Source organism: Stegostoma tigrinum, chromosome 27 (assembly GCF_030684315.1).
Source record: "Stegostoma tigrinum isolate sSteTig4 chromosome 27, sSteTig4.hap1, whole genome shotgun sequence".
Classification (NCBI taxonomy): domain Eukaryota; kingdom Metazoa; phylum Chordata; class Chondrichthyes; order Orectolobiformes; family Stegostomatidae; genus Stegostoma; species Stegostoma tigrinum.
Window position 1 is genome coordinate 7,919,679 of NC_081380.1, and position 123,128 is coordinate 8,042,806.

Consider the following 123,128-nt stretch of genomic DNA (forward strand, 5'->3'; position numbering starts at 1 on the left):
TGAAGCAAAGCAGGCCACTCAGCCTGTGTGGGCTACTGATAGCCCAATCTGCTGCTGGGTCATCCCTACTCTGGAACACCCTACAGGGCCTCCTGCAGTTGAAATGAATAAAGCTCTATATGAGGCATCCCACCCTATGCAGGCTGGTAAGCCTGCTGGTGCGAGGGAAATCTCAATCAGAACATTAGCTGATGGGACTCTTTTTCTAACCGGCCAACCAACCTGTAGACAGCACCAGCTGAGGCCAAAATTCCAACCCAGGAAATAAGTTCCTCCCCACAAAGTTTCCAGTCTTTGGCCTTATAGCTGCAGTGTAGGTGTGGTCATGCTTCTGTCCAGTAACATTGGCAATGAGGTCTTGGATGATGTTTGTGCCAAGCAATATCAAAATGAGCTGTTTGGGCTTTGCCTGTGTGGAGATGGTCATCGTCCAGCGACCATATTCTCAACACAAGGATTATCAGCCCAGTCTTGAACCATGCCCCAGTCTGGACATCTGGACCATCTCTCAGAATGTGTGGGGTCAAAATGTTAACAAGTGTTAACTTCTTCAAGTACAGAATGACTTAGCACAGTGATTTAGGGCATGGTGAAGTTTGTCAGCAACTCAAGGCTGGAAAGGTATGCATTGCCACTGCATTGTTGGAGGTGAGGCATTAAATTGAACTAAAGAAGAATATCAGGCTTTAACCTAAAGGCTCTGTGAATGCACCCGAGCAAACGTACAAAATTGGTCTCCATGTACATACAATACACAGATATAGGCAACACCGAATTAATCAGTTTAAAAGGTTCATCAAGATGTTATTACACACCTCCGGAGCAGAATGGACTTGAAACTAGGCCTCCTGGCTCAAAGATAGGGACACTACCACAGATTTATCCTTGTTTTTTGTTATACATCCATTGCTCCTGTGGCCCTTTCAAGAGCCCAGTGTTCCTCTAGTGCTGAATCATGTGTCTCACTTCCCATCCATCTTCAGCTGCCTGGGCATCCGAATAGCTGGAATTGTGTCCCTAAATCTTTCCACCTCTCTCCCCATTCCTGCCATTAAAATTATCTTTAAAAACATATCTATGTCACCATGCTTTTATTCGTTCATCTTAATGCCGCCCAATAAGGTTTAATCCAATTCTTGCCTGATATTTTAGAATATGAGAAGAGCTATATAACCACAAGGTATGATTGAATGGGAGTGAATAAATGAGAATGGGAATTCAGAGCCTCTAACCTTTGGCCGTCTGTCAACCAGTTCTCTCGCTGTCGCAATACAGAGACTATCCTAATGAGTAGGTCCCTATTTTACTGATGAAATCAGATCTATAAGTGAGTCATGTTGGAATAACTGCTATCCATTCTAATGTGTTACTACAATAATGGCAAAAGTAAATCATTCTGACCATCAGAAGTCATCCCACAGTTAATACCGACTTCATCAGACTAAATTTTTTCTTGTGAAGTTAATGTGACAGAACAATGATGTGATAGAGTGTAGGATAGATGTGTCTTTGTTAACAGTCCTTTAGCAGCTGGGATGATGGTGACATCACATTGATTTCCATCTCACTGTAAATCACTGGATTGAATACTTTCTCTCAAAGTAATTACCTGAGGGAAAAATTACATCATTTTTAACAAAATATGTGATTAAATCTTCTTCTTTCTCACGTGAGCTTCACACGCCTCTACAGTTAATGGAACCTTTTCATCTCCTGTAGTGGCTGTGATGAGGTCAGGCAGGTGGATGCCATAGAATATGAGTTCCCTGATTGGGTCTGTTAACCTGGCCCAAAAATTGATGGATTTAGCTAAGGAATATTATAAACCCAAGCCTCCTTTAATTCTGGGATGCTATTGGTTTTTTCAGCTGCTCAAGAGCCAGGAGCATCCGTATCAGGATCTGTGACAAGGTTAAGGTGAGTGGCAGAGGCATGTGGATTCGGTTTGACCCTGAACAAGAAGCTGAGAGACTTTTTGGTATGTGGGAGTAATGACGTAACCATGGCAAAAATGCCTACTAGCTAAAGCCCAACTGGACCTCAAAGATGCACTACAACTCATTGGTAGGTGTGGCAAGTGGAGTACATGAGTTACAGGGTTCGCTGATGGAAGAGGACACCCTCGCCAGGCCAAGCTTGGAGAACACCACATGAGTGAAGGCAATTGCACAGCCTCTATCAGGACATATGCGAAACAGAGGGACTCTGGGTCAGCCCAATGCAAAACCCCAAAACAAAGCCAAGCCTAGGCCAAACAGTTAAAATTTTCTTCAGGGTCCAGGCCAGCAAGTCATTATAGTTGCTGCTAATGTGCAGACTCGAGGCCCTACAGGGCCCCAACTGAGTAAGAGAACTCATTGGCTGGTATCCGGGAGAGTCCACACCCTGGAAAGGTCACCTGCATCTGGTTTGGAACAAGTAAATGGTTCAGCAACATCAAAATCAGAACCAATCAAAATGAATGTCTAGTTAAATGGTCACCTGGTTCTAATAGTGGTCAATACCAGCACGGCCATTTCAGTGGTTGCAGAACCAGTCTTTAACAAAATTCAATCTGGACTCCAGCCCTTGAGTTTGTGTTAGACCTTGGCTAGATGGAGAACCTATACTGGGGAACCTTTGCAGTTTAAAGGTGTAACATCGCTTCCAGCCTTTTATGAGAACCTGTTGGCTCGGCTGCCACTGATTATAGTAAAAGGCTTGGGCTCAAGCTGATGGGGTGAAATTGACTGAGAAAGATTCACCCAGATTGGCATAACATTTTTCAATCAGGAAGTCGATGCCTGAGTAAAGTCCTAACTAAATACCCGGAAGTTTTCAGGAAGATCCAGGGGCTATCAAACGAGATAAGACCACCTTGCGTGTTGACCAGGAAGCAATTCCATGATTCTGTAAGGCCCACCCAGTGCGAATTGCTTACTGGGCAAAAGTCGGGGCAGAAATCAGGAGGCTGGAGAGGGAAGGAAGCATCAAACCAGCCCATTTGTTGAAATGGGCAGCACAGGTTGTACAGATTGTGAAGTCCAATGGGTAGTTCGCCTTTGAGGGGATTTTAAACAAACAGTAAACTGCTTCTCACAGTTGGATAAATGCCCTCACTTTATCTTCCAACAGGTGTAACTTGATCTTGTCGATTCTGTGCCCAAGTAGGTCACTTGGGAACACATACTTTTCCCTTCTAAGACATAAGCCTGCCTGAGAGAAACGACTGAGGACTATGTCCAAGTTCTCCCTGTGCTCCTTTTTGGTCTTCCCTGTTATTGGCACATCATCTAGATTAATGGAGGCCTGGGGATGACCTTGTAAAATGTTCTCCAGCATCCACTGGAAAATTTCACTGGCTGCTGATACCCTAAGTGACAGTCTTGCATATTGGTAGGAACTCTTATGGGTATTAACTGTAGCATACCTCATCTAACTGCAATTGCAGGTATGCATGGCTCATGCCCAGCTTCATGAAGGACCATCCCTCTGCCAGTTTTGGGTATAAGCCCTCTATGAGAGGCTCCTAGGTCAGTACCAGACCTTAGGTCTTTCCTTGGACTGGTAAATTAGTACAGAAAGTCCTTACACAACCTGGCCTCCATCCTTGCACCCTCACATTAACTGTTAGAAAAGGACCAGCCTTGGAAATGGCCACATAGCCAAGCCATAGCCTTCAGGAAAGTGAAGAGACAAAAATCATCCTCTATGGTGCTGACACACTATGATCCCAAGCGAGATCTGGTATTGACATGTGATGCCTCCCCATATGGCATCAGGGTGATTTTAGCTCATTGATGGGCCCAATGCAGAGGAATGCCCAATAGCGTATGCATCAAGGACTTTGGCTAATACAGAGTGTAAATAAGTGCAGATGGAGAAGGAAGGCTTGTTTGGAGTCATATTTGGAGTCTGGAAGTTCCGACAGTACCTTTAAAAAGTAACTTTGTAATCATAATGGACCACAAACACCTTCTAGGTCTACTTAAAGAGAACAAGCCTGTAGCTTCAAGCCAACTGCAATAGTGGGCCCTAATACTGAGTGCGTATAATTATAAGTCGGTATGGGAGGCCCAGTAACAAATGCAGATGGATTGAGCCACCTCCCACTGGCAGGCACACACTCCCAGGGGTATCGCTGCTGAAAGTGTCTGTAATGGTTTTAAACTTTCTGGACACACTCCCAGCCACAGCCGACAATAGCCCACAGACTTTAGATGCAGAAAGATCCGGTCCTGGCAAAACTGAAACAGCTGATGGGGAAAGGGGAGAATCCAAAGGACCATCACAAGCAGAATCGAAACCTTTCTGGATCCAGACAGACCAGATCACATTAGGGGACGGCATATTATTGCGGGGAACAAGTGTCATTGTCCCGAGCAAAGGTCACCTTCAGATATTGGCTGAACTCTACCAGGGTCATCCAGGGGTTTCCAAAACGACGATGTTGGCGGGAGGTTATGTCTAGTGCCCGCGATTGGATACATTGGCAGGGCAGTGCCCAGAGTGCCAAGAAGGATAAAAGTTACTGCCAGCAGATCTACCAAATTTGTGGGAATGGCCATGTGCACCCGAGAATCAGTTACACATCAACTATTCAAGTCCCTTCATTGGCTTAATGCTGTTAGTCAACATGGCTGTCTCAATGAGGCTGGGTGTGCATAGAGTTCATTCATCAAATACGGGAACAACAATACAAAACCCTGTACAAAAACTGTACACATCTTTTGCAATACATGGATTTCCAGAAGTCTTGGTCATAGACAACATGCCATCATTTCCCAGAATTTGAGTATTTCCTAAAGTCAGATGGTATCCATCATATCAGGACAGCTCCATTCCATCCATCATGCAAATGTCTGGCAAAGCACAGTGGTTAGCACTGCTACCTCACAGCACCAAGGACTTGGGTTCGATCCCACCCTCAGGTGGGTTGCCTGTGTGGAGTTTGCACATTCTTCCCATGTCTGGATAGGTTTCCTCAGACAGTCCAAAGATGTGCAGGCTAGGGGGTTCGGCTGTGCTAAATTACCCCAGAATGTTCAGGGATGTGTAGATTAGGTGGGTCATAGGAGGATAGGTCTGGGTGGGATGTTCTGAGGGTTGATGTGGGACGTGTTCAGCCGAAGAGCCTGTTTCCACACTGCAGGGATTCTAGGAAAGGAGCCTCCAAACTTTGAAGGCAGACTTAAAGGAAATGGCCTAGAACTTCACCAGACTGTCCTGGTTCCTATTTGATTATAGGACAACCCGTCATGCAGCTACAGGGACAGTTCCAGCAGAACATAAGAAGAAGGCATGTTTTTCATACACAAACAACTCAGTGCAATAAGATGCTACCTGGGTGTTTCCCTTGGAAAGTGCATTCACAGAGCCATCTGCCCCCTCCTGTGTATTTTATAAGATAGCCCATGGCCGGAAGCCTTGAGATCACTGATTGGCGTCTGCAGAAAACCCAGCTCGGCTTCAGTAACATGCCTGCATTGTGCTGAGGCAGTTTGAGTGGGTCTTTTGCTTTGTTGGAGGTCAGGCTGACTGATCTGCATTATGTATTAATGGCGTTCCAAGGGTTCACACAGAAAGAAGCATTCAGTGCCAGACTGCCACAGGTCAAATACTTGACCTTTCCCCTCTCACCCCACTTACTGCAATGTCAGAGGGCATTCCTCTCTGGTGGGAGCAGACCAAATATTCCACTCCTTTGTCCCAGCTCATCGTTCACTGTGGAAAGGTCTAGTTTGTGCCAGTTCGAAGTCAAAGCTTCTGCTAAGAACGCTCAGTATTATTATGCCAAGCAGAAAACTGCACTTATAAACTATAAAGTAGCATCTGCACATCCAGGACACAAAATAACCGCCAAATTTAAAAGTAAACGAAGCTGGCTGCAGTCTGTGTAACTCACACAATTAAACTGGGCCCCAAATGTCCTCACTTTTCAATCTCATCTAGTGTTTCCCACACCAAAACAAATCTCAGGGGGAAATGTGTCTGTCCCCAGGCTACATACAAAGTTTTACTGGTCTAAACACGTGAAAAATTAATAAGCCTGGAATTTTAGATGCAACAGGAAGTTTTACTGGTGTTTTTTATTGGGATTGTTTTGAGTGTTTTTTGCCAATTTTCCTCACTGACAATTTCTCAGTATTTAAAACTGTTGGAAAAAGTGTCAGAATGAATTCTAACAAAGGTCCATAAGACCATAAGACATAGGAGCGGGAGTAAGGCCATTTGGCCCATCAAGTCCACTCCGCCATTTAAATCATGGCTGATGGGCATTTCAACTCCACTTCCCTGCACTCTCCCCGTAGCCCTTGATTCCTTCTGAGATCAAGAATTTGTCGATCTCTGCCTCGAAGGCATCCAAGGTCAACAATTCCAGGTAGGTAGTTAACCATGCTGCTCTTAATGTGCAGGAAGAATGGTTTAAAAAGTTTCAGATTTTAGGGGCGCCTGAAATGTCACGTACTAAAGACCCTTTGCAGACAGACAAACAGGAGGCTGGAAGAACACTGCCGGCCAGGCAGCATCTGTCGGAAAGGAGAAGTCCAAGTTTCGGATAATACACTTTAAGCCTGTGGCAGCCTTACCTGACACAGATTGCAGGCAATTTGAAAATGGAAATGGGCTGTTTGCATTCAATTTGCCAAAATTATGAGGGTGTGGGGTGATGATCTCTAATGCCCACACTTGAGACTTGTCTGCCGTGGACTCCAGCATCTGCAGTTTTCTTGCCTCTAGCTGAAGACCCTTCAATGTGGTTGAGATAGTGTTTGGAGTTGCAACGTGGGTTCAGCTCATGTTTCGAACGAGATGCTACACTGGATGAAGCCAACACTGGTAGCATCAACCTCCACACCAGCCGCTGACAGTGAAGCCCGGAGGGATTCCTCAAGACAATTAACCAAATGTATGTGTTTAGACTGCAAGAGGAGAGGCGTTGTCATTGAGAACGCGCCAGGCCACATTCTGCCATTGTGCTGTCATCTCCAACAAACATTTAAGTACAAGTACAGAGAATGCTGGAGAAACTCAGCAAGTCTGGCACCATCTGTGGAGAGAGGAAGAACATTTCGAGGCCGGTGACCCTTCTTCAGATTTAAACACTCAGTTCTCAGCCCCACAATTCTGCTTAGCCATGGATTCTGGGTAGTTCAAGACAGAGGACAAACAAAGCAGATCATGACCCCAGACACTCAAAATTTTGACAAATTGTACGCAAACAGCCCACTTCCATCTTCAAAATTTCCTGCAATCCATGTCAATTAGGACTACCACACCCCAGCTTTAAAGTGCAAACTCCTGGATACTATTGGGAATATAGCTGGGAGAAAACATTTTTTTTTCGCTTTCCTTTAATATTGTGGAAGAAACTGTCTGAAAAGGCCCTGCTGTTGGAAACTGGAAGTTATTGTCATTAAAACCTCCAGGAATGAGTCCGCTCAAAGTTGGCAACACCACATTGAGCCGTACTGAGAAAAAGGCTGGGGCATTTTTTTTGTCCTGGATTTTCCTGTCATTTTTATAGGCTGTGAGCTCCTCAAATACATTGTGCCTGGTGTTAAGTTTGCACACAGGCCCCTATGTCCTGCAGAAGATGGATAGTGGAAGGGGCACACTATTGGTGAGAGGGCAGGAAGATCTGGATTCTAGTGACCTTTAGTACAGCAATGTTTTTATAAGGCAGACAGTGTATAATCTACTTTGCAAAAACACAAAGGGTCGTGAAAATTTATGTGAGTTAGATTTTAATACTTTACGCTGCTTAGAAACACAGTAATTGTACCCTTAAAAATGCAGCAGAATTCCAGAGAGTCATGAATTTATCATGAGGCACCTCATCACAGAGGATTCAATGCTAAGTTCCTGAAGATGTTTTTCCTGAAATAAGGAATGTATTTGTTCAAATAGTGTACCATATATGTGTGTATTCCCAGATGAAATAACTGTAAAATATAGCTGTAAATAAAATAAGCATACGATAAAATAAATCAATAAATATAAATGGAAATTTGTACAATTCAGTACCTCAGAAGATTGGCAGTCAACAACTTTACAACATGAGGTTGAACTATTATACACCCTGAAATGACTAAAATAACCTCTAAAATAAGACAAATTTAATATATAGATGCAATAAAATATAAATGAAAGTTTGGGGTGTGTAAATACAGTAGCCATGGATTCTGGGTAATTCAAGGTGGAGGGCAGAGAAAGATTACAGCTGTGAGAGCTGCTCCTGGGGTCCCTCCCCCCTCTTCTGGTATAAATCCTCCCGAGCAGCTCTAGCAAATCACCCCACCAGTACATTAGTCCCCTTCCAATTCAGCTGCATTCTGTCCTTCATATACAGGTCACTTCCTCCCCAGAAGAGATTCCAATGATCCAAAAATGTGAATCCTTCTCCACTGAACCAGCTCCTCAGCCATTCTTTCATCTGTTCCATCCTCCTAATCCTACTCTCAGTAGCTTGTGTGACCAGGAGTAATCCAGATATTACTGCCCTTGAAGACCTCCTTTTTAAATTCCTGCCCAACATCCTGTATTCTCTCCCCAGAATCTCGTGCTTAACTCTCCTTATGTTGTTAGTTGCAATGTGTACAATGGCCTCCTGCTGGTCTCTCCCCTTTGAGAATATTCTGCCCCATCTCTGAGATATCCTTGATCCTGCACCATTCTGATGTCTCGCTGTTGGCCACAGAAACATCTGGCTGCGCTGTCTGAGTAGAGAGTCCCCTATTATAATCAATCGCTCAGAACCTGATCTACCCCTCATTACATTGGAGACATTTTCAGTACTAGAAACTGGGCTGTCAGTTCTACATTCCCTGTGAGTCCATCACCCCCTACACTTTCCAAACAGCATGCCTATTTGAGATGGGGATAGTCACAGGAGACTCCTGCACTACCTGCCCACCCTTCCTACCTTTCCTGGAGATCACCAATATACCTGACTGTAAGTTTAGTGTATATCCCTTTCTGCAGCTACCATCCATCCCAATTTCCAGCCCATGTACATTCCTCATTGTCTCGAACTGCCGCTCCAACCAATCCATGCAATCCGATAGGATTTGCGACCAAACACACTTCCTGCTGACATAATCATCAGTAACATGGGAAACTCACCCTACTCTCCCACATCTGACAGGAAGAGCACAGCAAGATTAGAATACAGGGCAGGCTAGCCATTTGGATACAGAACTGGCTCAAAGGTGGTGGTGGTCGAGGATTGCTTTTCAGACTGGAGGCCTGTTACAAGCAGTGTGATGGGTTCACTACATTTTGTTATTTATATAAATAATCTGGTGAGTTTTGAGAAGGTTTGTAGCTCAGGTTGAGGTTCTGGATGTGAGTTTGCTCGCTGAGCTGGAAGGTTCGTTTTCAGACGTTTTGTCACCATTCTAGGTAACATTATCAGTGAGCCTCCGGTGAAGCGCTGGTGTTATGTCCCACTTTCTATTTATCTGTTTAGGTTTCCTTGGCTTGGTGATGTCATTTCCTGTTCTTTTGGTCAGGGGATGGTAGATTGGCTCCAAATCAATGTGTTTGTTGATGGAGTTCCGGTTGGAATGCCATGCGTCTAGGAATTCTCGTGCATGTCTCTGTTTGGCTTGTCCTAGGATGGATGTGTTGTCCCAATCAAAGTGGTGTCCTTCCTCATCTGTATGTAAGGATACGAGTGATAGTGGGTCTAGTTGATGTTCATGTATCCTGGTATGTATAATCTGGACGTGAACATAGGAGAAGTGGTTAGTAGGTTTGCAGATGAGACCAGAATTGGTGATGTAGTGGACAGTGAAGATGTTTACCTCAGAGTAACACGGGATCTGGGCCAGATGGACGAATAGGCTAAGGAGTGGCAGATGGAGTTTAATTTCGATTTACATTTGGAAAGGCAAATCCGACACGATTTATACACTTACTAGTGAGGTCCTCAGGAGTGTTGCTGGACAAACAGACCTTGGCGTGCAGTTTCATAGTTCCTGGAAGGTGGAGTCGCAGATGGATACGTTGGTGAAGACGGCATTTGATAGAGTTGCCTTTATTGGTCAGTGAATCAAGTTTAGGAGTTGGGAAGTCGTGTTGCAGTCTATGGTTAGGCCACTTTTGGAACCTTCATTCATTTCTGTCTCCCCGCAACAGGAAGGGTGTCGTGATACTAGAAAAGGTTCCGAAAGAATTTACAAAGATGTTGCCAGGGTTGGAGGGTTTGAGCTATAGGGAGAGGCTGAATAAGCTGGCGCTATTTTCCCTGGAGCATTGGAGGCTGAGAGGTGGCCTTGTAGAGGTTTATAAAATCATGAGGGGCATCGATAGGGCGAATAGCCACTGTCTTTTCTCCAGGGTAGGGGAGTAGAAAACTAGAGTGAAGAGGTTTAAGGTGAGAGGGGAAATATTTAAAAGGGGCCTGAAGGGCCAACTTTTTCATACTGAGGGTGGTGCGTGTATGGAATGAGCTGCCAGAGGAAGTGGTGGAGGCTGGTACAATGACAACATTTAAGAGACATCTAGACGGATATGAATAGGAAGGGATTAGAGGGAAATGGGCCAAACGCTGGTAAATGGGACTAGATTTATAAAGGATGTCTCGTCGCGCAGATGAGTTGAACCGAAGTGTCTGTTTCCTTGCCATCTATGACTCTATATGATGCTCCATGTTAAAATCACTGATGAAGTTTTAATTGACCAGGCGCAATCTAGTGGTACAAGCTGGTTGGTGCTGGAAGAATGCCACTTTCTCCCATTGGGTACAGCCCACGGCTTCAGTGCAAGTTAAGAAGAGCCAGGACAGAAACAGACAACAGAAGCTTTAAAGATGAGAAAGCGGGGGGTAGGGTGAGGCTGAGGGTGGTGAGGATTTGGGGTTAGCAGCGTGAGATTGAGGGTAAAGGACAGGAATAGGAGGAAAGCCGGGGGAACTGAGCGTGGATTGAGTAGAAAGGATGGGGTCTAAGGTCTTGATAGCGGGCAGAACACAGAACCAGTCTAACAAGCAACTAGAAATACACAGCATCTGGCAAATACAGTGTCACAGTTTTAGTAAATGACATGAGAGTGGAACAGCATCAACTGAAGCAACATGGCTGCACCATGTCACTCACACCAACTCTTCATGAAATGATTCTGAGGAAGTGACAGCGGACCCGAAACGTTAACTCTGATCTCTCTCCTGAGATGCTGCCTGACCTGCTGAGCTTTTCCAGCAATTTCTTGGGTTTTTCTTTTCATTCTTCATGAACTGTCAACTACTCAGCCCTCCTTGTTGAATTTTGAACTCGGAGTCATGGTTTCAATGAAAAGGTATGATTCGAGGGCACCTATAGCTCCGTGCACTTATCCTCGCCATCACTGTGCATCATTGATGACATCTTTGCACAATTGGCCGTCTTTCCCAGGGACAAAGAGGGAGAGAGAGAGAGAGAGAGACAGTCCCATGATTTGGACTTCTTTGTTAAAGCCCAACGGAAGAGCTCTTCAAACAGTGCAGCCCAGGCCCTACACTTCCACTGGCAGATCACGCCTCATCAGTTCAAGATAAAGCTTTTTTTATTTCAAAAATATATTTTATTCATAAAAGAATCTTCATAGGAATGTGTTGTGGCTAAAACAGTTCTGTTCTGCGCAGTCTTTGCACGTGGAGAAAAAGCAAACATTGGAGTGTGACTGTCCCGACAACCCAATTTAGGCAACATTTTGTTTACGTATATTTGAGGCACCTGGACAGTCCAATAACTGAACAGACCCCCATTATACTTCGAAGGGAAGGCGTTAGGCGATAATCTTTCCTGGTGCTGCATCTTGGCAGCTGCTGACCCAAGCTTTAGTGTGCCCCTCAGCGCGTGGTCCCGGACCTTACAATGTGCCGGTCCACAACACTCAGTCAAAGTCAACTGGCCACTCAGCAAGACCAACAAGTTTCGGGCAGATCAAAGAGTGTCTTTCACCTCACCAGCCCAAGGCAGTGCTGTGTCCAGGTTGCAGGAGGGAAGTCAATGACCTTCTCCACCTCGCTACCATCTTCTCTCTGCCACCTCACACTCACTCGAACATGGTCAACGCATGTGGCGCTTAATATGGCTGATGCTGTACAACTTACGCACAGCATTTCCACTCAATGGCTCTCACCCACCATGGCACTAGTTCAGTTTGAGGAACCTGGTTGGCATGGACGGGTTGGACCAAAGGGTGTGTTTCAGTGCTGTATGACTCTATACCTCTAAGAGGCTCAGCTAATTCTGGACCCTGGTTTCACGAGGACACCATTGAAATATTAGAGTGGAGCTATTCAGGAGTGAAGTCAGGAAGCACTTGTTCATGCAAGTAATAGTGGCAACCTGGAACTCTCTGTCCCAAAAGGTTACAGATGCTGAAGGGCAAGTGGAGCTTTCCAGATTGAGCTCTGTAGCTTTTTGCCTAGTGACTGTATTAAGGGGCATAGGGGAGAGGTTGGTAGATGGGATTGAGGAAATGGGCAAAGCTGAGCCACAATTTAATTGAATGACAGAATAGCATTTGGGGCCAAATGGCCTCCTGGTCTTCCCAAGTTCCACTCCTTTGGTTCAAGGACCTGTGCCTTTGGTAACCCAACAGCCCCCTCTTTTGGATTTCTGGCTGCACTACAGCCAAGGGAAATTCAGTGCGGGTTGATTTCACAGCTAAAGGAAATGTTTCAAGTTAATGTTGACCTAACCACATGAAATCTGTGGTGCTAGCTCTTGAGGAAATAAGGATTAAATATATCTAGATACTTAAATTATTAATTTGCTCATTCTATTGGCTACTGTTGTCAAAATATATTCAAACACCGTGATCAGGAGTCTGGTCACATATGTCTAGGGCCTGTTCATTAACATCAGTCGCAGATCTGGGGGTCCGTCTGTCAATTGTTCAAGTGGGTCAAAGACTGTAGGGACTGTACAGCAGTGGACAGGTATAAGCGATAGAGCGGGTGGGGAGTCAAGGGGTGGTGGAGAGGCAGGAGGCAGAGGAAGTAGCAGGGATAAGGATGCTAGCCAGGGGAAACTCAAGTTCAATAGGCAGAATTTGAAGGAGCATCAGAGGGCATTGTAGGCAACAGGGAGGAAGAGGGTACTGACTGTGACCACCACTGTGATCCCTGAAGGGGGAGCACAAAGGAGCAGGGGTTATTACAGCTGGGGTTCAGGGAGCACATGTTGTAGATGAAGTTCAATATTTCCGCTCTGTGGAAGGGGGAAATGGGTGGAAATGGGTCACTGTGACCCACAATGTGAGGGGACGTGGAGGTTTGGTGGGGGCTAGTTGGCGACGAGGCAGGTTCTGGTGTTTGCCATGTTCAGTGAGACCTGCACTGCCAGCTAAAACATGCCCCTTCCATCGAGGCACTGTGCTGCCCAACACCAATTTGCCCAAAGTCTTTGGTGCTTGCAAATCAAACCAAACATCTCAAAGATGACAAAGTTGTCAGCAATGTTGGTGTGAAAGGTCACTGCAGGCTGAAAGACTTGTTGCAGGGAACCTGTTTGAGCCAGACACATCAGCGTCTTCAACCAGCAGGGCACAGTGTGAGATTCAGTGATCAATGTGGGGTTCAGGGTGGGTAAGGCTGGGAGGCTGGTCTACTACAGGGAGCCCCTTTTCACTGACATGTACTGCTTACCCAGCAGCTGAGGCGCCTTCAGCAGGGAACTGCATCCTGATGAGTCCATTGCAGATGTGTCTAAGAGATAAACTAATACAACCCCTTGACATTGGTGTTACCATCACTGAATCCCTCACTGTCAACATCTTCGGGGTTATCATTGACCAGAAACTCAACTGGACTCTCCCCATAAACACAGGTCAGAGGCTAGGAATACTGCAGCAAGTAACTCATCTCCTGACTCCCTCAAAGCCTGTCCCCCATCTAGAAGGCACAAGTCAGGAGTGTGATGGAATACTCCCCACTTGCCTGGATGAGCGCAGCCCCAACAATACTCAAGAAGCTCGACACCATCCAGGAGAAGGCAGCCCGTTTGATTGACACCACATCCACAAGCGTCCAATCCCTCCATCACCGGCACTCAGTATCAGCAGTGTGTACTATCTACAAGATGCACTGCAGAAATTCACCAAAGATCCTCAGACAGCACCTTCCAAACCCATGGCCACTTCCACATGAAAGGACAAGGGAGCAGGTACATGGGAACACCACCCTCTGCAAGTTCCCCTCCAAACCACTCCCCATCCTGATGTGGAATTATATTGCCGTTCCTTCACTGTCACTAGTTCAAAGTCCTGGAATTCCCTCCCTGTGGACATTGTGGGTATGATGACAGTGTGTGGATCACGGCAGCTCAAGGTGGCAGCTCACCACCACTTTCTCGGGGCAACTAGGTACGGGCAAGAAATGCTGGGGCAGCCAGAGACACCCACATCCCACTTTTTTTTTAAATATCACCCACCCCACCCTGCATTATCCATATCCAACAAATCTCACAGAAGGTGCTCAGATATCATCTGGATGACATTGATGACAGCTCCGAGATCTAAGAAAGACTTTTGCTCCATATTTACCCAGTTTTGGTCACTTTCATCAGGAAGTGCCCCCCACCCGACCGCACTCTCCCTCCCCCCCAGCTCTGATGGGACATTCCTCACTGCTGCTGCCTAATGAAGAAGGTGGAGACAGATCGATACAGGACTCTGTGGGTCGGTGTGACTCGATGGGCCGGACGTCCTGCTTCCTCACTGTAGGGATTGTCTGATTCGATGATTCTGACTCAGGGCGAGCCCATATTCAGGCAGCAGGAGGTGCTGTGGGGGACAAGGAGCTCCAGGCGGACGGAGGCATGGGGCCACCTCAGCAGGAGGGAGGCCTGCAGGAGGCCCAGAGGTTTCTGGGTCCTGCCTCCGTTCCTGGCACTGAGATAGGCACCGTGCTGGCACAGGCTCCACCTGCCCTGGGATACAGTGAGGGAACTGCGCACGATGCTGGAGTGGGAGACCGTCCTCTCCCAGGAACTGGGAAGGTCCCTACCTCATTCACCTTCAATGTGAGAGGCTCCTTCCACAGAGCAATGGGTGAGCTGAGCGGCGTCTCTCTGTGATGCTCCCACCAGCACACGGGGACAAGGAACCTTCCACGCTGGTTCATTTCATTCCCCCGAGGTGAGATCAGTGCTGCTTCCCAGGTAGTTGGAGCCAGGAACAGGCATCCCCCAGGCCCAGGTTCTTACTGACTGCACACATATGGCACTCAGAGAGCCATGTGACGACACTGGGGTATTCATCATCAGGATGAGTAGGGGTGGGGATTCCACCACATTAATATTCAGGCAATCTGTGATCCCTGTCACCATTTCCTGGAGGGTGTGTGTCCACTCAAGTCTGGTAGCTGCCACCACACCTACATCTCTCTCACATACCTTTGTTTGAGGGTCCAGGTACCCTACAAGGCTGGTTCCTGGGGGACAAGGCCTACTCACCAGGCTCATGGCTCCATTGCCCACTTCCCTGCCCGATGCGGAGCCCAGATACAACACTGCCCAGGCTTCGAGCGGGACAATGGGAGAGCAAGCAGCAATGGAGCTGATGAGGATGTGGGTTCCATTGGTCTGGGCTGGGGCCCTGCAGTATAGTCTGAACAGAATGTACTGGACTATCCCGGTGCACTGTGCTCGGCACAGTTGGAGCTCGCAGTGAGGGGATATGATGGATGCTGACGAGATGGGTGAATGGAAGCCAAGGAGGACGAAGACAGTGAGGGAGGGAGCTCTCCTGTTTCTTGGCGGGGGTCAGGGTCTGCCAGTCAGACAGGAGCAAATTTGCAGCCACTTCCAATCTGGAAGCTGGAGACAGCAGACCATCATGTGAAATCGCCATTTGGGCTTGATGCCAGTATTTACTTTGCATTGAGTTAGGGAGATGCAGCCTGCATTGGTTTTGTTTGTCTTCCCTTTTACTGTCTGTAAATAGAACCATCGCTGGTAATTGACTAATTATTTGTCTGTTTGCGATGATCGTCTACTGGACAATGGCAAGCTGCCAGGCTTACAATGTTCACGGTGGGAAGGTGTTTAGGCAGGACGGAGCGAAGGACAGGTAAAGGATGAGGCCCAGATGTTAAACAGTGACAACGGCGAGAAGAGGTATTTGTTTGTGGGGGTGAGTGTCAGCTGTCTACCATGAGCAGCACAGCTCTGTCGCTGCTGCATTTCAATGTTGCAGGGAGGACCAACATCAGATTGTCCAGGAGCATGGTGACCCTTTAAGATAGACGTAATGGATGTCAGCTCTATGGACAAGCATTCAGTGAGTGCTGAGGTGATCTGGGAAAGGTGTGAGGAAAAATGGGGCCCAGTTTAAACTGAGACACCATGAGGTACGATGGGTAATTAATGTGTCTAGTTGAAAAGACAATGCAAGGGAACGTAGAAAGACCGGTGGCCCCAAACCATTCTAAAAACTCAATGCAACTCAGAATTGGCCAGAATTAACATAAGATTCAGGACCAATTTCACCCTTGAGGATGTTACTTCGAGACAGTCTACTGGAACACTCTTCACTGGAGGATAATTAGTTTTTTAAAATTTTTTTTAAAAATAGGGAATCCATCAAGTAAGCACAGAAACATAGAATCAATGAGACCAAGAGAAATCAGGGACCGACTGAACTCAGAGACACGAGGGATCAGGGACCGACTGCACCCAGAGACATGAGGGATCAGGGACTGACTGCACCCAGAGACACGAGGGATCAGGAGCCGACTGCACCCAAAGACACAGGGCAGCGGGGATCAACTGTACACAGACACACAGGGAATCAGGGATTGACTGCACCCAGGGACACAGGGGATCACGGGACGACTGCACCCAGAGACATGAGGGATCAGGGACCGAGTGCACCCTGAGATGTGAGGGATCAGGGACCGACTGCACTCAGAGACGTGAGGGATCAGGGACCGACTGCACCCAGAGACGTGAGGGATCAGGGACTGATTGCACCCAGAGACCTGGGGGAAGAAGGATCAACTGCAAGCAGAAATGTGGCACCTCAGGGATCAACTCCACCCATGCACTCCAGGGATCAGGCACTGACTGCATCCAGACACTCCAGGGATCAGGGATCACCTGTGCCCAGACACAGTAGGGATCAGGGATCGACTGCACCCAGACATACCAGCAATCAGGAACTGACTGCACCCAAACACACTAGGGATCAGGGATCGACTATACCAGGGAACTCCAGGGATCAGGGACTGACTGCATCCAGACACACGAGGGAATCAGGGATCAACTGTACCCAAACACACCCGGGATTAGGGACTAACTGTACTCAGACTCTCCAGGGATCAGGGATCGACTGTACCCAGAGGCAGCAGCTTCTCTTTATTTAAGGTTGAAATGCATTTTCTCTGGCGTTGGCACTGTACCATTTGATTTTTTTAATGAGAGCATTGTACAATATTCCAAAAAGGCAGCTTTTAAGAAGTGTGTTCCGTCAATGAGATAAGAAATGTCGGAGTGGAACAATGGACCAATTCACCACCACCATCCTGAGTAAATAGAGCTGGAACTTCCCAGGGAGTGAGCTGGTCAAGTGCTGAGTGACAGGGGGAAACAGGCAGACATTGAAATCAACCCGTCAACGCTGTGCCAACCTTGGCTCCTGGTTGATGCCCAGTTGATGCCAAGCCTGTCTCGGATCGACAAAGCTTAAGACATTATATGAGCTGTTTTCTGATTACTCTACCGTTCCCCATGTTGTGCTGTTTTAATGCAATCATTAACCTGCTCCATTTAAACATGTTGGGTATAGTCAGACTGTAATTTCTAAGAATGTGTTAAAGTTATATTACAAACACTGCTGAGGGTAAATTCAAGTGTGTAATATATTTTCATCTGTTGCATTTTTAAAACTGATAAGGAATTGTTTCTATTGCTTTGAATTTCATCCTGCAATTTCATGATTTGCTATAGGTCATCAAAGGATGGAATGCAAAGATTGAAGATGGAGAAAGGAGGCAGCTAGCTCACTCCAGATTAGTGTCAGGAATGTGTTTTGTGCAATATTGGACTTTGTTATTAGTCTTGCGAAGCTATCCAACTGTTGATTGCACAGCAACTTACGAAATTGACATGCAACACACAGATCGAAGTGATCCGACGCCAACAGAGAAGAGATCAAAGCTTCACAATCTTACAGATTTATGGTGAGTCTTTACACTTGTACAAACAGGAGCTGGAAACTCTGCAAATACCCCCAGTCCTCAGTAATGGGGGAGCCCAGCACATCAGAGCAAACACTTAGGGATTTGCATCCATCTTCAGCCAGAAGTGCCAAGTGGATGATCCATCTGAGCCTCCTCCAGAGGTCCCCAGCGTCACAGATAGCAGTGTTCAGCCAATTTGATTCACTCCGCATGGTCTCAAGAAACAATTGAGCATGTGAATCAGGACGATTGCTGTCTTCAATTCATTTGAATTCTGCAAGAACCACTCAGCTGCTGACCTCATTCCGGCCTCGGTCAAAACATAGGCAAAGGAGGTGAATTCCAAAGGGTGAGGTCAGGGTGACAGCCCTTGACATCAAAGCTGCATTTGACAGAGTGTGGTATCAAGGAGCCCTGCAAAACAAACGTCAATGAAGATCAAAGAGAAAACTCCCTGCTACTTGGAGTCATTCCCAGTACAAAGGAAAATGGTGATGATGTTGAAGCCCAATCACCTCTGCAGGAGTTCCTCAGGGTGGTTTCCTGGGCCCAACCATCTTCAGCTGCTTCATAGAATCCCTACAGTGTGGAAGCAGACCATTCGGCCCATCGAGTCCACACTGACCCTCCAAAGAGCACCCCACAGAGACCATCCTAACCCTGTAACCCCACATTTCTGATGGCTAGCCCACCTATCCTGCACATTCTGGACACTACAGGAGATTTAGCATGGCCAATCCACCTAACCTGCACATTTTTGGACTGTGGGAGGAAACCAGAGCACCCAAAGTAAACCCACACAGACACAGGGAGAGTGTGCAAACTCCACACAGACAGGTTGCCCAAGGGTAGAATTGAAACCAGGTCCCTGGTGCTGTGAGGCTGCAGTGCTAACCACTGAGCCACCCGCCACCCCATCATTCATCAATAACCTTCCCTCCGTAATAAAGTCAGAAGTGGAAATGTTCGCCAATGGTTGAGCAATGTTCAGCACCAATCGTGACTCCTCCGTAACTAAAGCCTGACTAGGACAACCTCCAGGCTTGAACTGATAAAGAGCAAATTATGTTCATGCCACACAAATTTCAGTCAATGACCATCACCGACAACAAAGAATCTAACCACCTCCCCTTTATATTAAAAGGCATCATCATTAATGACACTACCACCGTCGCCATTGGCTAAAAACTGAACTGATTCAGGCATCTAAACACTGGGGCTACAAGAACAGTTCGGAGGCTAGGATTCTGATATGGGTAACTCACCTCCTGGCTCCTCATGGCCTACCCACCAGCTACAAAGCACACGTGATGGAATCCCACTCCACAAGCCTGGATGGTTGCAGCTCCTCAAGGCTTCCAATGCCATCCAAGGACAAAGAGACTTGTTCATTGGCACCTTAACCACCACCTTCACACTTGTCTTCACCACAATGGCAGCAGGGTGTGCCATCCACAAGATGCCCAAGCTTCCTTCAACTGCACTGAGAACAAGGGCAAGAGTGAGTGGGAATACCCATTTATTTGGAAATGGAAGTGGACAGATCTCTGGAATTCCCATCCTAATAGGCCTATGTGTTTTCTTTTTGTTTATTCACAGAATGAGGGCATCGCTGGCTACCTGACCATGTATTTCCGATCCCTGGAGGGCAGCTAAAAGACACACTGCTGGAGTCGCATGTAGGCCAGGCAAGGATGGCAGTTTCCTTCCCTAAAGAACATTAGTGAACCGGATGAGCTTTTTCCCTCAACAATGGATTCATGACGCATAATTCCAGATTTTTTTCATTACTGAATTCAGTTTCCACCATCTGCAGTGGCCAGATTTGAACCCAGGTTCCCAGAATCTCAGGAGTAAGTAACAGTCTCGCAATAGCAGCATTAGACCCACTGCCTCGCTATTGTGGGCAGACCTGCATCACATAGACTGCATTGGTTCAATAAGTGGCATTACCTTCTCAGGGGTAAATGGGGAGAGTCAGTTAATACTGGCCTGTCAGCAATGACCATATCTCATGAATGAATGTGAGAAAAATCTGCACTGCACCTCCAACATCACGGATACTTTAGTCTGGACTGAATTCTAAATAGGATCTGAATCAGAACTTTACCCAACTGCAGGAACAACAGTCCCTTTCAGTTAAAGGCTAATATTTAACTGGACATTTAACCTGATTTTTCATTTTCTCCCTGGCCCTCTGCAGTCCCTAACCTCGCATCATTTACAAACACCTCAGAATTGATGGGTCTAATGTAGATGGCCTCACGCTTCCCAGCACTAATTTCTCCCTGTCACAGTTTTGCCTGCTCACTTATTTCACCCATGTCCCATGGGAAGATTTAAGGGACTGGTTCTGAAGGTGTTCATGTTACAATAGTAAGATCCATTGTTGATGTGGCATGCTTGCTGGCTTGAGCTTTTGGAGGGAGAACGTCTGTCCGTAGCAGGTCCCCAAGGTCCCAGTAATGATACCTGACCGAATGTAGTTGTACTTGTTGCTATTGTGCAATAAATCTTCTTGTTAACTAATAAAGAGCCCCTTCTGTAGATACTGAACGGTGCTAAATCCTCTACCACTGGCCATCAGATAGGTCCAAGACAAAGCAAAGGCAAAGGTGGATTGGTGGCTGCAAACCATCTCAGACAGCCCTTAGCCAGTATTGCACACTGGCAGACGTTACAAAGCAAGCTCCTGGGAAAACACCACGCCCATTTCCATCACTGTTGGAAGTCAAACAGTATTTGAAACGAATAGAGTGAACAACTGTGATAATGATTAATGGATTTTATTTGACTATTTGGCGTTGATCTTAAATCTTGAAGAGAGGGGTTATAGAGGGGTTGAAAGCAGTAATGTCTGGTACCCACCTTGTTCCATCACAACCATTTGAACAGCCTTGTTTAAGGTTGTAATTAAAGGCCTTGCTCCAAACAAACGAATGACTATAATGCAATGGCTGTGGTCCCTGTATCCTATTGTTCCCATTGATTCATCATGCTGCAGTTTATAGGCTGCTAACGACACAAGTTAGATGGTAGCATGCTGTGATTTCTGGGAACATACACACAGCAGAGGGTTTGGAATTAAATTGAATGAGCAACAGTATCAACGTGAGAAAAATGCCAAAACTTAGCAGACCCGACAACAATGGAACGCATTGGCTGCTTGGAGGGTTTGGCAGGTCAGAAAGAGAAGACACGGCTCCTAAAGTAAATGGACAATGACGATGATCCCAATATTAGAGAGTAGGTGCAAAACTAAGACTATTTGGTTAACAGTAAAATGGGGCTTGCTTGAGATTGACGAAGTTAAGTGTCCAACATTGCATGTAATTTTGCAATTGGCCAGCATTTGTTGAATAATCCTAGGAGTGCTAAGAATTACACTGAAAACCAATTTAAACTGCCAGTTGGGCTAACAATGTGGTGTACTTACATGAACTGGAAGCTACATATATGAATGCGTGGCTCCGTATTTGCAGACATGAGCACTCATTGTGCTTGTTTCAGCTAAACAGGTAACAACTATTCATTGGTTCATTCCTCAGGGCCTTGGCCAATCAGAGTCAACCTACCTGGTTCAAATTTAAACAAAGCTTGGCAGTCAGCCATCATCAAACTGGTACATTCTCCAAGGGCAGCATCTCTACCAAAGTCTTCATGCCACAATTTGCTTATACAGTTTAAAAATGCTGTTCTATTTAAAACTTCACATTATTATTGTGAATTATCCTGGGTGTAAGATAAATAGCTTTGAAAAAGCATGGCTTCTATCAGCAATACACAGTAAAGATTGATTGTAATGCAGGAATCAAAGATATGTTCAGGAAATGAAGGGGAGTTATACATGTGCCTGGTTATAGGAAGGATGTTACTAAGCTGGAAAGGGTTCTGAAGAGATTTCCCAGGATGTAGCCAGGACTGGTGGGTTTGAGTTATAAAGCAAGGCTGGGATTTTTTCCACTGGAGAATAGGAGATTGAGAAGTGACCGTACCAGAAGTATGAGGGGTACAGATAGGGTTAGTGATAGGTGTCTTCTCCCTAAGACGAGGGATTTGGGGTCACGTTTAAGTTCGGAGAAGTGACATTTAAAAGAGGCATGGGGGCATTTTTTTTTACGCAGTGGGAGGTTTGTGTGTGGAATGAACCTCCAGAGGAAGTGGTGGATTTGGGCACAGTTACAACATTTAAAAGACAGCTGGATAAGGACATGAATTGGGAAGGAGCAGGCGACTGGGACAAGTTTAGTTTGGGATTATGTTCGCTGTGGACTGATTGGGCCAAAGGGTCTGTTCCTGTGCTGTGTGACTATGATTATGAGTGATTGGGTTCATTGTTTGATCGGTTGCAGTTCTCATTGAGTGCTAAATAAGAAGCAGAAGAAATGGCATCCTTAGAAGGCAGTTTTGGTTTAATTACAGCTCAGAATGATTAACATAAATACACAGCCTCATCAAAACTTTTGTTGAGCAAAAAGGGCAAACGATAACATCGGTGTTGCTGTACATATCCTGACCTTAGGTCAGCCTATTCCACAGGAATGGCCTGGAGTCTCCATGAATGAATGATACACTTTCAGGACAATGTTGCAAACAAACCTGGGAGGTTATCATCCGGGCTTTAAAACTCATACGTTTCTTCCTCCCTTTCCTGTCGTCAATTACTATTTTGCTTATTAGCATATTGGCTGATTGTTAAGACCAACTTTTCACTTTCCTGTTGGCTGTTGGAAAGCAGTCCCCCATGGGGATGGGTGTCCAGCCACCAATGGCAGGAGGATGGGGGTGTGGCTCTCAGAGGCACTGGGTCACGTGATGAAACCGTGGGAAAATACGTCAAGGAAGAGCTGACACCACCACCCCCTCAACCCTCAACTCTCTCCCCAGCGACATAGAGGGAGCAACAGTGAGGGAAGATTCTGTGACGTTGTCCCAATCTGCAGCACTGTCAGCAAGCTCCAAAAATTACTGTTAAACCACCATACAAATACATGTGGATAGGATATCAGTATAGATAACAGTATAAATGATAACCAATAATAGGATGTGAGGTAAAGTTATTTTAAACAATTACCAATGAAACAAAACAAAATTCAGCTTGTATTTTCTGCCCTTTCCCTCTGCCTTTGTTTTGAAGAATTGAAACACTATACTGTCTTTACAGTTTGGCTTATGATACACTGATATTTGCACAGAGGATTGAAATGTCAGGTAGCTCCAACCCATTATACTGTATCCTGTGTGCAGTGCGCTCTTTGCATTTAAGGTGTTCTATAATCTAACCCAATGTATAGGCAAGTCTATATGCTCCTTGTGTTTAGCATACTCCACACCCTTTTCCTTGTGTATAGGTTACTCTATACCCATATCTTTGACTACAGCGTACTCTATACTGTCAGCCCTATGTAGAGGATACTTTGTTCTTTCATCTTTGTGTACAGGATATCTACACCCTCATCCTAATATATACGGACCTTTATTCTATCATCCTTGTGTAGAGGGCTGTATATCCTCATTCTTGCATGTAGGATCATTTATATTTTCGTTTTTGTGAACAGGTTACTCTATACCTTCCTCCGAATCTATAGGGTAAGGTGACAGAGGGAGTGAAGGATCGGGTCATGGGAGATCAGGTAGAGATAGTGAGAAGTTGGATTGAGGTCGAATCTAGGATGGGGCTGTCGTGAGTGGTGAGTTGTCGATAGGTCAGCTTTAGAGTCAACCAGGAGATCTTTCCCTGGGGAACTATTAAGCTAAGTATGTCAAGCCACAAACTTAGAGTTGGAGACACTTTCGGGGGGGGGTTCCAAACATTGGCCTATGAGAAGTTTTAACTTCACAAATAATTCCCACTGGGTCAGACGCATTGGCACTTTGGCATAGTTCCAGCACATGCTGCAATGCACATCTTCCTATTGGGACAGCAGGGATAATTTAATGGTCACTTTGTAATAAGAAGAGATATGTTAGGCAGGATATGAGCCAGGTAGGAACTGAAGAGGTTTTTGCAAAGGGACAGATCTGAATTCTGGAATATTTTAAAGCAAATGGGACTTGTTCAGTTTAGGAAACCTGGCCATCATGGACGAGTTAGGCCAAAGGACCTGTTTCCCCATCTATGTCCTCATGGATGCATTAACATTACGAGATACGGCACATCAACTATCCTTTAGAACGTTGTAGGCTGTCTGAGCCGCTGCTGTAAGATTTGTTTGAACTGTCAAAATGTGAGCAGAGTTTTCACAGCAGGTTACTGGATGTGGATTAGTCTGAAGCCTACTCAGTGAGCGGGAGGCTCTTGATAAAAAAAATTTAAGATTTGTAGTTACAAAGCACCGACCAGAGAGAGAAAAGCCCCCAAGGAAGAACAGTGTTACTGCGATAATGTTGAGTTAACATCGTGTACAAAAATTACCCTTTCTGTGCGCTTTCCTTTTCTCTTACTGGGTGTCAACGTGTATGCAGTACTGGATTTGCCCTGCCTGTTTTGTGAATGTTCATTCATGTTCCTGGGTTAGGAGAATCAGATATCCTGTGAATGTGCCTTGAGTTATATAATACCCACGTCTATAAAAGAGAGGTATGCGGTCTCCTGCATTGTGTTTGGGTTTCCACTATAGCCTCTCATTGTGTTATTTTCTCCCTGTGGTGCGCTGTAGCTCCAGACACTAGTTTTCACAAGGGCAGGAAAATCTCACGCCTCCAGAAAGGAGCGCTGTTGGAGTACCATGTTCTGCTCGCGTCACGTTTGCAGGGTCCCAGGTTCCGTTCCATTCCTGCGAGAACAGCCAGCCCACTCCAGCTCTTTTGCCCATTTGCCCTGGTGCAGCGCCTTGAGTCTGCTGTGGTCAAACTTCCAGTAAGTCTCATCTTTGAAGAAATAGGTTCGCTTCTCATTCCAGGTGAAGACGCCGTTGATGCCGATGGGGATGCCTTTCCAATCGCTGAGTGTCCGAGGATAGTACTGCTCCACCTGCATCAGCTCTTCGTTCAGGACATAGTATTTCGACCCTTTGAAAATCACCACGTGGCTCAGTGGCCGGAAGTAGAAAGCTGCATCCGGGTGGCGGGGCAGACCCATGTCCTTGACCTTCATCGGGAAGCCCTTGTCCAGACGATTCCCAGCATACCTCCAGCAACGGCCCCCTGCTCCGAAAACAGCCATTCGTTAGGCAGGTTACAGCACATGGGCCGGCCTGACTTCAGCATGGAGGACAAACCCTCTTCCTCCCGCCTCCCCGCTCTGCCCTAAACTAGTGCCCATCCCAGCCACACAGCCACCCATCTCCCTCCGCTTGGTCACTGCCACCTCAACACTGTCAACGCAACTGACCAATCCATCCCCCGAGGTGATGACCAGAGTGTGGGAAGAGGAGGAGGAGAATAGGGTGGGGGAGTGAGGGAGTAGGAGGAGGAGGATCACGTGGCCAATCAAGCAGCAGGAGCCAGTGCAGTGTTCATGTCCGGGAGTTACTGTCGCCATGGAGAGGGTGACGGGGGGGGGGGGAGGAGGTGGGGGCTGGGTGACATGGGGAGGGTGACGGGGGGAGGCTGACATGGGGAGGGTGACGGGGGAGGGCGGCAGTGGGGAGGGCGACGGGGGCGAAGGTGACGGGGAGTGGGTGACAGAGGGGGTCCGACGGGGGGAGGGTGACAGGGTGTGGAGGGTGACGGTGGAGGGGGAAGGTGACATGGGGAGGGTGACGGGGGAGGGTGACGGGGGACGGCGGCAGCGCGGAGGGCGACTGGGGTGAGGGTGACGGGGAGTGGGTCCGACGGGGGGAAGGGTGACGGGGTGTGGAGGGTGACGGTGGTGGGGGTGGGAAGGTGACATGGGGAGGGTGACGGGGGTACGGTGGTGGGGGAGAAGGCCACGGGGTGGGGGGGGGGTGATGGAGGGGAGGGTGACGGGGGGACAGGGTGACTGCATGACCTGAGAATATCCAGCTGAGCACAATCTAACAGGGTTTTCCGCGATTGGGCTGGAATCACTTTACCTCTGAAGAAATAAAATTTCCCTTCCTTATCCGACACAGCAGCTGCCTCAATAGCTGACGGCAACTCAGGCCAGCTTTTCTGCAACGACAGAGGTCCTTTTATATTGCCGTCTTTTGACAGTTTCCAGTAATCAGCTCCTCGGAATATGTAAATATTTTGTTTTAGGTCTGTGCAGGACGAACAAACAGGAGCACATTCAGAATACTGCCGCTCTGCGGAACATTTATCAGTTGTGTTTATGGTTTTCTCTGGCTCACTGCTGTAGAGAGCCCAGAGACAGTTTCCTCTGTCAAACTGGTGGCAAGTCAGGAAAGACAAAGATCGAACCCCAGATCTCTGCGATATCTTTCACAGATTCAGGACAGGTTATCTGTTTCAAGCTGTTGTCTTGGGGATAAGAATTGGCCACATCTGTAACTGTGGAGCAGTGTAGCGGGATGTTTTACATTCACTCGAGAAGGCAGACAGAGTATTGGTTAGAGGTCAGTGTGTGCAGCAACCCTTCAGTACTGACACGGACCATACACCCGGATTCAGTCCTTCTATCTCTGAAGGGGGGGCTCAAACCCACAACTTTCCGACCATGGGAAAACCGATACTGAGTGAGTGACAGCAGGAACAGCACACATCCCCAGTAACATGGTGTAAAATGGTTATGCTATCACATCAGTGTTTTTGCTGAAGTTATAGTGAGAGATCCGGCAAAAATGGAAGACTTTCAGTTCACATCCAGAATACTTTGTCAGGTTTGAATACCTCATCTTTAACCAGCCTCCATTCACACGCTCTGACAATCAGAGGAACCTAACCCTTTTCTCTCTTTTAGTTTCATTCCAATCTCACTTCTACCATCCCCTTGTTTCAACTAGATGGCAGTTCACTTTCTTTTCATTTCGGTCTCCATGTATGAGTGCACACATGTCTTAAGTTATAGGTGTGTTCCACACATGTGCGTATACACACATATGTCTTTGTGTTTGCACACGTGTATGCATCTCTGAATGTGTGTTTGCAAGTGTGAGTGTCACACATATGTAGAGCATGGATGCATATTCATCAATCTATCACACTTGCATGTGTGTTACTGTCCAGAGAGTGCTTGTTGGTGTGTTTGGTGTGTGTGTGTGTGTGTAGGTGTGTGGGTGTAGGTGTGTGGGTGTGTCTGTCTGTATCCGTGTGTGTGTGTTTGTGTGTGTGTGTGTGGGGGGGTGAGTGTGTATGTGCGTGCATGTGTGTCTGTATGGGTGTGTGTGTGTGTATATGCGCGAGCGCCTGTGTGTGTGTATGTGTACGCGCCTGTGTGTGTGTGTGTATGTGTACGCGCCTGTGTGTGTATGTGCGCGTGCGCCTGTGTGTGTGTGTGTGTGTGTGCGCCTGTGTGTGTGTATGTGCGCCTGTGTGTGTGTATGTGCGCGCGCGCGTGCGCCTGTGTGTGTGTATGTGCGCGTGCGCCTGTGTGTGTGTATGTGCGCGCGCGCGTGCGCCTGTGTGTGTGTGTGCGCGCGCGCGCGTGCGCCTGTGTGTGTGTGTGCGCGCGCGCGTGCGCCTGTGTGTGTGTGTGTGTGTGTGTGTACGCGCCTGTGTGTGTGTGCGCGAGTGTGGTTGTAACAGGCATGTGGCAGTTTACAGTAGGTTGCCCCATACTCTGTCCCTCACTTGGTGAATGGTTACCCTCAGGCCGGATGTAACCAATGGTCCCCGTGTGCTGGGCAGTAACATCCCTGGCTCTGTGTGGAGTGCAGTCGGTTCCCAGCATTACCATGTTGCTTCCCTTGGCTCTGTTTATTGCGTGTTGCAGTGGAATACATTTTACCCTCTGCACAGAGCCACTGAGGAATGCCAGTGTTTTCTGTGATTGTTTTTGTACAATAACCTTTCTATTTCTTTCCCCGGGAGACAATGTGAGTTCAGAGAGACACTGGTTTCTCTTGGCTGGGTGCAGGCTTTAGATTTCTACTTCATTTTACGCTCTGTCAATCTGTGAGGAACACAGAGTGGTTTCAGGACCCTGCTGCAGGGTGAGCTCTTACCCTTAGTGAGGGTGTCGAAGTGGGTCCGGCAGTAGGAAGGAGGCAGACGGCTATCCGATGGGATTCCAGTCGTGGCATGTTCCGCTGGATTCTGGAAGAAGGTGAACAATTCTCCTGGCAGCTGCTGCATAGAATCATGGCGTGGTTCCCCTGAAACAGAGAAAGAGAGATGGAGGGAAGGGCTGCTCACAGTCTTCAATCAACACTTGGCTTGGGGGAGTTTCAGGCTGGGTTTCAGTGTACGGAGCATGAATGAAGGCAGTGACTGGAACACCACATTATCCCACACACCCACCACACAGTCTGCTTCAACAGAAGCCTTTGCAACAAACACTAACACCAGCTCCCCCCCACCCGCCCCCAGTTCCGCAGGTAGCTTCCTCCACGCTCCCAGGCTGTCTCTGATGGATTTATCCTGAGATGCAACTTCACCGGGGGCCTCTCCCCCCACCCACCAACACCTCGTCGACGCCACTGCCACTCACCACAGAGCCACCAGGCTATTCGGCCACAGTGGGCACTATGCTGACTTTCACTCTCTCAGAGACCAGTTAGAATCAGCACACAGCAGAGATGAAAGGGCAGAGTAAGGGTAGAAGGAATAGGAGCAGGAGAAGGCCATTCAGGCCCTCAGCGCTGCTCTAATAAGATCATGATTGATCTGATTGTGGCTTCAACTACACTTTCCTGCGCTGGCTCCCACACCCACACCATACCCTACACCTTCCTGCTGGGCAAAATGTCCATCTAACTCACTAAATTAAAGACAGTCAATGACCCGGTCTCCAGTGCTCTCTGGAGAAAAGAATTCCAAAACTAACAAGACAATGCAGTGGTGGTTCACTGGGCTAATACCAGAGACAGCAGGACTGTCCTATGGTGTCACAGAGCTGTACAGCTTGGAAAAAAACCCTGCGATCCAACTTATCCATGCTGACCAGATATCCTAAATTAATCTAGTCTAATTTGCCAACGTTTAGCCAGTATCCCTCTAAACCCTTCCTATTCACGTACCCATCCAGATGCCTTTTAATGTTGTAATTGTACTGGCCTCCACCACTTCCTCTGGCAGCTCATTCCATTCATGCACCACCCTCTTTGTGAACAAAATGCCCCTCAGGTCCCTTTTAAATCTTTCCCCTCTCACCCTAACCCCATGCCCCTCTAGTTTTGGACTCCCCTCCCCTGGGAAAAAGACCTTGGATATTTACCCTATCCGTGCCCCTCATGATTTTATAAACTTCTATAAGGTCGCAGCGTCAACTTCCGACGCTCCAGGGAAAATAGCCCCAGCCTATTCAGCCTCTCCCTGTAGCTCAAGCCCTCCAACCCTGGCAACATCCTTGTAAATCTTTTCTGAACCCTTTCAAGTTTCACAACATCCTTCCAAGAGCAGGGAGACAAGCATTGAACGCGGTCTTCTGAAAGTGACCTAACCAATATCCTGTCTAGGCCTGTATTCACTAGAGTGTAGATGGAAACGGATTGAAATGTGTAAAATTCCAATAGGGCTCGACAGACTGAATGCAGGGACAGTATTTCTCCTTGTTAGCGAATCGAGAAGCAGGGATACAGTCTCAAGAGAGAAGGAAAAGTTCCTTTACCTAGAAAGTCATCAAGCCTATGGGATTTCCTTCCATAGGACGCTGTGGGGGCCAGGTCACTGAGAGTATTCAAAGCAAGAGGCTGATAATTTGTTTAGATGTTAAAGAGTGTGTGGAAAGAGTGAGGGCATTGATGTACAGGATCAGCCATCATATTGAATGGTGGAGAAGACCTGAGGGGCCGAATGGCCTGCTGTGGTGCTGTTTCAACTTTCTGAGATTAAAAAAAAGCTCCTCCTCGTCTTCATCCGAAACAGCAAAGTTCTTATTCTGAAACTGTATCCCTTAACACTTTGTACCCCATTCCCTCAACATTTATCCCTCACCTCCCTACATTCTTACATCTTACTTCAAGATCTCCTCCTCTTCTTCTAAACTCAACCTGATCAGTCTTTACTCAAGGCAACCGCTTGTCCTTCAGGACTCAGCCGAGTGAATTCTTTTATGACAATGTAGGATTGCTCAGTGCTCCCCAAAAGAGCAGCCCAGGACCCGAGTTCAACATCCCAGTGAGCAACTCCAACAGTATAGTACTCCTTCGGTACTTCACTAGACTGCATGCTTCTGCTACCAGACCGTTCCCTGGGATAGAAAGCTGCAGGAGAACAGGCTAAAGCACAGAAAATTAAATCGAAAAGTTTCTAAGCAGAGATAAATAGAGGGTATTTTCTATTGCAGAGAGGCCTCCTGTTTTAAATTACTGGAACAGAACTGGGTCAGATCTGCACTGAAGGACCAGATGGATTAAGGAACAAGAGGGAGAGAGTTGGAGAGACAGACAGAGAAGAACCAGGGATGTAGAGGAGAGAGAGAAGATACCGAGAGGGGGTGAACCAGGGAGCAGGAGAGAGACAAGAAGAAGGGAGAGATAGACAGGAGAGAGACGAGACAAACAGAGAGGAGAGAAGGGCGGAGAGAGGAGTGACAGAGAGGAGAGAGAGAAAGAAAATGAGAGAGAGAAGTGAGAGAGTGAAGAGAGAGAATAGAGAGAGAAGGGAGAGAGAGGACAGACAGAGATAAGGAGAGAGAGAAAGAGAGAGGTGAGACAGCAACAGAGTGAGAGAGATTTGGAACTAGCACAGACATGAAGGGATTAACAATATCAGGAACTGAGTGGTTGGGACAAACATCCTGTCTCCACGCTGGAATTCCTATCCAGCTCGATGATAGTGATAGGAGCCAATAGTGACGGCCGAGTCAAACCTTTGCCAGCTCCAAGGCCTCACAGTGCTTCATCCCAGCAGTCCAACCATAACCTGAAGCCTGGCATAGATCAGCTCCTTCAGCAGAGGCAGGCCTGGGCCCACCTCCCCTAGCAGTGGGATTTTTCTGACTTCCCTCACCTTGAACATTGGCTCTCCTTCTTAATGTGCAGCCAGGAAAAACAAGTCAAACTGTCTTCACTGAACCCTGTGCAGTAGCCTAACTCAGAGCTGGCCCCTGGATAGGCAAAGTTAAAGGAAAATAGAATTCCTGCATTTAGGTGATGCCTTCCACAACCTCATCAGGGCCCAAAGCACTTTATACCCAACTAAGTATTTTTGAAGCAGTCCATTTACACACAGCAAGATCCCACAAAGGGCAATGTGATAATGATCGGATTTAATGATTGGATACCGTTTTATTGATCAGATCCCACTTTAAAATGATTGGATGCTGGTTTTAGTGATCAGATACCAGTCTTAATGACCAGCTACTGGTTTATTAATTGGATATCAATTTTAATGCTGTGGACTAACGAGGGACAAACACTGTCCTGCCAAGAACACTTCTGCTCTTAGAAGAGAGTCAAAGAATACCAGTAGGGCCAGGGCCAGAAATCACAGCCCCCAGCACCGCAACTGGTCCACGATCCCTCTCAGCAACAGCTTCATCAAAACCTCAGTACACAGGGCCCGACCCCAAACCGCAGCACACAGGGCCCGGCCCCAAACCGCAGCACACAGGGCCCTGCCCCAAACCGCAGCACATAGGGCCCTGCCCCAAACCGCAGCACACAGGGCCCGGCCCCAAACAGCAGGACACAGGGCCCGGCCCCAAACCGCAGCACACAGGGCCCGGCCCCAAACCGCAGCACACAGGGCCCGGCCCCAAACCGCAGCACACAGGGCCCTGCCCCAAACCGCAGCACACAGGGCCCTGCCCCAAACCGCAACACATAGGGCCCTGCCCCAAACCGCAGCACACAGGGCCCTGCCCCAAACCGCAGCACACAGGGCCCGGCCCCAAACAGCAGGACACAGGGCCCGACCCCAAACCGCAGCACACAGGGCCCGGCCCCAAACCGCAGCACACAGGGCCCTGCCCCAAACCGCAGCACACAGGGCCCTGCCCCAAACCGCAGCACACCAGGGCCCGGCCCCAAACCACAGCACACAGGGCCCGGCCCCAAACCACTGCACACAGGGCCCGACCCCAAACCACTGCACACAGGGCCCGACCCCAAACCGCAGCACACAGGGCCCGACCCCAAACCGCAGCACACAGGGCCCTGCCCCAAACCGCAGCACACAGGGCCCGACCCCAAACCGCAGCACACAGGGCCCTGCCCCAAACCGCAGCACACAGGGCCCAGGCCCAAACCGCAGCACACAGGGCCCGGCCCCAACCTTCAGCAGACAGGGCCCGGCCCCAAACCACAGCACACAGGGCCCTGTCCCAACCAGAACACAGAGGGCCCTAGCCCCGGCCTGAGCAGGGAGGGGCCCCAGTCCCAGCCACAGCACGGAGGGCCCCAGTCCCAGCCACAGCACGGGGGGCCCCAGCCCCGGCCCGAGCAAGGGGGGCCCCAGCCCCAGCCCGAGCACGGAGGGCCCCAGCCCCGGCCCGAGCACGGAGGGCCCCAGCCCCGGCCCGAGCACGGAGGGCCCTAGCCCCGGCCCGAGCAAGGAGGGCCCTAGCCCCAGTCAGAGCACGGAGGGCCCCAGCCCCAACCGCAGCCAAAGGGCCCTAGCCCCGGCCCGAGCAACGAGGGCCCTGCCCTGGCCCCAGCCTGAGCACAGAGGGCCCCAGCCCCAACCACAGTCGAAGGGCCCTAGCCCCGGCCCGAGCATGGAAGGTCCCAGCCCTGCCCCGGTCACAGCCTGAGCAGAGGACCCCAGCCTGAGCACGGAGGGCCTGCTCCCGTCCACAGCACAATACTCCCACGACCAGAGCACACAGCCCTCCAACAGAGCAGTGTCCTCACCTCAGATCACAGCCACTGTCACCACAGAGGCCCCAATTCCCACTGTGCATTGGGCCGTGTGACTCTAGTCTGAGAAGAGACTGGGAAGAGCTGGTCTGTCCCCTCTGGGATTTAGCAGAATGTGGCCATTTAAAACTGAGATGTGGAAGGTTTTCTTCAATCAGAGGGCATGGAATGTCTGAAATTCTCTACCTGAGCCTGTGAAGGCTCAATTGTTGGCTGTTTGCAAGGTAGATTGATAGCTCGATATTAAAGATATCAGGGGTATGGGGATTGCAAGTGAAAATGGCATTGAGGTCAAAGGTCAGCCATGATTGTATTGAAGGAAGGAACAGACTCAAGGGGCTGAATGGCCTGGTCCTGCTGCGATTTCCTATGTTCTGACATTTGCCACCGTTTCACAATGGGGAAGGCACAGTTAAACTGACCAGACTTTGTGGGCTGCACAGAACCAGAGTCGCAGTTTTTAAAATAATTGGCATAAATGTAATATGGATCACGGCAGCACTGAATCTCTCACAAGGCATTGGAAAAGGGCAGATACTCACTCCAGTGCCATTTCGAAGGTTTCTCCTCCTGCTTCAGGAACGTGACCTCCCCTGCACCCCTCCTCCTCCTGCAATTCTCATAACTCTCTTTTGAAAGCTTTCACAGAGTTTCAGAGGTTTCGTTTCTACAGCTGTGCTCCATCCAATATCTTACTGCCCCCAATCTCCGTTCTCTCTCTCTCTCTCTCTCTCTCTGCACCACAGACCGACAGCCAATAAAATAAACTAGTTCAAGTTTAGCTGTGTATAACTCAGAGATATTGAATATAGAAGTCGGGGTGTCTTGTTGAGGCTGTACAAGACATTAGTGAGGCCACTTTTGGAGCACTGTTTGCAGTTCCGGTTGCCCTACTATAGAAAAGGACATTATTAACCTAGAAAGAGCACAGAAAAGATTTACCAGGATGCTACCTGGACTGGAAGGTTTGAGTTATAAGGAGAGGTTGGATAGCTGGGACTTTTTCCCCTAGATCATCAGAGACTGAGGGATGACTTTATAGAGGTTTATAAAATCATGAGAGGCATAGCTAAGGTAGATAGCCAATAGGTTTTCCCCAGGGCAGGGGAGACTAAAACTAGAGGGCAGAGGTTTAAAGCGAGAGGAGAGAGACACAAAAAGGTCCAGAGGGGCAACTTTTTCACACAGAGGGTCAGTATCCGGAACAGGCTGCCAGAGGTAGTGGTGGAGATACGTACAATTTTGTCATCTAAGAAATATTTGGAAAGGTACATGGCTGGGACAGGTAAGGAGAGACATGGACCCAACGAAGGCAAATGGGACTAGATTAATTGTGAAAACTGGGCAGCATGGACAAGTTGGGCCGAAGGGCCTGTTTCCATGGTGTAAATCCTTATAATGGTGGCTCAGTGGTTAGCACTGCAGCCTCACAGCGCCAGGGACCCAGGTTCGATTCCTGCCTCGGGTAACTGTCTGTGTGGAGTTTGCACATTCTCCCAGTGTCTGCGTGGGGATCCTCCGGGTGCTCCGGTTTCCTCCCACAGTCCAAAGATGTGCAGGCTAGGTGGATTGGCCATGCTAAATTGCTAGTAGTGTTCAGGGGTGTGTGGGTTATGGGGGATGGGTGGGATGCCTCAAGGGGCGGTGTGGACTTGTTGGGCCGAAGGGCCTGTTTTCACGCTGTAGGGAGTCTAATCTAGACTCTAAATGTGTTATTGGGCTTCACCTCTTCCAAAATGGGTACATAGCGAGACATGGGGCAGAGTAAGAAAACATAGACCAATGGAAAGGTAAAGGCAATGGGCAGGGTCTTATTGAGTGACATGGGCCGTGGGGAGACAAGTGGGAGCATGCCATGAGAAGTCCGGTGAGGCCCATCTCAATACCGGGAGCCTATCAATGCTTTTCACAGGCAGTGAGGCTAGTTTCTCATTTGGTGGCAGGGAGTAGCCAATTAAGGGGAGTTAGTGCTTGTTAAACACACCACTGTCAGCCCCACTCGCCTCACTAATATTACCAGGTGAGCAAGGGTTGTGGACATAGAAACCAAGAGGGCATCTGGTTGATTCAGTTCCCTGCTTGGGCCAAAGGACCTCCCAGTTGGACAGTGGGCACCGACATCTTAGAGGCATCCATCCCACATTCACCAATATTTGCATTTGACACATGCCAGCTTCTAAGATCAATCATGGCGCATCTCCAATCTTACGAGACTTCAATGTTGCACCTCAAGCTGCATGGGTAACTCTCACTGTTATACTGCATCAAGGACTCTCTACTCTTAAGGATACACACCCAGTTCGTACACTGAACCAGGCTCTATCTGCAAGCTCTTTGCTTGCTGCCTTAGTGCTCTCTCACTTTGAGCCACCCTGGATGCTCAGAGTACCCCTGCCTTGCATTGCCTTTTTGCACCTTGCTCCTCAGCCAGAGATACCAAGCACACAGTGCTGCTCTATTGCCATTCCATTAAGAATGGAAGCAAAACAAGGAAGTTTGTCCTGGTAGTCAGCAGTCCTGGGTGCAGTCCTGGGGATTGGTCAGGGAATTCCAACACAGCAAGTGAAGGGCAGATTCCAAGACCAGTCCATGGGGCTTGGGCACGGTCAGTCGGCAACTCGGAGCGGTCAGTGTCAGGATCCTGTCCTGAGTGAGGGGTGAGGAGCGGAGCATTGGGCAGCCCACAACCCTGTCTGGACTCTTCCTGCCCTTTTGAGGGCTGTTTTCCTCCTCACTGAATCACCCCTCTGTCTGCCACATCCAGGACAAATGTAAGGAACTGTGCAGGGTGTTTCTGGACTGACAATGATTATCTGGGTGTGTGGCAGTCTTCTAAAGATGGTATGGTCGCGACGAACGCTGGCAGATTCTGGGACATCCATGAATGGCCAGTCGGCCTGGGAAGATGGGGAGGGAATCGGACAGCAAGAGATGCCTCGGGTAGGTTATTAATGCGGCATGTTTGGGTGAGACACAGTGAGAGACCCCATTAGGCATCATAGCAAAACACTCTCAAAACACAAACCCAATGCAATTCAGACTTAAGCAAAAAAATGCCCAGAAGATTCATCGCAGTTAGGAGATTTGCACAAAGGCAGTAAGTGAGACACACACAGGATAGATACGGTACAGAGAAAACCAACATACAGAGACACCAGGAGAGAGATGTTCCGAATGGTAGAGATATGAAGCAATGGAGATGGGAAAACAACAGTGGGTCAGTACATTGGACCTCAATTCAATGCAACAAAGTAGCTCCAGCTTGCTGCTTCTTAAGAAGCCACTCTAAACAATAACTGTTTGTATGCTCAAGTGGCCTATCTTCTTAGGGTGGCACATTGGCTCAGTGGTTAGCACTGCAGCCTCACAGCACCAGGGACCCAGGTTCAGTTCCAACCTCGGGCAACTGTCTGTGTGGAGTTGGCACATTCTCCCCGTGTCTGCGTGGGTTTCCTTCGGGTGCTCCGGTTTCCTCCCACAGTCCAAAGATGTGCAGGTTGGGGTGGCATGCCCTGGCTAAATTGCCCCATAGTGTCCAGGGATGTGCAGACTAGGTGAATTAGCTGTGTGGAAAGGGGTCTGGTTCTGGGTGTGGGTGGGATGCTGTTCAGAGGGTTGATGGGCCAAATGGCCTGTTTCTACACTGTAGGGATTCCAGATACTGACCACCTCCCAATGGTTTTTTGTTTCCCCAAAAGCCTACAAAATCAAAGAGTTTAATCTCAATGTATCCCAATTTAATTACTTGGATCACAACTGTTTACCCAAACTTGCAATGAACCAGGTCATGCTGTTGCCCTGGGGCCTGTTTTTGGTTAATGGAGATTGTGTTAACAATAACAGGCAGACTCCCCAAAGTACACTCACAAGCGAAAAGTGGCTGAGAGGCGCCGGGCCAGTCCAGGGACTCCCAGCCTCCGGCCTGATTGCATCGGTAACGCTAGAAAATGCCCACAGATTTCTCGTTAGGATGTTTATGGTTTAGCTCTTCCTAATTACACCAGAAAACCGTCTTCTCAAAACGCTGGCTGTCCCAGTTAACCCCTTCACTAATATTGACCGAAATAAAAGTGCGTTCCCCTCAGCTTCGCCTCAAACTTGCGACACATGTCCTTCGTCAGGGCTCAAGGTGACAAGGAGAGAAGTAGAAAATAGGCAACAAACTGACAGGATGTCAAGCAGTGTATGGCAGAGAGAGGGAGATGGCAGCTACCTACCTGAACTCACACCTCAAATTACGTCCATGATTAGGGGTAGTCAACTGTGACAAAATGTAAGCCACGCAGCACAGACACAGACCCTTCGGCCCAACCAGTCCATGCTGACCATAATCCCAAACTAAACTAGTTCCACCTGCCTGCTCCTGGCCCAAATCCCTCCAAACCTTTCCTAATCGTGTACTTATCTAAATGTCTCTAAAACATTGTAACTGTAACCCACATCCAACACATCCTCTGGAAGCTCATTCCACACACAAACTGCTCTCTGCACAAAAAAAGTTGCCCCTCAATTCTTGTTAAAATCTTTTTCCTCTCACGTCAAAAGTATGCCCACTAGTCTTGAACTCCCCCATCCTAGGGAAACGACACCTTATCTATACCCCTCATGGTCTTATAAACCTCTATAAAGGTCATCTCTCAAGCTCCTACACTCCAGTGAAAAAAGTCCCAGCCTACTCAGCCTCTCCTTACAGCTCAAATGCTCCATTCCTGGCAACATTCTGGTAAATCTCTTCTGAACCCTCTCCAGTTTAATAATATCCTTCCTGTAACAGGGTGAGCAGAATTGGACACAGTGCTCCAGAAGGGGCCTCGCCAACGTCCTGGACAAACTCGACATAATGTTCCAACTCCTATACTCAAAAGCTGAAAGTTTTAAAGGGAGGTCATTGGACTCGAAATGTTATCACTGTTTGTCTCTCCACACTTGGTTTAGTTTCTGCAGCAATTTCTGCGGTTGTATGTCTGAAATCCTGGAGATTTCACCTCATGAACCTCCCCATGCTCTGACCATTCATTAGGCACACACTTATCCCTGTGTCACACAGTCTCTCAGATCCATTCGGATGATGCTTGGCTGTCAACCTAATTGTTTTATCTTCCCCATTTTCATTATTTTTATATCTGGTCAAGAGAAGCGTTTAAACAAAGTGACAAAGACAAATCAAACTTTTATAATGTCCCTGTGTTTTTGCTTTTTTGGTAGCCCATAGCAGTGTGCTGGAGATTGAGCATTAGTTCCTGGAGACCCCAGGTACCTCGGCTCTGTTTCTGTTACTTATACCACCGACTAAAATAAGTGCACAAACACCCTCAGAAGTGTGCCTTACTGTAGCACCGTGTTAGAGTGATACAGCGGCTCAGTGGTTTGCACCGCTGCCTCACAGCACCTGGGATCCAATTCCACACTCGGCTGACTCTCTGTGTGGAGTTTGTATATTCTCCCCGTGTCTGCATGGGTTTCCTCACACGGTCCAAAGTTGTGCAGGTTAGGGTGGATTGGCCGTGCTAAATTGCCCCATAGTGGGCAGGATAGGCGGATTAGCCGTGGGTTACAGGGATAGGGTTGGATACTCTTCGGAGGGTCAGTGTGGACATAATGGGCTGAATAGCCTGATTCCACAATGTGGGGATTCTGCGTTCACTGAACACCAAAGCAAAATCCCATATTGCTTCATAAATTGATGCACTAAAAGAGGAGGCACGGGCCGGGTGGTATTATCGCTGAGCTGTAATGTTTTGGGGACCCAGGTTTGAATCCCACCACAACAGATGGTGGAATTTGATTCCAATAAAAACCTATAATTATCAGCCTAACGATGACCATGAATCCATTGTCAATTGTCAGAAAAAACTGATCTGGTTCACTAACATCCTTTAGGGACGGAAACTGCCATCCTCACCTGGTCTGGCCTGCATGTGACTCCAGACCAACAGCAATGTGTTTGACTCATAACTGCCCTCTGGGCAATTAGGGATGGGCAATAAATGCTGACCTAGCCAGCAGCGCCCTCATCCTGTGAATGAATAAAAAAAGGCATCTGAAAGAGAGGAAGGCATGATGAAAGAAAGCAAGGTTGAAATATGGCTTTGAGGGACTATTATCTGAACAAATAGCACCATGCTAAGCATCATTCGTGACTACTCGAATACTGAAGCAGTCCGTGTTCACATGCAACAAGATCTGGGCAATATCCAGGCTTGGGCCAACAAGTGACATTCACGTCAAACAAATGCCAGGCTATGATCATCACCAGTAAGAGACAATCCAACCACCGCCCTTTGACATTCAATGGTGTTACCATCACTGACTCTCTCACTATCAACATCCTGGGGGTTACCATTGGCCAGAAACTCAACTGGACTCACCACATAAACACAGTGGCTACAAGAGCAGGTTAGGAATACTGCAATGAGTAACTCACCTCCTGACTCCCCAAAGCCTGTCCCCCATCTACAAGGCACAAGTCAGGAATGTAATGGAATACTCCCCACTTGCCTGGATGAGTGCAGCCCCAACACTCAAGAAGCTTGACACCATCCAGGACAAAGCAGCCGCTTGATTAGCGCCACATCCACAAACATCCCACTCCCTCCACCACCAACGTTCAGTAACAGTAGTGTGTACCATCTACAAGATGCACTGCAGAAATTCATCAAAGATCCTCAGAACGCAGCTTCCAAACCCACGGCCACTTCTATTGGAATGACAAGGGCAGCAGGTATCTGGGAACACCACCATCTGCAAGTTCCCCTCCAAGCCACTCCCCATCCTGACTTGGAAATATATCGCCGTTCCTTCACTGTCACTGGGTTTAAATCCTGAACTTTCTCCCTAAGGGCATTGTGGGTCAACCCACAGCAGGTGGACTGCAGCGGCTCAAGTAGGCAGCTCACCCTCACCTTCTCAAGGGCAACTAGGAATGGGCAAGAAAAGCTGGCCCAGCCAGCGACGCCCACATCCCACAAAAATGAATTTAAAAAATTTCTGGAATAAGAATGGAATTCCTTTCCTCAAATGCAATGGGCTGCAGAATCCTTTATCCTGAAGGCAGTGATAGATAGATTCTTGGTTACTAAGAGGATGACAGATTATCTGGGACACGTTGGAATGTAGAGTTGAGGTTAACATCACATCTTATCGAATGGATGATCAGGTTCAAAGAGCAGAATGGCCTGCTCTTGGTCCATATTAATGATTGTCATAGAAACCAATCTGGTTCCCTTATACTCTTCAGTGAAGGAGCTCTTACCCGGTCTGGCCTACTTGTGACTTCAGACCCGCAGCAATGTGGTTGACTTTTAACTGCTCTCTGGGCAATAAGGGATGGGCAATAAATGCTGCCTGGCCTGTGGTACGCATGTGCATTGAATAAACCTGCAAAGTCACACAAACAACAATAGGCAGGTAATTTATTTTCGATGAGAAGTAAATATCGCTCAGGGCAACTCTCTGTGAATACTGCCCTTGGATCGCTTATATACTCCTCAGAGGGTAACACTGGAGCCTTGGGATATACTGCACACAGGCCGTCTATACTACTTTAGAGTGCCAGTTACAGTCAGTGTTCAAATCTCTGGGTAGGTTTTGAATCCACAATGTATTAGTGAGAGTCAAATCTGCCACCAAACAACACTGGCACCGAAAGGGGTTTGGGAAATGTAGTAAATAGACAGATGCATCAGGCAGTCACATTCATCGGCTTTCCACACGATCACAGAGTGATGGATGCAAGGGTATAGATATAAAAGATCTGCCTTTTGTTAGCGTCTAATTTCTAAGAGTGCCTATTTCTGTTTGTAAGCTTCCTCAAGATGGCCTCGGAATATTATGTCGGTCAACAGCGTGTAGACTCTGTGCACTTGAAGCACTGAGCTGCTTTATCAGAAGCTCAGTCTAATCTGTCATTTCAGTCAGTAATACAGAAGCAATTTAAATGTAATCTCCAGGAATGTGGCTGAGCTCAGGAATTCCTGAAGAGACAGTAGCCCATTCACAGAAGCCAATCCATATGGTGCTTTTAAAAACAAAAGATAATTGACTGATAAATATCATCAGTAAATTACGTGGTGCACATGCCACAAACTGGGCTTGCAATGTTTTATACCCCTTCCCCAGTCTGCGATGACTCTCTCTTCCCATTAGCCCAGACATTCACCATCACAGGGTGCTACCCATGGCTCCTGGTCTCCCCTGTGATGTGACCCCTTGCTTTGGCTTCATTGTACCTGCCTGACTGTAGAGTTAGAATTAAACCTTTGGAGAATTCTGCTCTCATTTCATTCATTCATGAGATGAAGGTGTCTCTGCCTAGGACACTATTTATTGCCCATCCCTATGCCTAGAGGGCAGTTAAGTGTCAACCACATTGCTGTGGGTCTGGAGTCACATGTAGAGCAGGCCAGTTAGACCGGGTGCTCCTTCACCCCGACACAGGTAAGATACCCCTGGGATTTTCTTCAAAGGAGCTGGATGGAAGCGGGGGGAAGATGAGGAGGAGCTTTGGAGATTTGACCAGTGCCACGTCTGTAGAGGGCGCGTGTGGCAAACTGAGTTTAAAATCCATTTGTCAATTTATTTCAATTTTCAAAAACTGACGGATTCGGCCGATGTGGGATTAGCATTCCCACCCTGTAGCTTTCTCCTCCCCCCTCTCTCTCCTTCCCTTCCTTAGCTTCTGGCATTATTTCATGTTTCTTGCTCTCCCTCAGCAAGGCTCTTCAATGCTCCAATGTGCCCTGTGTTTAGTGCTAACACAGTTAACACTGGTTATATATAATGTCTAGAGATGGGCAGACAGTGATGTCATGGCACCAACGCTGCCCGTGCAAGATCCTGTGAATCTGCTGGGAAGGCACACCAACATCAGGACCCTCGAACAGGCCAACATCCCCAGCATCAGTGTACTGACCACCCTTGATCGGCAACAATGGGCTTTGGACATCATCTCCATGACTGACACAAGACTCCCTGAGCAGGCGCTCTACTCCCTGAAACAGCAGGCAAGCCCCAGGTGAACAGGGGAAGCATTTCAGTGATACCCCTCAAGACCTCAATGGGCAAAGCACAGCATTCCCACAGATACCTGCGAATCACTGGGGCAAGGCCGCCCAAAGTGGAGGAGGAAGGCATCGAGTACCTCGAGACTCGCTGTCAGAAAAAACAGAAGCCGGGCAAAAACAGCGAGAGAAGCGTGCTGCCACGCCAATAGCCCCACACCCTCTGTGTGTAACAGAGCCTGTGGAAGCCCCATCAGGCTGTACAGCCACCTACTGACTCACTCTGAGGATGGAAGAGAGTCATCGTCGTCCGCGAGGGACCGCCAATGAGATGAGATAGTAATGGACTGGACTGGTATTCTAGGAACTCAGGCTAATTCTGGGGATATTGGTTTGAATCCCACCAGATCATCTGGTGACTTTCTGCATTCAATAATGAAAGAATGGATAAATCTGGAACAAAGAGCCAGCCTAATGGTGATCATGTAATTATTGTAAACTGCTGTAAAAAAAAATCTGGATTATTATTGCCTTTTAGTGAAGGAAATCTGCCATCCAAAAGTGACTCCGTTTACAGCAATATGGTTGACTCATAGCTACTCTCTAGGCTATTTGGGATGGATAATAAATGCTGGTCTAGCCAGCAATGCCCACACTCTTGACAAGATTCTTTTTTTAAAAAAGAGCTGACTGTTGTAGTGTATTGAATATCACATTGTGTATTTTGTGCACTTGAGGCTACCATACATACACATGCCAGCACAGGGAGTCTGCTTGGAGGTCAATTGTAAGAACTAGACGATTCAGGTTAAACAACTTGCATAGTTCTGATTTTAAATATCTCTGGCGGAATGTACGACTGTTTCTGTCCTACAAAGTTAACAACTGTTTAACAGTCCGAAGTTGTACTGCAGATCAGCATGTGATTTATCAGCTAGCTAGAAAGCTGAGAGAAAAGGCAAACTCAGTCGAAAACACCATTTCTCAGGCCTGAAGGGCGATCTTATCCAAAATTATCACCGCAATGTGGAACCCTTCAAAATCACTCAGCTGGCTGCAAATCACCTTGGGATGTCCTGCAGTCAGTGCTGGCGCTATTGAAATGCAGTTTCTTTCTTTATAACCAGGTGTGGGAAAAGGTAAAGTCCACAAAGTTGTTGCAAATTAAACTGTGACGATAGCCATGATATGGAGGGGCTGGTGTTGGACTGGGACGGACAAGGTCAGAAATCACACCACACCGCATTATATCCAACAGAGATAGTAGGAACTGCAGATGCTGGAGAATCCCAAATAGCAAGGTGTGGAGCTGGATGAACACAGCAGGCCAAGCAGCATCACAGGAGCAGGAAAGCTGACGTTTTGGGCCTAGGCCCTTCTTCAGAAAAAAGACCTGAAACGTCAGCTTTCCTGCTCCTAAGATGCTGCTCGGCCTGCTGTGTTCATCCAGCTCTACGCCATGTTATCTCTTATATCTATCTCTTATTATCTCATATCATTTGAAAACACAAGCTTTTGGAGCCTACCTCCTCCTTCAAGTGTTGGTGAGTGAGGCAGTGGCAGACACAAAATTTAGAAGTGAAAGATCAAACAGTCACAAAAAGGATGTATTAAACAAACCTAAGAGGCTGTTAAATCTTTAATCAGTTAGAAGGTTTGAATTGATTAATATGTATTTGTAAATCCCTGAATTCCTTTCAGGTCACTGCCCCGAGAGAGCTAAAGGTTTTATCGGTGTAAAGAAGAGGTGACATTTTAGGGCTGACAATGCACATTAGGTGTGAGGCCTCGTGTAAAGTCTGTTTGCATTTTGGTTAGGAGTCAGGCTGGTTTTGTTTCCAAAGTAAGAATTTATAAATCGCCACATTGACTGTCTTTAAATGTGTGCTTTTTGAACGAAATAGAATATATCTGCAAATACAAATTCACCTCAAAGATTTAACGTGTGTTTCTGTGTGTGTGTCTGTTTGTGTGAGAGAGCGTGTGTGTGAGGGAGATGAGTGTTTGTGTATGTGTCTCTCTATCTCTCTCTCTCTCCCCATGCCCCTGCACCCACCCACACATTCTCTCTCTCTCTCTCTCTCTCTCTCTCCCCCCCCACACTCCCCCTCCCCAGACAACACACAGACACACACACACACACACACACACACACACGTATTCTCTCGCTCCCTCTCTCTCCCCCCCCACACTCCTCCTCCCCAGACAACACACACACACACACACACACACACACACACACACACATATTCTCCCTCTCTCCCTCTCTCTCTCCCTCCCCACACTCCTCCTCCCCAGACAACACACACACACACACACATTCTCCCTCTCTCTCTGTCCCTCTCTCTCTGTCTCTCTCCCCCCACACACTCCCCCTCCCCAGACAACACACACACACACACACACACACACACGTATTCTCTCTCTCTCTCTCCCCCCACACTCCCCCTCCCCAGACAACACACACACACACACATGTATTCTCTCTCTCTCTCTCTCCCCCCCCACACTCCCCCTCCCCAGACAACACACACACACACACACACACATATTCTCCCTCTCTCTCTCTCCCTCTCCCTCTCTCTCTCCCCCCACACACTCCCCCTCCCCAGACAACACACACACACACACACACACACGTATTCTCTCTCTCTCTCTCTCTCTCTCTCTCTCTCTCTCTCTCTCCCCCCACACTCCCTCTCCCCAGACAACACACACACACACACACACACACACACACACACACATATTCTCCCTCTCTCTCTCTCCCTCTCTCTCTCCCCCCACACACTCCCCCTCCCCAGACAACACACACACACACACGTATTCTCTCTCTCTCTCTCTCTCTCTCTCTCCCCCCCCACACTCCCCCTCCCCAGACAACACACACACACACACACACGTATTCTCCCTCTCTCTTTCTCTCTCTCTCCCCTAACGCTCCCCCTCCCCAGACAACACACACACACACACGTATTCTCCCTCTCTCTCTCTCCCCACACTCCCCCTCCCCAGACAACACACACACACACACACACGTATTCTCCCTCTCTCTCCCCCCCCACACTCCCCCTCCCCAGACAACACACACACACACACGTATTCTCTCTCTCCCTCTCTCTCCGTCTCTCTCCCCCCACGCTCCCCCTCCCCAGACAACACACACACACACACACACACACACGTATTCTCCCTCTCTCTTTCTCTCTCTCTCTCCCCTAACGCTCCCCCTCCCCAGACAACACACACACACACACGTATTCTCCCTCTCTCTCTCTCCCCACACTCCCCCTCCCCAGACAACACACACACACACACACACACGTATTCTCCCTCTCTCTCCCTCTCTCTCCCCCCCCACACTCCCCCTCCCCAGACAACACACACACACACACGTATTCTCTCTCTCTCTCTCTCTCTCTCGCTCCCTCACACAATGCGAAAGCCTGTGTTTTCAAATAAACCTGTTGGACTGTAATCTGATGTTGCATGATTTCTGACCTTGTGATGGTAGGAAAAACACTAGTAAGTCATGAATTTCAGCCTGGATTTAGATACATACACGGAGCGGGGTCCAGGCACAGATTGAGGCTAAGTGCTCTGGAATCAAAAATACTGCAATGGGGTTGGGCAGTGTGAGTGTGGGGTCATTGGAGATGGTTCAGTTAGACTGTCAACATCTGTGAGGAGGAAGTGATCAAAGAAAGCTGGTGAAATGTCTTGACCCAATTCAGGTTAAATGCCATCAGACTCTTGAAAATTCCTTATTCTTAGTTGAGTTGAAAATTGGAGCAGTTTCTCTCAGTCTGATGCAAGCATCATTTACAAACCGTTCAAATTTCATAGGGTTTGAGAGTCTAGGAAAGTCAGTGTCTTACAATAGCTCTACATCTCCTACCTTCCTCTCTCTCTCTCTCTGCCCCGGCCAGTTTATGACAATCTTGTGAACATGAACAATAACCAGAGAAATGAGGTGGACACCTAATCACTTCTGTGAGCGGTCTAGCTGCTAACAGCCTGTCACCTCATCCCTAGGGGCTTAAACCTGTGATCATTTCCACCGTACTCCCCGTGCCCCTCTAATGCGTGACTCGTTGAATCTACGGTAAGTCAAACTGCTTCTGAAGTAACCAGAAACACAAAGGAGGATGTTGGACAGCTGGAAAAGGAAAAACAGTGTCTATTCAGCCAAGAACTGTGGGAATTTACTGTCGTAAATGCTGGCCTGGACAGTGACCGCCACATCCCACGAATGAATGGAAAACTGAATTTAAAGGAAGTTTAGTGATTCTGTCGGCTGCCTCCATTATGGACCTCCATCCTTCACCTATATTGCTAACTGAAGCTAAGAACTGGGATTTCTTTGGACAGCCTTGGTGCTGAGAGCGAAAGGGTCATGAAGAGGGAATGCATAATTCAAACGGCGAGCTTACCATACAGCTTCTGAATGGCCATCTTGTCATCCCAGCTGAGGATAAAGTCTCGGCCCAGCTTTTTGTAAAACGGAGACATCAAGGCGTTTTTAACAGGGGAATGCTCAAGGCCCAGGGTGTGGCCAATCTCGTGGGCCGTGACGATGAACAGGTTCCTCCCTTTGCCCCGGTTGAGAGACCACCTCTCGTCGTTGTCAAAGTGAGCTTCGCCCCTTCTGGGGAAAAAGGCATGTGCTAAGGCACCACCTGAAACAGAACACAGAGAGTAACCTAAAATACAGGGTGGAACTGCCGGGGCACCCTGTAATGCAGCTGTGAAATAGGATGGTATGTAGATTGAATTCAGGTAGCGCTGCTCTCATGGGGGGTACTGGCGGCGCAGCGTTGGTGTGAGTTATCCTGAACCCCAGGCTGAGGTTCTAAAGGCGCGAGTTCAAGTCCCGCCCTGACAGACAGTGAAATTTGGATTCAATGAGAGTCTGGAATACAAAGCGGATGGTACAGTTATGGAGGCTGCCAGCACAAAAAGCGGTCCTTCAGCCCATCAAGTCTGTTCCGGTCAAAAACAACCACCTAATTATTCAAACCCCGTCTTCCAGCACTTTGCCATCGCAAGTGCAGGTCTAAGTATTTCTTCAATGTCATCAGAGTTTCTCACCCTTTAAGGCACTGAGTTCCAGATTTCCACCACCCTCTGGGTTTCCTCATATCCCCTTTAAACTTCCTGCCCTTTACCTTCAATCTATGCCCTCTGTCCCCTTCATTGACAGTCACTGATCTCTCCACCAAGGGGTATAGATCTTTCACGTCTAACTTACCATGCCCCTCATAATTTTATACATCTCCACCTCAGTCTCCTTTGCTCCCAATCTGTCCAATTTCCTTATGTAACTAAGAATCTCCAGACCTGGCAACATCCTGGTAAATCTCTTTTACACCCCCTCCAGTAAAGTCACATCCCCCTATCATGTGGAATCAATGTCAATTGTCAGAAAAACCCATCTGGTTCACTAATGTCCTTTAGGGAAGGCAGTCTGCCATCCTCACCTGGTCTAGTCTATATGTGACTCCAGACCCACAGCAATGTGGTTGGCTCCAAACTGCCCTCTGGTCAATAAATGCTTGTCTAGCCAGTTGCAACCGCATTCCACCAACAAGTAAAAGAAAATGGTTGTGATTGCATAAATCTAGACGTAATACAAAACCCTATATCTGTTCAGTACTGGGATCAGGCGATCTATGCTCCCTCCAGTCTCACCAGGCTTTGTGCTCCTCAGTTCTGTCCAGCCTGTTGGATCTGCTCACTGCCGAGCACTATTTCTGACCAGCACGGACATCCTGACACAAATCTGTTCACTTTAAGTCACAGTGCAGGGCACAACTGTGCAACAACACTTTAAACAGAAGCCTTGCTTCAATAAACAACCTGTAAGTCCATAAGATATAGGAGCAGAATTAGGCCATTCAGCCCATTAAATCTGCCCGACCATTCGATCATGGGTGATGTGTTTCTCAGCCCCATTCTCCTGCCTTCTCCCAGTAACCCTTGATCCTTTTGACAATTGAGAACTTATCGATATCTGTCTTAAATATTCTCAATGCCTTGGCCTCCATTGCCCTCTACAGCAATGAGTCGCACAGACACATTCCATCAAGTCAGATGGAGAGATGGGGTCAAAGCTTGGTTTTCTCAATATTAAACTCATGGGCTGATTTGAATCTATATTGATGATGTTATGCTAACAGCTCAGGACCAATACAAGGAACGGGCTTGGGAACTGGGAACTGGGCACAAGAAACAGAACAAAGAATGTTCAGACTATCGGCCAGACAGTCCATGTTGTTGCTCACCCTTCGTGTGAGCTGGTATTCACCCACCCTGTTCTGATATTCCTGTATTTTAATTATCTCACTGCACACCAGTTAACTCCAGAATGTGGAGACAGGCGGTTGATTTCGGCTGGGAATTTTCCATTTCCTGGCTTGAATCTCAATAAAAGGAAAAGCTGCTTTCCCCTATATGTGTGGTTTCTGCTACGCCCCAGACACACAGTGCATGGGAAAGCAGGAAGTAAAGGGTTAACAATGACTTTTCTCAAAGAATAGCTATTGAGAATGTGCCCAAGTTCAGAGTGGCATCAGAACACATGGCAATGTGGAGGGGTTCCAGGCAGTGTGTTCCCTGACTATGACACAGACATGGTTATGTTCAGGGAAGCCTGTTCATCTTCAGTCTTTCAAGCATGGACCTGATCTTGCTGCAGACACGTTGAGGAAATCTACCCACAGTTTCTGTCTCTGCCATTATATTCCAGGAAGGAAGTTGGACAAAGACTCATAAAGTCATTGAAATGTTCAGCACGGAAACAGACCATTCGGTTCAACTCGTCCATGCTGACCAGATACCTCAAATTACTCTAGTCCCATTTTCAAGCAGATCCCTCTAAACCCTTCCTATTCATAGACCCATCCAGATGCCTTTTAAATGTTGTAATTGTACCAGCCTCCACCACTTCCTCTGGCCGCTCATTCCATACAAGCACCACCCTCTGTGTGAAAATGTTGCCCCTTAGGTCCCTTTTACATCTTTCCCCTCGCACCTTAAACCTATGCCCTCCAGTTTTGGACTCCCCCACTCTGGGGAAAAGACTTTGTCTATTTACCATATCCAAGCCCCTCATGATTTTATAAACTTCTATAAGATCACCCCTCAGCCTCCGATGCTCCAGGGAAAATAGTCCCAGTCTATTCAGCTTCTCCCTGTAGCTCAAACACCCCCAACCCTGGCAACATCCTTGTAAAACTTTTCTGAATCCTCTCAACTTTAACAACATCTTTCAAATAGCAGGGAGACCAGAGCTGAATGCAGTATTCCAATAATTGCAAAACAAATGTCCTGTACAGCTGCAACATGACCTCCTAACTCCTATACTCAATGCACTGACCAATAAAGGCAAGCGTACCAAATGCCATCTTCACTATCCTATCGGCCTGTAACTCCACTTTCAAGGAACTATGAGCCTGCGCCCCAAGGTCTCTTCATTTAGCAACACTCCCCAGGACCTTACCACTAAGTGTGTAAGTCCTGCCCTGGTTTCAAAAACCCTGTGAAGAGCTTTCTCCTGGTGTCTGATCAAATGATCTCACATTTCATTTAGTGACCCCCTGTTCTAGATTCCTCATCAAATGCAAATAAACTTCTGTCTACTCTGTCCTGTCCAGTTTAAAACAGCTCACATTCTTATCTGCAAATAAAAAGTGCTCAATTTTGCAAGACTTTCTCCATATTCCCATTTCTTGGTGCCAGATGGTCTTGTAATGAAGCTACCTGATACAATCTCAAAAGACTCAAGATCTGTTCTGGGAGCATGAAAACCAAACTGCAGACAGTCGCAGTAAGATGTCACAAAGGCTTTGCATTTCCTCCTGGCTTCTGTAATTAGTCATTACCTCAAATCCACGCCACCACCAGCAATGGATCTAACACTGAAGTGCTAAACAGAAGTGACTACAGTATTAAACAGATGCACATTGTCATTACCAGTCCCTTACCTTACATTCATCTATAAAGTTCTAAACGAATGTACTTTTCCTAAAACATTGGGGGTGGCCCAATGGTTAGCGTTGCTGCCTCACAGTGCCAGGGACACGGGTTCAATTCCACCTCCCGGGTGACTGTCTCTGTAGCATTTGCACATTCTCCCACATCCCAAAGACGTGCTAGTTAGGTGGATTTACCATGCTGAATTTCCAAGTGTGTCCAGGGATGTGTAGGCTAGGTGGATTAGGCAGGGGAAATTTGGGGTTACATGGTCTGGGTGGAATCCTTTTTGGAGGCTCAGTGCATACCCAATGGGCCAAATGGCCTCTTTCTGCACTGTTAGGGATACTATGATCTTTATTCTCCTCCGTCCTCAGCTTTGTTCGGTTGCGGGGCCTTATATACTTCATCCATTCACCCAACCTGAGCATGGGTAAGCTGTTCAACTGTGAAAAGCATCAGGAGACACTTGTCTCCTGATGCTAGATAGCATAGAGAGTAGCCTTTCTTGTCATTTCAGGATTAATTTCTTCTAACAGTGCGGGAGATATTTAGGATCGGGATATATATGCTGTGCTGGTCGAGTGAGCCTCGAGAATCAGCTGATATAATCATATGGCATAGGACAAGTCAATTTGCCCCATAGTGTTCATGCCAGCTCATTGGAAGAGCTATAAAATTCATCCCACCAACCCCCCCTTACTCTTGACCCATAGCCCAGCAATTTATTGCCCTTTTCCAAGTGCAGCTGCAAATGCCTTTTGATAGCTCCTTCAGAAGAGGGTTCCAGGAGTGCTGTTCAACATAGAAACGCCCGTGCACTCCTCCTCTCCCCCTTTCAGCTCGTGGCTCCTGAGATAAAAGCAGATACTCAGTAAGAAGGCACGTTAAAGTAAAAATCTTACGATGAGACAGCAGTCAGCACCTGGTCCATCGAAAGCGTTGCCAATTCCATCATTGTGTTCCCCCTGGTAGAATGCCAAGCGGATGTCCGCAGGGCCATCCATCACTTCCCAGAAGGTCAGCGGCGATGCGTTACTCCACAGCTCAAAGGCTGTTCTCACTGCCAACTTCACCCGGCTTTGCTCCAAGTACCTCGGCCAGTTTATGATCTTGTACGTCAAGTGGTGCTTGTACCACTTCTCTCCTAAAGGGGAAGGCCGAGAAAAAAAACACAGAGACGGTCAGTGCGGTTTTACTCATGTTGTCTTTGACCAGTAACCCCTTCAACCAGGCGAATGTGAATCCAGGACAGCCAAGGTCCTGGCTTAAATATAAATACTTGTTTATTGACAGCACGTTTTGAGACCTGAAGTTGCCTCAAGACACTTTGCAAACAATTAGATCCTTTCGAAGTGCTGCAATGTAGCAGCCATTGAAATGCAAGAGCACAGCAGGATTCTATGGCAGCAACATGGCTCAGTGGTTAGCACTGCAGCCTCACAGCGCCAGGGACCCAGGTTCGATTCCGTCCTCAGGTTACTGTCTGCGTGGAGTTTGTATGTCCTCCTTGTGTCTGCGTGGGTTTCCTCCCACAGTCCAAAGACATGCAGGCTAGGCGGATTGGCCATGGGAAATTGCCCATAGTGTTCAGGGATGTGTAGATTAGTGGAGTTATAGGGGGATGGGTCTGGGTGGAATGCTCCAAGGGTTAGTGTGGACTTGTTGGGCTGAAAGGCCTGTTTCCACACTGCAGGGATTCTATGATTCAGTGAGCTAGGATTATATAATACCATTCAGTGGTGTTGCTTGTCGGGTAAGATTGGGCAGTGCACGGTGGCTCAGTGGTTAACACTGCTGCCTCACAGCACCAGGGACCTGGGTTCAATTCCAGTCGTGGGCGACTGTCTGTGTGGAGTTTGCACATTCTCCCCGTGTCTGTGTGGGGTTTCCACCCATCATCCGAAAATGTGCAGGTAAGGTGGATTGGCCGCACTAAATTGCCTTCAGTTTCCAGGGATGTGCAGGCTAGTCAGATTAACCCTGGGAATTGCAGGGTTACAGGGATAGGGATGGGTATGGGCAGGATGCTCTTCAGAGGGTGAGTGTGGACTTGATGGGCCAAACAGCCTGCTTTTACACAGTATTGATTGTACAAACTACTCTTCTCTTCAAAGTAGCACCATGAGGTCTTTAATACAGCAAACTTTGTTTTAATCAGTATCTTATCAAGCAGCATTCTTGATAAACCAGCAAAAATTATATCTACTGCAATGTCCAAGTATTTATGCTGTGAATAAAGAAAAACAGTGATGCGTATCCTCCCTGCATTACTTACCGTGTATTTTACATTGGCTTTTGGAGCTGCGTTGATGATTTCAAGCAGATTTTTTGAGGGATGTTGGTGTCCTGAAACTTCACTTGGTCAGGGTTTACTGCAGTTACATGGACTCTTGATTATTCGGAAAATTCAATCAAGTGGTACACTCCTGGTCCCATAGGTGCTGGTTAATAAAATGTTTGCTGTATACACACTTAAAATGGCAGGTATCACTGCAATTTACAGGTGTAAGATCGATACAGTATCACAGCACATAGGGGTGGCAGAGTGGCTCACAGCACCAGGGACCCGGGTCCAATTCCAAAGGCAACTGTCCGTGCGGAGTTGGTACATTCTCCCTGTGTCTGCATGGGTTTCCTCCGGGTGCTCTGGTTTTCTCCCACAGTCCAAAGATGTGCAGGTTGGATGGATCAGTCATCGGAAATGCAGGGATACGATAGTGGAAGTGAGTCTGGGTAGGATGCTCTCGGAGGGTGGGTATGGACTTGATGGGCCAAATAGCCTATTTCCACACTATAGAGGTTCAATGGCATCAAAACAGCCATGATTTCATTGAATGATGGAACAGACATGATGGGCTGAATGGCCTAGTTCTGTTCTCTATCTTATTATCTTTACATCTCATTTGAATGATGGCAATTCCAACAGTGTGGCCCTTGCCTGGTATTGTACCACAGTACCAGCCTCGATTATATACCTCCCTGCAGGAATCCACTCTCTGAAAACAAAAGGGATGTGTTCATGCCTTGTGCCCTTCTGGATTACCCAGAAGCTTGGGGAGCCGATAGAACACCATTGTGTTCTCCATGGCAATGCCTCGACCAATCAGAGCCAACCAATCAGCACCCTTTTTCCCTCTAGTATAAATTGTTGCGATCATTGGAAATTTGATATTCTTGCATGTGTCCTGACAAGTAGGAAAACTTAATCAAATGTCCTGTGGATTCCTCATCGAATCCAAATTTATACTGAGCTAAGGATTTGATGACTAAAAGCCTGGACAAAGAGCTATTATTTAAAAAAAATCTTAACAGTGGTGAGATAAATGGAGAGATTTACAAAGGGATTCTAGAGCTTGAGGACTGGGTAGTTGATAGAGAGGTGAAGAAATCAATGCTGCATAAGGGGCCAAGGATGTTGGAATACAGAGTTCCCAGAGGATTGGGAGACATCACAGCGACTGGGAAGCAAGGGGCCATGGGTGAACTTGGGTTAAGCACTTAGAAGTCAAGGTGATAGTGGACCACACCCCAGCATAGGTCAGTGGGCATCTGGGTGAAAGGGATTTGCTGAGAGTTGAGATGCAGAGATTTGGACAGGCTATAGTTTAAGGAGGGTGAAAGAGGTGTGTTGGAATAGCCAAGTTTGGGGGTAACAAAGGTAATGGTCAAGGGTTTGGGCAGCAGATGACATGAGGCAGGGGCCTCCAAATTTCCAGATCCATGCATAAACACCATCCGCCAACCCCTTACCTTGTAGAGACCCGGCTCCTCTTGTGGGGACCCTCCCAAGATAAATTGGCTCAAACAGACCACGAGCTGGAGGGAACAGTATGGATGATACAGTAATGAGGAAGTTGGAGTGAGATGGCTCAGGTCAGAGCTGTGTGGACGATGTTGCATGTGTTTGTGTGAGGGTGAAGGCAAGACCAAGTAAATGAGAAAGACCAAATTGGTGATCTAGCATTTGCGACATTTTTAGCTGTACAATCAGAAGTGAAAATTTAACCCAGCCTCAAGTGGACTGGAGGTTAGAGCTCATTTCTCTTCCTGCTGGTGGTTTTAACATTCCTTAATTAACTTCAGAGCAACAACAAAAAAATCCAGGCCAAAGACAGCTCCACAAAGGTTCGGTCCCCAGCCCGAACCCTGCGCTTGGTCAATGTATGACAGCAAAGAGCAAATGCTGGGGGATGTGACCTGAAATATCACTTCAACAATACAGTTCATTCCAACTCACACACCGGTATCTCAGATGTCCCCTGGGACTAACACTCTCAATAATACAAACATTGGGCCTAATGAGCATTCTTCAAATATTTACAGCTCATTCCTTTCGCTGGTGGCCTTGCTTTCTGGGAAATAATTCCGTTGCAAAGTAACAGAAGGTCTTTCTCAGAGGCAGTCGTTTCAAGTGGATTATAACTTTGAGTTATTCACTTTTCTCCAGTCATTCATTGGATATTATAAGTTCACTCCCTGCCAACTTACAGTTTTGAAAGCGCTAGCCGCATTCCCAAGGATTCACATTCATGATTGACAATGAGTACTTGTTGGCTGATCGAGCAGAGTAGCACTATAGCAAGTACAACCATAGACTTTTCCTGAATTGCATCCAGCTGTACTTCTAACCAAGCTACTAGATAGTTATAGTCATAAAGTCATTGAGTCATACAGCATGGAAATAGACCCTTCGGTCCAACCAGTCCAGGCCGACCATAATTCCAAACTAAACTAGTCCCCACCTGCCTGTGCTTGGCCCACATCCTTCCAAACATTTCTTACTCATGTACGTATCTAATTGGAGTTTAAATGTGTTTGCGCGTCCACCACTTCCTGTGAAAATTCATTCCACACACAATCCACTCCTTTTCAAAAAAAAATTGTCCCTCGTGCCTTTTTTAAAAATCTTTCTCCTCTCACCTTAAAAATATGCCCCCTAGTCCTGAAATCCCCCCCTAAGGAGAAGACATCTGCCATCCACCTTTATCTATACCCTTCGTGGTTTTACAACCCTCCATAAGGTCACCTCTCAACCTCATGCATTGCAGTGAAAGAAATCCCAGTCTGTCCAGCCTCTCCTTATACTTCAAACCCTGCATTCCTGGCAACATCTTGGCAAATCTCTTCCGAGCCCTCTCCAACTTAATAATATCCTTCCTGTAACAAGGCGACTAGATTATCTAAAATTACAGAGTGATAATGAGCTGTGGTACATCATAAACTTGGGGGCTAATCGGGACTTAGTTTAAGTGGCACAAGCAGTCCTCCCCAAGTTTATGGGATCTTCAAGAAAAATTGGGTGGCACAGTGGCTAGGTGGTATGGGACTCACAGCACCAGAGACCCGGGTTTGATTCCACCCTAGGGTGACTGTCTGTGTGGAGTTGGCACATCCTCTCCATGTCTGCGTGGGTTTCCACCGGGTGCTCCGGTTTCCTCCCACAGTCCAAAGATGTGCACGCTAGGGGGATTAGCCATGGGAAATGTGGGGTTACGGGGATATGGTGGGATGGCTGGGTCTGGGTGGGATGGTCTTCAGAGGCTCAGTACGGACTTGAAGGGCTGAATTGGCCTCGTTTTGCACTGTAGGGATTCTATGATTAGTTTCAGAGACCTTTTGACCTTCCTCAATACAGCTCAATTTAGCCTCCAGAAATGATACTGAAAGCCTCTTTTTGTCCCACCTCCAGTTTTAGGCTGGAGGGGATGGGTGCGTGGAAGGGGGCAGAACACTAGGGGAAGGAGGTTGGTTGGCAGAGAAAGTGGAGTGAGACCCAATTAAACTAAATTTCACCATCCAATGTCCACCTTAAGGAAGCTCCTCTGTTATAAAAATGCTTTCCCATTGAAGGTCGAGGACTCTCATTTTGAAGATGGTATCCATTAGACATAGGCACAGAAAGAGACCATTCAACCCACCGAGTCTGCCCTAACTTTTATTGGATTGAATAACGGAGAAATAATGGTGTCATTTTCCCTGAGAGTGATCAACTCTGAGCCATGTTTGATAATGGCGTCTGCAGATTGGCATTCCTAGAGTCCCTGGGGTAGCAGAGCGATTACGCTCCCATCAATGTGCGCAGCTGCCCTACAAGATCAGCTTCCCATTCCCCCGTTAACCTTCTTCCACCACAGACTGACTGTCAGCAGACCCCATTGCATATCCAGCAAAGAGAGGTGGCCTCTAGTTGAAAAATCATGCCCAATAAGGATATAACATTCAGCTTTCACACACTCCCCACCTCCCCCCAGTCACTTGGAAGGACCAGGCTAGTGAGTGGAAGGAAATATGGGTGACTGATCGCAAAGAATTGAACACTGGAATGTACAGCAATTTTTGTAAGATAATGACCACAAAGTGACAGGAAGTCCTCTTTTGATTTGGGAGATGACAGATCCTGTGTTATTTCTGGGGCAATGCAAAATGACAGCAGTTTTTTGTTTATTTACAGAGTTTTTTTAATGAAATCATATTACTTCAGCCAGTTTATGTATTAACAAAAGCCTAAATGCCCACCAAGTGCCGCTGCCTGGAACCATCAGCAATATGAATGTGGAACAGTTCCCAGTTAGAATAATCACTATCCTCCAAGATAAGGCAGTTCCTGCATTTTTACTGGATGCCAAGTAAACAATTCATTTGCTGTAGAATTCTAAACCCTTCAGATTCCCACAGAAAGAGTAAGTAAAACGCTGAGTTTATCCAGATGTCCCGAATCTCAACACACACATACACACACACACACACACAAAAAGAAACACATGCACATACACACACACACACACACACACACACACACACACACACACACACACACACACACACACACACACACACACAGACGCAGGCGCAGTCAAATTTTGGATCTTGGGCTTTTGTATAGGAATTTTCGTGTGCAAGGGAGTGAGGTCATTGCTGAGGTTAATACCCATTAAGTTCCTTCAGGTCACATCCAAAGTACATTTCAATCAGAATATATTTCCTTCTACACTCCCTCAGCCTCAGAGGAGTGTCTCCCCTACAGCATCTGCATGAAAGTCCCATTTGCACCTGAAATAGCTCCACAGGAGCCAGTGTCCCATCACTGAGCCACCTTTATTTACACATGCACAGCACGACATTGGCTGAGCTTCCTCACAGCCAGCTCTCAGAGTGAACTAACCCCTGACATTCCTGTTAATATCTGTCAGCCAGGGCTCCCTGATTGTACCACATTCACAGTCCCAATCAGGGAACTCATTCTACGAGGTTCACCTGGCTGGTCTCGTTACAAACACTGTAGTGCCATGCCTTGGGCCTAGGGTCCGCTCACTGTCGGACACCATGCTTCATGGATCGTGCTCTGCAATAACTGAGAAACTTTCTAAACTTTCTGCCCCTTGTGTGTAAAATTGAGCTTAGGATATGTTATTTGGCAGCTCACCCTGCCACCCCTTGACATGTTCTCTTCAGGCAATTGCTTTGAACACTTTGGTAAGCACAACCTTGTTACAATTTTGTTCAGACCTGTAACATTCATTGTAAACAATGTGACATTTAAAATTCCAGATATTTGCTCATAGAACAAAGCCACACGATTCAATCCTTTCAAATTATTTCCATCCACACCTCAGCAAAGCAAATAATCAATACTATATATCTTATACTTATTATATTCAGAATTAAGATGAGGTGAACATGGATTAGCAAACCAACAAATTGCACATTAAATGCCAGGCACATCTAAGAGAAATCTGAACAGATTTTCTCAACAGTCTACCCTGTCTTCAGTGATCACTGTGAGTTGCAAAAAGTCCTTAATGCTGTTTCCATCACTAGGGATTTCACCTCCTCTCTTTCAAGGATCGAACCTCTGATTTGCTTCTACAGCAGCTCCAATTCAGACAGCCTCACTGACTGTTTGAGTCCAAGCAGCTGAACCTCTTCTCCCGAGACTGCAGAGCACCAGATTTAGAACGCAAGCATCTACTCACCAACATGACTCCAGCTCAGACTCGGCCTTGAGCAGAATGCCACCCTTCCTGGGCTTCCCTGGAGGCTCAGCTCTCAACTGCACCAAGTGATCACTGCTCCCGATTTCCCTGCACTTCCAGCCTCCTCAGCAACATTAACAGCAGCACTTCATGTGGGCCTTCGCCTGGTCATAGTTTTGCGCCCCATCCCCTTGCAGGCATACTGCCCAACCTCTACAAGTATCACTTAAACAACAGAAACCAGAGCGAGCCATGCCCCTGCCACACTCTGTACTTGCAACAGAGCACCAGCCCTGCCTGGAGTTACAATCCTTCAAGTAGGACCCAGCTTCCAGTCTGAAAACACACTGAAACAACCTAGGAACATAAATTCCCTCTCAGCCCCTCTTCCCACATGAGGGATATGAGGTTGCATGTCCATGAGTGTATCTCAGTCATGTCTTACAGATTTTTAGCACAGATGCCACCTACTCCAAAGACTCTCAACTATTCAGTGACTTTGTCAAATTCACTCCAGATCAGCAGTGCCCACACTGAGCTGGATGGGATAGTGAGAAATGGAGTCAGGGATGCTTAAGTTGAAGATTCTGTTGAATCAACAGAGGAGTTTCTCAGACGCTCTGTCCCATGAGACGATCTCCCCGTCCTTTTTGTTCTCCCTTCATTGCAGAGTGACCCTTGAGTGATTGGGCTATAGGTCACCTTAAGGTGAGGAAACCCAGCGTGTCATTGGCTTCTGTCAGCTGTTGGATCTCCTGCTCTCATACTACTCAGCACTCATTCTTAATGTGACATATTTTACCACGACCTCCAGATGCCGTGAAGGTCACAGTTTGTGACAGCTTTGTGTTTACATTCAGGTCTGGTAGCTCACAGCTGTCTTTGTCAAGCCAGTCTCATAGTTGGGCAAAGGATTTCTTGGTGCTTATTATGGCAGACTTAGCCAGCACCTTCCAAATCCATCTACCATCTATCTTCTCAAGGGGCAACCAGGGACAGACAAAAAGTGCTGGTCCAGCTCGTGTTGCCCAAATCCCCTGAAGAAATGAAAAAAAGACAAAGTCTAAGGTTGATCAGGTACAGTGAATGCACTGTAGTTCTTGGTGATTGGTGGTTTCCAATGAAACACTGGCTCATTGCAAGCAGCTGTAGCGATATGTAGTGACTGCCGGATGATGACATCACATTAAACCCCCACAGCATGATGGGAAACAACGCCAACTTCTAAGCTTCTTGTGCCTCACAGGCCAGGCCCACTCCCGGCTCATCAAAAATCATAATCAAATCAACCTTTATCTCACCACCAGCGGCTTTGTAAAGCTAGAAATCGCTTTGACAGTTCAATCCAGAGATGTCTGATTGTTCTTAATTACACATCCAGTCCAATAGGAAATAATTAATCTCAAAGGATCTCACGTGCAGCAAGTTTGAAGTATGAGGAACGCCTTCTCAGCCCAAGCGGTTATTGGAGCACAGTGATGAGAAGAATCATCTCCTTACTTCAATTGCAGTCTCCCCAGGGAGCATGGCACATTACCCAAACTAACTACGTCCAGCATTCAGTGACTTGGCCTCTTGAAGTAGTGAGCTGCATTCTCCAGCTCAGCTATTACAAAGGAAGCTGTCAGATGACAGCAGGAAGGTGAATGAAAGAGTTATTGCATCCTACAGACCTGCAGTCCTGATCCCTGACCCACCTTGCTTGGCTCGTTCCAAAACAATATAAATGTACACTACAGGCTCATCCTGGTTGTTGCCATGACCAGGCAATGACCCATTCCCTCCTTCCCCTGAAATCTGAATGGGGTCACCAACCTCCAGAAATGAACAATAAATCCTCTGGGCGCTGCTCCCACTCATGCCAGAGAAAGGCTACAGGGAGCATTACCATAGTTCTGAGCAGTTTGGTGTTAAAGTGTTAGAGATTGAGGAGGAAGGCCCTTTGTTTGACAGCTAAGAATAAGCCAATCAAGTGGCCCCAGCCCACTCCCATCCCAGCCGAGAGATGCTGCTTGTAGATGGCAGCAATGGGCAAACTGATGGCTGGAAGGATGGGAGGTAGGTGGTCATGTGGCGCTATCTCAAGGGACAGATTTAGAGGTGGTAGCCGCATAGCTGGCTTCTCCTGTCAAGCTGCTGAGCCAACACTGCACCAGTTCTGAGGAAGGGTCACCAGACCAGAAACGTTAACTCTGTTTCTTCCCTTCACAGATGCTGCCGGGCCTGTTGAGCTTTTCCAGCAACTTTGTTTTTGCTCCTGTTTTACACCAGGCAGGTCTGGCGAATGGTGTCCCTACAGGACTTTCGAGATCTCCACTCAGTTAGGGTACACCAAGCCATGTGTCGTGGCTGACATAGGAATCTGAGATCGGTTAATGCCTGGAGAAAATGGAAACCAGAGGAAGAGAGAAACAGATGCAGGTTTAGCTGGGCTAGTGCAGTGACAGAGCAGCGTAGATCAGAAGGGGACATATTCAAAGGGACAACCCTGCATTGGACCATCACGCTGTTGTATCATTGAAACTCGCCACAGCTGGTTTGGGATCACGAAAGGAAAGGGAAATAAAAAAAATTCCTGAACAATAAATGCTGCCACCCTAATGAACTGGTGCAAAATGATGGCCCAGATGATGGCAATAAGGTGGGAATATTGATGCTGTTTCAAAACTCAGCAGGAATGTGCTACATCTGGATGCTTCGAGGATAATGAAGTTTGCACGCTACTTGAGTGAATTACTCTAATCGGTTTCACCACAAATACATTTCTCACGCTCTCAGCCTGGTAGAAGTGGCCCAGTTCGCGCACTGTCATGTTCTTCAGCTCTGATTGGCATCACAAATCACCAGTTGATGGCTTCTTATATGTTCACCATATAGGAGTAGGCCATTCAGCCCATTGAGCTGAACCTGCCATTCAATACGGTCAGTATGATGTCTTTTATCCATCCGGCCTCTAGAACACCATTGGTAGTCAGAAAGCTATCAACCTCCACCTTAAACATACTAAACCTTAAACATACTAACACCCTCTGTGGTACAGAATTCCTGTGGGTGATCACCCTCTGAGTGAAAATAAATCGCAAACCTAAGTGGCATCCTCCTTTTTTTTTGTATGATGCTCCCTAGTTCGAGACTCCTCAACCAGGAGAAACATCTTACCTGCATCTACCCTGTTTACCCCGTTAAGTATTTTCTAACTTCCAATGAGTTCACCTCTCATTCTGCAAAACTCCAGGGGATACAGGCCCAGTTTTTTCTCCTAGGACAGTCCCGTCATCACGGTAACAAAGTCTGGTGAGCCTTTGTCATACTCCCCCTACGGCAATAATACCTGTCCTAGATAAGGAGATAAAACTTCACAGAGTCTATCTATGCAAGCTCCTGTACAACTGAAGCATGAGTTTGCTCCGCAAAGACTTTGGATCTTATTCAAACGGATACGTGGAAGTTTATTAACAACTAACAACATACACTAACATGCCTATGTACATTAATATCTCAGGCCTGCATATAGTCTGGGTTCTGTACTTACTTATGTACCCATTACATTAAATACATAGTTGACTAGCTCACTGATTATCACAGATTAACTCTCTGATTAACCAACTGATTATACAAAAGGGTAGTCTGGAGGCCTTTTATATTGGAGTGCCACATGTTACAGCACATGAGATCTGTGCAATGATCCAACAAGCTGTGCCCACCATGGAATGGAAACAGCATGGTCATTCCAGCTACGTTTCTTTAGAATCTAATCTCGAGGTGTGAGTACCACTGGCATTATTGACCATTACTAGTTAGCAAGGGATTACACAGACCTCTCCTAGATCTGCCGTGCGGTGTCCATCTTTTCACAGACGTTAGCCTTTGGAACAGCTCTGCAGGCACTCTGGGCCACATGAAAGGGCTGGAGGTATGTGAAGTCCAGCAGCTTTCCTTCCCTAAAGGCCGCCCAGGGACCTGCTGGATCCTTGGCTGCTATTGCCCGTTTTCAGAACTCTTTCAAACAAAATCCCGAATGAACAGTGTTCGGGTTGACCATCATTCATCAACACGGTTTCTCAAAGCAGACCTCGGCCGACCTGCGTATATCATTGATGTGGTGTCAGCCAAGACAATCACTGACCAGGGGGTTGGGCTTGCAGAAGGTGGGGAGCTGGAGTTTAAGCTAGGACTTAGACACCAGCCAGTGCATGGGTTAGCAGATACAATGTGTGTAATCTGAGGATGAGGGGCTAGTTGACAGTTCCCGCTTACAGTGCTAATCGGATTGTACAGCAGAGAAACAGACCTTGTGGCCCAACATGTCCATTCCAACCAGATATCCTAAGTTAATCTGGTTGCATTTGCCAGCATATGGCCCAAATCCCTCTAAACACTGCCTATTCAATACCCATCCAGATGTCTTTTAAGTGCTGTAATTGTACCAGCCTCCACCACTTCCTCTGCCATCTCATTCCCTACACGCACCACCCTCTGTGTGAAAAAGTTGCCCCTCAGGTCCCTTTTAAATCTTCCCCTTCTCACCTTAAACCTATTCCCTCTTGTTTTGGACTCCCCTACCCTGGGCAAAAGACCTTGGCTATTCACCCTATCCATGCCCCTGAGGATTTTATAAACCTCTGTAAGGTCACACCTCAGCCCCTGACGCTCCAGGGAAAATAGCCCAAGCCTATTCAGCCTCTCCCTGTAGCTCAAACCCTCCAACCCTGACAACATCACTGTAAATAAAGTATAATTTTCAAATTATTATTAAAAATTATTACTTCCTTTAAGAAACAATTGGAAAAAGAAATGCTGTTTTAAGTGTCTCTCAATAAAGTCTTCTTCCCAGTTATATACACAAATGTATGCATGCATATATAAATATGTACAAATATATGTCTATTAAAAAATAAAGTTGCTCAGGCCAGGTCTCAGTGTGGGATGTGCAGTGCATGTTTCTTGTGGAATGTTTTGGTTCTTAGGAAGTGAACTGCTTACACAGAAATTCCTGCGCTGTTCCTAATCAGCAGCCACAAACATCCTTTCCAAAAGCTTCCCAGGGACGCTTGGACACCTAGATCCCTGACTGCAATTCCCAAAGCTCCCGAATTCACGGGTTTTACATTTTCTCTTTCTCAACAGCGTGGTTTTTGTCAGTTGTGCAAGGCCTCTGCTTATTCCCCTAGGCTCAGCAACAATCTCCAGCAGCCTGTGAGAACGGAGTTGGAATTGAATGGAGCCCTGGAATGATGAGCATTGGAGGGATAGGGGGTGGAGAGAATCGGGGGGGGGGGAGGGCAAGGTCATGGAGAGAGAAAGAGAGTGGGGGAGAGACTGGAAGAATCATAGAATCCATACAGTGGGAAAGCAGGCTGTTTGGCCCGTTAAGTCCACAACATCCCTCCTAGACCAACCCCTCACCCCTTACCCTATCGCCATAACGCCACCAGTCCCATTGCTAACCCACCTAGCCTGTACATGCCTGAACAATACGGGCAATTTCCCATGGCCAATCCACCCATCTTTGGACTGCGGGAGGAAACCGGAGCACCCGGAGCAAACCCACACAGGCACGGGGAGAATGTGCAAACTCCACACAGACAGTCACCCAAGGTTGGGATCAAACCCGGGTCCCTGGCGCCATGAGACAGCAGTGCTAACCACTGAGCCACCGTGCTTACCAGGTAGGGGTACACACAGAGCAGTCTTGTGTCAGGGAAGGTTTTCCCAGTTAAATTGGATTTAACCCCATTGGAATGACAAGCCATACCTCCCGAATGCCACCCAGCAAACCCAGTTGGGTTTACCTGGTATCTCCAAAGAGGGTGTCTCTCCCTGCCTGGCGCCTGGTGCCCGATTAAGAGATTCCCCTCTTCAAGAAGCTGGAGAACAACTGCTGGCAGCCTGCCCTCACCTCTGACCCCCTCCAACAAAGCACGGTCCTGAGGCTGGAAGATATCTTAAGCGAATATTTTAAACATCGTTCTGAATGAGGAGAGAAACGGAGAAGTCTCAGGATGCGATACCAAGGTTTAAGTCTCAACAATTACAACATGTAAAAGACATTTGGACAGCTACATGGAGAGGAAAGGGTTAGATGGATATGCGCTGTATGACTTATGACTGCTGAAGAGGCCACCAATTTACATAAAGAACATGGAGAGTGGTAAAAATAAACAGCCAAAAAGAGTTAAGATCTCAGGATGAGAGTCGACTCCTCACACAACTTCTGAGGTCAGGTGCTTGGGAGAGCGAAAAAAAAACGAAAAGAGGGTCATATTATATCGCGGTCTCTGAACACCAACTCTCAAATGAAAAGCCACAGGCTATTGATAAGCAATGTCCAGGAGAAGACAATTTCTCCAGCAGTATTCCTTTACCAAAGAAAACTAACGCAAAGAAGCTTAGAGTAAAGCAGGAAATAGGAGCTGGAATAGGCCATTCGGCCTCTCAAGCCTGCCCCACCGTTCTATAATATCATGGCTGATCTGTCCCAGGCCTCAACACCTCTCTCCTGCCTGCTCCTTACAACCATCAACTCCTTGAAACTTCAATAATCTTATCTACTCTTTAAATTCTTCCAATGATATAGCTTCCACAGTTCTCTGGGATATAGGGTTACAGCCGTGCACTTCTTTCTGAGGGCAGGAATTCCTTTGCCTCTCAGTTTGATTCTGTAACTATGTTCCCTAGTTTGAGAATCCTCCAATTGTGGACACATCCTATCAACATCTACCCTATCAAATGCCTTCAGAAACTTATTTGTTTCAATACGGTCACTCCTCATTCTTTTAAACTCTACTGTACAAATGCCAAACCTGTTCCGTTGTTCCTCACAAGTCAACCCTCTCATCCCAGGAATTTGGATACTCAATCTTTTATGAAATGCCTCTAATGCCAACACATCCTTTCTTACATCGAAGATTAAAATTGTACACGGTACTCCAGGTATGCTCTCACGAAAACCCTGTACATTTGTGACAAGACTTCCCTATTTTTAAACTCCAATCTTTAGCGGTAAAGGCCAACATTCCAGTTCCCTGGAAGAAATGGATTTTAAAGTAGAATCAATGATTGCCTCATTTTTCAGATTTCTTCCCCTAGACAACAGAATTAAATAAAAACAACAGTAATGAGGCCTTGGGTAAAATGGACCTGAGGAAAGCAGAGCTGCAAAAGGCACCCTGTTGTAAGGCTGGAGTTGTTAAGTTTCAGGAGTGAAGTACGAAAAGTGTGAAGAGGAAGCTATCACCACCAGCCAGATCAACCATCTCAGAGCTCGAAGCTTCGAGGTTCAAGTCCAACTCAAGAAACAAGTTGCACTGCCTGGGCCAACACTCTGGTGTAGTACAAAGGGGGTGGTGCAGAATCAGGATGCCGTCTTTCAGATGACAAGTCAAACCAAAGGCCAGTCTGCTCCCTCGGCTGGTACCCATTGTATTAATTTAAAACAAAAGCAGACAGTTAGCCCCCGCCCCACCTCCACAGTCAGTAAAACATATGACTGAGACCCCACTGAGAGAGCTGACAGCCTAATGCCACTATCGCTGGACTGTTAATCCAGAGACTCAGGTCATGTCCTGGAGACACAGGCTCAAATCCCGCCAAGGCAGATGGTGGAATTTGAATTCAATAAAAATCTGGAATCAAGACTCTAATGACACCAGAAAACCCATCTGGTTCACTGATGTTCACTGAAACTGCCATCCTTACCTGGTCTGACCTACATGTGACTCCAAACCCACACCAATGTAATTTGACTCTTATCTGCCCCCTGGGCAATTAGGGATGGGCAATAAATGCAGCCTAGCCAGTGACTTGTATCCCATGAAAGAATGAAAAAACCATTGCTGTTAGTGGCTTCCTGCGGGAAGTCACTTTTGCCCATACAGCAGCAATATCTATGCTTCAAAACAGACGATGCAGCACTTCGGAAGGTGAAAGGTTCTGTACAAATGCGGGCCCTCTCTTCAAATGGAGAGAGGAGAGATTTAGCAAGAGGTGAGTTAAAAAGCAGGCAAAATAGAGCAACGTTCCATTATCAGGGACCGAATGTAATTATCTGCAGTGTAGGAATAAGGTTGGGTCAAATCACCAGAAGTGAAATTGACAGCTGATTGGCCGGTAATAAAAGCTGTCAGTCCTGGTTGCTATGAGGACAAGAGATGCCAGGTCATTTTAAATAAATTGATTAGTTCTTGACAGGCTCTGCATTCCTTAGCACTGATGGAAACGAGACATAATTTCATCATCTGTCGCCTTTCACAGCAGAACAGAATCCTGCAGAAACCTGACTGACAACATGGTCTCCGATGAAGGGTCTAGGCCCGAAACGTCAGCTTTTGTGCTCCTGAGATGCTGCTTGGCCTGCTGTGTTCATCCAGCCCCACACTTTGTTGACAACATGGTGTAACAGGCAAATGCACTTATTTCAGTGAAAAACATGCATTATCTCCTCCTTCAGAATGCGGAGTCTCTCCTCAAACTGTCACAGCTCTCACATGGATTAACTTTCACTGGCAGTCAATGAGATATCCTGAATTTTAACTCTAACCTGCTTTGAAAGAAAGACAGGAGTGGTTGGGCAGGAAGTGCTACACAGTCATAGATACAATCCTTCAGCTGAGGCAGAAGACCAAAACTCCACCTGCCCTCTAGGATAGGCAGTAAAGATTACATGGCACTTCTTCAAGAATCCTCCTTGGTCTCCTAGTCGATATTTATCCCTCAATTAACAACACATTGGTCAGTCAATTATCAAAGTACCAAACACATGAGCTTGCTGTGCATGAATTGGTTGCCGTGCTTCCCACTTTACTATAATGATACTTCTAAAAGTTTGTAACCAATGGAGTAAAATGCTTTGGGACCTCCTTAGTTTCTGAAAGGCACTAAGCACAAGAACTGTGCTCCACATCACACCAATCCAATTCTATTAGTCTCCTGCTCATCACCCAGATGAAACAATCTCTGGGCATTCCCAAACAAAGGAGTCATGTGAAGAAGTGCAGTCATTTTTCTTCTATTTCTTGACAGCGCATGGCAAAGTCAGCATTTGTTGCCCATCCCTAATTGTCCCTGAACCTGCTAGCCCATTGCAATGGGCAGTTAAGGATCAACCACCCTTACTGTGTTAGTCTGGAGTCACATGTAGGTACAGACCTTCCATAAAGGGCATTAGTAAAACAGGTTGGTCTTTAACAGCGTTTCATGATCCCCATTTCGGAGACCAGATTTCAGTCCCAGATTTATTCATCAAATCTCAATCCCACCAATCGCTATGATGGGGTTTGAACCCATGTCACAAGAGTTTTGAGTCTCTAAATTGTTAGTTCAGCAACTACTTTATTGGGGCACCATTTCCCCATTATCAGGAAGGCAGTTACATGGACAATATAGTTAGAGTAATATCCTATAACCATGAAAGATGAGCAAGTCTGTTTGTAGTGTTGTTGGAAGAGGAATGTTGACCAGGATACCACCGAAGAACTTCTTTCAATGATGCTGAGGGAACGTTTACATCCACTTTGGAAGGCAGATAGTTCAATTTCTCATTGAAAGGATTACAACTGCAGTGATTCAGCAATATCTCTGACACTGCAGTGAAGTATTTGTGAAGTGTCAGAAACTCCAAAGGGCAGAGAGTCATTGTAGCAGAGTAGATTGGAGATGTGCATGGAAAGCCCAAAGCAGTTCCTTCCAGGAAACTAAAAATTCTAACTGACAATTCCTTAAAGTAGGAGATTTTGGAGAGTTCCAACTCACTAAAGTTTAATATCTATCCAGAAAAAATTACAAGATTAATAAGGTACTCTTAACTCCTCGGTAACTATTAAACTGAATTTACCATTGGCCTCTTCAAGTACACCCCCCTGGCCAGATCTCTCATCAATCCCTGACCCAATATTTCCTCTCCTGCACCAACCCAAAGAGCATCCAGCCTCTAAGCCACCCTTCCGAATCTGACACCACTCCCATCCCAACACCACACTCCGTCCAATCTCTCAACCTTCCTGATTCACTCACCAATTATCTGGCATCCTATACCCTCACCCACTGGGCACCTTTTCCTTTACCTCCTTCACCCACCTTGCACCCTGACACCACAATCACCGTCACCTTATCCTCATTTGTTTAAAAATAATTTGTGCGACTCTGGCTTCACTTTCTGGTCAGCATTTCTTGCCCATCCCTAGTTGCCGTTGACAAGGTGGGGGTGAGCTGCCTTCTTGAACCGCTGCAGTCCTCCTGCTGTGGGTTGACCCCCAATGCCATTAGGGAGGGAATTCCAGGACTTTGAACCAGCGACAGTGAAGGAATGGCAACATATTTCCAAGTCAGGATGGTGAGTGGTTTGGAAGGGAACTTGAAGGAGGCGGTGGTGTTCCCATATATCTGCTGTCTCTGTCCTTCTATTAGTCTTGGGTTTGGAAGGGTCTTTGGTGAATTTCTGCAGTGCATCTCACAGATAGAACACACTTCTGCTACTGAGCGTCAGTGGTGGAGGGACTGGATGTTTGTGGACCCTTAGGTCTGCCCACCTCTGGAGGGCATAGGTTTAAGGTGAGAGGGGAAAGATTTAAAAGGGGCCTAAGGGACAACCTTTTCATGCAGTGGGTAGTGCACATGTGGAACAAGCTGCCAGAGGAAGTGATAGAGGTGGATACAATTGCAACATTTGAAGGACATTTGGAGAGGCACATGAACAAGAAACGTTTCGAGAGAAACAAGGCCAAATGGGACTGGTTCAGTTTCGGAAACCTGGTCGACATTGAGGAGTTGGGCCAAGGGCTCTGTTTCCTTGCTGTATGACTCTAAAACACACGAACTGCTGTAAAATGGGATGGCTTTCAACAATAGACTTTTCCCCTGCCAGCTGCCAGAATTCCTACTTCACAAAGAAAACTGCAGCCCAGGAACTTCCAGAGTTACAGTCTTCAAAGTGTCAATACGCATTTTTTTTATATTGTCTGACGCCAGGTCAGAAATAAGAGTTTCTGAGCCCGATCTGAATTTCTTGGCCATTATTAAATTCAGTCCCAGAGTAAAGTTTGAACACCCAACTTCATTGCTACTAACTAAGCAAAGACATAAGTAGAAAGGATGATACCGGGGGTGGGCTGTTTGTCTAACACAGGAATCGTAGACAGATCAGGGGCCAGATTTTTAATTACTGATGAGATCAGGACCTGGTACAATGCAGATTGAAAAAACGCTCCTGGAGGTCTTATGGGAATCTTAGCATCTCCAGGGCTGTTTCAGAATTCCAAAGAGGTTTGGGAGGGGAGGCATTGGTGTCAGGGATGGTGTCTGACACCAATTAATGGGTCCTTGAGTTTCTCATGAAGCTTGCTGACATGAAGCAGCATAGAATTTTGCAAGAGGTAGTAAGAACTGCAGATGCTGAAGTCAGAGACAACACAGTGTGGAGCTGGAGGAACACAGCAGGCCAGGCAGCATCAGAGGAGCAGGAAAGCTGATATTTCAGGTCGGGACCCTTCTTCAGAAATGGGGCATCCCTGGAAGAGGCTTCGCATGGGGTTATAACTCCCTCAGAGATAGTAAGAGTTGCCGATGCTGGAGTCAGAGACAGCACAGTGTGGAGATGGAGGAACACAGCAGGCCAGGTAGTTTATAGGTGGAGTGGGCCAGGCTTGCACACATCAGGGCTCAGATGCTGGTTTGGACATAGAGGGGGGCGCCCGATAAACCTGCATTGCGTTCAGCTTTTCAAGAAATCTGTGGTTTCCAACTAACTCCATTGGCAATTCTACCTGGCCATACAGACCCATCTCCTTCCACTTCCCAAGGACTCGCCACTCAAATTGGCAAGTTAACAGCAGCTCCCAAAATGGCCAATGCCTGCCTTCGCAGCTGGTTCCAGGCAGGTGACCCCCCCAGCTCCTGCCCAGTGGTTAGTACCTCTAACTGGGCACCGAATATCCCTCCCCACTCAAGCAGACCATTTAGATTGTTTTTTTTAAAAATCGCATTCAAAGTGACCCGGGTGCTGGCACCCAGACCCTGCAGGGAAAATCCAGCCCCGTGGAATGGAAAAAAATCTGGGAACGATCCCGAAAAGCAGGAATCATACAGCTATCTCAACTCTAGTGAAGGAGTGGGAAAGACAAAGTCAGAGACAGAGTTGAACTGCATGCCTGACATTAAGGTGTTTGTGCTCTCTCCTGTCCTCGGGCTAAAGCTGAACATTTTTTTGCTGTTCAATGAATTCGGTTCAGGTGAGAAGGTGAAGAATGCAGACATGCCTGCAGGACAGTATCTCAATATCGTGACAATCCCAATCTAAAACAGCTCAATCTGTGAGGAGAAACACTGTGGGGATGTACAGGCTGTAGTAGGTCTCGAGGACATGCTGTGGCAGTAGATGGATTCCACACCAGCTGAGGCTAGGGCTGGGCCATTCCTTCTTCTACCAGATGTTGAAACGTTGATGTGAACCCGTCATGTCCAGAGAATTGCTCTCTGATGTGGACGCCCAAGCAGAACTGAAATCCATTTAGAAGATCACAGCTCCATCTGCAAATCCTAGGACTATAAATGGTCCTGTAATCCATGAGCCTGAGTCAATCCAACAACATACAACAAGGCTGTGCCATGTTTTCTGGGGTCTGGGGGGATCATTTCTGGCATGGAATGGACATTAGTCTGGGTCACGTCCAGAACCACCGACGTCAGGTCCAGTATATTCTCAAGTTATTTTACTGAAGAGAGAATCAAACTGGAGTGAAGTGGTCGCATTTCTAAACTAACAGCCCAGAGGCCTTAATTAAGAATCCAAGAAGTTTAAAATCCCACCCGCATTGTTTCATAAGTTACACTCGGTTTAAAAAAATACGTGACTGCTTTACTAAGCAGAAGGAGACCTGGCATCATCGCCTGGTTGGAGGATACAGAGGACTCCAGGGCACCTTCAGTGTAGTATGAAGTGGCAGTCACATGTTACTGTACCACTCTCAGAATAACAAAGGACACTGACCAGAAACTCAGCCAAATTTGCCATTTATATACGCTGCCTACAGGAGCAGGTTGAGGCAAAGAATACTGTGGCAAATAACTCACCTCCTGGCTCCCCAAAGCCTGTCCTCCATCTACAAGGCACAAGTCAGGAGTGTGATGGAATACTCCCCACTTGCCTGGATGAGTGCAGCCCCCAACAACACTCAAGAAGCTTGACACCATCCAGGAGAAGGCAGCCCGGTTGACTGGCACCACATCCACAAGCGTCCACTCCCTCCATCACCGGCACTCAGTAGCACCAGTGTGTACCATCTACAAGAAGCACCGCAGAAATTCACCAAAGATCCTCAGACAGCACCTTCCAAACCCAACGCGACTTCCATCTAGAAGGACAAGGGCAGCAAATTTGTGGGAACACCACCCCCATCTGCAATGTCCCACTCACCATCCTGACGTGCTTTTCCTTCACTGTCACTGGATCAAAATCCTGGAATTCCCTCCCTAGAGGGGAATGTGGGTCAACCGACAGCATTTGGATTGCAGTAATTCACAAAGGCAGCTCACCCCCACCTTCTCCAGGGCAACTAGGAATATGTGAAACCAATATCACATGAATGAATTTTTAAAAAAAGATCTGTTAAGATAGGTAACTGCACCTCCTCCATGAGAACCCGCAACACTAGAGCATCTCAAGGATGCATTCTCAGCCCCCTACTGCACTAGCTGCAAACCCACGTCTGTGTTGCCAAATTCCAAATGAATGCCATCGGCAAGTTTGCTGATGACACCGCTGTAGTGAGACAGATAGCAAACAATGATGAGTCAGAATACAAAAGGTAGATAGAAGGCTTGGTGCCATGGTGCATTGATTAAAATCCCTTTCTCAATGTCAGCAATACTAAAGAACTGATCACGGACTTCAGAAAGAGAGGACAAGAACATGCCCCAATCCACATCAATGGAGTGAAGATTGAGATGGTTGAGAGTGTTAAGTTCCTCGGAGTGACTATAACCGATAACCTGTCCTGGATTTCCCACACAGATGCGACAGTTAAGAAGCCATAACAACGTCTCTTCTTCCTCAGGCGGCTCAGGGCATTTGACACGTCCACAAGGTCCCTCATCAACTTCTACAAGATGCACCATTGAAAGCATACTGTCCGGGTACAGAATGACGTGGTACAGCAACTGCTCTGTAAGAAACTACAGAAGGTTGTTAACACAGCCCAGGCCGTCACGGAAGCCAACCTTCCATCCATGGACTCCATTTAGACCATGTAGAGGTGCCGGTGTTGGACTGGAGTGAACATGATCAGAAGTCACATGACACCAGGTTATAGTCCAACAGGATTACTTGAAATCACAAAGCTTTCGGAGTGCTGCTTCTTTGTCGGGCGAAATGATTAGAATGATATTATTACTCATATGAATGGACTCTATAACTTCAAATAATGTTGCTCTTGTTAATGTTGATCTTGCTTCATGTTCCTCCTGTGCAGTGTAACCTGTACGCCTCATTCTCTCTTCACACCCTACCATCTGTATGTCCTTGCATACTACGATCTGTCAGTGCTGCTTACATACAAAGCTTTTCACTGTACTGAGATACACATGACTACAAATACATCAAATCAAATCAGACAATAAATCAAGTCAAAAGAATGAAAATATTCCCAGCAAGGCCCACACTCATTGTGTAACAAGTATCACTGGCCAGGAAACATAGCCAAGCTAAAAGCACAAGGATGGAAGATAATAAAGTGTGAAGCTGGATGAACACAGCAGGCCAAGAAGCATCTTAGGAGCACAAAAGATGACATTTCGGGCCTCGACCCTTCATCAGAAAAGCAAACTGGAGTTTGACTTAACTAGAATGGGATGAGGTTACACTTAAAAACCAGCCCAAATTCCTCCTTGGCAACTGGTCTCACAATTGCAGTCCAGTTGTTGCGCTGATTGAGATCAACTAATTCATCACACTCCCTGGACTAGCACTGTCCTGACACACATAGGGTTCAGCACAATCACAAGCAGCAAATGTTACCAAAGTGGTCTTTTCCCAATCTAGATTGACTGGTCAAAATGGAAACTATAGGAAATGGGAGCAGAGGAGGCCAGTTCCTTCAGCCTGTTCCACTATTCAATACATTTGTAGCTAATCCAATTTGACTTCATCCCGGCTAACCTCCCAGTTTCCTTTTTGTCAACATGTGTCTAACTCAGCCTTGAACAGATTTGCTGGCTGGGCCCCATTGTTCCCTGTGGAGGGGAATTTCAAAGATGATGACCCTGAGACAGATCAAAATTCCTCTTCCTCTCCAACTTAATCTCTCATTTTGAAACTATTCCCTTTCTTCTAGATTTTTCTGAGAGGGGAAACATCTTCTCAGCATCAACGATAGTAGGAACGGTCAATGCTGAGTCTGAGATAACAAGGTGTAGAGCTGGAGGAAAACAGCAGGCCAGGTAGCATCGGAGGAGCAGGAAGGCTGACATTTCGGGCCTAGGCCCTTCTCAGTCTCAACCTTGTCTTATACAATCTTTTGTGTTTCTATAAGCTCACTTCTCATTTTGTAAACTCCAAGGGAGGGAGGCGCTGGTCTACTGGTATTATTGTTAGACTGTTAATCCAGAAACCCAGCTGATGTTCTGGGGATAATAAAATGTGAGGCTGGATGAACACAGCAAGCCTCACATTTTATTATCTTGGATTCTCTAGCATCTGCAGTTCCCATTATCACTGATGTTCTGGGGACTTGGGTTCAAATCCTACCACAGCAGATGGTGGAATTTGAATTTAATGTATTTTTTAAAAATATGGAATTAAGACTCTAGTGATTACCATGAATCCATTGTCAATTGTCAGGAACAACCCATCTGGTTCACCAATGCCCTTTAGAGAAGGAAACTACTATCCTTACCTGGTTTGGCCCTCATGTGACTCCAGACCCACAGCAATGTGGTTGACTCTTAACTGCCCTCTGGGCAATTAGAGATGGGCAATAAATGCTGCCTAGACAGTAACGCCCTCATCCCATGAATGCATTAAAAAAAATACCAAGTATGGCCACAGTCTGCCCACTATTTCCCCACAAAATACCAAACGCATCCCAGGAATCAACTTAGGAGATGGTAGCAGTTTTAATAACCCTGTTCATTCATACTTAATTCAAACAGGAGGCAATTGCCAAATACATTCCAATCACTGAATTAAGATTTCACTTCAAATTCACAGACACATTTGCCAAGCCAGATTTCCTCCTCACAGCCCGAGCCCTCCCTTCATACTATTACGCAGTACAGTGACAATTGGGTAGGGTGTAAATGTGGCGCGTGTCCTAAAGGTTTCAGATTGTTGACAACAAGTTGGTGCAGAGAGACTGGAATCTCCTCAGCAAGTTCAGATGGAGAGACAAGAACCAGCAAGAAAACAATTCAGAAAAGTATTTCTTAAAATAATAGTTCATTGTAACAGCATTGAAACTAACTCTCCTTCCAGCACTTGGTTACTCAGGTGATGGTAGTGATGATATGTGCTCTGCAATTGCCTTCAATTTAAACTGTCAAGTCAGTGGCTATGTTTTGAGCTTGTTTAATCATTCCCAGGATGCTAGGCAGCATTTATTGCCCATCCCTAATTACCCAGAAGGCAGTTCAGCATCAACCACATTGCTGTGGGTCTGGAGTCACATGTAGGCCAGACCAGGTAAGGGTGGCAGTTTCCTTTCCTAAAGGGCATTAGTGAACCAGATAGATTTTACCCCAACAATCAGTCAGCAGAGCATGGGACTCTTAATCCCAGGGGTTGTGTGTTCAAGCCCCATGTTGGGCGCCAGTTCATTTGTGCCGCTTGCCTTGGTGGAGGACCAGATTCGATTCCCGGCCAATGCATATTGTTCCTTTCTGGGCGGCAGGGGTTAGCACTGCTGCCTCACAGCACCAGGGATCCGAGTTCAATTCCACCCTCGGGAATGTGACTGTCCGGGTGGAGTTTGCACATTCTCCCCGTGTCTGCGTGGGGTTGCTCGGGTTCCCTCCCACAGTCCAAAGCTGTGCAGGTTAGCTGCTGGATTGACCATGCTAAATTGCCGACAGTGTTCAGGGATATGTAGATCAGGTGGGTTATAGGGGATGCTCTGAGAGTCAGTGTGGACTTGCTGGGCCGAAGGGCCTGTTTCCACATCGTAGGGACAATGGATTCACAGTCATTGTTAGACTCTTAATTCTAGATATTGTAAGTGCCGTGGCAAGATTCGAACCCAGTCCCCAGAATGTTGTTTGGGTCACCGGATTAACAGTCCAGTGATATTACCACTAGGCCATCCCCTCCCCACTAGTCCGCCTTCAGCGACACTGAGAAAGTACGTGGGATTGATAACAACTGTCAGCCATAGAGCTGAGCAGTCAGAGATTTTGTTACCTGCGTCCAACTCCTCCACAAGGAACTGATTCCTCTCTATGGATTGTGATATTTCACTGCGAAATCTCCCTAAACCACAAGGATTGTAGTGGTTCAGGAACAGAGTTTGCCGCCAGCAACAGCAAGGGTAGTGAGAGATGGGCAATAGATTACACACATACCCCATGAACAAAAACAAATATCATTCATGTGACCTCACTTGAAATTCAGGAAGGTTTTCAGAAATAGGATCTGCTCTAACTGAACAAATCAAACTGAAAAGCATTGCAATTTTGTCATTTATTTCCTCTCAATTTAAGCATCTGTTTGTAAAGCCATATCTAGCGTTTCCAAGTACATTAATCATGCACGTTCTTTGTTCCTCCCTCTTCCCCTGCATCTTTCTCACACTCCTCTCTCTCTCTGTCCTTCCCTCTCCCTCACATTTCCCTTCTTCAGCCCTTCAAAACTCCCTCTTACTTCCAATCTTCTTCCAACCGCTGCATTCACTTCTCCACCTCACAGCAAGCAGAGGTGACACCGTTTTCAATGCTTTATTCACAGAGCTTTAAATTGTCTGCTCCATGTTCCAGCTCTGGTTTCCGGCTCTTTCTAACTCTAATTCACTCTGAATTCACAATCACGCTTATCAGGAGATCGTCAATAGAAAACAGACTCACACTTGTTGAATATCACACTTTCCCCTTTCCCCCATCAATTATCCCATCATGTTGTGGGAGTGTTGTTTAAGTGCAGCATTCATAGAGACACGGGGGATTATATCTACAGTACAACAGCATATTAACACTACCAAGCTACGGGACTGGCATTCAAAGTCATTGTAACATACAGTCACACAGCACGGAAATGGACCCTTCAGTCCAACTCGTCCATGTCAACCAAGTTTCCCAACCAAACTAGTCGCACCTGCCCTTACTTAGCCTGTATCACACCAAACCTTTCCTATTCAAGTACTTACTTAAATTTCTTTTAAATGTTGTAACTGTGCCCATCTACCTCTTCCTCTGGAAGTTCATTCCACACATGAACCATTCGCTGTGTAAAAAAAAATTGCATCTCATATCTTTTTAAAATCTTTGTCCTCTCACCTTAAAAATACACCCCCTCTGTCTTGAAATCCCCCACCCTAGGGAAAACACACCTGCCACGCACTGTATCTATATAGCTCATGATTTTACAAACGTCTACAAGGTCACCCTTCAACCTCTTACACTCCGGTGAAAGAAATTCGGCTTCTCTAAATAACTCAAACCCTCCATTCCCAGCAACATCCTGGTAAATCTCTTCTGAACCTTCTCCAGCTTAATAATATCCTTCCTATAAGTGGACAACCAGAACTGGACACAGTATTCCAGGAGAGGCATATAGCTGTCTAGGAGAAAATTCATGAAACAATTTTCTACTAATTACAGCTTAAAAAATCACAACCATATACTACTTGAAGGGCTTTATATTTGTTTTAATTCACAGGATGTGGGCATTGCTTTTTACGCCAACACTTAGTGCCCATTCCTAATTACCCAGAGGGATTGGCAAAGGCTTCGTGGTCATTGGTAGATTAAAATCCGAATTCTCTATTGAATTTGAATGCCACCATCTGCCATGGCGGGATTTGAATCGAGATTTCTAGGACATGACCTGAATTTCCGGATGAATAGTCGAGCAATAATATCACTAAGCCGTTGCCTCCCTATGCAATAACTCACTTCCCTTTCTGGTAGCAGAGAGTGGCCTGAAGGAAGGAAGCACAGCCTTAGCATGTACCAAAGAGCTTCAGAGCCAAGAAAGTACATTCCATGTGTAATCTATGGTGCATTGTAGGAAATGTAACAGTCAGCTTGTGAACAACCACACACAACCTACGGCTGTACTAGTCTGAAAACGGTAGATCTCAGAAGCTGAACAGACTCAGGCCTGGTTAGTACTTGGATGGGATACCACCTGGTGCAGTAGGCTTCCAAAACAAAAAGGGGCAGCCCATTGGTTAGCACTGCTGCCTCCCAGCACCAGGGACCAAGATTCAATTCCACCCTCATGTGACTGTGTGGAGTTTGCACATTCTGCTTGGGTTCCCTTTGGGTGCTCCAGTTTCCTCCCACAGTCCAAAGATGTGCAGGGTAGGTGGATTGGCCATGCTAAATTACCCAGAGTGCTCAGGGATGTGTAGATTAGGTGGGTTATGGGGGATGGGTTTGGGTAGGTGCTCTGACGGTCAGCGTGGACATGTTGGGCCAAAGGGCCTGCTTCCACACTGTAGGGATTCTATTCCAGCAGCGAGACAAATGAACAGATAGACAGTTTCCCACAATGTTGCTCAAGAGTGTAACATTGACTGAGAGATTGTGAAGAACTCTGCTGCTATTCTTCAGGACAGTGTCATGAGATTTTTAACGTTCACCAGAGAGGCACGGTCTGAGTCAAATGTCACACCAGCTAGAGGGCACCACTGACAGCGTGGCACGCAGTCAGCGCTGGACTAAGTGTAGCAGCCCCTCAGTCCCAGACTGAATGTCAGCACAGAGTCAGTGTTCATGACTCTGGTGTGGGACCCCACAGGCTTTGGCAGGGAGAGCCGCTGCAGAAAGCATGTGCTAACAATGGACGAACATCACACTGTGCTTATTAACTTCTGAAAGCGTACTGTGCATGTGACCAAAAGTAACCTTATAACAGATAAAAAAGAGCGCATTTGGAAGTTACTTACCTTGTTGCAAGTAACGTTTGGTTCGGCTTTGCCTGGTGGCTCGACCCAGGAAGAGGTTTTCCACGTGTTCTTGCCAGGCCCTTTGGCTTCCAATGTCCTTGACCCCGCACCGCGGCTCCATCATCTGCTGCACTGTGGGTTCATCCAGGGCACCGCTGACAGGGAGGTGAGAAATCCATTGGAACTTCCTGCAACACACCACCGCAGACAGAGGCAATGAACACAGAGAAATACAGGCTGGTGGCCGCAGCTTCTGGGGGGCTGTAAAGCAACTGGCATGGAATAGGAAGGGCCACACACAGCAAAGTGCCTCCCAAAGCTTCATAGTGCACCACTGATTGGTTTGGGCAGCTGGGGCAACCCAAGGGGCACAACAGGAGTGGAGGGTGATGGAGTGAGTGGGGTAATATCTGGCATGTTGTTGGAGGGCGACATGCCAGTCATTTTGCTGCCATCCTTTGGCATTTTACTTCCCCAATGGAAAACAACAGATGCCCCACAAGACCATAAGATATAGGATCATAATTCGGCCATTTGGCCCATCAGGTCTGCTTCACCATTTGATCATGGCTGATGTGTTTCTCAACCCCATTCTCCCAATGTCTCCCCATAACCTTTGATCCATTTACTAATCAAGAACCCATCTATCTCAGACTTAAAGACACTCAGTGACTGGGCCTCCACAGTATTCTGTGGCAATGAGTTCCGCAGATTCACCACCCTCTGGGGCTGAAGAATTTCCTCCTCATCTCAGGTCTAAAAGATCATCTCTTCACTCTGAGGCTATGTCTTTGGGTCCTAGTCTCTCCCACTAGTGGAAATATCTTCTCCATATCCCTTCCATACAGGCTGCTCAGTATCCTGTAAGTTTCAATGAGATCCGCCCCCATTCATTTAAACTCCATCAAATAAAGAGCCAGAATCCTCAAACGCTCCTCATACGACAAGCAATTCAGCTTCGGGATTATTCTTGTAAACTTCCCTTCCTAGGCCAACACATCTTCCCTTAGATACAGGGCCCAAAACTACCCACAATTTTCCAAATTCAGTCTGACCAAAGCCTTATACAGCCGCAGGAGTATATCCCCGCCCTCGTATTCTAACCCTCTCAAAATGAATGCTAACATTGCATTTTCCTTCCAATCTGGCAAATGGATTTGCTTGTTAAACTTAAGAGAATCCTGAACTAGGACTCCTAAGTCCCCTTGTGTTTCAGATTTCTGAAGCCTTTTCCCAGTTAGAAGATAGTCTCCTTCTCTATTCTTCTGACCAAAGTGCATGCCCTCACACTTTCCCATCTGCCACGCCTTTGCGCACTCTCCTTACCTGTCCAAATCCTTCCGTAGCCTCCCTGCCTCCTCAGCACTACCTGTCCCTTCACATAATTTTGTGTCAACTGCTATGTCATGAGTTTCCTTGTCCAGATTGTTAAGGTATAACGTGAACTGTTGTGGTCCCAACCCTGACCCCTGCAGAAATTCACTAGTTGCTGGCTGCCATCCTGAAAAAGTCTCCTCTATCCCTACTTTCTGCCTTCTGTCGGTTAGTCAATCCTCTATCCATGCCAGTACCTTGCCCCAACACCATGGGCTCTTGTCTTATTTAGCAGCCTCCTATGTGGCACCTTGTCTAAGCCCTTCTGGAAGTGCAAATAGATCATGTCCACTGACTCTCCTTTGGCTAACTTGCTCATTATATCCTCAATGCATTTTATCAGATTTACAAGGCATGACCTCCTCTTGATGAAGCCTTACTGTCTCACTGCCCTATTTTACAGTGTACTTCCAAATACTCTGCAATCTTATCATTAATAATTGACTCTAAACTTTTACCAATGACTGAGGTCACGCTAACTCGCCCATAGTTTCCTGCCTTCTGTCTCCCTTCTTAAATGGGGTGTTACATGAGCCACTTTCCAGCCCTCTGGGACCCATTTCTTTGTTCCCCATTACTATTTCTCTGGCTTCATTTTTCAGTGGTCAATGTCCAATCTTGCCTCTTAAAAAAACTCCTACAATCTTCTTGTATGAACATCAACCAGCCACAAAACGACATGACCCATTATCACTCGTATCCTTACATACAGATAAGGAAGGACACCACTTTGATTGGGACAACACATCCATCCTAGGACAAGCCAAACAGAAACACGCACGAGAATTCCTAGAAGCATGGCATTCCAACCGGAACTCCATCAACAAACACATTGATTTGGAGCCAATCTACCATCCCCTGAGAAAAAGAACAGGAAATGACATCACCAACGCAGGAAATGACATCACCAACCCAAGGAAACCTAACCAGATAAATAGAAAGCAGGACATAACACCAGCGCTTCGTCGGAGGCTCACTGATGATGTTACCTAGAATGGTGACGATACATCTGAAAACTAACCTTCCAGCTCAGCGAGCAAACTCACATCCAGAACCTCAACCTGAGCTACAAATCTTCTCAAAACTCGCTAATCTTCTTGTATATTACTAGCTGGCTTACTCTCATATTTCATCTTATCCCCACTTATCCCTCAATTAATTGTTCCCTGCTAGTTATTTAAAGTTTCCTAATCCTCTGGCTTCCCATTACTTCTCACCACATTATATGCTTTTTCTTTTGCTTTTATGCTGTCCCGGATTTCCTGCGTCAGCCATGGTTGCCTCATCCTCCCTTTAGCATATTGTTTCTTCCTTGGATGAATTTCTGTTGTGCATCCAGAATTACCCCCAGAAACTCCTGCACATTTCCCTGTTAGGGCTCTCTTCCAATCAACTCTAGCCAGTTCCTCCCTCAGATCTCTGTAGTTACTTTTACTCAATTGCAATACTGTTACATCTGAAACCAGTTTCTCCCTCTCGGACTGCGGGGTGCATTCTATCATAATTATGGCCGCTGCCCCCAGGGGTTCTTTCACCTTATCTTAAGCTCCCTAATCAAGCCCGCCTCTTTACTCATCACCAAATCCAGAACTTCCTGTTCCCTAATGGGCTCTACCACAAGTTGCTCAAAAAATAATCACCTCATAGCCATTACACAAATTTCTTGAGATCTGTCACCGGCCTAATTTTCCCAATCCACCTACATATTGAAGTCCTCCACGATTATTGTAATAGTGCCTTCCTCACACGCCTTTTCTATCTCCTGATTTATTTTCTTCCCTACATCCTGACTAATGCTCAAGGTACGACAACTCCCAACAGAGCCTTTATCCCTTTGCAGTTCCTCAACTCTACCCCCGCAGATTCTACATCATCCAATCCTATATCACCTGTTGCTATTGATTTAACTTCATTTCTTTTTATCAAGGCTATACCACTCCCTCTGCCCATCTGCCTGTCCTTTCGATAGGTTGTGTATCCTTGGATATTTATTTCCCAGCCCTGATCCCCTCCCAGCCCTGTCTCTGTGATACCCACAATATCGTACCCGCTAATTTCAATCTGCGCTACAAGCTCATTTGTCTTGTTTTGAATACTGTGCATATTTGATTACCACCCCGCAGTACTGCGTCCCCATCGGAACAGCTCGCTCCTTCCCCAATATTGGGGCCAATACCCCATGAATTCAAACCTGTTTCTCCCACACCAATCACTGAGTCATTTGTTGATCTCTTTAATCCTGTTGACCCCCCTGTGCCATATTGTTCGTGGTTCAGGCAGTAATCCAGAGATTAACACCTTTTTGGCTCTGCTTTTTTAGTTGAGCCCCTTGCCGCTTACATTCCCTCAGCAGAACCTCTTTCTTCTCTCGAACGATATCACCGGTACCTATGTGAACCACAACAACTGGATCTTTCCCCTCCCACTCCAACTTCCTCTGCAGCCCAGGTGAGAGATCCTGAACCCAGGCTCCAGGCAGGCAACACGGCGTTCGGGTCTCTTGATCCTGGCCTGAAATCCTATTGCCCTGGCTGCACTATGCCCAATTACAACTGTATTTCTCTTCTCTCCCCATCCTTGAGTGGTTCCCTGTACCACAGTGCTATGGTCAGTTTGCTCATTCTCCCTACAGCCCCCGCTCTCATCCTCAAACCTGTTAGGAACTATCAAGGGCTGAGGCTCCTTCAGCACTACCTCCTGGATCCCTCTACCTGCCTCAGTCATGGTCACACTCTCCTTGTCCCTGACCACTGGCTGAATATGAGGTCGTTCATCTAAGGGGTGTGACTGCCTCCTGAAACACAGCATCCAGGAAGTTTCCCCCCTCCCTGATGTGCCGCAGTGTACAAAGCTCAGTCTCCAGCTCATCGACTCTGAGCCAGAGTTCCTCAAGCAACCAACACTTGCCACACATGTACAGTTACCACTTGCTCATGTTACACTGTCAGAGGGAGTTGAAATAGCGAGAGACCGTGTTGGGAAACACATTTGAAAATTTAACAGATTTGACTAACACTATTTGTGTGTATGGATGAGACCGAGTGCCCAGGATGGCTGCCTTGATGAGACCCTGTTGGATGAAGACAAGGACAATTAATTCTGTGATGTTTCTCACAGGTAACTAGCCTAGAAACCCGGTTAAAGTTCCTAAACTCAGTCAGAATATCCACTGGGCTAAAAGACAGTGCGAGGAGCCACTTTCTATGAAACTATACCCAAAGGGACTAACGTTTAGGAACTGCCCCCTCTGAAGGATTGACATCTGGGAACTGTGCCCAGCGAGGAATCTGAAGATCTTATACATGTCTGACGTTGTGAGTGGTTTGCCAAAACGTTCCTGTTGCTTTATGCTTCGTTGCACAAGAATCATGGAATACATTTTTTTTGCCCTGAGCAAAGTTAAAGCAGCTGCTGTGTCACTAAGCCAGTCAATCCCCAATACCTCATTTTGCTGGAGCTGTCTCTGGTGAGTGAAAAATCATGTTACAAAAGAAAAACAGATTCTTCCTCAGCATAAAGTCCAGGTTTCCTCTCTGGTTGGTGAGCGCGCAAGTTTAAAAAAATATACGTATAATGCTCAACAGAATACCCACTTCACTTTCTCATCTGTCAGTAGGAGATAAGGAGGAGATAGACATGCAGATAAGGAAAATCCAGAACTTTGAAAGCTAGCGTTATAGCAGGAAGTCAGAGAGGCCAGAACTGAAGGAACGTAGCAGATTGTCAGGCAGTAGCATGTGGCAGGGGTGGCTTTTGATCGCATGGAAGAGAAGTTTACATGTGAGCAGGGAATGAAGCTAAGGTGAATGGGTCCTGGCAAGGTCCAGTCAGCATAGCTCACGTTTAGGAATGGAAGCAGGTCATCCCCTTTCAGGAAACTGCTGGAATCACTGAGTCTGGAGGCAACAAGAAACAGATGGGCTGAGGCAGGTTCAAAGACAGGGAATATTTGGGAGAGGTGGAATTCTCCGAACATGGTGCTGAGGAGGATATGGAGCAGGAAGCTCAGCTCAGGATAAAACAGAACGCCAAGTTTGCAAATTGTCTGTGAAGTAGCCAGGGAGGGGGTAATAAATATAGCACAGGATGTGCAAGGAGCAATAAATCTTGTGCTGTCCTAAGCTACCTCATAACTAGCTAGATTTCTGTTTTTGAAAGGAAATGAATCATAGATGTCTGATATTACCGTAGCACCTCAGCCCCCAGAGTAGCTCTGAAAGGAACATTTTGCCGTTCAAAGACAGTCAAAGATGGAGTTAAAAAAAAACTCTACCCAATTCTGGAGGCAGGTTATCAGATACCCCTCAAATTCAGTCTGAATAAACATAGACCTCACTAAGGACATGATTGACTGCCATTGAAACATGTCAAAGATCCAAGAATAACACCTTTCCAGCTACCAAGGCAGTTCACCAGTCCAAGCGAGTATGTTTGGCTATCTAGCTGTCTTTTCATGTATAATGTATCAAAATTGACACACCCAAACTCCAACATATTTCCAGCAAAAGAGTAACAGAAAGTCACTATGCAAGCTTTGCCTGAGTGAGAGGTAAGTTCCATCAGAGGGAGGACTGGAAGCAATTTAGCTTTTTGGAAATCAGGAGGAAAGGATACGTTGAGTTGTTTGATAGTTACTTATTTGTCCAAATGTCTGGCTTCCTTGGAAGGAGAGAGGATGGGAAGTTGACCAAAGAAGTGACCGTTACGCACTCTCTGTGTCTGAGCTATGGGGGTTAGTGCTGATCCTCAAATGTAGAACTGTGACACTGCATAGCACTGAGGTCCATTAATTTGATAATTTTGCATTTACATAGCCCCTGTGCTTCAAGTCTTCAAAAGCAGTTCACTGCTGCACTGTAGGTACTAAGACAGCCAATTTGTGCACATAGATAACAAAGTGTGGAGCTGGATGAACACAGCAGGCCAAGCAGCATCTCAGGAGTACAAAAGCTGACGTTTCGGGCCTAGACCCTTCATCAGAGCTCTCTGATGAAGGGTCTAGGCCCGAAACCTCAGCTTTTGCGCTCCTGAGATGCTGCTTGGCCTGCTGTGTTCATCCAGCCTCACATTTTATTATCTTGGATTCTCCAGCATCTGCAGTTCCCATTATCACTGATACAATTTGTGCACATATTTGGCCTGCAGGCAATTGTGCAATAATGATTGGGTAATCTATTTTAGTGATTTTTTTTAGATTCCTTGTGTGGAAACGGGCCCTTCAGCCCAACAAGTCCACACCGCCCCTTGAAGCATCCCACCCAGACTCATCCCCCTATAACCCACACATCCCTGAACACTATGGGCAATTTAGCATGGCCAATTCACCTAGCCTGCACATCTTTGGACTGTGGGAGGAAACCGGAGCACCCGGAGGAAACCCACACAGACATGGGAGAATGTGCAAACTCCACACAGACAGTTACCCGAGGCTGGAATCGAACCCAGGTCCCTGGCGCTGTGAGGCTGCAGAGTCATTAGGCACAGATGTAGACACTTCGGTCCAATTCATCCATGCTGATCATAATCCCAAACTAAACAGTCCCAACTGCATGCCCATATCCATCCAAACATTTCCTATTTATGCGCTCATCCAAACATCTTTTAACACTGTAATTGTACCTGCATCCATCACTTCCTCTGGAACTTCATTCCACACACTCTCTATGTTAACAAAAAGTACTGCCCCTTCATGTCTTTTCAAATTCTTTCTCCTCTCACCTTAAAAATGTGACCCCAAAATCTTGAAATCCCTCATCCTAGGGAATAGACACCTGCCATTCACCTTACCTACACCCCTCATGGTCTCATAAACCTCTGTAAGGTCACCCCTCAACCTCCTACACTCCAGTGAAAAAAAGCCCCAGCCTATCCAGCTCCTCCCTATAACTCAAACCTTCCATTCGCAGTAACAGCCTGGTAAATCTCTCCTGAACCCTCTCCAGCTTAATAATATTGTTGAGGAAAAAAATGACCAGGAGACAAGAATAACACTCCTCCTCTTAGCCTTAGAATCATTGAGTTTTACAGCATAGAAAGAGGCCCTTTGCCCCACTTTGTTTATGCACCAGTCCATCAACTCTAGTCCAAGTTAGTCTTGTGATGCTGTGGGATTGCTGAGATGGGGAAAGTGTGAGCTTTGACAACGACAGGGGCTAGAGGAGCTACCCATAGGTCAGGTTACCTGTGTCGTCGATAGCAGTGTGTACCCAGCAGTTGAGTGGCTTTTGAGCTAGGTTCCTGCTAAGTTTGGCGGCGAGGGGTGCTTTGCTAACAGTGAAACCCGTGCTATCTTCATTGCACCACCCACAGGAGTTCCTGATACCTGCTGTTCAGTACACAAGCATTCAATATACACTTACATCCTGCCTTAGGACTCAACCTTCCCTCAGAGGAGAGAGGTCAGGGATGTTACAGCTCCTGTATGCTGGAAAGCAAGCCTCAAATATTCTCGGGTTCATGACCAAAGTTAATGATTTTAAAATGTAGACAAAATTCCCTTATTTATCTCCTTTTTAGATTCAGATAAACAGAAAGCACCAAACAATTTTGTATACTTAATATTTTCAATGTACTACAAATAAATAGATTCTCAATACAAATAAACAATTTCAAACAACATTAAACCGCACACAGTAACTCTGACTCTCTGGACATAGCTGCCGGTGTTCTGGGAGCCAGGCTCACTGTTGGTACTGCACTGGAGGCAGGCTAAAGATACTTTGCTGGGTCGTAAAGTTGCTGTGAGTTGGCAGGATTGCTGCGTCAGTCAGGGTGGGCTCAGCAGATTGGAGGTGGACAGTCATTTCCAGGGTAGGAGGGACAGTCCATGAGCTCCCCACATTGGGTTCAGAAGTAGGGACCCACAAGCTGCCAGGTCGTGGCCCCCACCTACCTCTGGTCAAGTGCCAATTATTAGAGTCATAGAGATGTACAGCACGGAAACAGCCCCTTCAGCCCAACTTGTCCATGCTGATCAGATATCCTAAATTAATCTAGTCCCATTTGCCAGCATTTGGTCCGTATCTCTCTAAACCCTTCCCATTCATATGCCCACCCAGATGCTTTTTAAATGTTGTAATTGTACCAACCTCCACCACTTCCTCTGGCAGCTCATTCCATACACGCACCACCCTCTGCATGAAAAAGTTGTCTCTCAGGTCCCTTCTAAATCTTTTCCCTCTCACCTTAAACATATGCCCTCTAGTTTTGGACTCCCCTACCCTGGGTAAGAGAACTTGGCTGTTCACCCTATCCATACCCCCCATGATTTTATAAACCTTTCTCAGCCTCTGAAGCTCCAGGGAAAATAGTTCCAGCCCTTTCAGCCGTTCACTACAGCTCAACCCTCCATTCCCAGCAACATCCTTCTAAATTGCTTCTGAACCCGTTCAAATTTAACAACATCTTTCCCGTAGCAGGGAGACCAGAACTGGTATGCAGAATGACCTAATAAATGTCCTGCACAGCCGCAACATGACCTCGCAACTTAATATTAGATGGTAATGTTGCTCCCAGGCCAGACTTAACAGGAAGCAATTTGGATTGGTGACAGTGTCTATACTTTGAACCTCTCTGTCCAAGTACACTCCTCCTTCCCCACGCCCAGGAAGTGTCTTAAATTCAAGAGCCTCAATGTTGCCATTGGTTAGTGAAGAGTTGGCCGACACAACTCTGGCATTGTCCTTTTGTCACTTCACTGCCTCGTCAGTAAAAGCCTTACCTCACTGCTTCTTTGACCTGAGCTAAACTCAGTTCCTCAGGAGGGCCAGGTTCCAAGTAGCCGTACTTTTCTAAGAATGCCTTGAGGAACAAAAAGAAAGAGCATTCTCTTAAAATCAGAGCGACCAAACAAAAAGAGCAGCATTGTTCTCTTAAAAATTAATGTCTACATGTTGCAGCAGCAGTCAGATGTCAATGGCACAACAACAGAATTTGCCGGAAATCCTCAGTGGGTCTGGCAGCCTCTGTGAAGAAAATGTCTGGGTTAATGTTCTGGTCTGGTGACCCTTCCTCAGAGGCGCTAAGCTTTGGGGGCCAGGGGTGGGGGGAGTTACTGAAATCTCGATGGGAGCTTCCTCAACCACCTTGCTATTTGATGCATTCCACAAGGTGTTTGATCCCCAGTTTGGCAATTATCCATATTTACCTCATGTTATTTCTGGATGTTAGAGTATCAGTTGTTTTGAGGAAGGCTCACCGGACCTGAAGCATGAACTCTCATTTTTTCTTCACAGATGCTGCCAGACCTGCTAAGCTTTTCCAGAAGCTTGTGATTTTGTTCCTGATTTACAGCATCCGCAGTTCTTTCAGTTTTTATTTAGATGACAACGGCATCCTGCTGAGTCCGTTTTGACCTAGCAGATTGTCACTGGTTCGACTAAATTCATAACTTTCCATCAGAGGACCACAAGAGAGGACCTCATTATCAATCGTGCATATCAATGCTCCTACCCTGACTCTGGCAAAAGCCTTTGTCACTTTTAATGACCGACACCAAGAACACGACATGGGTAATAACTTGTCTGTACACTTCGCATATTCCTTATAAACTGCTTCATTAATCTCTATACATAGTGTACACTAAACCTTCCCTCCTTATAGGGTAAATATGACTGTGTACACTTGTTAGGATGGGGCACGAATGGCTGGAAAGCTGGTTTGCAATGCTGAGTGACGCCAACAGAGGGCATCAATTCCCATGCCATGAAAGTCCCACCTTCCCACCCTGTTGCCTTGCCTGAGGCACAGTGACACCCAGGTTAAACCACCACCAGTCCTCTCTCTCTCTCTCTCTCTCTCTCTCTCTGTAATGAGAGAACACCGTATAGTGCTCTGGGACTATGGTACCTTTACCTTTACACTTGTTAGGCGCTTGTAATTGATTAAGTCAAGTTTCTAACAAAAACAGAAGTTGCTGGGAAAAGCCCAGCTGGTCTGGCAGCATCTGTGAAGGAAAAAACAGAGTTAACATTTCGGGTCCAGTGACACTTCCTCAGAACGGCTCCATTCCGAGGAAGGGTCACCGGACCCAAAACATTAACTCTGTTTATTTCCTCCACAGATGCTGCTAGACCTGCTGAACTTTTCCAGCAACTTTGTTTAAATTCCTGATTTACAGCATGAGCAGTTCTTTCAGGATTTTTTTTTCAGTCAAATTTGTTTTGCACTGAAGATGATTTTGGTAGTTCCAAGGATTTTTAAGGAGCATTTCCATTTTTTTAAATATAAGACTGCAAGCCTGCTTTCTGTGGCATGGCAAACAAGCACATGGCGATAGGCCTTTCAATTTGCTTTCATAACAATACAATTATAAAACTATACACAGTAATGAAATTCATTTTTCCACCCCTGTTTCTATGTGTTCTGAAGTTGCATCCATGGAGAAGGAGTTAGCTTGGCAACTGTAACATTCAGGGGTTTTTATTCACTCAGGGATTGTGGCTCGATCAGCATTTATTGTCCGTCCCTAGTTGCCCCTTGAGAAGGTGGGGGTGAGCTGCCTACTGGAACCACTACAGTCCACCTGCTGTGGGTTGACCCACAATGGCCACAGGGAGGGAATGCTAAGATTTTGATCCAGCAACAGTGAAGGAACGGCGATATATTCAGGAAGGTGAGGGGCTTTGGTGGCGAACTTACAGGAGGTGATGTTCCCATATATCTGCTGTTGTCCATCCAGATGGAAGTGGTTATGGATTTAGAAGGTGCTGTATAAGGAGCATTCTGCAATGCATCTTGTAGATGGTACACACTGCTGTTACTGAGCGTCGGTGGTGGAGGGAGTGGATGCTTGTGGATGTGATGCCAATCAAGTGGCTGCTTTGTCCTGGATGATGTAAAACTTCTTGAATGTTGTTGGGGCTGCACCCATCCAGGCAAGTGGGGAGTATTCCATCACACTCCTGACTTGTGCACGGTAGATAGCTTCCAAAAGCCTGCCCACTATCTGCTGCAAGACTTAGAACATAGAACATAGAACAGTACAGCACAGAACAGGCCCTTCAGCCCACAATGTTGTGCCGACCATTGATCCTCATGTATGCACCCTCAAATTTCTGTGACCATATACATGTCCAGCAGTCTCTTAAATGACCCCAATGACCTTGCTTTCTTTGATCTGCTCTGGTAACCACAGTGGATCTGGTCAATGGTAATCTCAAGGATGTTTAGTAAAGGGGATTTGACCGTCCTAAGGAATACCTGCAGAGATGTCCTGGAGTTGAGATGATTGACCTCCCACAACCACAACCATCTTCCTGTGTGTCAGGTATGACTCCAACCAGTGGAGAGTTTGCCCCCGATACTCATTGATTCCAATTTTGCTAGGGCTCCTTGATGTCACACTCAATTGAATGGAGTCTTAATCGCAAGGGCTATCACCCTCACTTCAACTCTGGGATTCAGCTCTTTAGTCTGCATTTGAATCAAGTCTGTAATGATGTCAGGAGCTGAGTGGCCCTGGAGAAACCCAAACTGGTGTCACTGAGCAGGTTATTGTTGAGCAGATGCCTTGGTATGACAGGTTGGCACAACATCAAAGGCCAAAGGGCCTGTACTGTGCTGTAATGTTCTATGTTCTATAGATGGTGCTTGGATAGCTCCCTCCATCACTGATGAATGATGAAAGAGAGTGAAGGAAACGCACAAGTATTATTTGCAGCGTACAGCTGAGGAACATTAGATCTCCGAGAAACCCAGTGGCAGTAATAGTTGTGTGAAGCCAGCTGTCTGTGTCAGACTCAAATAACGTCTGTGATTAGGTGCTCGAGGACAATCCCGTGCACCCAGGGACCGCAGTCCCAGGAAAGAAGTGTGAGCAGCAATTGAGGATGTTCATGACAGATTGATTTTGGAAGGTGTTTCAAATCTAGATCTCTGAAAGCGGAGGTTTGGAATCCCTTGTAAACTTTTAATGAGATTTGGTGACGCTTCCTCAGAGGTGCTAAGCTTTGGGGACAAAAGGCAGTTGGGGCAGGGGTAAAAGTTGCTGAAAGATCGACAGGAGTTTCTTTGACCGCCTTATTATTGGATGTGTTCTACGAGGTGTTTGATCCGCAGTTTGGCAGTCATCCATACTTGCCTCATGTTATTTCTGGATGTTAGAGTACGAGTTGTATGCCTATTTTGTTTTTCTAACTTTGCTTCAGTACATTTGCTTACTTGCGATGAACGACTTCTTTATTCAGGAGGGTAAGGAACCCGGTGAACTTGCTTCTGATTCTGAGCTACACATTGTCCGTTACATAATTCACAATATTGCCTTCCTTCTTAATTCATACTTTGTGGTGGTAGTGGTGGATTGGGACACAGAGTCAATCCACCCCTCCTAACTTGATGTTACCATATCTATATTGTACAGCTTTTGGAACTATAAACTGAAATGGAAGTCAATTTGCCAAAACTAAAACACCAGGAGAGTTTTGCAACCTGAAAAGCAAGTGTTATATACTTCTCACGTGTTGCTTTTGAAGCAGTGAAGGGGACAATTTAAGTGGGACTGGGTGTCTTTGGAGTTGAGGATATTCTGCCTGAAAACAGTCCTTTTTTTTCATAATGGCAGTGGCGTTCTGCTTGGGTCAGCATTGGCGCCATATCTATTCATGTTACACATTAACAATCTGGTTAAAGGAATGAGGACATCGTTGTTACATTTACAGATGACACAAAGATAGGTGGTGGGGTAGCTAAGGTTGAGTAAACCTGGAGCCTGCGGAATCGCTTGGGCAGGCCAGGGGAGTGGAATACCATGTGGGAAAGTTTGATAGGAAGAATTGTGGTGTAGACTATTTTCTAAATGGAGAGAGATTGCAGAGATCTGGGCAGGCGATGGCCTAGTGGCACTATCGCAGGACTGTTAATTCAGAGACCCAGGTAACATTGTGGGAACCCGGGTTCAAATCCCACCATGACAGATGGTGGAATTTGAATCCAATATGTATCTTGAATTAAGAATCCAATGATGAGTGTGAATCCATTGTCAATTATTAGAAAAACCCATCTGGTTCACTAATATCCTTTAGGGAAAGAAACTGCCATCCTCACCTGATCTGGCCTACATGTGACTCCAGACCCACAGCACTGCCCTCTGGGCAACTAGGGATGAGAAATAAATGTGGCTTAGCCCAGCAATGCTCTCATCTTGTGAATGAATAAAGAAAAAAGAAAAAATGCTAGGGAGTCTTCCTGTAGGATTCTCTTAAGGTTAACATGCAGATTCAGCTGGCAGTTAGGAAGGCAAATAAAATGTTAGCATTCATTTCAAGATGGCTAGAAAATATGAGCTGGGATGTACTGCTGAGGCTGTAGAAGGCTCTAGTCAGAATAGTTGGGAGTATTGTGAGTAGTTTTGGGCCCTGTATCCAAGAAGGGATGTGCTGGCTTTTGAGGGGTCCAGAGGAGGTTCACAAGAATGACCCTGGGAATGAAAGGTTTGTCATATGAGGAGCGATTGAAGACTCTGGGTCTCTACTTGATGAAGTTTAGAAGAATGAGGGGGTGGATCTGACTGAAATATACAGAATACAGACAAGCCTGGATTGAGTGGGCATGGAGAAGATGCTTCAACCAATAGGAGAGACTAGGAATCGAGGGCACAGCCTCAGAGCAAGGGGATGACCCTTTAGAACTGAGATGAGGAGGTTTTTTTTCAGGCAGAGGGCGGTGAATTTGTGGAACTCACTGCTGAAGTGGGCTGTGGAAGCCAGGTCAATGAGTGTATTTAAGACAGAGATAGAGACATTTTTGATTGGTAAATGGATCAAGGAGAAGGCAGGAGAATGGAGTTGAGAAACACATCAGCCAAGGTTGACTGGTGGAGCAGATTTGATGGGCCGAATAGCATCATTCCACTCCTGTACCTTACGGCCTGATTGGTTGAGCTGAAGAGCGCTAATAAAGGGACAAGGGTGAGGGGCATCAGAGAAAAACATCCAGAGCCTGCACACAGGGAGCTTCCATCTCTCCCTCTCTACTTCCTTGTGCAGAGCAAGGGCAGAAAACCGAGAAAAAGTGCATGAGAAACATTCTCAAAGAAGAAACCAACTAGGTCCACCTGAACACAACCCTTTAAACTGAAGAATGACAATCACCCTGTAAACTGCGGAATGTCATTGGTGGGAAAATAAAATCATAAAAGGACTCCCAGAGACAATTTAACCCACCCTTGAAATCTACACTTTCAATCTTTGGGATTCTGTTAACCCTGCTTATACTTTATTTTGTAGTACGTATTAAACCTCTTGACTGTCTTAATTATGATTGGTTCTCGTGAGTATTTGTGGCCTTTTTGACAATCCGTCGAATATCTCAGGACTTGCCGTCGGGGGAAAATGGAAGCTGGGCAGAAGGAGCGCGCTGTCACATCCCCCCACCCACTCCATTCCCGGGACCACCACATGCCCCCAGTGTAACAGGGCCTGTGGAAGCCCCACCGGTCTGCACAGCCACCTACAGGCTCACCCTGAGAGTGGAAGAGAGCCATCCTCGTCTGTGAGGGAGCGCCATTGACTGGCTTTCTTTGTGGTCGTGAAGGGATGTAATTTATGTTGCATTGTTATAGATCAGAAATCCTTTCTTTTCTCTGTTTCTAGTCAAAGTTACATGCGTTACAGTAAAGACAGCTGTTTTTCTGTTTGCAATGAAACCTGGTATGAATTGTTTCAGGCTTGAGTAGCAATTGGTCAGGCAAATTGATCATTCTGGTGAGGGCCAAAGGGATTTTATACATTTATACACTTTGTGATGGCTTATGGAACCGTGGAGAATTATTACCACACTTTTTCCAGTTACATTGTGATGGCATGGTACATCAAAAAGTTAAATTTATTAAATTCAAACTAAATGAAATTATTCATTACATTTTGGCCTAAGAAGGAGGGTCTTCACTGAGTTACATTAGTTTGAACAGTCTGGAAAATCGCTCACCGATCCTGGCCGAATCCGATGACCACTTAAAAACAACAGGTTAGTAAAACATTATATTTCTATCATTCTCAGTCGTTATTCATGAGGCTGAGAATAGCAAACATGGCGGTACGCCAGAATGTCCACCAGCCGACTTGTTCTTCATTCTGATTGGTGGCATCAAGAGTGGCTCAGCGATTAGCATTGCTGTCTCACAGCGCCAGTGACCCCAGTTCGATTTCACCCTCAGGTAACTGTCTGGGTGAAGTTTGCACATCCTCCCCGTGTCTGCGTGGGTTTCCTCTGGGTGCTCCGGTTTCCTCCCACAGTCCAAAGATGTGCAGGATAGGTAGTTTGCCACGCTAAATTGACCATAGTGTCCATGGACATGCAAGCTAGGTGGATTAGCCATTGGAAATATGGGGTTACAGGGATAGGGTAAGGAGGTAGGTTTGGGTGGGATGGTTTTCGGAGGGTCGGTATGGACTCAATGGGCCAAATGGCTTACTTCCACACTACAAGGATTCTATGATCCAAAAACAAGGGCCATATCGAGAGAAACTAATTGCCACAAATTTGTAACTTTGGCTGTAATAATGACTTCTTTCAATTGTGTGCATTTGAGAGGAATCACAGCAAAAAGTAGCTCCCAAGGATGGACTGCCATATCAGTGAGGTGCTGTTACACTTCAGTGTAAAGGATCCCATGGCACAATTCAAATGAAGATCGCTGGAGTTCTCTTAACATCCTGACCAATGTTTATCACCCAGCAACATATAGTCATAGTGATGTACAGCATGGAAACAGACCCTTCGGTCCAACTTGTCCATGCCGACCAGATATCCCAAATTAATCTAGTCCCATTTGCCAGCATATGGCACATATCCCTCCAAACCCTTCCCATTCGTGTCTTGCAGAAGAGTTCAGAAGTGAAGTCACTTTGCACTCAAGACAGTATTTCTTTGCCCCCAGACCTACCGAGTTTCTCCAACACTTTTCTGTATTTATTTCAGATTTCCAGCATCCGCAATATCTTGGTTTCAATTATGCAGGAAGCCACAGATTGCTGGTCACAATCACATTGCTTTTGTCAAACCCTTACTGCAACTTAAACCAAATTTCCCAGTGTTATAATAGTGACTACACTTTAAAAGCGCGCCATGGATTGTAACTTGATTTGGGATGTCCTGACAGTATGGAAGATATCCTATAAATCAAAGTCCTCTCTCTATCTTAAATCAGGGACTATTTGACTTTTACAGTCACTTCTAACCAGAAGACCTAATGCTTCAAACTGATTTGGAACAACTCAGAAACGTAGCTGTTGCTCCACAGGAATGCTGGCTCACTGAGCTTTCTTAAACACTGTTTTCCTGTAATTCAATATCATCTACATATTATAATTGATCGTCTATTGTTGTAGTTCTAATTATGGTCAGAGGTTTTAATGGGGGGGTCCAGCCCAAGTTGTTAAGCTTCCCTTATCAGATGTTGCCAAATTTCAATTCATTACAGTTGCACACTCTTCATTTGTGGAATTAATCAAACCATTGAGAACAGTTACCGCACCCAGGGTCAGGAAAGGCCAGGCACAGACACATTGCTCAAAGTCATTTGAAACTAAGGTGTTTCTTTCCTTTGTGTTCAACACAGGGAAGGAGGATGACAGAGTCATAGAGTTCTACAGCATAGTAAAAAGCCCTTTGGCCCACTGTGTCTGTGCCTGTCAAAAAGCCACTTAACTTTTCCAATCCTATTTTCCAGCATTTGGTCTATAGGCTTGCATTGCAAATGATTATCTAAGTACTTCTCAAATGTTGTCAGGATTTCTGCCTCCGCCACCTCTAAAGGCAATGAGTTCCACATGCCCACCAGTGAAAAAAAAATCCTCTCACCTCCTCTAAATTCCACCCCTTACCTTAAATCTATGATCCTGGTCATAAGGCCCTCTATCTGGTGAAAAGTTTCCACCTGTCTACCCAATCTACGCCCCTCATAATTTTCACCATGCTCAGTCTCCCCTGCTCTGCTCTGTCCAATTTCTCTTCATAACTGAAACTCTCCAGTCCAAGCAACGTCCTGGAAAATCTCCTCTGCACCCTCTGCAGTGCAATCACATCTCCCTTATAATTCCAGAACTGCACACAACACTGTGGCCTCACCAACATTTTGATATCGGTTTACCCTGCAGGACCTTATCAAAGCCTTGCTGAACTCCAAGTGGTCGAGGTTTATGGAGGAACTCCCAATCCGGCAATTAGGATAAAGGGTTTATAAAATGTAAAGTTAAATGAATCATCTTACATTCATTGTTCTAAGGATTCTTGTGGCACACTGGTAGTACCCTTATATCTGGGCCAGGAGGACTGGGTTAAAGTCCCACCTGCTCCAGAGGTGTGTAATAACAGCTTTAAACAGGTAGTTTAGAAATTCTCTACCTCTGCTTTTCTTCCAATTTACTTCCCTTTCTGCTCCCTAAAGAGAATGACATCTGGAGACAATCCCAAAACCAATGCACTAATACCTTATTTAAACCAGTAATCCATTCCTACTGGCCTTCACAATTGAATGTGATCTCACACATGTCTTACACAGTCAACTTTCAACGTGCACTCTCTAGGCAGGGATCTATATCATGAACCCTCATCCAAAGCATACTAACTGTATTAAGATGCATGGGTGACAGACATAATTAAATATTCAAAGCACTTATTAAGAAAGACAGCTGTAACACTGAATTTCAAGGACAAATGCAGACATGTGTTATTATACCTTCTGTAAACAAATGAACTCACTTGAAAAGGAGTTCTCCCTGGTTTTTTGTACTGCACAATCTGGCTTCAGATCCATTGAACAAACCTGCCTGAAGGTTCCCTTCTCTAGCCCCAGAATCAATTCTAACATCTCAATTAATTTCCCGGTCTGAGATCATTAAACTGAACCCAGGTTGGGAACCCATCCTACTATCTTTTGGTCCATGTACCTCAATTGCTCGTGATATGGCATTTTCCCTCACAGGGAAATCGAGACTCCTCGAAATGGAGTTTTTATCAAGTTTGTCTAAAGTTCTAAGCTAGTAGAATATAATGTGCCATATTGGACATTGGTTATCAATCACAGGTGGGTAGTAGTTGGGACATTTCATTGCCATAGAGCCTCTTTTCTGCACTGAGTGTCAAGAACCTACCCTACCAGCAAGGTGTTCGATAAGGTTCCCCACAGTAGGCTATTGTACAAAATGCGGAGGAATGGGATTGTGGGAGATAGAGCAGTTTGGATCAGAAATTGGCTTGCTGAAAGAAGACAGAGGGTGGTAGTTGATGGGAAATGTTCATCCTGGAGGCCAGTTACTAGTGGTGTACCGCAAGGGTCGGTGTTGGGTCCACTGCTGTTTGTCATTTTCATAAATGACCTGGATGAGGGCGTAGAAGGATGGGTTAGTAAATTTGCAGACGACACTAAGGTCGATGGAGTTGTGGATAGTGACGAAGGATGTTGTAGGTTACAGAGAGACATAGATAAGCTGCAGAGCTGGGCTGAGAGGTGGCAAATGGAGTTTAATGCGGACAAGTGTGAGGTGATGCACTTTGGTAGGAGTAACCAGAAGGCAAAGTACAGGGCTAATGGTAAGATTCTTGGTAGTGTAGATGAGCAGAGAGATCTCGGTGTCCCTGTATACAGATCCTTGAAAGTTGCCACCCAGGTTGACAGGATTGCTAAGAAGGCATACAGTGTTTTAGCTTTTATTAATAGAGGGTGCGAGTTCCGGAACCATGAGGTTATGCTGCAGCTGTACAAAACTCCGGTGCGGCCGCACTTGGAGTATTGTGTACAGTTCTGGTCACCGCATTATAAGAAGGATGTGGAAGCTTTGGAAAGGGTGCAGAGGAGATTTACTAGGATGTTGCCTGGTATGGAGGGAAGGTCTTACAAGGAAAGGCTGAGGGACTTGAGGCTGTTTTCATTAGAGAGAAGAAGGTTGAGAGGTGACTTAATTGAGACATATAGAATAATCAGAGGGTTAGATAGGGTGGATAGGGAGAGCCTTTTTCCTAGGATGGTGACGGCAAGCATGAAGGAGTATAGCTTTAAATTGAGGGGTGAAAGATATAGGACAGCTGTCAGAGATAGTTTCTTTACTCAGGGAGTAGTAAGGGAATGGAAAGCTTTGCCTGCAACGGTAGTAGATTCGCCAACTTTAAGTACATTTAAGTTGTCATTGGACAAGCATATGGACGTACATGGAATAGTGTAGGTTAGATGGGCTTGAGATCGGTGTGACAGGTCGGCACAACATCGGGGGCCGAAGGGCCTGTACTGTGCTGTAATGTTCTATGTTCTATGTACCCAACTATCAATGCTGGATGACAGACCACTATACAGTCCTAATAAGAAAAGGCACTTGTCTGACATAACAAAGTATAGTTTATTATATGCTGACAATAAGTGCATTTGACATTAATTAGTTAGCTACAATGACAACTACCAAGGGCCAGGTATGCCTCGTGGTTTTCCAACTGAGTCCATTTGACATTCTCAGGTTGGACGGAGCTAACATTGGCTCTTGTGGAACCACTATTCTCATCAGCACAGTGAAAAAGGCGCCAGAGTGTTATTAACTTCATCATCCACAATGCCCCCAGCTCAGAAAAATTTGTTTTGGAGGTTATTCTTACATTAACTTTAAATATTTAGTCAATATGGGATTCTACCCTTCCAAAACAGAGCACATGTATTACAAACTGGAATCGATTCCAATCTGGATTTGATTTTTTTTTATACACAATAATAACACATGAATGAGCTATTGGGAAAATCATAAAGGTGAACTTTTGAAATACCTATGCTTTACTGATCAAAGACAATGATTAGGGAGATCATTGGCTAAATTCCTGTCATATCCGACATGGTCTTGAATGAATACAAGTTTTGTGATCCATAAGAACTGGAACCATGTTCCAAATTAATACGTGAGACATGATCACGCATGTATGAAGGATTACCTGTGACTGCCGTGGTGTACAACTCAGGCATCAGCCCTGGAGCAGTGTAAGCTCAACGGGTTCACCAATGACCTTTAGGACAAGATCACACTTTGTCTGAGCCTAAGAGTGAATCGAGTCCCACATCAATATGGCTGACACATGACTTCCTCTTTGTGACCAACCTAGTGCTGTACCGTCCCACTGTACACACGAGGGGATAGAGCTTTGCAGCAATATGCGGATAGACCCACTAACTGGCAAAGGTGACAGAAATAAAAGGTTTAATAAAGTACACTTCTTTCCATATGAAAAATGACATGAGAACTTGTTCTCAGTGTAGAGAGAGCTGATGTATTGTAAATTATCAAATCCATATCATTTCGAAGTTATACCAGAATTCATCCTGGGAAATCTGGTATTAAAAGTCTTCTGGGTAATACACGATCAGGAGTAGGAAATAAGACGAAGATGGGTTAGGTTTTTAAACGTTATCACATTAGAAGGGGAAGGAAAGGCCATAGCCACGCGGCATAAGAAGTCCTGATTTCATCAGTAGGTTGTGTTACTATGGAGAACACCTATATAGTGCATCCCAGCAGCTGTTTCCTCAGTCAGATTCATGTGGCTTTCTTCTTGAACAACTGATGAGTCCATCATCACTTTATAAAGGCCAAACAACACAACTCTGTCACCACTGAAACAAAATCACATCTGCCCTTCCATATCACCTCAAGCAGGTAACAGAGAAAAGTGCTCAAAGGTGCAGCTACATCTCACTAATGGGTAAAGGTGCAGCTAAAGAATTAGTATTAGTTTTATTTTCTCATGTGCCGAAAGGAGTTTACAAGGCAGGACTTACAGCACCATCATCCTAGGTACCTAGGTACAGGTTCTTCAGTGCATGTTCTCGGAAAAAAACCCAGAAAAATAAAGAAACAACAAGTCCAGCATTACAGATTGTAGGAATGAGCTAGAACACTGGAAAATAATGGCTGTGTTTGTGCTTAGGTGATCCTGCGGAGCTGAGCTCAGAGCAGCAAAGGCCCAAACAGTATCAATAAATGACAGAGAGATGAGAAAGGTTGTGATAAAGAGAAAGGTTGGACGTTAAGAGTCAGGGAACCATCATATCTTAGATTACAAAATCAGAAATTGCTGGAAAAGCTCAGCAGGTCTGGCAACATCAGTGCAGAGAAAGCTGAGTTAATGTTGCATGTTCAGTAACCCACCTTCAGAACATTTTAGATTATCAGGTTTAGACCCATTAAAATGTTTTGATCTTACCATGGGAAATGTATTGTATCAATAACTGAAGTATTTACATGAAATCAGGGTATTATGCTTGGACAGCAAGCTGGGCTATTTGAAAGTTATATATAACGCACTGAGGCGATGTCATTACAAAACTATACAATTATGAATCTTACATCAGAGAGTTATTAAGTGGCCTGTGTGGTATTCCACTTCTATTTTTAGCCCTGGCTGAATGGGTCCTTTGTTTTGATCAACGAAGCTTGGAATCATGTGCCAAAAATGACTATTATCACAAAAAGTTAAATGAAGGTATTTTTCCCAAAGAAATGCATTCATGATGAATCACTGTAATGGACATTCCAGATCTGTGGGTAACGCTTTCTTCTCTGAAACAGACCTTCTGCGTTCAAATTTTTCCCCAGAGGCATGCATTTGTAATCCAGGCTGACACTTCAGTGCGGTACTGACAGACTACTGCACTTACTGAAATGGCATCTTCCAGTTGAGAAGTTAGACACTGCTGTATTCCTTACCACCTCCAGTTACTGTAGGTCAGGAGCTCTGTAGACAAAATGTTACAGTCTGACCCTGGAGGCCCTCTCTGATCCTTTACCACTATTCAAATTAGTGAGGTGTCTCAACCTATATTTGTCCATTGATCAACCTTGCTGCAACAAATTAGGAAGGTTAGAGAGATCATTTATTTCTTGGAAGTGCATATCTAGATGGGATAGAGGAAGGTAGAGATCTCAATGTGCTGATACACCAATCACAAAAAAAGTTATGCCAGAATTTAGCGAGTCCCTTACAAAAAGAGAATACCACAAAGTTGGTCAGATAGTAAGAACTACCAATGTTGGAGTCAGAGGTAACACAGCGCAGAGCTGGAGGAACGCAGCAGGTCAGGCAGCGTCAGAGGAGCAGGAAAGCTGATGTTTCTTCAGATTTCTGAAGAAGGGTCCAACTCGATACGTCAGCTTTCCTGCTCCTCTGATGCTGCCTGATCTGCTGTGTTCCTCCAGCTTCACACTGTGTTATACCAAAAACTTGGCTTTGGTTCTAGAGTTGAAAAGTAGGGAGTTCATATTGAAACTGTATTAATCCTTGGTTGGACCATACCTAGAAGTACCATGTGCTGTTCTGGTCACCATATTACAGAGAGGCTATAGAGGCGCTGGAGAGGGTGCAGACAAGATTTGTGAGGTAATACGCGTAATTTGTGGGATCAGACATCAGGAAAGGAAAGGATCAACAGGGTGGGTCTCATTAAAAAAAAACTGATGGCTGATCTAATAGAAGTAATTAAAATCCTGAAGGTTTTTGATGGGGTGGATCCAGATAAATAACTCCTTTTGCGGACAACAACACAACTAGACAGAGTCATCAAGAACGCCAATAGGAAGTTCAGTTGTAACTTATTTACTGGAAGAGCAGGGAGAAAGTGGAACTCACTACAGAGGAAGTGGTTGAAGTGGATACAGTACAGATACACTGACAAGTATCTGTGGAAAGTGGGACAAGCAGCTGAGGGGGAAGAGAATAGAAAGTCTGGCAAGTTTGAGTACTGCGCATACCTTGTAAAGACTTTAACATCTGGTATGACTCTGGGAATAGCAGCGGCATTTAATGAAGTGTTGCCCCATGGGGGCTGTAACACGTATAAGAAAGAATGTTGATAAGGAACTGAATCTTTCTCTAGTACAAATATAACAGACTATATACAAAGTTACAGTGGAACGAAGCATTTCTGATCTCCAAATCTATACTTGTTAGTGCATCTCTGAGTGACATGAACACTTTATACGGAATGATGGGTGATTATATGCAATGGGCTTTTGGCGGAGATTGGACAAGCTCATTTTACTCTGGCGGGCCACAGCCAATAGGCGAAGCAAGATATTCATCTTCCAAAGGATGGCCACAGTTGATCCAAAGCCTACCTGCTGACACGACCAGCATGTTGTGCAAATGGTCACTGAAACAATCTGAAAGGCATGATACAGGACCCCAAACTAAACTCAAAGCTGTATCTATCACTCTGGCAAACGTGACTGAGCATTTGCCTGACACATTCCCTACTCCCTGAAATAGACAGCCTGAAATCAGTACCAGATTTCTAGCTAAGCCTTCGGCTCATGGCAAATATTGGCACATCTCCTGGAACTGAACGAGTCAGTTGATGAAAACAGATTAAGAGACAGAATGTAAGAAGCAGTTGTTGAAATGAGAAGGACAGTGCCTCAATTTGAAATAAAAACCAAGGGTGGCACAGTGGCTCAGTGGCTAGCATTGCAGCCTCACAGCATCAGAGACACATGTTCGATTCCATCCTTGGGTGACTGTCTGTGTGAAGGTTGTACATTCTCCCTGTGTCTGCGTGGGTTTCCTCCAGTTTCCTCCCACAGTCCAAAGATGTGCAGGTTAGGGGGATTAGCCATGGGAAATGCAGGGATAGTGGTAGGGGGGTGGATCTGAATGGGATGTGCATCAGAAGGTCAGTGTATTCTCGATGGGCCAAATGGCCTGCTTCCACACTGCAGGTATTCTAATTCTTAATGTTTTACTAAAAGTTAAACTAAGCAGCTGAATTTCATGGACTTTTATCCAGCAGAAAAAGACAGAACTCAGTGTAACTAGTCCACAACAGCAATCTCCACACAAACCTTTCCTTTCAATCAGCCTAACTGTCTCCTTTAGATAGTCATGTAGCATCTCCTTAACAATGTCTTGTGGTGAAAATCCTCCTTAAACGTGTCATGGTTACAGGGGAAGTGGAAGTTACTCCCTTTCTACTACAAACCTGCTGCTTTGAGATAGAAACTGTATTGTGCTTCTGATCTTGCTCTGTTTATGCCCTGATATGGCATTCACACACTCCCTCTCACATTCCTTCTCCATTAGGCTTTGAGTGCCAGTTGCGGTTAAAAGCAATTTTTATTCACTACAGAAGTGATTTCATTGAGGTCAGGCCAATGGAACAATAGCAGAACAAAAGATTCTTCTAAGCAAACCAAAGTATGAAGTATCGCATATAAACATTTCCAGATCCCTAACATTTACCACACATCGGAAACATCACAACCTCCTGCCTTTTTCGTTTTAGACCATACATGAAACAAATTCCAAAATTGCAACTCTTTCCATGCTTCCTTCACAGTGGTAAAATAGAAAGAAACATCATGCCCCAATCCTAATTAATGCAATTTCAATGATACTTTGTCATATTTAGCAGATTAGAAGATTGACTACAGTGGGATTACTAGCAGATGGCAAATAAATAGATAATTCCAGCAGGTTAAAGGAACATTATGCATTCTAAAACTTAAAACCAAAAACTTAAGGAATGGCCCTTCGTGCCAAAACATAGGGAACCGTACCTGGAAGGTGTGTATACATTAGAAAGAGAGCAATTCATTGAGATACCCAAGCCTAGTCAGACATTCAATCTCATTCCCATTCCTGATCCTCTACTATCAACATCCTGGCAGTTACCACTGACCAGAAAGGGAACCAGACTAGTAACAAAGATACTACGGCTTCTACAGCAGGATAGAATCATAGAGTGGTAACTGCATGGAAACACACCCTATGGTCCATTTTATTCACGCCAGCCAAATATCCTAAATTAATCTAGTCCCATTTTGCAGCATTTGGCCTAAACCCTTCCTATTCATATACCCATCCAGATGCCTTTTACATGTTGTAATTGTACCCACCACTTCCTCTGGCAGCTCATTACATACACACACCACCCTCTGAATGAAAAGGTTGTCCCATAGGTCCCTTTTAAATCTTTCCCCTCTCACCCTATGCCCTCTGATTTTGGACTTCATTAGTCTGGGGAAGAGACCTTGTCTATTTTACCCCACCCTCGTCCCTCATGATTTTGTAAATCTCTATAAAATCATTCTCAGTCTCCAATGGTCCAGGGAAAATAGCCCCTGCATTCAACCTAAACTGTGGACCCGGTCTGTCGACGACACATTTGTCAATACGAAACGCAGCAAACCAGAAGAGACCCACTACCTCATCAACAATGTATTTGCTGGGATTAAACTCATGACAGAAGAAGAAACAAATAATCAGCTTCTGTTTCTGGATGTCAGAGTTGAACGCATGACCAATGGGGAGTTCCAGACCTCAGTATATAGGAAAGCAACCCACACTGACCAAATCCTCAACTTCCACAGCAACCACCCCAACATCGACAAACAAAGCTGCATTAGGACACAATTTAAACCAGCTAGGGCACACTGCTACACACCACTACTCTGCAGGAAAGAGGAAAAATACCTATACAAAATCTTCACTATTACCAGTTATCCCCGCAACTTTATCCACATGTGCCTACTAAATATACAACAATTAGAGGATACAATACGCCCTAACACACTGGCCACATTACCCTACATCAAGCATATATTGGAACTGACACTGAAACTCCTAAGACCACTAGGAATCATGGTGGCCCCCAAGCCCACAGACACTCTACAACAAACACTTACAAGGATGCAGAACACATTCCCACAACATGCAGAACCAACATAGTTTACAAACTACCATCCAACGACTGCCACAAACATTACATCAGACAGACAGGAAGGAAACTAGCCATCAGAATGCATGAACATCAGTCAGCAGCAAAACACTGCAATGAACTCTCCTTAATATCAGTACACTTGGACAATGAAGGCAATCAGTTTACCTGGGACAATGTAACCATAGTAGCCCAAGCTAAACATAGACACGTACGGGAATTCCTGGAAGCTTGGTTCTCCACCCGTAATGCAATCAACAAACATATAGAATTGGACCCTGTGTACAAACCCATATAGAACAAAACCAGAAATGACACTACTCACCATAGTGGACCGGACGGTATAACTTCCAAGTGGAGTAGAATAACATTGCTTCATCGGAGGCCTCACCGATGATCTCACCTAGTATGGTGACAAAACGTCTGAACGAAAACAAGCCAGCTCGGCGAGCAAGTCAACAACCTCAAAACATCCCCAGCCTATTCAGTCTCTCCCTATAGCTTAAAAACTCCAACCCTGAAAACATCCTTGTAACTCTTTCTTGCGCCCTTTCAAGTTTCACAACATCCTTCCTGTAGCAAGGAGGCCAGAATTAAATGCAGTATTCCAAAAGTGACCAAAGCAATATCCTGTACAGTCACGATATGACATCCCAACTCTTATAACTCACCTCCTGACTCCTCAAAGCCTGTCCCCCATCTACAAGGCACAAGTCAGGAGTGTGATGGAATACTCCCCACTTGCCTGGATGGGTGCAACCCCAACAACACTCAAGAAGCTTGACACCATCCAGGAAAAAGTGGCCCAGTTGATTGGCACTACATCCACAAGCGTCCACTCCCTCCACCGCTGATGCTCAGTAGCGCCAGTGTGTACCATCTACAAGATGCACTGCAGAAATTCACCAAAGATCCTCAGACAGCACCTTCCAAACCCATAACCGCTACCACCTAGAAGGACAAGGGCAGCAGATACAATGGAACACTACCCCCTGCAAGTTCCCCTCCAAGCCACTCTCCATCCTGACTTGGAAATACATCACCATTCCTTCAGTGTCACTGAGTCAAAATCCTGGAATTCACCCCCTAATAGCATTGTGGGTCAACCCGCAGCAGGATGACTGCAGCAGTTCAAGAAGGCAGCTCACCTCCACATTCTCAAGGGCAACAAGGGATGGGCAAGAAATGCTGGCCGGCCAGCAATGCCCATGACCCTCAAGTGAATTGAAGGAAAAAACCCAGCCATCTAATAAAGATCATAGTTGACCTTTGCTGCAACTTGAATTACCATCATTTCATGTTTGTGCAATACAAGAATCTGTTAATCCTCACCTTAAAAATTTCAACTGACCCTGCAGTATCCACAGCGGAGGGAGTTCTAGTGCTGCCCATCAGCTAATTCTCAATCGGCAATCCTCTAACCTCTGAATCACTAAGTTCCAGGTTCAAGTGTCCGCCCAGCACCTGAACATAAATGTCAAAGGTGGCACTCCAGTGCAATACTGAGGGGGGCGCTGCGTTGCAGGAAGTGCTGTCATTCAGATGAGCTGTTAAACAGAGGGTCTATCTACCTGCTCAGATTGATGTAAAAGACCTTTACACTCCTTATACACATGACCGTGCAGCCAAATGCATCCCCAATTCCATTTACAAGTTTGCAGATGACACCACTGTTGCAGAGTGGATCTCTGAGAGACTGAGTGCTTAACAGCCTTGTGTAAAGACACCATTCTCTCCCTCACTGTCAGCAAAATGAAGGAGCTGGTCATTGACTTCAGGAAGTGGGGTGGAGGGCAAGCCCTGGTCTGCATTAATGAGCTGAGGTGGAGATGGTCAACAGTATCAACGTCCTGGGAGTAATGATCATCAGTAACCTGTCCTGGTCCACCCATGTTGCCGCAATGGTCAAGAAAGCTTGACAATGTCTCTACTTCCTCAGGAGGTTAACGGAATTGGCATGACCATAAGGAGTCTTTGCAATTTTTATAGATGCAACATAGAAAGCATCTAATCTGGCTGCATCACAGTGTAGTATGGTAACTGCTCTTCCCAAGACTGCAAGAAACTGCAGAGAGTCATGAACACAGCTCAGTCCATCAGGCAAACCAGCCTTCCATCCATTGACTCCACCTACACTTGCCACTGCTTTGGGGCAGCACAGTGGCTCAGTGGTTAGCACTGCAACCTCACAGCACCAGGGACCTGGTTTGATTCCAGCTTTGGGTGACTGTCTGTGTGGAGTTTGCACATTCTCCCCGTGTCTTGCATGGGTTTCCTCCGGGTGCTCCGGTTTCCTCCCACAGTCTAAAGATGCGCAGTTTAGGTGGATTGGCCATGGGAAATTGCCCATAGTGTTCAGGATGTGTGGGTTATAGGGGGATGGGTTTGGGTGGGATGCTCCAAGGCGGGGTGCAGACTTGTTGGGCCGAAGGGCCTGTTTCCACACTGTAGGGAATCTAATCTAAACATAATCATAGACCCCTCCCACTCCAGTTATACTCTCTTCCAACCTCTTCTGTTGAGCAGAAGATATGAAAGCTGGAATACATCACAAACAGCTTCTTCCCCGCTGTTATCAGACTTTAGAACGGCACTCTCAAATGTTAATGTTGATCTTTCTCTCTCTGCACCTTCTCTGTGACTGTAATACTGTATCCTGCACCCTGTTCTGCTACCCTGATGTACTTTGTATGGTACAATCTGTCTGCACAGAATGCAAAACAACACTTTTCACTGTACCTTGGTGCGTGTGACAACAATAAATCAATCAGTCAATTCTGTGTCGACTTCACGGAGCAGTAGGATAGATCCCCCGGATCTTAGGGCCAATATCACCAAAACAGATGATCTGTTTTGTCATTACCACATTCCACCTGTTCTGCACAGATTGGCCTCTGCATTACCCACATCGCTGTAGTCCCAAACTTCAAAAGTACCTCATTGGCAGTAAAGAGTTTTGACACATCCAGTTGTCATGCAGATCACTGTATAAAATCCAAGTCGTTCTTTTAATAATAGTAGTAATAATAATAGTGTAGAATAGTGTAGGTTAGATGGGCTTGAGATCGGTATGACGGGTCGGCACAACATCGAGGGCCGAAGGGCCTGTACTGTGCTGGAATGTTCTATGCTCTATGTTTTACAACAAACACAGAGAATGCTTGAAAAACTCAGCAGGTGTGACAGCATCTGTGGAGAGAGAAAAAGAGTTAACATTTCGATGGCTCCTCTTCAGTTCTGAAGAATAAGTATGGAGCTTCCTTTAGCTGGCCTGAGAAATGAATTGGAGACGAGAGATGTTAAGAAAGGAAACTGTCGAGGCTGGGGTACAGTCCCTGAGTGAAAATTAAATGCCTTAAGTCAGCCACTGAGACCTGGCCTCTGAGGTATGAGAACATAAGAAATAGGGACAGGAGTAGACCATATCACACCTTTGGCCTGCTCCGCCACTCAGTAGGATCATGGCTGATCTAACCTGCGCACACATCATAACCCTTAATTCCTTTACTGTTCAAAAACCTATCTATCTTTACCTTAAAAACATTCAATGAGGAAACCTCAACTGCTTCACTGGGCAGGGAATTACACAGCTTCACAACCCTTCCATTGATCAGATACAGGACAGCATTAATACATCACTTTGTACACAAATGGAAGAGACTTTTTATGGACATGCCCAGGCGACTGACTGAACCATTGCGTCAGTGATAGTTTTAATGTTGCGAAGGTTTCGAACAGGTTGGGCACTTTGGGCTGTATCCAGTCAAGTTGAGAAAACGAGGTGATCTTAGCGAAACAAACAAGATCCTGAGGTCACATGACATGGCCGATGCTGAACGGATGCTTCCCCGTTGTGGGAGAGACTAGAACCAAGGGTCGTGGTTTAAAACTGAGGGCTCTGCCTTTGTAGGACAGCGGTGAGGAGATCTTATTTTGTCTCCTATAGAGTTGTGTGTTCCCATGGGATTGCCTCGTCCAGGAAGCAGTGGAGGTGCGGTCATTGAATATTATTAAGGCAGAAGTAAACAGACGAGGAAATCATCAAGAAAGTGGAAGTGAGGCCATAATCAGGTCAGCCATGATTGTAACAACTGGCAGAGAATGGCCTACTCTTACTCCTACATTATCTTCCACTACACCACTAGATTTATATAGGATATCTGATCGCATTGATGAGTTGGACCGAAGGGTCTGATTCTGTGCTGTATAACTCTCTGACTATGACAAGACTCTGGGGATTTTTAAGTTGTGGGAGCAGAGAGTGAGCCTGATTTCTGCAAACTGCAGGGTCTCTTTAAATTCTTACATTGTTTTTACTGTCGGCAGGCCCAGTAGAATGGATTGATCTCTGTGACCTCGACAGAAATAAAAGCCAGTGAGACAGTAAGTGTTTTTGATTCCCCTAGAAATCCAGGCTTTTCAGCAACTCCTTCAAATCCTCTGTTCCTCCTAGCCATTTCCCCCACCCCCGTCACGTCAAGAACCAAAGGATCCCCACCCAAAAAAATGCTGACCTTTTTCCCAAGGCCCCTGCTCCCCCACCCGACACAAACAGCTCCTGTACGCTCCAATTTCTCACTCTGGAGCCTTGTGAACATATGAGATTTAAAACCGGATCCAACTGGGGAAGTGTTTGGGAAACACCGTGCCCTGTAACAGGGGGTGGAAAACAGAAAGAGGATGGGATCAGCTTTCTGCTGCAGTGACATGTGCCCCACGTAGGAGCCTTCATACTCACGGACTCCTGCTGAGTTCTGCAGGATGCTGCTAATGTTGCAATGGAAACGCGGACAGTGGCGATCAGACATGCAAGTTACCAATAATCCTGACCTCTCATGGGGTTTCTGAGCTTCTTGCACCCAGCTCCTCAGGGGCTGTAGGTCTGTGTTAGCCTCCATGTCTACTTACTGCCTTTGCCTCCCTAAGCAAGCATTTGATGGCCTTCTGATCGGCCCACAATCTTGCCCTAACTTTCTGTCTTGTCCCAAAGTATGCATGCCAGCGTCTGAATTACATGGTGTCTGGTTCCTCCCATTGTTCCTTACTGTTTCCTAAGCCACGGGCCCCCTTCAGTGCAGAAAGATGCCATTCAGCCCATCAAGTCCATACTGATCCCCCAAAAAAGCATCCCACCCAGACACACCGCCCTACCCTATAACCATAACCCCGCATTTCCTATGGTTAACCCAACCATCCCTGGGCACCACGGGCAATCTAGCATGGCCAATCCTCCTAACCTGCACATCTTTGGATTGTGGGAGGAAACCAGAGCACCCAGAGGAAACCCACATAGACACGGAGGGAACATACAAACTCCACGCAGATGGTCACCCAAAGCTCGAATCAAACCTGGATCCCTGGCACTGTGAGGTAGCAGCGCTAACCACTGTGCCACCCACAGTCAGATTCACTTCCATCAAGTAGGTTCCCCTCCGTCTACAATGTACCTCCCCTTTAGGAGGTGCAGGTTAGCTTTAAGCAGTACTGGCTGTTACACACAGCATTAGCTGTGGACTGAAAAGACAAGGAGTGGACAGTGCCAACGTGGCATGCTATCTCCATGCCAATGAAATAGGCAGAGTGTAACCCTTGTGCCTCCCTTCTGGGTCCACTCAGTACAGCCTCCCAGCTCTCCTGTTCTGGAACAAATAAAAACAGAAATTGCTGGAGAAACTCTGCAGATCTGGTAGAATCTGTGGAGGGAGAAACAGAGCTAATATTCTGGGTCTGGTGACCCTTTTTTAGAACTTGTAGCAGCTACATGATTGATTCTCTTGTTCTAGATTCATGCACAAAGGCAAACGGGAGAGAGATGTTTTCTGTTCTCAATGATGGCTGCAACTACCGAGGGAGTTTCTGATCGGGCAACAATACATTCTGTTTTGCTAAAAATCAAACAGACAGGTAGCCATCTGCATGACAAAGCAATTCATATTCTATCTATCGAACCTGTATGAAAGAATCGCTTGTTTTGTAGTTACCATTCACTTGAAAGAAAACCAGGAGTTTATCTTGGACATCAGCCTCAGTATTCTTAATTCGTGCTTGGCTGTGCGTTGCAATTCTCAGGACTCTCAATATCTACCACTCCTGTCAATATACACTGCATTGAAGATTCCAGTCCCTCTCCTTTGTCCAACTGATTTTGTTTATTTTGTTTCAGAGCCATGTAACATTTGGGTAAATGAAACTTTATAAATCATGGCTACCACTTGATGTATCCTCTTTGCTTCTGTGAGATCATGTTGCTTGAAAATAAACTTGAGTAGTCAGTTAGCTAATCACTACAGCATCAGGTCAGAAATCACATGACACCAGGTTATAGTCCAACAGGTTTATTTGAAACTCAAGCTTTTAGAGCCTCTCTCCTTCTTCAGATGTTAGTGACAGAGGTAGTGTCGTACACAGAATTTATAAATAAATATCAAAGGGTCACACCATTGAATAGGATGTATTAAACCTTAGATGCTGTTAAATCTTTAATCAGTTAATTCCTTCCAAGTCACAAATAGATTCTAAACAAGGCCTCGCACCTAACATGCATTGTCTGACCTAAAATGTCACCTCTTGTTTACACCGATAAAAGCTTTAGTTCTCTCAGGGCAGTGAACTGATAGGAATTTGCGGATTTACATATACATATTACTCAATTCAAACAAAGACAAAGAAACCTACAGCACAGGAACAGGCCCTTCGGCCCTCCAAGCCTGCGCCGATCAAGATCCTCTGTCTAACCTATCATCTATTTTCTAACGGTCAGTGTCCATTTCCTCCCTGCCCATCCATGTACCTGTCCAAATATATCTTAAAAGACGCTAACGTGTCTGCGTCTACCACCTCCGCTGGCAACGCGTTCCAGGCACCCACCACCCTCTGTGTAAAGAACTTTCCATGCATATCTCCCTTAAACTTTCCTCCTCTCACTTTGAACTCATGACCCCTAGTAATTGAGTCCCCCATTCTGGGAAAAAGCTTTTTGCTATCCACCCTGTCTATACCCCTCATGATTTTGTAGACCTCAATCAGGTCCCCCCTCAATCTCCGTCTTTCTAATGAAAATAATCCTAATCTATTCAACCTCTCTTCATAGCTAGCACCCTCCATACCAGGCAACATCCTGGTGAACCTCCTCTGCACCCTCTCCAAATCATCCACATCCTTTTGGTAATGTGGCGACCAGAACTGCACACAGTACTCCAAATGTGCCCGAACCAAAGTCCTATACAACTGCAACATGACCTGCCAACTCTTGCACTCAGTACCCCGCCCAATGAAGGAAAGCATGCCGTGTGCCTTCCTGACCACCCTATTGACCTGCGTTGTCATCTTCAGGGAACAATGGACCTGAACAACCAGATCTCTCTGTTCATCAATTTTCCCCAGGACTTTTTCCATTTACTGTATAGTTCGGCCTTGAATTTGATCTTCCAAAATGCATCACCTCGCATTTGCCCGGATTGAACTCCATCTGCCATTTATCTGCCCAACTCTCCAATCTATCTATATTCTGCTGTAATCTCTGACAGCCCCCTTCACTATCTGCTACTCCACCAATCTTAGTGTCATCTGCAAACTTGCTGATCAGACCACCTACACCTTCCTCCAAATCATTTACATATATCACAAACAACAGTGGTCCCAGCACAGATCCCTGTGGAACACCACTAGTCACAGGTCTCCAATTTGAGAAACTCCCTTCTACTACTACGCCCTGTCTCCTGTTGCCCAGCCAGTTTTTTACCCATCTAGCTAGCACACCCTGGACCCCATGCGACTTCACTTTTTCCATCAGCCTGCCATGGGGAACCTTTTCAAACGCCTTACTGAAGTCCATGTATATGACATCTACAGCCTTTCCCTCATCAATCAACTTTGTCACGTCCTCAAAGAATTCTAATAAGTTGGTAAGACACGACCTTCCCTGTACAAAACCATGTTGCCTATCACTGATAAGCCCATTTTCTTCCAAATGGGAATAGATCCTATCCCACAGTATCTTCTCCAGTAGCTTCCCTACCACTGACGTCAGGCTCACCGGTCGATAATTATCTGGATTATCCTTGCTACCCTTTTTAAACAAGGGGACAACATTAGCAAGTCTTCTAACCTTCTAAATGATTAAAGATTTAACAGCAGCTTAGATTTGTTTACTACATCCTCATCAATGGTGTGACCCTTTGATCTTTTACTTATAAATTCTGTGTCTGATACTTCCTCTCTCACTAACACCTGAAGCAGGAGCGAGGCTCCGAAAGCTTGTGTTTTCAAATAAACCCGTTGGACTGTAACCTGCTGTGTGATTTCTGACCTTGTCCATCCCAGTCCAACATCAGCTCCTCCACATCACAGTCACAGGACTGCCTAATCTTTGCACCAGACAGAAAGAAAAATCTTCCCCACCTCCCAAGATTGAGTGAGAAAAAAGAAGTGGAAAAACTCAGCAGCTTCAGTGGTATCAGTGGTGAAGTCTATTTTTCTCAGATTTCCACAAATACCATCTAATCCAGGGCTGCCAGTTTTTTTTAGAATTGCCTGCAGCATTAGTGTGGATTTTGTTCTCCCTTGCATTCAAAATTAAACCAGTATTTTCAGAACTTACAAAACGCTGCGCCACGTTTTGCTTTTTCCTCTGCACGCTTAAATGATTCAGTAAGTCAGAGCTCAAAGGGTCGAGTGCAAGCTGTCTCTGAGGGTTAATAGGAACTGCAGATGCTGGAGAATTCCAAGATAATAAAATGTGAGGCTGGATGAACACAGCAGGCCAAGCAGCATCTCAGGAGCACAAAACTCTGATGAAGGGTCTAGGCCCGAAACGTCAGCTTTTGTGCTCCTGAGATGCTGCTTGGCCTGCTGTGTTCATCCAGCTTCACACTTTATTATCTCTGTCTCTGAGGGTGTCCAGGTAAGAGCACATCCCAGAGCAGCGACCTCAGCGCTGCCCTCTGGTGCCTTCACTGGCAACTGCTGCTGAAACAAGCAACCAAGTTGCTATCCCTCAAGCAGCACTGCTACCAACAGCACAAGTGAACTGCACTGAAAACACTGTCACCGACACAACACAATCACCTTGTGTTAGCAGTTTTTAAAAGAAAACATTTATTAAAGCTACCATAAATAATCCACAACACATTTAGTAGCAGGAAGACACGACAGGGTGCAGAGATGTAACAGATATGTTGCTTGACTAGTCATCCAGGAGTCTGAACTAATATTCCAGTGAATTCAAATCCAAACATAAGCAGTTTGAGAATCTGAATTGACTTGTAAAAGCTTGGTATTGATTTAAAAAAAAAGGCCATGATTATTTTTCTTCTTTCCCATTCTTTAAGAAGATCTGTTGTCTTTGTCTAGTCTGGTCTATATGTGAATCACCTCCCATGTTGAGATGGATGGACTGTTCTTTGAAAAAGTCAAGTGATTTATTGAACTGGGTACAAAAAAAAATCAGACCATGGCAGTTCCAGGCATGAGTGTGGAGTTAAATTCATGATCCTCCTGAATTGGCAGAGCTGAATTAAGGGAACACATAGCCTGATCTGGCTTCCTACCAAAACTTTGCTGGAGAAACTCTGTGGAGAAAACTGAAGAAGGGTCATTGGACCCGAAACATTAACCCTGCTTTCTCTCCACAGATGCCAAGTTTCCCCAGCAACTTCAGGTTTTGTTCCAGATTTCCAGCAACCACAGATACAATTCCTGCTCGTGGTTCACATGATCTCATATGAAGGACACCACTTCCTCAGCAGCAGTTCACAATGCAAAGCCAACATGAGTTTGTGCTTTTTTAAAAAAAATCATTCCACAACTATCCACTGTAAATGCTGAGGTTAGTGAACCGTCCCATGAAGATTAACTGGTGTTGCAGTAATATGATATTGGTATGATAATGGAGTTAATATATTGCTTGTTCACATTGAGCTTATTTTCCATACTCAAATCTGAGAAAGTGATGGGTACAGTTTTTCCAGAAGTCATTTGAGTCATAAGTGCAGAAAAAAAGTACCCAATTAAAAACACAAGGATTGATCATTTCTTGTGCATTTTTAACAATGCTTGATAGTTCTCCCCATCCACAGCCTCATCTACCTCGTTACTAGTCAGTTCTTAGCCCCATGTCAGTTTATACTGGCAGAGAACTGCAGCAACCACAAAACACACATGCTAAATTGCCCATAATGTTCAGGGATGCATGGATTCGGTGGGTTATCGGGGGATGGGTCTGGGTGGGATGCTCCGAGGGTCAGTGTGGGCTTGTTGGGCCGAAGGGCCTGTGTCCGCACTGTGGTGATTCTATGATCTATCCAAACAGAATGCTATAGTCGTGCTGTGCAGCATGTGAATCTTGGCATTCTTGTTTATGTGCACAGTTCTACCGCAGGGTGATTACATCCCACGGGGCCCCCTAATGGTGCAGGAAAACAGCACTTAAAACCATCTCTGTGCAAAGACAGCATTCGAGCCCATCGAAACCACTTCTCTTGATAAATGGGAGTACTCCACTTCAGGAGAAATGGCCTGCACATTCTCTGAAGGTGGTGGTTTTCAGTACAAATTGACTGTGAATAATAGTCAGACTGGAAACATTTGAGAACACAGCAAAAATGTTGCCCCTCAAATCAAATATTCTCTCATCTCTAGCTGGCTTACACATCTGATAGGACCAGGGTCCTAAGTAGCTAACAGTCATGTGAAGCCTTTGACAATAGCACCTTGGGATTCTCTCAATCACCCGCAGGAACCCCAACCATTGCAACACCACTTCTTTGAGATTTGCACTAACCCTTCATTGGAGTTGCTGCAAATGAACAAGAGAAAAAAAAAATCACTCGACCTATATATGCCACAAACTACCATGAGGCAGTTCAACTTTAAGAGCATCCGAGTGTCAAGCCCAAATCCTGCCTTCATCCAACATCTGTCCACACACAGGCACTGTGCACAGGGTGACAATTAGAAACAAAAAGGACTTGCATTTATATAGTGCCTTTCATTGGTTAGGCCACTTTTGGAAAACCAAATTCAATTCTGGTCTCCACGCTGTAGGCAAAATGTTGTGAAACTTGAAAGGGTGCATAAAAGATTTACAAGAATATTGCCAGGGTTGGAGGGTTTGAGCGTTGGAGGTTGCGGGATGATTTTACAGAAGTTTATAAAACCAACAGGGACATGCATAGGGCAAACAGCCCAGGTCTTCTTCCCAGGGTGGGGGAGTCCACTAGAGAGGCACAGGTTTAAGATGAGAGGGTAAAGATTTAAAAGGAACCCAATGGCAAACTTTTTCGCTCAGAGGGTGTGGCGTATCTGGAATGAGCTGCCACAGGAAGTGATGGAGGCTGGGACAATTACAACATTTAAAAGGCATCTGAATGAATATACAAATCAGAAGAGTTTAGGAAGAGATGTGGGCAAATTGCTGGCAGGCGGGGCTAGATTAATTTAGGATATCTCAGCTGGGACGAGTTGGACCGAAGTGTCTACTTCCATGCTGTACATCTCCATGACCCTATGACTACAGGCCATCCAATAGCTCAATAGAACCAATGAAATGCTTTAATGAAATAGTCCAGGGCATCCCAAGTAGGGTCATGGGCCGAAATGTTGGGGACATGAGTTCCAAGGCAGCAACGGTCATTGAGGAGCCTCACGCCCATTTCCCCCACTCTAACCTGTATCCTCTTCCCCATTCCCCACACAGTTCTTACCAAGAGGGTCACAGCAGGAGAACATTTGAGAAACTCTGGTGTATTCACTGTTGTCACGGGAGAAAGTAAGTAATCCATTTGCACGAGGCAAGCTCCCACAGGCAATGTATGAGACTGACTGTTACAGCGAGACTGAACACATTAGAAATACTTGGGATTGGTGATGCCTGGGACATCACAGACCAAGGTCTTGGAGCCTGGCTTGGATCAGCTCAAAGCTCAACCCCAGGAAGTGAATCTGAAACCTTCCACTTGGTACAACTGAGCCACTCACTGGCTATACTTAACTAAAACCTGGAAGAACCGGGAATGCTGGAAATCTGAAATTAAAACAGAAATTGCTGGAAATGCTCAATAGGTTTTGCAGCATCTGTGGAGAGAAATCAGGGTTGACTTTTCTGGTCCAGTGACCCTTCCTCAGTTACTGCTGAGATTTTCCAGCAATTTCTGTTTCACTGTCTTTGCTTACTCACTGACCTTAGTTTCTCAACTTCTCACATTCTTCAAGCTTTTTAGCATTAATACTGAAAACAGAAACACATTGTTGAAGATTTTTTCATTTTGCACTCATCAGGTCACATAAACCAAATTTCATGCAATAACAACAGTTTGCACTATGGGAGGGAAGAATGGTGATTAGTTGGTAAGTCAACTCCCCACTGGCCAGTGCGGTCGCCATGACTCTCTAATGCTACACAGCAGGAACCCAGTGATAACAATCATTTATATTTAAGGTGCCCTGAGGTACAGGATCAAAAATACTGGAATGAAATCACCGGGTCTCAAGGAGGTGGGTTTTAAACAGGATCCGGTGATAATGAGAGCCTGGGTCAGTAGCCAACATGTTCCACTTGGTGATTTCGCAGAGAGGGTAGCACACCACCAACAGTGGCAGGGAGTTGGTCTGAATCATTAAGTTGCCACTTGTAGACAGACTTGGATTCAGCTGGAGGTGGTATTCAGGCCTGGGACAGTCACTGGCCCCATTAGCAGCAGCAGGAGTATCCCCTTCACAGGCCTAGGCTGGTCGCCATAGCTACACGGCTCCTCAAAATAAAGACAGACTTCCACAGACACTGCAGGATAGAGGCTGGCACAGAATCTCCCCCCGCCACGTTCAATTGAGCAGCATTCCCAGAGACAACATTCGAACTGTGTCCTCTCTGGGAAGATCTCATAAGCTACCAATGAGTTGGGCGGCAGGGAGCGGGGTGGAAATAAAGATTTGGAAATGGTCCTGCCCTGCCATTAATCTTAAAGGAGATAGGATCCCATCCATCTTGAGGCATTTGAACCGCCATATTTTCATGTACTCATTCCTTTATCACCTCCTTTTATCCCGTTCACTTAATCTGCTTTACATCTTTCTGCTCTGTCGAGACTTCACCAACCTGAAACATTAACTCAGTTCCTCTGTCCACAAAGCCTCCTGACCTACTGAACGTTTGCCAACATTTTCTGTTTAGTTGTACGATTAGTTTATTCTCCTAAAACACTAACTCTTTCTGTTCCCAATCTACACATAATACACATATACCATGACTAACTTATGGCACGACAACAGTTAGAGTAATAAAGGATGTATTGCACTTTGTCACATTTTGGATCTCCACATCAGAACTTCAGTTTGCGTTAAACTCACTCCAGTGGAGTAAATGAGCTCGTGTATACAAAACAAATCACTGGTTGTCAAGTCAGTTGCAAAACAGTAATAACACAAGTAAGTTTTCCAGACAATATTAAACCACAAGAACTAGGCTCTGGTTTTTTTTTAACGTCAGCAGAACAGCAAGATGGAACAGTTGTGAAATATTTCTAATCCTTTGCACTGAACACGTTTTTCTTTAAGTGACTTTGTGTAATTTTCATGCCGATGGTGTGGCAGGAGCAAAAAGGCGATCTTCTAGTGAAGGGTCTGACCCAAAGCATTAACCGGTGTCATTGTTTTTTGGATGTTGACTCGCCAGTTCCATATTCCCAGCATTTTCTGTATGTGTACCATGGCTTCTTTCAGATGTGCCTTCGCCAAAGCGGTGCCACAACTGGCCAGATATCAGATTCACCGATAAAACAATGCTTAACACAGAGTAACTAATCATACCCAGAACGCATTTACTCAAACTCCTTCTCCCCACCCAAAAAAAGCCGTCATTACTGTTTGAGTCTGTGTTGTTGTACCGGGGGGAACTGCATTTGTGTGGCTGTCTGTCCTACGTTGACTGAAGGAAGAAAACAATGTTGATTCTGCTTTTCCTACAATAAAGGAGATTAAACTCCAACACTCACTGCCTCCTTTCCAGAATTACTGGAATGTTTCGGGGAACAACCTGGAGTGAAATTTGAGTAGTCGATATTGTGCTTTGGGGATTGAGTATAATCTTCTCTGCCTATCACTCAATATGACCATGGCTGATCCTATATCTCCATAAAGAATCCCTAGAGTGTGGAAGAAGGCCATTCAGCCCATTAAGTCCATTCCCACCTTCCAAAGAGACACACAGACCCAATCACCTTCCTATAACCCTGCATTTCCCATGGGTAATCTACCTAGTCTGCATATCTCTGGACACTACAGGCAATTTCGCATGGCCAATCCAGCTAACCTGCACATCTTTGGACTGTGGGACGAAACTAGAGGACCTGGAGAAAACCCACACAGACACTGGCAGAATGTGCAAACTCCATACTGAGAGTTGGCACCGTGAGCCAACAGTACTAACAACTGGGCCACCCTACCTCCCACTTAAATTCCCATTCCTCCTCCTACTCCCAATGCCTTTAAAATCAAAAAAATTATCTATTTCTTTTTTGAATATGTTCAGTGACTTGGCCTCCACAATCTTCTGTGGTCGACTATTCCACAGGTTTGCTACCCTTTACGTGAAGAGATGTTTCCTCACCCAGTCCTAATTCATCTCGACCACATATCCTGAAATTGGTTCCAGACTCCCCAGCCAAGGAAAACATCATCCCTGCATCAAGTCTGTCCGCCCCTGTTCAAACTGCATATTCTGCAATCAGATCCCATCTCATCCAGCTAACGTACCTAGCCTGGACATCCACGGGCACTGTGGGGTATTCTAAGATGGCAATCCACATCTTTGGACTGTGGGGAGGTAACAGAGCACCCAGAGGAAACCCACGCAGACACAGGGAAGAATGTGCAAACTCCACCCAGACAGTCATCCAAGGGTGGAATTTAATACGGACCCTGGAACTAGTGGGGCAGCAATGCTGGTCACTGAACCACCATATCTGCTGAGGTTACACTCTACAATACTTTAAAATGAGCTCCAGAGCTGCAAGAGGATTCCCCACAGACTCTGTCTCAGCCCTCTGAAAATGAACCTGCTCCCACCGGCCCCTGTGCCATTCCCTGGTCGTACCCATCCAACTGAGCTCGTCAGGACTCAAGGTGACACATTTCACCTGCCAAGAGGAGTCAAAGGACTGGGGATCTCAATAAGGGTGAGGTGGGGCTGCTGCAAACAAAAGGGACAGGCTGCTGCTGGAGCAGGAGCAAAAAAAACCCATGTAAAGGTATGAATATGGGAACAAAATAAGGGTAGGCTACTCAGCTCTCAGAGCTCACTTTGCAATGCAAGTAAATCACTGCTGAACAAAAACAAGACGACCGTGGGTCCTGGAAACCTGAAACAAAAACACAAAGTCCTAGAGAAACTCAGCACATCTGGCAGCATCTGTCCAACGAGAGAATCAGAGTTAACATTTCTTGTCCAGGTCTACAAGAGAATTAGGGTCTTGTGACACAGTGGTAACGTCCCCAACTCTGAGCCAGAAGCTCTAGGTTCAAGTCCCACCCGCTCCAAGGTTGTGCAGTAACATTCCTCAGGTCAATGAGGAAGTAGCTAAAAGCAATGCTTTGGACTTCAGTGTGAGAATAGGATACAACACATTTGGACACTGTTAGACTGCATGTTGTGATGTGAAGCTGGTGCACTTTGGGTTAGACAGTTATATTTGTGCTTACTTCTTCTCCCCTCATTACACAAATGCTGTGCCTGACCTGCTGAGTAGTTCCAGTATTTTAAATACAGATTTGTAGCATCCACAGAATTTTTGCTTTTGTCTTTAGAATCCCATTGCATCATTGACTAGGAACAGGAACCCTCACGCAGCATCCTTTCCCAAGGCCAGGCGACACATAATGCTCTCCCCATATCTAACCATTTGGGCAGCACAGCACTGCTGCCTCACATCGCCAGGGACCCAGGTTCAATTCCACCCTCGGGCGAACGTCTGTGTGGAGTTTGCACATTCTCCCTGCGTCTGCGTGGGTTTCCACCGGGTGCTCCGGTTTCCTCCCACAGTCCAAAGATGCGCAGGTTAGATGGATTGGCCATGCCAAATTTCCCGTAGTGTTTACGGGAGGTGTGGATGAGGTGGGTTACGGGGGGTGGGTCTAGGTGGGAGGCTCTGAGGTTTGGTGTGGACTTGTTGGGCCAAAGGGCATGTTTCCACACTGTAGGGATTCTATTCTATCAGTGCACCCAGCTCTGCAGATTCTGGAATACCCAGGGAAAGAGTCTACTCAATAACAAAATCCACATTTTCAAACCTTTCAAAGTGTCAAGGCATTATTCCACACCCAGTAAGTGGCCTCTGCTGGAGACTGAGACTAACTGAGTACACAACTGGCAATTGGACAATGATTCTTATACTGCAAGAATCGATTGTTCACCAGTAACTCCTAGTGGAGAGAGGATTAAGGAACACATTGTAATTGCCTCAGACCCTTCTCCGCCCTCTGTGAAATCGAATTTATACAGAATCATTTCACCAGACTATGGAAGAGAGGCTAGGTGTGAATGGGACATTTGAAGTAAATCAGCGTAGAGTCGGGGACACGTGAAACTCAGTTAAGTCTCCAAGTAGATTCACTGCCAACTAGTAGTAAAAATAATTACACCAGTTGGAGTGCTCAGCGGTGACCATGATCATAACTGAACAGAACAGAACAAGAAATGGATCCTTAGAATTGAGTCAATAAACTTTCTTCAAACACATAATGTATCACTCTGGCTGTACTGTGTTACATGCAGTCGTATAGACCAATCCTAGGTTATGTAGTGCCTGTTTATTTTCCCCTCCGCTTAAATAGTCTACATTTCGATATGATCTTCCTACAAAAAGGCAGAAACCCAACTTTTTACATAGAGGATCGGTTCTGGGTAGCCCAGCTATGAGAGGAAGAGGAGATTTTGTTTTTGTTTGGAAGATAGAGTCCAGTTAGTCACAATGTTAAAACATCACTGAACAGATGACCCCAGGAGATTGAACCTGCCTCCCACAGACACCCGGTAGGATTCAGCCCAGTGAAAGGGTGCATACCACTGTTGCTTGGAGTCGCAGACGTTCTCTTGCTGCAGTCCTCTTGGGTTCCTGCTCCACGGGAACACACGGACTCCAGGGAATGAAGAGGAGCACAGCACCCAGTACTTTCAAGGTTGAGGGTCGCCGGAGCGAATGTTGGAAAGCCATCATGCGCCCCTACTCTGAGAAATAAAAGTCCGTTCACAGTAGCGGGTTGGTTTGCAATTGGTTGAGTCGTTCAAGTGAAACCTGTGCGGTCATTTCGAGAAGAATCAGCTAGATGGAGGAGAACCCCACTTTATTTTCTCTCAATTATACCACAGTCGGTCAGAGTTCTCTGTTCAGCAACCCGGTGCTTGACTTTACTAGCAGCCGGAATGCCAACGGGTGTGTGCGCGTTTTGGCTGCGGAGGCACAGTAATCAGAAAGAATACGAGCCAACTGCATTATTAGCACCACCCAGCCGGCTAACGGGGACCGTGAGTCACCGCCCAGTCCCCTGTTAAAAGGGCAATGCTTTGGTGCTCGCACGGGACGTAACAGGAATTGTACTGTAGTTATAAGGCACCCTGAGAGGTGAAGCTGGTGCACGTCTGGAGTTATTCAATGTTTATGCGTACCTTTTTTGTAAAATGAGAAATTCCTAGCAGAAAGCATTCTGACGCACCACTACACGCACACACAGTCCAGATCTTAAATTACACGAAAACGATAGGATCCTTGCCACTAGCTTTACAATCCGCCGAAATTTTTGCACTTTCCACGCCTCATATACAGCTCCCAGTTCTTCCATACCCATTGGCCGTGGTAGCTTGAGCCCTATAGCCAAACGAAGAGACCCTTCCTTAGAAGAGCAGGCGTTGTAGCTGTCCCTGGCTAGGGCAGCATTTAATACGCAGAGTTTACAGTCATGTAGCTGACTGTTGATTCAGAGTCACATGTCAAACATAGCAAATAAGGACACGAGTGAACCAGTTGAATTTTACCCAACAGTTCCAGGGTCTCAAGCTGGCATTAAAAGCCTAATAATTATTGAATTCACATGCTACCATGGCGCAGGGGGTGTGTGTAGGTGTACGTACGCAAACCGAAGACCTTAATTCAGAGACTAAAAGTAATAGCCCAGCACTACCAAGAGGCAAATCAGTTCCATGAGATTAAAAATAATAGTAAAGACGAAGGCTTTAAAAAAGTATATTTCAACTAATATAATAGGAGGGGCAAGTTCAAGAACAGCTAAACATCAGGGAGTAAATGGGAAAGTGCAAAAAGAATAGAGCACGAATAGGATATACTTTGTCACCCCAGGACCAGCACTGATATTTTCTGTAGAGTATTTCCCAACTGATGACAGAAAGGCAATACAGCTTAGTGCAATGGCTGCCTCAGGATTAGCTCAACATAATTCACAAATTTAATGCCCAAACAAAACAAAAAAAATGCCCTTGGGGAGTTACAAAGATACTCCGGTTGTAATAGATTACGTTTGCTGGGATATGTGCACATATGGTTGGAGTAGGGAAAAGAAACAAAATTACTTCATGAAAAAGTTTGAAGGAAGTTAAACTGGGGATAATGGTTCTGTTCTACCTGGCTTGCGGTGAAGTAACTTCGTCTTGGTCCCCTCCACAATTTTAAAGTTAAAAAAAGTTGCCACAAGTTCCCAAAAAAACCCCAAAAAGCTGGACTACAGTCCTTTCATAGTTTATAGAAAAACTTCCAAGTTCTGCAGCATAATCAACTCAGATTTTGATTGCCATTTTATTGCTGACGCAGATGTAACTGCTGCATTCCAGAAGTTGGAGCAGTATTTAAATATGACAACGTTCTCAAACTATTATTTATAATCTACAACTTAAGTGCAAATGATACAGTCTGTTGAAAGAACAAACTAGAACTTCCCAGACATCGAATCAGTGGTGCCCAGGAAAAACCAAGTTAACTTTTAATCAATCTCACTTTATCCTCAGTTTAAAAGAAAAACATTGGTCCAGGCTGTAGAGATTCTCACCTTTAGGAAACCAGGT

At 46.1% G+C, this 123,128-nt stretch overlaps 1 protein-coding gene across 1 annotated transcript; it reads right to left on the reverse strand.

The window, feature by feature from the left end:
- Positions 1–22,557: 22,557 nt before the first annotated feature.
- mmp28 (matrix metallopeptidase 28) lies at positions 22,558–121,526 on the reverse strand. Its single transcript, XM_048557234.2, has 8 exons — positions 121,120–121,526; positions 87,107–87,186; positions 78,013–78,200; positions 50,875–51,096; positions 46,409–46,654; positions 28,180–28,329; positions 26,149–26,316; positions 22,558–25,297 (listed from the first exon to the last, which is right to left on the reverse strand). Exons 1-8 carry the CDS (start codon positions 121,270–121,272, stop codon positions 24,894–24,896), a joined length of 1,611 nt encoding a protein of 536 aa, XP_048413191.2. The 5' UTR covers positions 121,273–121,526; the 3' UTR covers positions 22,558–24,893.
- Between the last annotated feature and the right edge of the window lie 1,602 nt (positions 121,527–123,128).

Excerpts from the sequence above, each read along its gene's own strand:
- mmp28 (XM_048557234.2), bottom strand. The coding sequence starts at position 121,272 with ATGATGGCTTTCCAACATTCGCTCCGGCGACCCTCAACCTTGAAAGTA. Across the intron at positions 78,201-87,106 it reads CAGGTCAAAGAAGCAGTGAG|GAAGTTCCAATGGATTTCTC; the intron begins GTAAGGCTTTTA and ends GGTGTGTTGCAG. Across the intron at positions 46,655-50,874 it reads CAACGCTTTCGATGGACCAG|GTGGTGCCTTAGCACATGCC; the intron begins GTGCTGACTGCT and ends GTTCTGTTTCAG.